The sequence below is a fragment of the Saccopteryx leptura genome, chromosome 1 (genome assembly GCF_036850995.1).
Source record: "Saccopteryx leptura isolate mSacLep1 chromosome 1, mSacLep1_pri_phased_curated, whole genome shotgun sequence".
NCBI classification, from domain to species: domain Eukaryota; kingdom Metazoa; phylum Chordata; class Mammalia; order Chiroptera; family Emballonuridae; genus Saccopteryx; species Saccopteryx leptura.
Window position 1 is genome coordinate 37390603 of NC_089503.1, and position 136753 is coordinate 37527355.

A 136753-nucleotide genomic window follows, 5' to 3' on the forward strand; every position below is an offset into this window, starting at 1 on the left:
GGTCGAAGCACTGTGCTTGCTGATCAAGGAATCTATGGGAGTTGATGGTTCCAGCTCCTCTTTCTCTGTCTCTCTCTCTCTTTATTCTCTATGAATTAAATAACACCTTTAAAAAAGTTTTTAAAGAGGGAGTCTTAAGTAGAAAATATTGAAACTTTTATTCAGAAAATATACAGAAACATATTAAGACCAATAAAAAATTTTCTCCCTAAAGGCAGAGATGATCAAGTTCTATTCTTTAAAAATCAAAATCAACTATACTAAAGGTCTACCAAAAAAAATGCTTGTCCATACACATGGATAGGATTAAAGATAAAATGATGCAAAAATATAGTCCATAAAAACATAAATGTTAAAGGTAAAATGGCTATTTTACTAACACAAATTAGTCTTCAGAATAAATCATATTATCGGGTATACAGATAAATAATTTCTAATAAAAGCTACAATTCATTACAAAGAAATAATCACTAATATATTACCCAATAACAAAACATCAAAGATATTACTGGAAAAACTAATGGAATTCAAAGAAACAAAAATCCACAATTAAAACTGAAACCTAGAACTCCTCTATTGAAATAAATCATATTTTACTGATATTTAGAAACTATTCCACCAACATCAACAGAACACCTAGCCTCCCAGCTGGGCACCACAACTAATGCTACCTTTATGAGGATGGCTTCTAACACACAGCAAAAGACTTCTTATTCTGCTCTCTCAACTGGAGCAATACCGAGTCATTTAGATGGCAAAAATTGGTGTTGATATCAATTTGCAATTGCAGCCAGTTTAATTCAATTACACTTTAATTTCTGGAGGTCAGTGCCCTATATCCCGACAGAAATAGCATAAGTATCCACTGTCCTTTCATTCAGTGTAAATAACCAGGCAAAGGGAGCCCCAAATCCAATTTCTACATCCCAGCCCTCCAGGGTGCCGGCAGCAGGCTTTTCCAGGCACTCAGGCATGTCCCCGGCCTGGCACTGGCGGGAGGGTTGGGGGGGGGGGAGCCAGGAGGAAGGGGTGACCAGGACTGAGGAACGGAGTGGGGGACTGGGGCTCAGGTGGTCAGTGTACCACAGCTCTGGGATGGGGGGAGAACTGGAAACAGGGAACGAGAACCCTGAGCAGGGGGTGGGCGTGCAGGAGCTCAGGGCGGGGACAGAACCCCCAGCACAGGCAGCAGAGCAGCACCAGGCGAGTTTATCCGTGCAGCCACCTGCCCAGCCATGGACCCGGCGAACTCTGCCCCTCTGAGGTGCCCGCATTACCAGGCAGGTCACACTTACCAGTCTGGTGTAGGAGGGACCTCCAGTCGCTCTCTGGATGGGGCTCTGCTTTTCCTGTCCTGCGAGTCCAAACCTCCCACACTGAACCCGTTGAGTAAGAGGGAGACCTCGCCGTTACCGGTAGCGCCGCGTGCACATGTTCCAGGAACAGCGCTCGGGACGCCCCTGCACTGCCTGTACGTTTCCAGGAGGTGGGTTGCTCTGAAGCGCGGGGAGCCCGTGGGAGGCACCCTGGTGGCTAAAACCCCTGGTGGCATCTTGAGGGAACTGAGGGTCCTGCTTGCTGGGACTGGGCTGCAGCCTCCCTGTGGTCTCACCACTTTCATTACCGCAACTTGCCTGTAGGCGGCTCCGGGATCTTCATAGCTTTCCCTGACTAGGGGATTTGGCAGTTGGTGGGATTCGGGGGGACATGATGCAACGGGGTGGTGTAGGGGCCATTCTTGGCCACACAGAGAGGCAGTGAGGGTTCAGAAAGAAATCCTTGTTTGTCTAAAGTGGTGAATGGTCCAGTAGAACATGTGCATTTTTCTGTGTCTGTATCAGCTGTTTAAAGAAGGTGCTCAGTAAGTCCCCTATACTCCTAAGCTTTATTGGAATTACACATGTAATTTACCTTTACTATATAGCTTTCTTTAAAATTCTTCCTATAAAAAAAGGATGATTTGATGAAATACAGACCATACAATTTGTAATGTTCTTACCTTAAGCAACTAAGAACACAGGATGCCTAGGTAAAACTAACTTTTCAAATAAATAAAAAATAAATTTTCAAAGGAGATTTGTTACAGAAAATATCGGGATATACTTATACCAAAAAGTATTCATTGTTTATCTGAAGTTCAATTTTACCTTAGCGGTGTGTGGTACACTGCATTTATTCTTTTTGTACCTTTCTGTTCTGAACAGTACATTTACATTAGGACTCCTTACTGGGAGTTTATAACAGAAAATCTAAATTCCTCTCTTCTCTCCTATCTAGAAAAAAATTCGTTGAAAGATATTTTCCAAGGAACTGCACTCACTCTTCAGCCTGTGATTATACAGACTAAAGAGAGACCTGGAAGTTAGTACCAGGAAGTTCACCTTGTCTTTCTTGCTACTGTTGCTTCTAAATGTCTCTCTGTCGGTCTGTGGATAAAAGCACAACTAGTCAGCATTTGTTGAACCCTCCACCCATTCCCAGAGATCACCACATGGCTCACTATTTGAGTTACCTAGTGGTGAAGGTTTCTCCTGACCTCACTAAATAATAGAGATCCCAACTATCCAAATGACCTATCCTGTCCTTCTTACCCTACTGATTTCTAAGCACCCATTACTATCTGGCTGACAATTTAACTTAATTATATTTGACTGTGTGCCTTTGTGGCAATTTTAAGTTTCATTCGGGTCGAAATTCTGACTTGTCCTTTCACTGTTACCTCTTCAGCACCAGAACAGGTTCCGAGGCATTATAGGTGCACAGTAAATACTATGTTTATATAATGAATTGAAGAATATTTTTATTGTTGTATGGAATAAAAAGGGCAATTATTAACATAGCTGCCAAGATAATAATAATAATACATAATATAGGAAATTATTCAGTTTCCCAATATGGAACAGTACCTTTTATAAATTTCCTACAGTTTTTCTTATACACAATGAGAATTGCCCCTTCATTCGTGAACCTTTCGTACAAACACCAACTGACAAAAATATTAGTTGCCAATAAAATATCTTTTAAGGAGGAATAGACCTTGGTTTTGTTTTTTTTTATCAGTAGAATGAGATAGAGAGATTCCTGTATTTGTCCTGACCGGAATTCACCGAACATGGCCATCTGGAGCTGATTTTTGAGTATGGAACTATATTTAGCACCTGAGACTGGACGTGGGAGGGGAAAAGAAAAAGGAGGGGGAGAGAGAGGATTGAAGCAAATGGTCACTTATATTGTATTTCCTTGATTCACCTTGGGAATCAAACTCAAGTCACTCATATTCTGGGCTGACACTCTATCCACTGAGGCACCTGCCAGGGTTGATTGAAACTCATTCTTAAAATTCAAATCAAATATGTGGTAAAACACATTTCCTATTTCTACACTGACAGCTTTCAAAACTCATTTTCTAAATTATTAGAGAGGTGTTGTAATTACTGACTTTTAGAGAGAGGATGTGAGAAGAAAGAGACAGAGAGAGAGGAGAAATAGAGAAAGAGGGGGGCAGAAGAGAGAAGCATCAACTCACAGTAGGTACTTCCTGTATGTGCCTTAACTAGACAAGACCAGGATTTCAAACTGGCAACCTCAACATTTCAGATCAATGCTTTATCCACTGTGGCACCACATAACAGGCTCTTGGTACATTCTGTTTGTCCTCTGTCATGCTTCAAAATACAACATTAAGGACAGCTGGAACTACATTTAGAGCAATAGGAGTTCTATATAGAAACTGGTAAGTAATGCCTGACCAGGGGCAGTGCAGTGGATACAGCATCGGTCAGGGACACTGAGGACCCAGGTTTGAAAACTCAAGTCATCAGCTTGAGCACGGACTCAAAGGCATAAGTACGAGTTTGTCACCTTCAGTGCCAGGTCACCAGCTTGAGCATGAGGATTGCAGACCTGAACCTATGGTCACTAGCTTGAGCCCAAAATCACTGACTTGAAACTCAAGGTTGCTGGTGTGAGCAAGGGGTCACTAGCTCTGCTATACATCCCTTATCAATGCACATATTAAAGAAGCAATCAGTGAACAACTAAGGTGTATTTAAAAGGAATTGAATCTATTCATCTATCTCCCATCCTGGCCCTCTCTCTGTCTCTCTGTCTTTCACACACAAAACAACAACAGTAGTTCATCAAACACTAACTATTTCCCATAATATTCCTTATTATATATTATAAAGTCATTTTTCCAGAAATAAAGATTTTATAAAATGTTTGGCTTCTGGTCCTGACTCATTAGCTCCTTTGGCTAGAGTGTCATCCTGAAATGGCAAAATTGCAGGTTCTGTTCCCGGTCAGGGCACATACGGGAAGCAAACACTGAATGTACTGCTAAGTGGAACAACAATTGAATGCTTCTCTCTGTCCCTCTCTCTCTTCATCTTGCTGTTTAGCTAAAATCAATCCATAAAATTTTCTAAAAATTTAAAAAGACTTTGCTTCCAAGAAAATAACCCTAACTACAATGTTATTTACATAGATAACACTTAGTTAAGTACTGATTCCGAACTGTATCAAGTCTAAATAACAGTTAAAAGAATTTAGAAATAAAAGATCTAGATGTGCTATTCTAATCCCAAATTTTAAGATCTTAATAAAACAATGACTGATCAACAGGATTTTAATAGTATCTCTGAGATCCAATTCGTGTCACAGAATTTCTCTCCTTGACTATGAAGTCCTTTTTCTTGTGAATATGCAAATATATCGTCTATGTGATTATGTCACATTACATTGAGAAATTAAAAGATTTTTCAAACGTAATTAAAGTCCCCAATCAGGTAAATTTAGTTAAGCAAAAAGGAGACTATCTGTGGGGGCCAGACCTTTAGAGGGGGCTTGGGACTTACCTGAGCTCGAGACTGGAACTTAAACTGACCCTCTCGTTTTCCATTGCTGGCTCTGAAGAACAAACCCTCTGGAGTACAGAAGCTGCAGGGAAAGGAACTCTCAATAATCACAGGAACTTGGAAGAGGACCTCAATTCTTAACTAGCACCACCGGCCTAAACTCTCACCTTGCGGCAGCCCATGCTACTCTGAGTGGAGACCCCCCTAAAGCCATGCCCAGACTTCTAACACACTGAAACTGTAAGGTAATAAATGCACTTTTCATGAAGTCCCTGTGTTTGTGCTGATTTGTTATGTAAGAATATTTATGGAACAATGCCGTAAGCCTGACCTGTGGCAGCGCCATTGATAGAGCATCAACCTGGAACACTGAGTCTGCCGGTTTGACCCCTGGGCTTGCCTGAACAGGTCACATAATGAGAGACAATGAGACAATGCTTCCTGCTCCTACTCCTTCCTCTCTCTCTCATCTTTTCTTTAAAATGAATAAATAAAATATTAAAAATAAATTTATAAATACTGTTTTTAAAAACATCGAAAAAGCTGCAAATAAGTCAGATTACCTACCTTATTTTTTCCTTCTGATAATCCTTTTTCCAAACCTATGTAAGTGTTCAAAATCTCTATTTTCTGAAGACTGAAGATGCAAATATGAGAAGTACAGTAGTTTTTCCCTTAAAGTTTCCACAAACAAGATTATTAAAGGTAAGACCCCATAATCCATAGGAATAGGTGAGGTTGCCTGGCAACCATTTTCCTCCACCACCCTGGAGTAGTTGAGTAGATCAGTTCCTGGTGCAGCAGCATCACAGTTCAATAATTAAGAGAAAATAAAGACAAAAAGAGAACATCTTAGTGCAGTGCTCCATGAGGCAAAGTAGGATCTAATTACCAAAAGGAAAAATTGTTACAAATGGCCTGTCCATAGTTTCTTTCCTTTGCTGAAACACATGAATACGAAGCTCATGTAAGAGAAAACTTCATCAACATGAACCAGCCTCCTGCATATTGTTGGTTAACAGGGAAAATCCGACCCAGATGTTGTGTGATATAGACTCGAAGAGAACAGAAAAATCATCTACCTGATGCCACTCCTGTTTCACATGCACAAAATTAAAAGTAAATAATAAAGCAAGAGCAGGAAACAATACATTTTAGAAAAGAAGAAATGAGCTCTAGGAAGTGACTTTTCCAATATGTGACTGTTAGGAACACAGGTGTAACTAGAACCTTCACGTGCAGATGAGAGCCTTGCATGTAGCATGGTTGGGCCTTGAACAACTGGGGTAATTAGGGGCTCCCAGCAGTTCTCAGTTGAAAATCTGCATCTCACGTTTGACCTCGCAAATACTCAACTACAGTTGACTCTTGCCATCTGCAGATTCAACCAACCGTGGACTATAAACAATATTTCAACTCCCTTTCAGGATTTTGCAGTTGGGAATGGGAAAATACTGTTTTAGATCGACTGAGGCTGAACCGAATATGTGAATTCCAAGAAAGCAAAGTGGTGACTTCATATATTTATTTATTTATTTGTTTACTTATTTATTATTTTTCTTTTTCTAAAGTGAGAATCAGAGAGGCAGAGCCCAATCGGGATCCACAGAGCATGCCCACCAGGTGGCGATGCTCTTCCCATCTGGGCCTTTGCTCTGTTGCATCCAAGCCATTCTAGCACCTGAGGTGGGGGCCATGGAGCCATCCTCAGCAGCCAAGCTATCTTTGCTCTAGTGGAGCCTTGGCTTTAGGAGGGGAAGACAGAGATAGAGAGGAAGGAGAGGGGAAAGGGTGGAGAGGCACATAGGTGTTTCTCCTGTGTGTACCTGGTCGGGAATTGAACCGGGGACATCCATACACCAGGCCAATGATCTACCTCTGAGCCAACTGGCCAGGGCAAGTGGAGACTTTACTTCTTGAAAAATTTGTGCTTATATGTAAACCAACACACTTCTAGCTCGCTGTTCAAGGGTCAAATATGGCTCAAATATATGCTACAGTACAAAGAACATAGCATTTGGAGGAAAGTAAACCAAGTGAGTTTTCCAGTCCTGCCATTTGTTGATTATGTGACCTTGGAATAGTGACTTACTGATTTTGTGATTTTTTTTTTTTTGTATTTTTCCGAAGCTGGAAATGGGGAGAGACAGACTCCCGCATGCGCCCGACCGGGATCCACCCGGCACGCCCACCAGGGGCGATGCTCTGCCCACCAGGGGGCGATGCTCTGCCCCTCCGGGGCGTCGCTCTGCCATGACCAGAGCCACTCCAGCGCCTGGGGCAGAGGCCGAGGAGCCATCCCCATCGCCCGGGCCATCTTTGCTCCAATGGAGCCTTGGCTGCGGGAGGGGAAGAGAGAGACAGAGAGGAAGGAGGGGAAGGAGGGGGGGTGGAGAAGCAAATAGGCACTTCTCCTATGTGACCTGGCCGGGAATCGAACCCGGCTCCCTGCATGCCAGGCCGATGCTCTACCACTGAGCCAAGCGGACAGGGCCCTGAAATTGTGATTTAATTTACTCATCAATATGATGTAGATAATCCCTTAGGCAATTGTGTTAATCATGAACAAAAACAACATGTTCAGTCAGTGAAACAATGACCATCTATTAGGCATTTATTTTGGGAATTCCAGATAAATCTATAAAAAAATTTGAGCATGGTGCATGAGAATTCATAATAAAAAGTCAAATTCAATGAACATGAATATATTTCTCTTGGAAATTAATAAATAAAAGTATGTGGAAAATAATATTAAAGCTTCTATTTACTGCTTGATTAAAGGGCACATCAAATATAATGAAAGAATATATTTGACTTGTTAATAACACATTAGAAACAAAGCTTTAGTGATATAATCAGTAGTACAATTTGATAAGAAACTACATATAACAGTTTAAAAATACACATTAACCAAAAGACCAAAGATTTCATTGCATAAGTTATATAGAATATTATAACTCAGCACATATTTGCAAAAGAAACAAATTGAAGAGTGAAATATAAAATTTATTTAAATACAAACATTCACAGTTATTGCTTTTTATGACTTGCAAACTCTTCCATAAAGTAAACAGAGTCCTGAGGTTTCTACACATTTGTAATAGCTAAATATAACTTTAGTTATGAAATTTCCTTATGTTACAAAACAAAAATTGGAGAAATCATATAGTGTCTTCAGAGAAGCAAGCAAAGATACTATTCAGCACTTAGATTTAAAAGAAATACTTAATCTTGAGCTTCTCCCAAAGTGAACATTTTCTAGTATCTTTCTTCCTGCCTGCCATTTCTGGGCTTTGCTTAAGTAACATTATTGCACACATTTAATAGGGCCTGACGTCAATTAGGCACTGTATTAAGAATGTCACTATTAACTTATTTAATCCTTAAAATAGATGTATGAGGTAGACAATATTATTTCTATTTTAATGAAATGAGGAACAGAGGTAAACTGATAAATCATATAGCTTAATGAGTAGTATTGATTGGGCATTGAACCAATTTCCATTCAAATATTAACAATTACTTTGTAATAAAACACGATGTTTTACAACTGGCTTTTTTTGGCATTATATTCTGCTTATAACTTCCCCCAAGACAAAGTCACAAATATCTTCTATAGGAATATAGGGAGAGGCCCTGTCTAGTTGGTTCAGTGGTAGAGCATCAGACTGGCGTGTAGAAGTCCCTGGTTCGATTCCCAGCCAGGGTATACAATAGACAGACCCATCTGCTTCTCCACCCATCTTGGTCTCCTTTCTCTCTGTCTCTCTCTTCCCCTTCTGTAGCCAAGGCTTCCCTGGAGCAAAGTTGGCCCAGGTGCTGAGGATGACTCCATGGTCTGCTTCAGGTGCTAGAATGGCTCCAGTTGCAGCAGAATAATGCCCCAGATGGGCAGAGCATTATCCCCTAGTGGGCATGCAGTGTGGAACCCGGTTGGGTGCATTTGGGATACTTGTCAGGCTACCTCACCGCTTCTCACTTCAAGAAAATAGAAAAAGGGGCCCTGGCCGGTTGGCTCAGTGGTAGAGCATCGACCTGGCGTGCAGAAGTCCCAGGTTCGATTCCTGGCCAGAGCACACAGGAGAAGCACCCATCTGCTTCTCCACCCCTCTCCCTTTCCTTCCTTTCTGTCTCTCCCTTTCCCTCTCGCAGCCAGGGTACCAATGGAGCAAGGTTGGCCCGGGCGCTGAGGATGGCTCTATGGCCTCTGCCTCAGGTGCTACAATGGCTGTGATTGCAACAGAGCAACGCCCCAGATGGGTAGAGCATCGCCTCCTGGTGGTCATGCTGTGTGGATCCCAGTCAGGCGCAAGTGGGAGTCTATCTGACAGCCTCCTTGTTTCCAACTTCAGAAAAATACACAAAAAAAAAATACAAAAAGAAAAAAAAGAATATTTGGAGATTATATTAACTACCTGAAAAGGAACTTTTAAGAAAGATTATTTCCTCAGCATTCTAACAACAAGAGATCTTTATCTAAGCAAAGAATGCATTTAGGAACCAGGGCTCATCTATAGGACACTGAATTAATATAGATTTCAAATATCTGCTGAATCCACAGAACTTATAAGGCCTTCTTCAAGAATTGCCAATGAGCTATGATGGACTTCAGTGATATTTGACAAAACTGAACTGTCAAAATCTCCTCTTTCCTAAAAAAGTCTGCTATGACAGAGTACAGAAGGATGCTCTTTCACATGAGAAACCCAAAGAGATTTTTCTCTGAAAACCTGACCAGGTGGTGGAGCAGTGGAGAGAACATCAGACTGGTATGCCTAACACTCAGGTTTGAAACCCCAAGGCTGCTGGCTTCAGCACGGGCTCATCAACTTGAGCTCAGGGTTGCAGGTTTAGCATGGGATCATGGACATGACCCCATGGTCACTTGCTTGAGACCAAAGTCACTAGCTTGAGCAAGGGGTCACTTGCTCTGATAAAAGCCCCCACCCATCTAGGCACATATGAGAAAGCAATTAATTAACAACTGCAACAACAGAGGTGCCGCAACAAAGAATTGATGCTTCTCATCTCTCTCCCTCCATGTCTGCCTGTCTGACTCTGTCTCTATAATAAAAAAAAAAGAAAATACCAAGGTGCTTTTACGATGTGACATATCTCCCACTACAAGCACCCTTTTCTTTCTTCAGTTGTTACTTTTCTTACCTGACTGAAGCTCTCAGGCATCTAGGTCCATGTTTATACAAGGTGTTAAAATGTAATGAGGTTATTGATCTAGAAGAAACCAGCGCCCTCCTTATGAAAATAAAAATTGGGCTAAAATTAGTTACATTGAGTTGTATAAAATAATTGGCTATTTAAAAAAACACTTCCCAACATCTACTCTCGTGCTTTCTTTAAATGATGTCATGGTCCCACTGTAAACATTTTGTTCAAAGAACAAATATAATTAGAACAATTGCTTTTTATGACTTGTAAACTCTTCCAGAAGTAAACAGAGTCCTGAATTTTCTATGTATTTGTAATAGCTAAATATAACTTTGAGGCCCTGGCCAGTTGGCTTAGTGGTAGAGTGTCAGCCTGGCGTGCAGGAGTCCTGGGTTCGATTCCTGGCCAGGGCACTCAGGAGATGCGGCCATCTACTTCTCCTTCCCTCCCCTTCTTCTTCCTCTCTGTCTCTCTCTTCCTCTGATGCACCCAAGGCTCCACTGGAGCAAAGTTGGCCCTGGCACTGGGGGTGGCTCTATGGCCTCTGCCTCAGGTGCTAGAATGGCTATGGTTGCAACAGAGTGATGCCCCAGATGGGCAGAGCATTGCCCCCTGGTGGGCATTCTGGGTGGATCCCAGTTGGGTGCATGTGGGAGTCTGCTGACTGCCTCCCCATTTCTAGCTTCAGAAAAAATTAATTAATTAATTAATATAACTTTGATTATGAAATTTCCTAATGGTACAAAAGAAAAATAGGAGAAATCATATAGTATCTTCAGAGAAGTAAGCAAAGATATTATTCAGCACTTAGAACAATTAAATTTTGTTGTTGTTGTGAGGTCATCTAATGGGCTGTTATCATTAAGTTTTCACTAAATCTTACTGTAACATCTCTGCATTTGGATTTGCTTCTTTCATTTGTGTTATCCTTTGTTTTACTCTTCCATAATCTCTTTGCATTATTAGTTTTTTAAACTGTTTTTCAAAGCTTTCTTTAGTGAGTATAACACAAAATATGTATTGAGACACAGTGCATACATCTACTTCTCCAGTAGAGATGATGTGTAATGTAGAAAGATGTTCTAAACTCCTGTATTTGGGGTTTTAAAGAGGTAGGCTGGGTACTGGAAAATGTTCTTCCTTTTAATATATTGACAATTACATGTCTCAATAAAAAATAAGTTACGAGACTTGAAGATGGAGTGGAGTAGGCAGACGTACAGATTCCCAGCTCATACCACCAAACTGGATTACAAACTCTTTTATGAACAATCAGCATGAAAAACCATCTCTAGACTACACCAACAGCTCTCAAAAACCAAGGAGCAGAGCAGAACCCACAACAAACCTGTTAGGGAGCGCCTGAATCTCCGCTGCTTAGAGGAACAGAGGTTGGGTGAGGCTGAGAGCCTAGAAGGGCTCTCACTCAAAGGAGAAGTGCATAAAATACTGCTCACAGCCACTTGCAGGGTGACCAGTGAACGAGGTGTGTTGAAAGGGCCAGCTTGTCTTCCAAAAAGAAAGAGAAGAGAGAGAGAGAGACAGTGAGAGGCAGAGGATTGCAGGGGACGACCTGAGAAGCTGACTCATCCAGTGCTGGAGACGGCCATAGCTGGGAGAGGGGCTGATCCATCCACAAAACAAAAGACAAAGTGCTTTCAGGTCACAGATCTCCAGACATCTCTCCAGCTCCAATCAGTGCAACAAGACACAGCTGACAACAAGAAATGGGGAGGAGGGACAGTAACTCAGGTCTCCATGGAGATCTGAGATACACCTACCCCTACTGAAGCTGAGAAAACACCCTGTCCCCAGAGAGATTATCTGGTAGAGGAGGCCTTCAGAATCTCAGGCTACACCCTCTACATTCCAGGATAAGTTTCAAATAAGCACCCTGCAGAGATCAGAAAACTAGACTACCACCTGTTATAAAAACAAACAAATCAAGACTTCAGAGTGGCTCAAATCAAAAAGTGGATTTAAAATAATAGCTGATGCCAACCCAAGAAGACCTAGAAATGACACAATTAAAAACTAGAGGCAGACAACACCAAGCCTAGACTCAATCATCTCTACAAACAAAACACCCAAATACACAGATATAATGAGAACACAGAGAAGTGCAATCCAAATGAAACCCCAAGAGAAACCTCCAGGAAATAAACTGAGTGATATGGAAATAACAAAACTTCCCAATGCGGAGTTCAAAATAATGATTGTAAGGATGCTTAGGGATCTTAGAACAACAATGGATGGTCATTCTGAACACCTAAATAAAGAAATAGCAACTATAAAAAAGGATATTGAAATATTAAAAGAGGCCTGACCTGTGGTGGCGCAGTGGATAAAGCGTCGACCTGGAAATGCTGAGGTCGCCGGTTCAAAACCCTGGGCTTGCCTGGTCAAGGCACATATGGGAGTTGATGCTTCCAGCTCCTCCCCCCTTTTCTCTCTCTGTCTCTCTCTCCTCTCTCTCTCTCTCCCTCTCTCCCTCCTCTCTAAAAATGAATAAATAAAATAAAATAAATAAAAATAAATATTAAAAGAGAATCAGCCAGAGATGACAAATACCATATCAGAAATGAAGACCACAATGGAAGAAATAAAAAACAGGATAGATGGGCCCTGGCCTGTTGGCTCAGCGGTAGAGCGTTGGTCTGGTGTGCGGGAGTCCCGGGTTCGATTCCCGGCCAAGGCACACAGGAGAGGTGCCCATCTGCTTCTCCACCCCTCCCCCTCTCCTTCCTCTCTGTCTCTCTCTTCCCCTCCCGTGTCCGAGGCTCCACTGGAGCAAAGATGGCCCGAGCGCTGGGATGGCTCTGTGGCCTCTGCCTCAGGCATTAGAATGGCTCTGGATGTAACAGAGCAAAGCCCCAGAGGGGCAGAACATCGCCCCCTGGTGAACATGCCGGGTGGATCCCGGTCGGGTGCATGCAGGAATCTGTCTGACTGCCTCCCTGTTTCCAGATTCGGAAAAATGAAAAAAACAAAACAAAACAGGATGGATGGAGCTGAAGATCAAATCAGCGATTTGGAGGACAAGTTGAATGAAGGCAAGAAAGCAGAGAGGAAAAAAGAAAAGAGAATCAAAAAGTCTGAGGAAACTATTACAGAGCTCTGTGACAACATGAAGAGAAATAATATCCGCATCATAGGGGTTCCTGATGAAGAAGAGAAAGAAAAAGGGATAGAGACTTTGTTCAATCATATCATAGCTGAAAACATCCCTCAATTAAGGCAGGAGAAACTCTCACAAGTTCAAAAAGCACAGAGAACTCCATTAAAGAGAAACCCAAAGAAACCTACACCAAGACACATCAAAATTAAAATACCAAAGCTAAGTGATAAAGAAAAAAATATTAAAAGCTGCTAGAGAAAAAAAAGGCTATCACTTACAAAGAAGCCCCCATAAGGATGACACTAGACATCTCAACAGAAACACTGTAGGCCAGAAGGGAATGGCAAGAAATAATCAAAGCAATGTAGAATAAGAACCTACAACCAAGATTACTTTATCCACCAAGACTATCATTTAAAATTGAGTGAGAAATAAAAAGCTTCCCAGATGAAAAAACAAACAAACAAAAAACCTGAAGGAATTCATTACAACCAAACTAATGCTGCAGGAAATGTTAAGGGGCATGGTGTAAACCAGGCATCCCCAAACTATGGCATGTGGGCCAAATGCAGCCCCCTCAGGCCATTTATCCAGCCCCCTGCCGCACTTCCAGAAGGGGCACCTCTTTCATTGGTGGTCAGTGAGAGGAGCACTGTATGTGGCGTACCTCCAACAGTCTGAGGGACAGTGAACTGGCACCCTGTGTAAAAAGTTTGGGGACCCCTAGCAGTGGGAAAAGAATATAGCGAAAGAGGAATACAGCTTTAAACAATAAAATGGCAATAAACAACTATATATCAATAATAACCTTAAATTAAATGGATCAAATGATCTAATGAAAAGGCATAGGGAAGATGAATGGATAAGACAACAGGACCCATACATATGCTGTGTACAAGAGACACACTTTAGAACAAAACATACACATATATTGAAGGTAAAAGGATGGAAAAAAAAACATTTCATGCAAATGGAAATGAAAAAAAAAGATGGGGAAGCAATACTCATATCAGACAAATTGGACTTTAAAACAAAGGATATAGGAAGAGATAAAGAAGGCCACTACATAATGAAAAGAGAGTAATACAACAGGAAGATATAACTATTATAAATATCTATGAACCTAATATAGGAGCACCTAAATATATATAAAAAGCAGACTTTGATGGATATAAGGGCTAGATCAACAGCAATACTATATTAGTAGGGGATTTCAATACCCCACTAACATTACTGGATAGATCTTCAAAAAAGAAAATTAAGGAAGAAACAGCAGACTTAAAGGACACTCAACTCAATTTAATAGATATCTTCAGAACCTTTCACCCTAAAGCAGCAGAATATGCATTCTTTTCAAGTGCTCATGGTATATTCTCTAGGATAGACCACATGTTAGGGCATAAAAGTGGTCTCAACAAATTTAAGAACATTGAAATAATATCAAGCACTTTTTCTGATCACAATGGCATGAAACTGAAATCAACCACAACAGAAAAGCTCAAAAGTTCTCAAACACATGGAAACTAAATAGCAGGTTGTTAAATAACGAATGGATTAAGAATGAGATCAAAGAAGAAATAATAAATAATTCCTAGAAACAAATGACAATGAGTATAGAAGAACTCAAAATTTATGGGACACAGCAAAAGGAGTACTGACAGAGAAGTTCATAGCACTACAGGCACACTTTAAGAAGCTAGAAAAAGCTCAAACAAACAACTTAACCCTGCACCTAAAAGAACTAGAAAAAGAACAGCAAGTAAAGCCCAAATGTAGTAGAAGGAAGAAAATAATAAAGATCAGAGCAGAAATAAAGAATGTAGAGGCTAAAGAAACAATACAGAGGATCAATGAAACTAGGAGCTGGTTCTTTGAAAAGATAAACAAGATCGATGAACCTTTAACTAGAGTCACCAAGAAAAAAAGAGAGAAGACTCAAATAAATAAAATTAGAAATGAGAGTGGAGCAATAACAACTGACACAACAGAAATACAAAATATTGTAAGAAAATGCTATGAAGAACTGTATGCCAAAAAACTAGACAACCTAGCTGAAATGGACAAATTCCTTGAAACATACAATCTTCCAAAAATCAATCTGGAAGAATCAGAAAACCTAAACAAATCGATTACAAGAATGACATCGAAAGAGTTATCAAAAAATTCCCAATAAAGTAAAGTCCTAGGCCACATGGCTTCACAAGTGAATTCTACCAAATATTCAAAGAAGAACTAACTCCTATCCTTCTCAAGCTATTTCAAAAACTTCAAGAGGGAAAGAAGACTTCCAAGCTCCTTTTATGAGGCAGGCATAATTCTGATTCCAAAACCAGGCAAAGACAACACAAAATAAGAAAATTATAGGCCAATACCCCTGATGAATATAGATGCTAAAATCCTCAACAAAATATTAGCAAACTGGATCCAACTATATATGGAAAAAAATCATACACCATGATCAAGTGGGATTTATTCAGGGGAGGCAAGGCTGGGACAATATTTGCAAATCAATCAATGTGATTCATCACATAAACAAAAAGAAGGAAAAAAACCACATGATAATTTCAACAGATGCAGAAAAAGCTTCTGATAAAATCCAGCACCCATTCATGATCAAAACTCTCAGCAAAGTGGGAATACAGGGAACATACCTCAACATGATAAAGGCCATCTAGGATAAACCCACAGCCAACATCATACTCAATGGGCAAAAATTAAAAACAATCCCCTTAAGATCAGGAACAAGGCAGGGTGCCCCCTTCCACCACTCTTATTCAACATAGTCCTGGAAGTCCTAGCCACAGCAATCAGACAAGAAGAAGAAATAAAAGGCATCCAAATTGGAAAAGAAGAAGTAAAAATATCGTTATTTGCAGATAATATGATATTGTATATAGAAAACCCTAAACTCTCAGTCAAAAAACTACTGGACCTGATAAATGAATTCAGCAAAGTGGTAGGATATAAAAGTAATACTCAGAAATAAGAGGCATTTTATACACAGTTATGAACAGTAAAAGGGAAATTAAGGAAACAATCCCCTTCACTATTACAACCAAAAAAATAAAGTACCTAGGAGTAAATTTAACCAAGGAGACTAAACACCTGTACTCGGAAAATGATAAAACATTGATAAAAGCAATCAAGGAATATACAAACAAGTGTAAGCATATAACGTGCTCATGGTTAGGAAGAATAAACATCATCTAAATGTGTTTATTACCCAAAGCAATTTATAAATTCAATGCAATACCAATTAAAATACCAATTACATACTTTAAAGATAAAGATCACATATTACAAATATTTATATAGAACCAAAAAAAGAACACGAATAGCCTCAGCAATCTTTAAAAAAAAAGAATAAAGTGGGAGGTATCACATTTCCTGATATCAAGTTATACTACAAGGTCATTGTACTCAATACAGCCTGGTACTGGCATAAGAACAGGTATATAGATCAATAGAACAGAATAGAGAACCCAGAAATAAACCAACAGCTCTATTGACAACTGATATTTGACAAAGCAGGTAAGGGCATACAATGGAGTAAAGATAGCCTCTTCAATAAATGGTATTGGGAACATTGAACATCTACCTGCAAAAAATTGAAACTAGACCACCAACTTACACCATTCACAAAAATAAACTCAAAATGGATAAAAGACTTATATGTAAGTTGTGAAACAATAAGCATCATAGAAGAAAATATAGGCTGTAAGCTCTGCACCCTCTCTCGCAGCAATATATTTGCTGATTTATCTCCACGGCAAGTGAAATAAAACACAGGATAAAGAAATGGGACTATATCAAATTAAAAAGCTTTTACATAACCAAAGACAATAAGAACAGAATAAAAAGACCAACTACAAAATGGGAGAAAATATTTGACAATACGTCTGATAAGGGGTTAATAACCAAAATTGATAAAGAACTTGTAAATCTCAACACCAGGAAGACAGACAAACAAATAAAAAAAATGGGCAAAAGAAATGAATAGACATTTTTCCAAAGAGGACATACAGATGGCCAAAAGGCATATGAAAAATGTTCAACATCACTAATCATTAGAGAAATGCAAATTAAAACCACAATGAGATATCACCTTACCCAGTCACAATGGCACTCATCAACAAAACAATACAGAATAAGTGCTGGCCAGGATGTAGAAAAAAGGGAACCCTCCTGCACTGCTGGTGGGAATGAAGACTGGTGCAGCCTCTGTGGAAAACTGTAAGGAAATTCCACAAAAAATTGAAAATCTAACTGCCTTTTGACCCAGCTAACCCACTTTTAGGAATATATTCTAAGAACACCATAGAACAGTTCCAAAAGGAGAAATGCACCCCCATGTTTATGGCAGCATTGTTCACAATAACATAGATCTGGAAACAGTCCAAATGTCCATCAGAGGACGAGTGGATTAAAGAGCTTTGTTTCATATGTACTATGGAATACTATGCAGCCATAAGAAATGATGACATCAGATCATTTACAGTAACATGGATGGAACTTGATAACATTATACAGAGTAAAATATGCAAGTCAGAAAAAACTAAGAACTATATGAACCAATACATAGATGGGACATAAAAATGAGACTCAGAGACATGGATATGAATGTGATGGAAATGGGGGATGAGGTGGTGGGATGGGGAGAGGGCAAGGAAGGAGAGAGAGGGGGTGGGGGGATAGGAGAGGCACAAAGAAAACCAGATAGAAGGTGACAGAAGACAATTTGACTTTGGGTGAGGGGTATGCAGCATAATCAAATGTCAAAATAATCTGGAGATGTTTTCTCGGAACATATATACCCGATTTATCAATGTCACTGCATTAAAATTAATAAAAATAAAATAAAAAATAAGTTACATTAAAGTGGAAACACGTTCATAAAAGCTATAAAATAAAATTCTACATCTAGAAATCATATCTTATCAAAATAAGTAACTTATTTTATTTTTTTCCTTGTTTTTTTATGATTTACTTATTTCACTACGTATAATTTTATCAAGATCCCACCATTTTGTTGTAGATGATCCGATGTCATCATTTCTTATGGCTGAGTAGTATACCATAGTGTATATGTGCCACATCTTCTTTATCCAGTCTTCTATATATAACTTATTTTAACATGCAATTTTGAGACGTATGATTCCAAAGTGATGTGAATATATTTTAATCCTTTTTCAAATAGCTGTTTTCATAAATTATAGATGCCAGTTTTCTCAAATGCATGGAGAAATGTTCTTACAAGCATTTTTCAGCTCACACATTTGAAAACCCCCCCACCCCCAGGAGTCGCCAATGGACTTACTCAGAATCTCATGAATAAAGCCTTCACCTCATGCCTTTGCAGGCAAATTCACATGGGAAAATTCACATGCCAATATTATGATTTTGGATCTCAAAGGCACAGCACAGTATAGATTGGATCATTTATGAATTTGACTTTTTATAAAAGGTTTTCCTATGCAAACAGGCTATAAAGGGCTGAAATTATAGTTCTCACCATAATCTAATTGCTAACTAATCCCTAAGTTAGTGGTACTCCAAAAAACATGCACACACATACAAGCGTTTTACTTTCTTTTATTGATTTTAATTTGTTTACATATTTACAAGTGTACCCCCATATATATCTCCCTCCCCCTTGTTCTCCTTGATACCCCCTTTGCCCCCTCCCCCTACCACCTTCCCCTCTTTCCTCCATCATTTACTATCCTCTCTCTATCTCTCTGAGTTATGTTTACATACTTTCACTAATGTATTTCCTTCCTTTGATCCCATCCTCCCTTCCTTTTCCCTCTGGACTCTTTGACCCTTTCTCTGCCTCTATTCCATTCTTCACTTCTCATTGTTTATTGGATTCCTCATATGAGTGAAGTGATATGATATTTTTCATTCTCTTCCTGGCTTATTTTGCTTCTCATAATAGACTCCACGTTCATCCATGTTGCCGCAAAGGGTCAGATATCCTTCTTTTTCACTGCCGTGTAGTATTCCATTATGTATATGTACCACTTTTGGTGCTCACTAACCAAACAACACAGAATAAGTGCTGGCGAGCATGCAGAGAAAAGGGAACCCTCCTGCATTGTTGGTGGGAATGCGGACTGCTACAGTCATGGGGAAAACAATATGGATATTGCTCAAAAAATTAAAAATAGAATTGCCTTTTGACCCAGCTATCCCACTTCTAGGAATACTATATCCTAGGAATAACAAATAACCAATTCAAAAGAAGAAATGCACCCCCATGTTTACTGCAGAATTGCTCACAATAGCCAAGATCTAGAAACAGCCCAGTGTTCATCAGTACACGAGTCGCTCCACTTATTTTTTAATGCCCCTATTCTATGAAATTGAGTAAAATGCTTCTACCTAAATGTTTCATTATTCCTCTTTTACATGAACTATTAATGCAATAATAGAAACAGTTTTAATTACAGAAAAACAGTGACAACTCTTTGTTCTGCAGCTCACTTACAATGACTGAAAACGTTCCAGAGCAATCGGATTTCTTCCCTGAGTCTGAGAAAAGCTCTTGAATGCAGAGACAACATACTTAGCGGAACTGCTCACAAGGACTTACATGGAACGTGACGTTGATGAGCGCAGGCTGAAATGAATGTAGTCCCCATAGGAAGCTAAACGACTGTAGGCTCAGAATGAGTAAGATTATGGCTGAGGTAGGAAGTGAAAAGTCTTAGTTAGCAAAAAAGATCAGAGTATGAAACCTTAACGATGAATAACACAACAGAAGGTAAAAGCAAAAAAAGAAGCCAACAATGTCACAACCCAGGAAGATGAAGAACTGATCAGGCTATCACAGAAGCTGGATCATGGCATGAAGCTGTAGCCCTTATATACGTGGTTTTGACCTGTGAATGTGTCTCAATGCCTGAAGAGTTCAGGGATATGGCGGAAAATCACTTACCATCAATAAAGAGCCCACAATTACAGATACAGACGCTGAACTTTCAAGTGGTTGAGAAAGCAGACAAGCGGCAGATCCAAGATTCTGAACCACCGGTGTCCTCTCTCCTTGCTGCTGCCAAACATTGGACAATTGTGTATGAAACTGATGACAGTAGAAATACTCCCTGAGAATGAAAGGGAAAAGAATGAAATTCTATTAGGAGAATATTCTACTGCTGCTATCCGACATTATTTCTGGACACCCCATTAATCCAGGTGAACCCCCAGCATCATTCTTTTACTGCAAGATATGCTCCATGACCTCTCTTGAGCCTGCTGATAAAACAACAATAAAACAAAACAAAACAAAGAAAACGACACTACCTACTATAAAGAAAAGAGCTGAGTGTAGAGACTGGTATATAAAATGCTCTAAAAACAAATTATTTTTTTCCTCTTCTTGTGTGGGAATTCATATAGAACTGAAAATTAGACAGAGGATGAAAATAAATTGGAATAAACAGAGAAAGTAATACTGAAAATTTCAAATGATAAGGATACATGCTTTAAAAAAACCGGATAAGAGAATAAAGGAAAATGACATCAGAAAGAAAAGAGAAACTAAGGTGAAACACATAGGAAACAAAATTATAAGTTAGACATAGCACTGTAAAGAAATGCAAAACTAATGTTTATTTATTTTATAAGTAAACCTTGCAGAAATAACTTAATTAACTGTATATCATATCAGATATAATCATCTAAAAATACATTTTTTGTCATACACAATAAGTTATCTCAAAAATAAGTGGAATTAGAAAGGGCAAGGAGGCCCTGGCTGGTTGGCTCAGTGGTAGAGCGTTGGCCTGGCGTGCGGGGGACCCGGGTTTGATTCCCGGCCAGGGCACACAGGAGAAGCGCCCATTTGCTTCTCCACACCCCCTCCTTCCTCTCTGTCTTTCTCTTCCCCTCCCGCAGCCAAGGTTCCATTGGAGCAAAGATGGCCCGGGCGCTGGGGATGGCTCCTTGGCCTCTGCCCCAGGCGCTAAAGTGGCTCTGGTAGCAACAGAGCGACGCCCCAGAGGGGCAGAACATCGCCCCTGGGTGGGCAGAGCATCGCCCCTGGTGGGTGTGCCGGGTGGATCCTGGTCGGGCGCATGCGGGAGTCTGTCTGACTGTCTCTCCCCGTTTCCAGCTTCAGAAAAATACAAAAAAAAAAAAAAAAAAGGGCAAGGAGAAAGAAAACAGAAATAAAATATAGACAATAATTATTTAGAAACTAACTCTGTGAAGACAATGAATTCCAAAGCGCATGAGCTTTGTAGCAGCAAACTCCAAGGTGACACAGAAAATGCACTGTGGATTTGTTTAATTGATAGAATCACTGCAACAATTCCCAGAGATGTACAAGTCTCCAGAGGGAAGGGTGTTCAGATGTTCAGTTCTATTGGATTGTCCCAAGGACACCTGCTTCATCATATTCCAATCTTAACTGAAAATCAACCACCCAGCACCATTTCAAAACCTTCTCTGCACTTAACTCTTTCTACTTGTGGTCAGTGGAGCATGAATAATCTACCTGAAACAAGTACTGCTTACCTCACCACAGCTCAGCAGCTTAAAAACTACCAAAGTGTCTCAGAAAAAGCTCATGGTGAGTTTTCCTGAAACACCAAGAAACAAATCTATGAAGTTTGAGATGAGAAATATTGACATCTGATAACCAAGGGCTGCTTACTTAGCACAGTGAGGAAGCCGGGATGCACTTGGGGAGTAACGCTGTGTATGAAGGAAAGTCATCTGTCCTTTACTTCCCAAACCTTCAAGGTTCACAGTCTCATAATTTTAATATGCAAGCTCTGAAGACTGTCTTCCACGGAAGCCACATAACTTTCGCCGTTCTAAGTGTCGGTAGTTACTGAAAATTGACCACCTTTTCAGTACTCTTAGTTCTTCGAATCATAGCAATATCACAAAAAAAAAATTGCTGATTAACTCTGCATACTATTGATTTTTTAAATTGTGGTAAAATAGGCATAACATAAAATTTACCATCTGAACCATTGTAAACGTTCAATTCAGTGATATTCAGTTCATTCCCAATGTTATGCAAATATCACCACCCTCCATCTCAAGAACTCTTTTTAACTTTGTCCACTGAAATTTTACACCTGTTAAACAAAAACTCCCCATTTCTCACTCTCCCAAGGCTTCTGTCAGCCAGTATTTTACAGTCTGTTTCTGAGTTGGACTACTCTCATTAGCTCATATAAGGAGAATCATAGAGTGTCAGTACTTTTCTGAATTGCTTATCTCACTTAGTAGAATGTCCTCATGGCTCATATGATTACACTACATATCAGAATGTCTTTTCAAGATAAAATAATCTTTCATTATATGTATATATCACTGTTTTTTCTTTTTCTTTTTAAGTCCAATAATCTATTGATGAGCAATTCAGCACCTTCCATCTCTTGGCTATTATAAATAATACCACAATGATCAAAGAAGTACAAATATCTCAAGATGCTGATTTTGCCCTGGCCGGTTGGCTCAGCGGTAGAGCATTGGCCTAGCGTGTGGAGGACCTGGGTTCGATTACCTGCCAGGGCACACAGGAGAAGCACCCATTTGCTTCTCCACCCCTCCGCCACGCCTTCCTCTCTGTCTCTCTCTTCCCTTCCCGCAGCCAAGGCTCCATTGGAGCAAGGATGGCCCAAGCACTGGGGATGGCTCTGTGGCCTCTGCCTCAGGCACTAGAGTGGCTCTGGTCACAACATGGCGACGCCCAGGATGGGCAGAGCATCGCCCCCTGATGGGCAGAGCGTCGCCCCATGGTGGGCGTGCCGGGAGGATCCCAGTCAGGCACATGTGGGAGTCTGTCTGACTGTCTCTCCCTGTTTCCAGCTTTAGAAAAATGCAAAAAAAAAAATGCTTATTTTGTTTAATACTTTTTCTCTCTCTGTCTCTCTAGGCCTGGGTAAGAATGTACCTTCATCCTGAATTTTCTAGACATGGGAAAAGAACACGTATCAAAATCTCAGAGGATGACATTTCAACAACAGAAAACCACAGGAATAGGTCCATTATTAGAATATAAGAGAATAAAGTGCCCTGTATATTCTTCAATGCACTTCTCAGGTTTTCTTTTTTACGCATTTTCTCAAAGTGAGAAGCGGCGGGTGTGGAGGTGGTGATGGTGTGTGTGTGAGGTGGGGGAGGTGAGGCAGACAGACTTCAGCATGCACCGAAATGGAATCCAACTGGCATGCCCACCAGGGGGCGGTGCTATGCCCATCTAAGGCTTTTCCCCATTGTAACCAGAGCAGAGCTATGCCAGCACCTGGGGCAGAGGCCATGGAGCCATCCTCAGTGCCCAGGACAACTTTTGCTCCAATGGAGCCTTGGCTGCAGAAGGGGAAGAGAGAGAAAGAGAGAAAGGAGTAGGAGAAGGGTGGAGAACCAGTTAGGTGCTTCTCCGGTGTGCCCTGCCTGGGAATTGAACCTGTGACTTCCACATGTCAGGCCGACACTCTACCACTGAGACAACCAGCCAGGGCCACACTTCTCAGGTTTTAATGGTCACATACTAACTGCTAGATCTTTGTCTGGTAACTAAACTATTGGTGAGTTATATATAAGACCCACAACAATTGTGTGAAATGTGCTGTGTGAGTATTCGTTGGAATTTGTTTTCATTAATAGCTTTGGAAATGTTTCTAAAGAGAGCTGTGTACAGTTTTCAAGCAGTTAATAAGATTCCTAGAAAAGGTTTTCTTGACAAAAGACAATGATATCAATAAAGGAGGTTTAAATGCCTTTGGAGAATTAAGAATGGGGATATGGGGATGGGTGAGGGAGGTGGAGGAATAGAGCAAAAATGAATAAACTTATGAACATGAACAACAGTTTGGTGATTGCCATCTTGTGGTGGGGGAAGTGGAGCAGGATATGGGTACAATCAGTGGTGATGTACAGACTTCAGTGGTGGATGTAAACACACAGTAACACACAGTGTATTGTACAGACCTGTGTTGAAGAAGGAGGAAACCTGAATCGTATATGGTTATCCGAACTAGTGTCACCCTAATAAATTTAATTTCAGCAGAAAAAAAACAAACGCCCTAGCCAGTTGCTCCATGAATAGAAAGAGTCATCCTGATGTATGGATGCCCTCAGATTTGATTCCCAGTCAGTGAACACAGGAGAAGCGACCATCTGCTCCCCCCCCCCCACTCTGTCTTTTCTCCCTCTTCTCCTCACACAGCCAGTGGTGTCATTGGTTCAAGTGTGGCCCAGAGTGCTGGGAATAGCTCTACTGGAGTACATGAGACTCAGGTGCTAAAAATAGCTCAGTACTCGAGCATTGGCCCAGGATAGCATTGCCAGGTAGATTCTAGATGGGGGGCATGGGGGAGTTTGCCTTACTATCTCACCTTTTCTCACATGAAAAAGAAAGAATTTAAAAGAATACATAACAGCTGATTATGACTAGAACATAGCTGCAAAGACAAATGCCATGCTGTAGGGCACTAGTCTGACAGTAAGGGGTTATCAAAGCCATGTGGACTTGTAATAGTGCAGTTGCTAAACAAAAGTAGACCGAACATTTAATATTTGAGTACAACCGAAATCTTTGACTCAGGATAGTTCTAATAGGTGTGTTTCAGATGAAGAACGTCATTTTCATAAGTTATTCAGAAATGTATGACTCCATGGAAACTCAGTGCCTGGTCATTCCCACGTGATTCCATCACTCAGAAGTCAGGCATAGGGCCCCACCTGATTAAAAAAGAGGGTTGGGAATGTAGTCTAGCTGTGCTCCAGTGAGCAGCGAGAACTGACTTATTATGCTACAGAGTACATGTATGTAACTCATATGCAAAAGGGAGCTCTTGAAGTAGTTTTCAAGCTGGAAGTGACAGGAGCAAAATAAAGTCAGAGAGAAATTGCATGCTCTGTACAACGAACCAGAAGAGCTGCTAGAGTTCTGTGAAGAGCCTGTCCTCTGTGTTCTCAGTATAGAAGACAGTTGACCCAATGCCATTGGGTTCTCCCTCGTGTCTCCAAACCAATACCATGTGGTAATTATCGTACAACCAGCACCAAATGATGAGATATTTTACTAAAAAGGGAAGAAAATTTTGAGCCCATTCTCAACCCTGGTACTAATGACCAGACTTTGCTGTAGATTCAAGTCTTACGCTGAAATGATAAATAAGGGAATTAGGCCTCCTCTGTGACACGCATAAGGATACAAGAGCAGAAAGGAAGCTGATCCTACTGAGCAGATGATTGGATTATTTTCTTTCTGTGACCTGTAGGAGAGTTTGACAATTGCTTTCCCTCTAACTTCACAAACCATACGTTGCTTTTATTATGTCTTTCTATGTCATTTATACACTTGTAAACATTACACACGCTTCCACTGAGGCTTTTATTACAAAGCCTTCAGTATCTTTCAAAGACTTTCAAAAAATTGAATGCATTTGTCTTGAATATTGTAAAGAAATGATAATGGGTCATAGAAGATGAAACACCTCAGCATAAGATAAACTTCAGCTCTCCCCTCAATGCAACATGAGTATCTTTGGCACCATGCTGATGAGCAGATGTGTCAGAAAGCTCAATGTGAGGTAATCCAATGATGCTTGAAGAACTCCAAATATCACAGTGCTTAGGTTACAGTACTATTCATGATATAAGGTATAATTATACAACAGCAGTAGGAGGAAAAGGGAAACAAGTGGCCTTTAAAAATTTGCACCCCTTTCTCTATTCACTGCTAATGTACTCACCAAGCCCGAGTGGTTCAAATACCTGCACATCTGTTTAGTTAATGAAAACATATCTATCACATATCTTCAGAACTTAATTAGTACATGCTAGTAATGGAAGGCATTATGGAACAGGTAAAACATTCTATAGCTCTCTTAACTGGTGGTGAAAACTGTAGAATTGATGATTTTTGAAGTTTGCAATATGTATGGGGCACAATGCTTTCAAAAAATTTCAGATTCTCAGCTAACAGTGACTCTATTCTTTTTTTTTATTATTTATTTCTCTGAAGTTGGAAACGAGGAGGCAGTCAGACAGACTCCCGCATGTGCCCAACCGGGATCCACCGGGCACGCCCACCAGGGGTGATGCTCTGCCCATCTTGGGGCATCGCTCTTTCCACAACCAGAACCATTCCAGCACCTGAGGCAGAGGCCACAGAGCCATCCTCAGTGCCCGGGCAAACGCTGCTCCAATGGAGCCTTGGCTGCAGGAGGGGAAGAGAGAGACAGAAAAGGGGAGGCGGAGAGGTGGAGAAGAAGATGGGTGCTTTTTCTATGTGCCCTGGCCAGGAATCAAATTTGAAATTCCCGCACGCCAGGCTGACGCTCTACCACTGAGCCAACCGGCCAGGGCCGACTCTATTCTTTAAATTGATCAAATTCACAAATGTTAGAATCGTACTTGACTCCTATCTTTCTCTCCTTCTACAAATGGATTCAACAAGGGCAAAGTAAATGTGAAATTAATCTGTTATATAATGGTACATTGGAAAAAATTAACTGGAACTACAACCTTCAATTTCTTTGTTACATATGGAAATAATAAAAATAATAATAAGAAGAATGAAAATAAGCTCATAATGTTGATGAGATAGTAAAGGAGGCAAACTATACAAGATTCTATCTTGTTAGCAAATATTGGCTATTCTAAAAAATATCAGTTCTACATTCTGTCATTTATTTTGATGTTTTCTCTTGGAAATACCCACCTCAAACATGATCAGTTTAAAGTTATTAAGTTCAGCTAATAGAAAAACATATCTTTTCGCATTCCTGTGGGAAGAAATATCATATTTCCTCATGTGTAAGACACACGCTTTCAAAAAACTTGGGAGTCAAAACACTGGGTGTGTCTTACACAGTGTTTGTAGATTTTTATACTTGCATTTCCCGATTTTTCACGCAGATAAGCAGTTGTAGGAATTTTATGATGAATAAAACTTGACTTCAATAACTACAAAATACAATGTTTTTCAAATTTGGGGTCCAAATTTAAGGTGCATCTTATACATGGGAGTGTCTCTATATGGGGAAATATGGTACATCCCTAGGGCAAAGACCACTACTAAAACGTTTGATTCTAAGAGTATATGTCAAACCATCTTATTTGTGACATTTCTTATCATTCTAGGGCCTCTTTAATCCTCCCATTCTACCTTATACTCAAGTGAATGAAGAGAAGATCACTCCTCTAGCCTGTGTCTGGTTTTTGCAGTCCAAGACTTCAGCTATTTGATGAGTTCCTTCAGACATTATGACCACCTCAGTTTCTAAGAACAAGTAGAAATGAGGCACAGTCAGCGAGCTGGGAAATCTCAGCAGACCCTCCTACTTGCTTCGCCCTTCCTGGGAAATGAATTAATGGAGTCTTCTATTAATGTATTCACTCATGCTTGACACTCATTTTATTAATATCATTAGCAGATTTCCGGTGATGCACATACCAGTCTCATTTAATGTTTATTCAATAGTAAACTGTTTTCTTTTTTCTCTTCTATCTATGAGGTAAAGAAGTCCTAGGTTGAGGGAATTCGTCTCTAGTTTTTCCTCAGCAGGCTGACCAAGTTTCAGTCACAAGTAGAAATACAAAATAAAACAATGGTATCGTCAGTGCTAACACGTGCTAGTCAGGTTCAGTCTCTGGTACCCTCATTTGTGCAAAAGGGCTCTGGGCAATAACCTCACCACACTAGACTTTGGAACTCCCATCCCTTTGTGGAGCCTGGGTGTTAATGAGCTGACTGGAGGCAGGTGTGGCCTACAGTAAGTAGTTCATCCCAAACCACTCTCCCTTGGACCTTATCCGCAGGACAGTGCTTATTACTACTTTTGAAAACAACATTAATTCCTAGAAATGCTGATGACAGCTTTGAACATTCTACTCAGAAAAAGTACCTATTGTCTTCCAAGTCAAATTTGCGCATGCAAATTTAGGGTAGTTCTGAAAGCCCTGGGCCTCTTTTCTCCAGTAATCATGAAAATGAAGTACATTCCCCAACACTGTATAATATTCACCTGGTAGATACTCAGGGAATACTGACGGGATAAAACCAAGTCCTACTTGCAGAAATGAATGATGCCTGTAATTAGAAGACAAAGTATTTTTTTTTCTTGTTTTCCTTTGAGAATTGAGTTTCCAAAAGAAAAGTATCCTCAGCTCTCCTTGAATTTCCATTTACCTTCACTGTGCTTCTGTCAAGAGCACTCTCTGCATACACACTATGCTATAAGGGAGGGGATAAAAAGTAGATAAGAAAGTCAACTCTGGAGTCAGACTGCCTGGGTTTCAAAAAACGCTGTGCCTCAGTTCCTCATTAAGACAAAAAATATTGAGCATCTATTTGCTTCCTGTGACAATTAAACAAGGTAATAATATACCAACTTTATTTAATAATTGGCATAGTATATGCTAATATATGTTAGCAATACTGACTATAACAAGAGCATCTATATTTAAAAGATGTTATTGAAGGATTCATCTGACAGAAGACAGCTGTTGGAAAAGTTAACAAGTACTGATATTTATACTGGTATATGAAAACTAAATTTTGTAAATCAAAATGTCAGGAACATGTACAGATCTCATTTAGGCGAGGCAATTACAATGAAGGGGATAGAAGAGAAACAGAAACCGGTATCTTGAGTCACGCAGGTGGAAGAAATCAAACGTGGCCAGAGGAGCACTCCCCACTTTTAGTTTCAGCACATGGAGAGAAAATGTAGAGCTTTAATAGACAACACACCAGTTGCTTTCCCTTTGAAATAGAGCACACTTTCTACTGAAGTGTTCATAAACTTACACTTGATGAATGGGGTAAGAAATGAATCTTGATGCTGAATTTGCAATTGATGTGGGAATTCAAATAATGTCACTTTGGAGTGACAGGAGAACAACACTCCTATCGACACTTACTCTGCTATTCTTCCTCCTCCTCTTCCCTAATAGTGAAGATTTATGATTTGAGACAATATAATCACTATAAAATTAAGTCAGAGAAAGAAAAATGTCATATTATTTTACTTATATGTGAAATCTAAAAAACTCATCAAACAAACAAAAAACCCAGCAACAAACAAACAAACACCCCCAGCAATCATAGACAGAGAACAGACTGATGTTGTCCAGAGGAGAGAGGTGTGGGCCACGGGTGACAAAGGTCAAGCGATTAAGAAGTATAAAGTGGCAGTTAATAAACAGACACAAGGATGTAAAGTACAGTATAGGAAAGAGTCAATGATATTGCAATAACTGCAGGGATGGGCAAAAGTAGGTTTACAGCTATAAAGTAAATAATACAATAATTAATTAATAGTAATGCAAGAATAAACTCTGCGTTTCATGTACTCAGAACTATAAACCTCCTTTATAGTCCATGCCTGTCTGTATGCTGCCGGGTAGGTCTTGAAAATATCAGGGGATCGTTCTGTCAAGTGTAGGATTGTGTAACCACTAAGCTGGACACCTGAAATCCACTGAATATTGAAAGTAAACTGTGATTAAAAAATAAAATATAATCATTGTATATTTGAATAGCGATTATTCTTTTTTTAATATAATTGTACTGAAGGGGAAAACACCTGGTGCTTCTGCTGACTCTCTGTGAACTGCTTGAAAATGCATTTGCTGCGTTTATGGAGTTCCAGGCATTTATTTTGCTGTTTAGCTAGGAAGCCAGAAAGCAAACCTATTTATTCTACTTCATTACCATTTCAGACCTCAAAAGGGATGTGCTAACTTACTGTTCTTTTGCAGAATGTCCTATGGGATCAAACCTACAAATCCTGCTCACCAAGGACAGGGATAACTGTTCACAGCCAAAGTAGACAGGGTGACTGATTACAGGGGAATTCGATTTTGTACTTCTTTCTTCTGCTTCTATAAGCTCAGTCTTTTGCACTGACCATCTAGAAAAGGGAATCATTCATTCTGTTTGTGAGTTTGACCTGAAGAAAAAACTTCAATAACCTCTATTTCATGTATAACTGTAGAATAGCAGATGACTTTTCTCATAAATGTTGGCAGCATCCACAAAGTCACAATTCTATGGTACTGCCATTATGACTTCCAGAAACTACTTTCAGATGAATGCATCTGACCCTGATTCCTACCTTAACTTCTTTGCTCACCTTGTTTCCTATACTCAGAATTCTTTTCCTCTACATAAATTGATCCAAATTCTATTTCTGGATCGACACTTATTAAAGTGCCTTCTCTCTCACAAAGCATGCTGGGTCCACTCTAATTTGAAATTATGTCTCTTTCCTTTCTATAGCATTGATGGTAATAATTATCTTGTGTTTCTGACTTGCTAACTGGGCCACATCACATGTGGCCATTGCATGTGCAAGCAGGTATGCTGGGTTTTCCAAATGAGGTTGTCAGTTCTTCCAGGACAGAATCCGGTCTTACACTCTGTGTGTACACCAAAGAAAACAAGTCCTTTATCTTCTATGCTCCAGAACAGAATTTCCCTGAACATCCTGCAAAGGTTTCTTCCCTATTTTATTCACTTATTGCTCCATTTACTAAATAAATAAACCTGCTTATCTATATGGCTTGATCAAGTACTTTGCTAGTTGCTCAGTGCATGTAGCTGAACAAGAATTAGACCCTGTTTTCAAGTTTCTTTTAATTATATGGGAAACATAAATCAAATATTACCAAGAAGTTTGCTATTACCTGGGGAGCAGAAAGCATGAAAGATGCTGGAAGCACATCAGAGGAGCAGCTGCAGCAATCTGGGATTAACAGAGAATGCTTCCCTAGAAACTGAGACCAAAACCAAGCCTTGATGAATAAATAAGGATTAAATTATGGGAAGAAAGGATAGGGAACAAGAGAGATCTTCCAGGAAGGAACAGCGTGTGCAAAGCTACAGAGATAGAAGCAGATGCCTTGTTTCCATTACTGTCTTTAGCCTATACTGTCAGGGAGCAGCATGAGTATCTCAAGGTCTGAGCAGTGCCTACTAAATGCTGTTTCTGTCAAATGTTAAAATGTAGCACAATATCCGACCATGTGATCTTTGAGGACAAGGAATCTGATTTCTCTATGTGTTCTCAGGACCAACATAATGTCTGAACTCAAAAGACCATTTATTATTGTGAACTTTTATTCATTTTTCCTTATGTAAATATCCTAGAAACCGCCAAAAAGATTAACCCATTTTCAAACTTTTTGGAAAATAAATGCTCACATGGAGATCTTGAAATTATATGAGTTCTAACTGTCTTTTTCAAATTAGGATATTTCTGATACTAAGTCATTTTGGGAGGCAGCTACACTGGTCTTAGTTCAGGGTCCACTGGTGGCCCCAGAATGTCCTTGTCAGGGAGGCTTTAGAGTGGCATTCTGCAGAGACACGGAGATGAAGAACCAGGAGAAAGAAAAGCTGTGAAGGTGCATTAATACCGAGCACATTCTTAGGCTCCATTTCTTTGGCAAATAAATTTTTACAATTTTGGCTTATAATAAATAGCTTTTTCATAAGACTTTACTTTAAAAGCCAGTAATTTAGAAGAAAATCATTAAGAAGCATAATAGCATAAAAAAGTTACTTTTCTCCAAAACATTTCAACTTTTAAAATTAACATAATACATCAATTATACTTAAATGTACCAAACTTTCAAACAAAAATGGTCTGAGTAAAGGTGAGTTTTTATTTTTTTAAATTGCAGTCATATTAAAGATTGCTTTAAGGCCCTGGCTGGTTGGCTCACTTGGAAATTGTGGGCCCAGCATGTAGATGTCCATTTCAATTCCCAGTCGGGGCACTCAGGAGATGTGGCCATCTGCTCCTCCACCCCTCCTCCTCCTTTCCCTCTCTCCCTCCTTTTCTCCCCCCACTCCCAGAGCCATAACTGGGTTGATTCAAGGGAGTAGTCCAAGGCTTAGAGGATGGTTCCCTGGCCTCCGCCCCAGGCACTAAAAATAGCTCAGTTGCCACCCAATGAGCAATGCCCCAGATGAGCAGAGCATCTCTCCACAGGGGCCTTGTATGGAAAATAAAGGTAAGCGCATACAGGAGTCTGTCTCTGTCTCTCCTCGGCTCTAACTTCATTAAAAAAAAGATGACAAGATTCTTTTCAAAATAATACTATTCATAATGTTAGCACTCATATTTTTGTTGCCAATCTATAAACTTAGCTGCATTAGCATGGCCTTCACATCTATACACATGCAACTTTTAGAGTGATATAAACTGTTTTCTACTATGAACAATCCTTAGCGCTTATATACACTGGCTGTGATTATGGTGCTAGGTTTTAAATTATTAAACATTGGAAAAAAAGAGAAGCAAGAAAATGGGACTCAGCAGCACTGTGAGAGCATGCTTCGTATGCAAAAATCATTTAATGTCGGGGTCTTAGAGAGATAATTTGATCAATTAATTTGGCTTTTCTCCTAGGCAAGTATTTCTGCCTCTCCAATCATTTCTTACGTTCCAAAGTACATGTTCTTAATGTGAGCAGTGGCACAAGCCATGTATCTCCACAGCTTTAGTACAACCACCCTATTCTGAGGACATAAGGGAAATGATCTAGATCAACACTGCCTCAATAGGGTGAGTCACAAGTCACTGGCACATCAACATGTTTTAACCAATTCTAAAGGAATCTATACATTTTCTTTCTTTCTTAAGATAGCAGGACTTCTTGAATTCCTAAAATGGACCTAGCCACAGGAATTAGCACCTCCAACAAATAGGACAAACACATAACCTCCCAAAAGTTACCTAAATACACCCCTATGGTTTTACAACCCACATTGAAAGATTGCGGGTCACTGCAGTGATGACCAATAAGCAGGTGACTCTATGGGGGCACACAGAGCACTCCACCCCCCTTACCTTCCGACAAGAGGGCCTTCTCGAGAAAGGCCCTGACACCAAGAAAGTGAGGACTCTTGAAGATGAACAAAAGAACATCCACATGAAACAGTGCTTTAGAAAAGTGCACAGGGTACAATACGAGAAATATGTCAACGTACGTTTTTTCTAATTTGGACATGCCAGAAAGTGTATCTGCAGGTAGATGGATCTTCTAATTCAATGGTTCACCTTCCCAAGAGCATCCTGGTTGAAAAACAGGCAAGAAAGGACAAGAAATTAAGGGGTGGATAATGAGTGTTTCTAGTTTTCAAAAAGAATAATCTTGAAACATGCAGATAGAGAAACAATTACATGCAAAATGTTTCCATCAATACATATTGGTGACGGAGAGACAGACAGATGTAGGGACAGTCAGAGATGAGAAGCATCGATTCTTCCTGGTGACAGCTTAGTTGTTCACTGATTGCTTTCTCATATGTGCCTTGACCGGGGGTGGGGCTACAGCAGAGCGAGTGACCTTCTTCAGCTGCAGAGGCTGACTGGTAAGGCACCCTCAACAGCTCTACTGCCCTCTGGTTTCCACTTGGACCCCAATGCGCAGCCCTGAAAAAAGGAGCAGGAGAGTAAGATCACAGCAATGATTCCACTCGCTGTCTCCTTTCAGGTAACCTGTGTGTCTCTTGATCAAAGGTCTTTGCTCCTATCAGAAGAACATCTAGAAATGTGCACGGTCTGTACTGATTCCTTCCCATGACACCTTCAGGGCTTGGTTAGGGAGACAGAGGGGTTCATACAGTTTGTGATCGTTCAAATGCACCAAGTTCCGAAATTTCTTTCTGGCCACCTAAGTAGCAGTGGATAAAAAGGCATAATAAACAAACAAACAACCAACACCACGGAAAATAGCGCCTTCTCTCTGATAAGCTCCCCGAGGTCAGTGGAAAAGAGGATACAAGATGCAGCACCTGGGAACAAAGGGGACACTTTCGTGCTGAAGGATCCCAGCAAGAGAAGAGATAAATTTATGATCCAGACAACTACCACAGAAACATCTATCTACTCTGAGCAGGGAGTTTCCCAGAATCCAAGAGAAAATTTCTTACATAACAGTCTCCAGTACTTAACTGGGACTTCTCATGGCAGTGAACCTGTGAACACTGATCCAAAGAAAAAAAGCATTCAGTATAATTTTACTCTTCTGCACAAATCGGAATGCCTTACTGCCTTCATTAACTCAGTCTTTTATTGTGATGCATTTCTGTTTACTCACCTTCAATGGCCTAATATTTACACTCATCACAACAAATTCAGCTTCTTTCCATTCACACCTGCCATAATTCCATACAGCAGAGATTCCCAAACTCACATGAAAAGTAACTGTCCTCTGGAGTGATTCCTGGCGAAAATCCAGGAGCATTACCAATTCTTCATCACTTCCCAATGTGAGAATGACTCTATTTGTCCAAACCAAGGGTTTTTTGAACAGGCACCTGAACCACGAGGCACTATAATAGGATGGTTAAGAACATCTGACGTCAGTATCAACAGGCAGAGTGGCTCCAGCCTTGAATTTGGCCGTTACTGGCTGTGTGACTCTTAACAAGTTAGGAACCCTCAAAAAATCTGCAGTTCCATCACAAGTAAATAAGACAACTTGTATACGAAGACACTCATATCCACCCTCCAGCATTACTAGATTGGATATACAAAACACAATACAGGCAAAGTGGGCAGAGAAGCTGGGTACAGAGTGAAAGCTCAACACATTCTAAGGGTTATCATCTACTGGAGACTCCTAGAAAGAACAGCTGAGTCGAGTGAAATCCAGGGCCCCATCCTACCTCTCAATGCCACTTTGCTATTGTCAGGATTCCACTGTGAACTGTCCGAGGAGATTCTGTTTGGAGAGAGGTTTTCACTATGTCAAAGAAAGAAAGGTAAACATCAGTACTTCGAGAAAATAATAACGACATTTCTTAGAGCATTTATCACATGCTGGGCAATCTTCTGAGCACTTTCAGTGCATTCATTAACTATGACAATAACAAACTAGGATGGTAATACTTTCTACACCACAGAAGAGCAGCAGGTGGCACAGAGAATCTAGGAACTAAATCCAGTTGACCCAGCTGCTACTCTGAAGAGTCAGGATTGGAAGCAGGGTACTAGCACCAGAGACCAACTCTTTGCCCCTCCTAGACCCTGCCTTGCAGAGTAGGAGACGTCATTCTCCATTGGCCCCAAAACATCTCTTTCTCCCTAACAGTTGAAAAGAACAATTCCATCCTTCAGTGCATTGTTTAAAATAGACCGCAGAATCACTATAAAAGACAGGAAAAGAGTCTGACCTGTGGTGGCACAGTGGATAAAGCGTTGACCTGGAACACTGAGGTCACCGGTTCAAAACCCTGGACTTGCCTGGTCAAGGCATATATGGGAGTTGATGCTTCCTGCTCCTCCTCTCCCTCTCTCTCTCTCACTCATTCTAACTCTGTCTCCTCTCTAAAATGAATAAAAAAAAATTAGACCTGAAAAGATACCAATCCAATAACAACTCATCTAACACAACGACAATCCATTTAAAACATGAGGGACTCTTTGGTCAGTACGAAGGGTAGATAAATGGTGATGGAAGGAGACTTGACTTGGGGTGGTAAACACACAGAACACTGTCCAGATGATGTGCTGTGGCGTTGTGAACCCGAAACCTCATATCATAATGCTGTTAACCACCCCAGTCACTCAATAAAATAAGAAAAAAGAAATCACAACACAGCAAAGGACAAAGGCTATGAGCTTTGAAATCTATCGTTTCAGTCATGACCGTGTCACTTGTCATCTTGGATATCTTGGGGAAGTGACTGTCTTCCCTGAACCTTTTCCCTTCTTGACAGTGAACCCATTGCACCTTCTTCATGTATGTCTTTCCTCACAAAAGAAAGGAAAGTATGATTGAGCAAAGAAGAAAACTTCAAAACAACTCTCAAATTAAGACAAAAAAGTCCTTCTCCACATTAATATGTATCTTTCACTTGGCCACGTGTATCTGAAACCGTTTCTATTCAGGGCAAGGTTACTCAGCGATACTGCTTGTATTCTAGACCAGATAATTCTCTCTTCCTCTGAGCTGTCATTTGAGTTTAGTACGTTTAGAAATATCTCAGGTCTCCACCCATCTGATGTCAGAAGCAAATTCTGTTCCCCTTCCTCCCGTCCCTCGCTAAGATGGAACATTTCAAACATCTACCGGCATGGCATCACCTAATGCCGTGATAGCGAACCTATGACACGCATGTCAGCACCCAGAGGAGTAGGCATATTTGATGACATGTGTCTGTATACTAGAGAAATATGGGGCCACATGCCCAGTGGGATGATTCATCCTCAGCTTCTGCACTCCCAGGAGCAGTAGCCAGGATAAAATATTTACTGTAGTGTAGATTCTGTGCGGGAGGTCTATAGGCCAAAACATAAGAACACCGGCACAAAGTGTCTAGTTTTGGGACTTACGGTTAGGCCATTTTTCTCGAAGTGACATACCACCCAATCTATGCTTGGTTTTTTGGTGATTTTTGACACACCAAGCTCAAAAGTTTGCTCATCAGTGACCTAATCCTTCCCTAAACCGCTGGTTTAGAAAATCCCTCCCTAAGAAGACAAATCTGCTTTCCTACTATTGAAAAAAATAAAAAAATAAAAAAAAATCTTGCAAAATTCTGCTTCTCTTGCCTTTCTTGCAGTGAAGCCCAGACATGAAACCCTGTCTCCTCTAATCCCATGCACCAATCCCGAGTACCGAATCATGCTTCAGTCGTGCAAAAACCAGTTAGTGCCCACAGTCTACTATGCAGACTGCCATTAGGGTGACACCATGGAAAGTTATATCATATACCAAAGACGGCGCACCACTGACCAGAGATACTGGTGCAGCAGCGCACACTGGGTGTCGAGAACAAAACGGCTCTTCAGTGTCATTTGGGCTACATTGCCTTTCATCTTGCCCGACCTTTCACGATGTCTAATGGAAAGCGAATGTACATCTTTGTTAAAATAGCCTTGGATACATGAGGACTGAAAAATAAGCTACGTTAACCCAGCACAAGAATATCCCAAAAAGTTTAAAAACGTGATGTTAAAGAAAGGAATTTTCCAAACTAAGCACTCAATTGACAAAAATCAGAAATAATTTTGGATGTGAAGAGGGTCAGTTACTGCTGCCTGCACCCCAAGTCTGGCTCCTGAGTGAGATTGGGGCCACCATGATATCACGTGTCACCACCCTTGCAGCCAGGGTCCTAGATTGATGACTGCCTTACCCTCTCGTTAAAATGCATTTGCTTCCAAGGTTTCTTCATTGTAGCGATGACCCCCAAGCAGCTGAATCATGGGAGAACCCTGAGAAACCTCCTTCCCCAACCCCGGGTCAAGAGAGCCTCCTTGAGAAAGGCCCTGATACCAGGAAGGGGAGGACACTGAGCAGACCCCACTGTACCATACTGCAGGAGCCATTGCAGAGCAGCAGACCCGCTCACCATGTGTGCCCCACTGTCTGCCACCAGGGTGCGCTGCAAGCCTACCTGCGGGTGGGGGAGGGGTCTATAGCCCTGGAAGCTCCTGGCCTCCCTGTGCCTTTGTTCTAATTCTAGAACTCCCCCCAACTGCCCTGACGACCAGCCTAGTGACACATTTGTCTCCCAGATCTCCCTGTACCCTTCGCCTTCTCCCACGTCTCCCTGGTACTCTTGGCGGTACTTACTCTTTGCATACTTACTCTTCGTGCTCTTCGTATCTCTGTGGACTGAGCAGCCTCGTCTTCCTCTCCCTCCACCGAGAGGTAGGCTGCAGCCCCGCTCCCCATTCGGGGGGTGGGGGGCCAGAATTGGGCCACCACTTTCCCCAGACCCTCCTCATACTGGGCCCTTGGGTTTCCACAAACATCACCCAGATCACACCGTCTCCTGACCAGGAGGTCAGCACCCAGGTCACCGGGACTGGCGGTGTTCGGCGGGGCTCAGGAACCCACCATGAACTGGATGAAAGCGCTAGCAGGAAGGAGGAGGGCTCCATCCCTTTCCTCGGGCACAGCCCTGCAACACCTGCCCACTGCCGAGGAAAGTCCTCTAGCTAGCGTGGACACCGGTCCGTTTCTGTCGTCATTCCTGTCCTCCGGTAGGACTCTGCTACTCGATGGCCACGTGCAACTCAAGAGAGGCCTGCAGAGGCAGGAGCGGCATCTTTTCCTGTTCAATGATCTCTTGGTTGTGGCCAAAATTAAACGTCACAACCAGTTGAAGATGAAAACCAGTATCAAATTAAGTGACATGTGGACAGCCAGCTGTGTAGACGAAGTGGAAGAAGGCAATTCCAACGCCATGAGGTCCTTTGTCCTGGGCTGGCCCACGGTGAACTTTGAAGCCACTTTCAGTTCCCCACAAAAGAGGGACGAATGGCTCTCTACCCTTCAGAGACACATCCGCCTCGAGAAGGAGAAGGACTATCCCAAGAGCATTCCCCTCAGAATCTTCACCAAGGACGTGGGGAACTGTGCCTATTATACAACTATAAAAGTCAGCAATTCAGACACGGCCAACCAAGTCATCCACATGGCACTGGCAAGGCTCCGGGTGACTGACCCTGACAGAGCCTACCAGTTATGGGTCAGTTCCGGCCCAGAAGTGTCACCATACCCACTTGCTGGACACGAAATCCCTTATAAAATCCAAATGAGCCATCTTCAAGACACGGCTCTGCTGACACGGGGCTCAGAGGACTCCGCCTGCACTTCCAGCCTGCCAGAGCTCTTCCTCACGGAGCAGCTGCCCGGGCGGACGCAGTGCTGCTTCACCCTGCAGCCCCACCATCCAGCTGAGGCCCAGCAGACAAGCGTTTCCGGGCGGAAGCCATGGATGAGAAATGGCTTGTCTCCTTTGAGAACCTGGTCCCTCAGAAACAAATCGAGGGCTTCCAGACCAGTGGGAAGGAAAACAGAATCTCTGTCAGAGACCCCAGAGCCTCCTCACCAGGCTTCTGGTGTCCCAGAATCCAACTCCCTGCAGGACAGTCAGAAAGACTTGCCCACAGAATCAACCCAAGGGCATCCTACCATTCGGATGTCCCGGTTACAGGTTGCAGAACAACTTCGAGATATGCTTACAACCCAGTTACAGGCGACCAAACAAGTAGGAGCTGTGCAGGCAGCCCTGGGGATGGCGACAGAGACCCTCAACGCTGTCCAGACAGCCCAGGAACAGGCTGCGGACGAGCTTGGGCCTGTGCGCGTGGCCCTGACAGCCGCACAGGAAGGACTGGGGGATGTGCACAGAGCCCTGTCAGAGGCCACGAAAGGGCTGCAGGTGCTACAGACCGCCATGTTCACAGCCAGGAAAGAACTCAGAGCTGTGAACACAGCCCAGGATGGCGTGAAGGAAGCACTTGGTGCTCTGAAGGAGGTGCATTTACAATCCCAGAAGGAGCTTGAATCTCTCCACAGAGCTCACATGACAACCAGGAAAGGGCTCAGGGCTGTGATCACTGCCCAGAGTGTGGCAAAGAGCAAGCTGGGACATGCACAGGCCTCCCAACTGAAAACAACAGAAGGCCTTTTCGCTATAGATACAGCCCTGGCAGCGGCAAAGGAACATCTAGATGCTGTGCAGACAGCCCGACTGGGGCCACAGGAAGATCTGGAAGCTCTGCACACAGCCCTGTTTGCCGCAGCTGAAGCCCTGGACGATGTGCAAACCACCCAGTTCCAGTCAACTGAGGAACTTTTAGTTGCAGAGGCAGCCCAGGATGAGATGTCTGAGGGCCTGGGGGCGTTACACACAGCTCTGTTCGCCACAGACGATGGCCTCTCTGCAGCAGAGACAGCCCAGGCTACAGCAAGGGAAGAGCTCCTGGCCATGAACACGGCCCAGCTTGCTGCCATGGAGGGCCTTGGGGCGATGCAGGGATCCCACCTGGAGGGAACAGAGGCTGTTGTATGTCTGCAGACGGCCCTGTTTGCAATCCTGGATACCCTAGGACCTGTGCACACAGACCAGTTTGCTGCCACCAAAGGACTGGGAGCTGTGTGCACTGCCCAGTCTAAAGCCCGGGAAGAACTGACGGCTCTGCACAAGGTCCACCTGCATCTGCAGCCAAATGAATGGCCTGTGGTGGGAAAGATTGCCCAGCAGCACAGGTCTAATCTGAGGCAAGAAACAGAGAAACACGCGAGCTCAACACTTGGCTTCGTGGAAGACACACCAGATCTTCCTAGTACATCTCACCGGGATGGTCGGGGAAAGGAGCAGTGCCCTCCTTGTCCCCTGCCTTGTGCGTGATCCTGCCGCAGCTCTTTGGTTGTGGGTGATGTGTCAGCCCAGACTCACGGCCCACAGTCCTTAGTGATTGATGCAGGGGCCAAATACACAACCAAAGACATTTCACCACCAGAATCTGATGATTACAAGACTAGAAACTGGGCTAAAAATGACATCAAGACAATCATCATCATGACCCTTTCCAATGAAAGACCTGGGATAGGAAGCATAAAGGTAAACACTGCTCCTACTTAGGACAACAAAGTCATTCTCTTCATTGAGACCATTAGGCAAAACTTGAAGATGACATGGCCTGTGCATGTCCCAGCTTGCTCTTTGCCACACTCTGGGCAGTGATCACAGCCCTGAGCCCTTTCCTGGTTGTCATGTGAGCTCTGTGGAGAGATTCAAGCTCCTTCTGGGATTGTAAATGCACCTCCTTCAGAGCACCAAGCGCTTCCTTCACGCCATCCTGGGCTGTGTTCACAACTCTGAGTTCTTTCCTGGCTGTGAACATGGCGGTCTGTACACCTGCATCACCTTGGTGACTGGGAGGCCCGTTCCTTTTCAGATCATGGGCGTGGTCCCATTGCGTGATGCTTCCAATACCCTCAGAGCACTAGAAAGAGCAGCTTCTGTGGAGAAAACAGACATTATGTCAGATTCATCTCCAGAGAGAGCCAGGGGGTGGTGACTAAAGAACATGGACTGTGCGGAGAGCTGTAATTGCAGTGAAACCATCCATAGTCCTTGGGACGCTTGTCATCAATAGGCAAGAATAATGCCGGTCATCAAAAAGAAGAAAAGCATTCCCGGGACTGAAGGGAATCCTGTGAGATGTTTCCCCGAGTCCACACCAGTGGCCTTTTCTCTGATCTCTCACAGTCACATGCCCTCACAGGATCACTGCCCAAAACCGCCCAGTGATGTCACTGGACTGCAAAACCAGACTGATTCAAGACCCACGAGTGTCACGGTACTGGTTTCGGGCTTCTCTATTGGAATCGTATTTGTATTAGTAGTGCGTTGCTCTGCAGAGGCTCCAGAAAAGACAGCTGTGATGAGAGATAAAATATAATACTGACTAATCTGACTTTCCTTTCGAAGGTGACCTAAAAGCATCAGTTACCTGAGTCTGGAGAAAGACAGTGAAAACTCTCTTGTATGACAGGAATGCTCCTGTCAACATGTCTGTGATCAGAGCCTGGCTGCTCTCTGCTGAAAGGTTTCTAAGCTGTCCTGCATCTTAGGGCAGTGAGCCACAAAACAGGACTGCTGAGTCCTCCTTTTGCTGAGGATCATTTGGAAGCTGTGAAATTGAGAGGATGCCAGTGGATCAATATTTCCAGAATGGAAGACTGAGCAATGTGGCTGTCAGGCCTTTTTCCTAGCCAGTCACTGGGATCTGGGTTTCCTTACCTCCACAGTCTTGACATCATATTGCCGCAGTTGATTCACCTTGACATCTAGTTGATAGCCCATTCGTTTATTTCTCTGCCAGTGGCTTATTTCATATCCATGGACCTTTCTCTCCTCTCTTGCCTTAAAGGTGGCACTGGCACATCTCCTGGACTATCCCCTGGGATGAGTAGGCCTTGCCATCAGAATGAAGGCATAGAGTCAGGAATGGTTATTTGCCTTCCTCCCGGGAACTTACACCAAGTTGATCAGAACCTACTGGGTCTCTTTGGTTCACCATCAGAATGCTCTTTCAACCACAAATCCACCCTGTTTTGAATCCTCTTCTAGAGCTCCAGGAAACTTACATGTGAAATGATCTTTCCCTGTTTTCTTCAATGTTGCACATCTCAGTTACAGAGAAAAAGCTCTTGTGTTCTGCAGGATACAAATTGGTCCATTATTAGCAAGAATCATCTGCACTCTGCACAGTTCTTTTGGATACTCTAATATACTGAAGGTTAATACTTTGTTACTATTGCTGTTAAGCAGTGATTTTCAACATTTTTCTTCCCATGGAACCCAAAGGAACAACTAGAATTCTACAGCACAACAAGAATGATTCTCTTTTCAACCTATCTGACAAGAGACAGAGATCATTTTAATTGAGCTATAAAAATATGTCATCAGCAACCCCTTTTGATTACAAAGTGACTTTTAAACAATTCTCTATGAAAATAATTTCTTCAAGATAGTTTGCAGTTATTTAAAATAACTTTTGTTCATTATTTTTCTCTACCTGAGCTGCATCTACTATTTCATGAGAGAGCTGAGCTCGACTTGTTTTAGAGCCACTTTTGTCAGAGGTCAAATTTTGGACATGGATTCTCTTACACTTTTGCAAGATTTGCAGCCATGATACAGCTTGGCTCTTGTATTATTCATTGGGAAGTTCGAATTCCACAAATAGGATGTGGAGAAAGGAAGCAGTGCTAATTTTTTTTTAATATGAAGAAATTTGATTTTAAATGTTAACCAAAATGAGGTAGTATTTGTCGTTGGTTTATTCTTCTTTTAGAGAGAGAGAGAGAGAGAGAGAGAGAGAGAGAGAGAGAGAGAGAAAAGCATATACTCATTGCTTCACTGAGGTATCTATACACTGCTTCTCATATGTGCCCTGACTGGAGCTCAAACCGGGGACTTTGGGTGACAAGCTGATACCAGTGGGTTTGAGCTCTGACTGGGTAATGAACTGGCTCCTTAGGGTGGACAGGTCTTCCTAACATACCATCAAGGCCACCAGCTTCATTTCAAGGTTGTTGGCTTAAACCCAAAGTCACAAAATCAATCTTGAGTCAGGGTGCATATGAGAAGTAATCAATGGGGTGCCAGGCTAATGTGAAACAATGAGGAGATGTTTCTCTCTCTTTCTATCTCTCTCTTTCTCCACCAACAAAAACACTTTCCTACTCTCTCTGAAAAATATATAACACAACATAAAATAGTATCTTTTCTTTACAAATACCCTAAATGCTAGAAGTTGAGCTTTAACATTGACATCGCTTGGCTCATGCAGTTGAAGAGCAGACAGATCTACTTCTTCAATGCAGTGCATCCCTTAGAACTCAACGTCTTGGGACGATTCTTGAAAAAGTGGACTATGTTGTTTCCTATTTGACATTTTAATATTTGAAACCTCATTTTTTTATTCTTTGCCAAACAAACATGATTTCTATGACTTTGCAGCATCCTGGTGAAATCACAATTTTGAAAGATGTCAGCTTGTTTTTAGCAATAATTCAGATGATTGCATACCTCGCTTTGTGCGTTTTCCAAGAGTATCACAATTTAGTCCATCTTGTTGTTTGAGTAGCTTTGTACAGTACAAGTGTCTTAAATGTTCAGCTTGCATTTTGCACAAGTGAGAATGTTTTACTAACCAGTGTCTTTTTAGTTCACTGGGTACCATCACTTGTTCTGCTCCTTTTCGCCACAAACTTAGCATTCGGGACAAGATGGATTTTCTTCATTGATATAAATGTAAATGACAACTCATCCTCTTTGAGATGACCAGTAGTTTTTCCTTTAGTTTTAGAAGAACTAGTGCAAATGAGGCTACTAGACGAGGTGTCCACGGCTGATGTGCTGGGTGGAGCGCCATTCGATGCACTTGCATCTCGTTCTTCACCATCTTCTGATTTTCATGAGTTTTGGTTGGATGCTTGTCCATGTTAAATGGATTGCTATTGCTGAAAGAGAAGGAAAAAAGAACAAGAAAACAGCGGTCATTCTGACCAGTTAAACATATACGGGCAGTACTTGAAATTATTAGTGTGGGAACACACTTGTTGGAAGTTCCAAACTAAACCACTGACATGAAATGCATCTCACACAGCTGAGACTGCTTCACCTTCCGTTACTTTCTATGTGTACAAACGGGAGACTCTGGGTGAGCAGTGAGTCTCAGCACTGCCCACTGCTACAACAATGTTTTGAAACTCTCGCCTCCACTCTTAGGATGTGCTGCTGGGAAAAGGAAACATGGTGCCCAAGGACACTGGAGCTCCAGGATGAGTGTAAGGAGGGGGAGGGAAGGGGTAGAAGCGAAACTGTCTCCAGCCTACACCGGGCACTGAAACCTTTGCCTCCAAAGGCGCTGAAAGCTTTGCCTCTATAGGCCATGAAAGGTGGCTTGCAGGCCCTGTGCCATGCTCTGCAGGGCCCTGTAAGGCGGGCACAGTGACACTGGGACTCAGGCATGTGGCCCAGGATCCAGGTGGACCAGCTGCTTGGCTCTCATAAGGACCTTGACAAATGTCTGGCCCTAACCTGTTCTTGCAGCCTTTCCAACAATTTTGTATGTAACTAATAGCCTATATTAAATTCTTCTCTGCTTAAAGTACTTAGTTATTTTTGATTTTTGGCATTTGAACTTACAGATTCACCTATATATTAATATAATATGACTCTAACTATATATGTAAATATAAAGTTGTTGGGTATATATAAATATCTATATGCACATGTATATAAACAATCTGTAACTATATAACTTTATCTTGTAAAACAAAAATACATCTTTTGAATCTTCTGCCATTCTTTGCCTACACAAAGTACTCATTGAGAGAAGCTGATCTCTTTGGTACTCCCAGAACTGCCATTGGTGTGTCTGTGTATGTATGCATTGGCACGGTCTATGTCTCCATTCTGCTTACCCAGGCCTAAAGGAGAGGAACCAGGCACACAGGGCAGCAGCAAAGAGTTCTCACTCTCCTACCTGTGCTGCCGTGCCCAGTAAGGCAACAGCCACCTTGTAGCAAACCTGTGGTGTCCAAGTCAGCATGATAGATACACGAAAAAATAGAGCCAGGAGAAATGCCCTGGGTCCAAAGATATTAGGCAGATAGACTTCACAAGAATAGAGATTCTCCTTGAGCTGGTAAGAACAAGAGTGAGGATCATGTGCAGTTGTAGTGTTTATACAGGCTGATCTCTGGGTATGATTTCATTCTTGTTCTTCCCAACACAACTCCGAATGTTGGCAGTGCACTGGAAATGAAAACCATCGAAGTCTCTGCTTGGCCAGAATTGATTTTCTCCTCTTTATTTTTGCAGGAGAAACTTACCTTCACATCTTTTATTATTTTGTGTCTTTCTTAGGTTTATTTTTTATTTTATTTTATTTTATTTTATTTTTTGGTATTTTTCTGAAGCGGGAAACGGGGAGAGACAGTCAGACAGACTCCCGCATGCGATCCACCTGGCATGCCCACCAGGGGCGATGCTCTTCCCACCAGGGGGCGACGCTCTGCCCCTCTGGGGCGTCGCTCTGCCATGACCAGAGCCACTCTAGCGCCTGGGGCAGAGGCCAAGGAGCCATCCCCAGCGCCCGGGCCATTTTTGCTCCAATGGAGCCTTGGCTGCGGGAGGGGAAGAGAGAGACAGAGAGGAAGGAGGGGGGTGGGATGGAGAAGCAAATGGGCGCTTCTCCTATGTGCCCTGGCCGGGAATCGAACCCGGGTCCCCCGCACGCCAGGCCGATGCTCTACTGCTGAGCCAACCGGCCAGGGCCACTTGGGTTTATTTTTTTAATGGAAAGAGCTGACCATCATAAAGTTGTGGACAAACAAGGTCAGGGCCAGATTCTCGCCAAGAGAATTAAGGTACATATTGGTCACCTTAAGCACTTGAAGAGCAGAGGCAGCTTCCTCAGACTGTGAAAGAAAATGATCAAAAAAGAAAGAAACCGAAGCAGAGGTATCCGCCTTGCTTCAATGGCAGGGCTATACTGCTCTGCTCAGAGAAGCTCACTTTGCGACAAACAATGGACAGGAGCCTGAGCTTATCGCACCCACACCCTGTGAAGACGTGGCATGGTGAGTGCAAAACTATCAATGAGTAGAAGGTCTCTGTACTGATAAATATGTATCCATGGAAGAGGATATAAACACTTTCAGTCATCAGTGAGTAATGCAGCTGAAACAAGTTCTATTCAGATTATGATTCAGGTATAAGCCATGAAGAGGTCGACAGTATGAGTTGAAGATAAAAAATGAGTGCTACAGGTAATAGGAAACCATATTTACTTTAAAATGCAAAATATGAATACAAGGAACTATTAATCCCAAGAAGCTGAGGAGCCCCAAACCCATCAAGCGTTAGCCTCCCATTAACTCAGCATGGCAATGACAGGGATCATCTTTCTAACATGGAATGAAACCAAGGGTCATTTATACAATCTCTGTGCTATAAAATCTTGAGTGTCATTCTTCCTGTAAGGTTTTGGTCCTACAAAAACTCCTTGAAGCCACAAAAAACAAACCTCACAACTTGAAGCTCACAAAAAAAAAAAAAAAAAAAAAAAAAAAAAAAAACTTTCAGAATTTTGAGGACTGTTATCATCTGTATCCTTACGTTTCTCTTAAAAAAATATCTCGTGTATAGAAAATATTCTGAGCCTTTCCAATCTATTACACTCTCCAGTGGCCTCCGTGTGTTTTTTTTTTCCTATTTAATCCTTCGTTTCAATCATATTTACTGAAAACTCACCAGATGTCATGCGCGATGCTCTCACCTGCAGGGAGTAAAGTCCTTAGAAAACTGAATAGTCCCAATCTTCGTGAACCTCTACTAATGCGGGGGGTGGTGAGAGTGACTGTGCAGTGTACAGAGGAAACTGGCCTGGGAGCTCCGGCACCAGTGACTGCTAGTAACGAGAGGCACTGACAGGCGCTGAGAGCCTCAGAGGTCACGAAGGTGTGGGGCCCCTGGTGCTGGTGCTGCCGCCTGCCCAGCATCACACCTCACAGCTGCTGTCCCCACTCTCCGGACACACGCTCCAGAGGTAATGCATTGATACTGGCAGGACCTAAGGCTGGGCTGGTGTATCGGGCTGGGGTACCACGGTGGGTGAAGGTGATGTGTTACAGGCACTTTAGCGTTTCTGGAACAATCACTCTCTAGCTGTGATTACATAATCACAGACAAGGTAAGATGGAAGGCTGCACAGATCCTTCACCACAACGTAAAATGCTGCAGAAATCTTGGTTTTGAAAGCAAATAGCTTGACTGTGTAGGTCATGGTAAAACCAGAAAGGTGCACGTTCACAGAATTGGAGAGAGGGATGGTGGAGTCTGATGAATGTCCAAAATAGACATGAAGACTCATTCAAAAGAGCCTGACTTTTACTAACTTATGAGACTTTGGATGCCAAAGAGATGGCAACTGTTCTTCAGAGGAAGACATGGGAACTGAGGTGTGTTCCTGCTTTCCCTGCAAGAATGAAAGTGGTCTTGAAGTCCTCTTTTGCTATGCTTTTCTCCCATGTTAAACTTGGTATCACTCAAGGGTGTAAAACACACTGTAAAGTCATTGTATCATTCATTGAAATTTGGTAATTCTCATGATGACACCTGTTGCAAATGTTGAATCCACAGAAAATATGATAAAAAAAAATTTCAGGATTGTAAACAGCTTGTTGGAGGAATATCAATCAGTTACTTTGTTAAAACTTATTAAAAAAATGGAGCCAGATGTTTCCAAAGAGACAAAATGTGTGCGAGGATCCTGCAGGGACCAGAGATCCAACATTGCCAGCCCGCCTCCCATCCTCATGCTGGGGTGATAGACTTCTTTCTTCCCTGCGAAACAGGAGTGAAAATATTCCACTGTTAATTCCATACGAGCAATTCTCTTGTTTGCTTTCACGAAATTTTATTTTTGAAGGGAGGGGAAATGGTGACGGTGCAGGCAGACGTTAAACTCCCACCTCCCAGAACCAACGTGGATTGCAACTTAACATAGGAACAATCACCTTGAAAAACCAATTTTGATTAAACTAAGAGAAATGTATAAGCAAACATCACCGAAGCTGGTAGTAAATGCAGAGATGCAGAAAGGGCTGCCCTGCTCCGCTCCCAGGAGAGAGAGCTGGCCAGGGAGTTGATCACGGCAGGGTGAGTGTCCTGGAGAGTTGTGGGCTCTCAACCCAAGGAACAGAACCCCATTCTGGAGCCCCAGAGACTAGAAAAGGCTTACGGACAGTAGTTAGCTGAAAGAAGAGCCAGGTGACTGTTGGCGAGAGGGAGACAGAACTCTCAGACTCAGGCTCTGTCTTAAAGGGACTGCGCAGAAAACCTCGTTCACAACCACTTACCGAGGCTCCGGGACTGGGGAGTACTGAGAGGCCTGGAATTGTGAGATGAGTGTGTAGTCTAGAAGGAAGAGGGAGAGACTGTGGGGGACAGCCAACCGGACCCCTGTACTGGGTCAATCCCTATACCTAAAGTGCCCATTCTTCCTGGAAAAACCAAGCCAGCAATGGGATGCAAGTACCCCACATACAGGAGGCTCTCCTGCTCCAGACAGTGCAGAGAAACACTTAGAATCAGGAGGAGCGTCAGGGACAAAGGATTTGAGTGCTGAGGACTGGGCTACATGGCCCCCCCACCTGCTGAGTACCTTCCGAAGTGCAAGAGGGCCAGGCTGTGGTGGTCGCAGCAATTGGCCAGCACAGCATACAGGCACAGAGGCCAGCGAGGCAGCCAAGCAAACGCAGTGAGGGGCGGAGCACAGAGAGCCCTCCCGCACTCCTGTGGGGCACGGAACCCTGTGAGGCAAGGCGTCAGCTGTGCCTTTGTCAGGTGAACGCCAGGAGAGTGAGGTATCCCATATGCCCATGGGTACTGGTGACAGAGGAAGGTCCCTGCGTACCCGATCGGGGTGAAGCCAGGTGGCCCGTGCGGTGAACGCATGGGGCTGAGCCCAGAAAGGCAGCCCATAATCAGGTGCGGGGCAGAGCCTGGCGACACTCACTGCAAAGGACAGGGGAAGAGCCAGAAAACCATTCCTCACACCTGGGCGGGGCGGAGCACAAAAAGGCCAGCGGTACTTCATTGGTGGGCAGAGCCCAGAGAGGCTAGGAGTCCCCTGTGCATGAGGAGCAGTCCTAGCTGCGGCACACAAGTCCACACTGGTGCCGTGCGTGTGAGGAGGCAGTCTCAGAAGGGGGCCTGCAGAAAGACCTCACTGCAGAAATGGAGAGGGCACACACTGTGGCCAGAAGTAGATAAAAGCCAGCCTAGGAGTGCAGCCGATATTTACAACAGCATCAGAGCACAGGAGGCAGGTACAAAATCTGAATCACCTGTAGTTTCAAGAAGGTTGCTATGGACCAGTCATAAGCAGTGATACCCACCAGTCGGTGTCAGGTTCCGGTCATCAGGGAGGTCCAGGGATGGTACATCCAGTGGTGAGAAACAGAGAACATCAGCTAATGTCCTAACAACCCTAGTTAGTGTGGTATCTTAAGGAAAGGTTCCTCACACCTGACCCAACTAACATAGATCAAGGGTCCCAAATTTTTTTTTTTTTGTATTTTTTTGAAGCTTGAAACGGGGAGAGACAGTCAGACAGACTCCCGCATGCGCCTGACCAGGATCCACCCGGCACGCCCACCAGGGGGCGATGCTCTGCCCATCCGGGACGTCACTCTGTTGCGACCAGAGCCACACTAGCACCTGGGGAAGACGCCAAGGAGCCATCCCCAGCACCCGGGCCATCTTTGCTCCAATGGAGCCTCGGCTGTGGGAAGGGAAGAGAGAGACAGAGAGGAAGGAGAGTGGGAGGGGTGTAGAAGCAGATGGGCGCTTCTCCTGTGTGCCCTGGCCGTGATTCGAACCCAGGATTTCTGCACGCAAGGCCGACGCTCTACCACTGAGCCAACCGGCCAGGGCCAAGGGTCCCAAACTTTTCCACAGGAGGCCAGTTCAATGTCCCTCAGACTGTTGGAAGGCTGGACTATAAAAAGAAACTATGAACAAATCCCTATGCACAATGCACATATCTTATTTTAAAGTAAAAAAACAAGAGAGGAACAAATACAATATTACAACCTTCCGGAGTATTGACGCATGCGTCCCGCATCAGCAGAAGTAGTACTGTCTGTGAGCAATACTGTGCTTTGCAGCCCTGCCACATACAGTACTCCAGGAACACAGAATGTGGATGCATCCTGTGCTCCTGTCACTGACCACCAATGAAAGAGGTGCCCCTTATGGAAGTGCGGCGGGGGCTGGATAAATGGCCTAAGAGAACCGCATTTGGCCCACAGGCTATAGTTTGGGGACCCCTGGCATAGAAAATGCACTGTCACTAACTGCTGAAGCCATCTCAAGAAGATTTAGAAACAATACAACTGAAAGCTGGAGGCAGACAACACCAACCCTATACTCAGCTAGCTACACAAACAACACATCCAAAGGTGCAGTCTATACAGAGACAAAATGGGTAGACAGAGAAATTCAATTCATATGAATCAACAAGAGAAATCTCCAGGAAAAGAACTGAATGAAATCAAAATAACCAAGATATCAGATGCAGAGTTTAAAATAATGATTGTCAGGATGCTCAAGGATCTGGGAGCACCAATAGATAGACAAAATGAGCACCTAAACAAAGAGATGGCTGGTATCAAAAGTTACATTAAAATAAAAAAGAATCAGACACAAATGACAAACACAATATCAGAAATAGAGACTACACTAGTAGAAATTAAAAGCAGGCTGGATGAAGCAGAGTATCGAATCAGCAACTTAGAGGACAAAATAAATAAAAGCACAAAAGCAGAACAGAAAAAAGAGGCTCAAAATGTCTGAAGAAACTCTAAGACAACTCTGTGACAACATGAAGAGAAAGAACATCTGCATAATAAAGGTTCCTGAAGGAGAAGAGAAAGAACAAGAAATAGAGAACCTGATTAAAGAAACATAGCTAAAAACTTCCCTAAATTGATGCAGAAAATAGTCACACAAGTACAAGAAGTACAGAAAATCCCATTAAAGAGGACCGCAAAAAGACCTACACCAAGACACATTATAATTAAAATAATAAGTTAAGAGATAAAGATTAATAGCTGCAAGAGAAAAGCAGCCAATCACCTATAAAGTAGCCCCCATCAGGATGACATCTCTCTTCTAAACAGAAACACATGAGACCAGAAGGGAATGGCAAGAAATATACAAGATAATGCAGAACAAGAGCCTACAACCAAGACTTCTTTATCCAGCAAGGCCATCATTTAAAATTGAAGGAGAAATAAAAAGAAGATTCCCCACCCTAAAAGAAAAACTCAAGGAATTCATTACCACCAAACCAATAGTGCAAGAAACGTTATGGGAAATGTTGTAAACAGAACAAAGTGATAAACTTTTATAAAAAAGAAATGTAGATTTTAAGAATAAAATGGCAATAAAGAACTACATATCAATAATAACCTTAAATGTAAATTCATTAAATGCTCAAATCAAAAGACAAAGGATAGCTGTGTGGATAAGAAAACAGGACCCATGCATATGCTGTGTGTAAGACACCAACCTCAAAACAAAAGACACACAAAGACTAACAATAAAGGGAAAGAAAAAAATATTTCATTAAAATGGAAATGAAGAAAAAGCTGGGGTAACAATACTTATATCTGACAAAATGGACTTTAAATAAAGGTTATTGTAAGAGGTAAAAAATATCACTACATAATAATAAAAGAAGCAATCTAAAAGGAAGACATAACCATTATAAATACCTATGAACCTAATACAGGAGCACATAAATATATAAAGCACACTTTGATGGACATAAAGGGTGAGAACAACAGCAATAGTTTAATAGTAGAGGATTTCAATACCCCACTAACATCACTGGATAGATTCTCAAGAAAGAAAACTTAAAAAGAAACAGCAGACTTAAAGGACACACTAGATCAACTGGATTTAATAGATATCTTCAGAACCTATCTCCGTAAAGCAGCAGAATATACTTTCTTTTCAAGTGCTCATGGTACATTCTCTCGGATAGACCACATGTTAGGATACAAAAAGAGTCTCAATAAATTTAAGAAGATTAAACTTATAATCTTCTCGAGTCACTATGGCAGGAACCTAGAAATCAACTACAGTAAAAAAACTGAAAAACACTCCAACACTTTGAAACTAAATAGCATGTTATTAAATCATGAATAGGTTAACAACAAGATCAAGGAAGAAATAAAAAATTTCTTTGAAACAAATTAAAATGAGCATACAACTACTCAAAATTTATGGGACACAGAAAAAGCAGTCCTGAGAAGGAAATGCATAGCATTACAGGGATACCTTAAGAATCAAGATATACCGCAAATAAACAATTTAACCCCGTATCTACCATAACTACTAATAAAACAAAAAATACAGCCCAGAGCCACAAAGGAAATAAAAAGAAGAAAATAGTAAAGATCATAACTAAATTAAATGATATAAGGGCTAAAAAAAACAATACAGAGGATCAATGAAACCAAGAGCTCGTTCTTTGAAAATGTAAAAAAGATTGATGAACTTTCAACCAGACTCACCAAGAAATAGAGAAAGAGGACTCAGGTAAATAAAATTAGAAATGAGAGCGGAGAAATAAGAACTGACAGCAGAAATACAGAGGATTGTAAGAAAATACTATGAAGAGCTGTATGCCAAAAAATTAGACAACCTAGGTTAAATGGAGAAATTCCTTAAAACATATAATCTTTCAAAAATCAATCTGGAAGAATCAGAAAATCTGGCTTCACAGGAGAATTCTACCAAATATTCAAAGAGAACTAACTCCTATCCTTCTCATGCTACTTCAAAAAATTCAAGAAGAGGGAAGACTTCCAAGCTCCTTTTATGCTTTTGTGAGCATAATTCTGATTCCAAACCTAGGCAAAGCCAATACAAAGAAGAAAACTATAGGCCAATGTCCCTGATGAATCTAGATGCTAAAATTCTCAACAACATATTAGCAAATAAGATCAGGCAATACATGAAAAAAATTATATTTATATATTATATTCAAGTGTGATTTATTATGGGGGTGCGAGGCAGGTACAATATTCACAAATCACTCAATGTGATTCATCACATAAACAAAAGGAAGGAGAAAAATCACATGATCATATCAATAGATGCAGGAAAAGCATCTCTTGATATAATACAGAGAATACAGGGAACATACCTCAACATGATAAAGGCCATCTATGACAAATCTAAAGCCAACATCATACTCAATAGGCAAAAAATAAAGCAATCCCCTTAAGGTCAGGAACTAAGCCAGGGTGCCCGCTTTCACCACTATTATTCAACATAGTTCTGGAAGTCCTAGCCACAGCACTCAAACAAGAAGAAAAAATAAATCCATCAAAATTGGAAGAGAAATAGTAAAACTATCATTATTTGCTGATAATATAATACTGTAAATAGAACACCCTAAAGTCTCAGTCAAGAAACTACTGGGCCTGATAAATGAATTTAGCAAGGTGGCAGGATATAAAATTAATATGCAGAAATCAGAGGCATTTTTATACACCAACAATAAACTGTCTAAAAGAGAAATTAAGAAAACAATCCCCTTCATAATTGGAACAAAAAAATAAAGTAACTAGGAGTAAATTTAATCAAGGAAACTAAAGACTTGTTCTGGAAAATTATAAAACATTGATAAAAGGAATCAAAGAAGATACAAACAAGTGGAAGTATATATCGTGTTCATGGATAGGAACAATAAACATCATTAAAATGTTTATATTGCCCAAATCAATTTATAAATTCAATGCAATTCCTATTATAATATCAATGACATACTTCAAAGATATAGAAGAAATATTCCAAAACTTTATATGGAACCAAAATAAAATGAATCTTGAAAAAGAAGAATTCAAGTGGGTGGTATTACATTTCCTGATAACAAGTTTTACTACAGGGCCGTTGTACTCAAAAACAGCTTGACTCTGGCATAAGAACAGGCATATATAGATCAATGAAACAGAACAGAGAACCAAGAAATACACCCACACCTTTATGGACAATTGATATTTGACAAAGGAGGTTAGAGCTTACAATGGAGTAAAGACAGTCTCTTTAGCTAATGGTGTGGGGAAATTTGAATATCTACCTGCAAAAAAAAAAAAAAAAAAAAAAAAAAAAAAAAAATGAAAATAGACCATAAACTTATACTGTTCACAAAAAAAATTCAAAATTGGTAGAAGACTTAAATGTGAGTAATAAAACCATATTCATCTTGGAAGAAAATAGGCAGTAAGCTCTCTGACATGTCTCGCAGCAATGTATTTGAGAATTTATGTCCACGGGCAAGTGAAATAAAGGACAGAATGAACAAATGGGACTATATCAAACTAAAAATCTTTTGCACAGCTAAAGACAATATGAACAAAATAAACAGACAGACCACACAATGGGAGAACATACTCGACAATACGGCTGATGAAGAGTTAATAACCAAAATTTATAAAGAACTTGTAAAACTGAGTATCAGGAAGACAAACAGTCCAATCAAAACATGGGCAAAAGAAATGAATAGATACTTCTCCAATGAGGACATACAGATGGCCAATGAGGCATAAGAAAAAATGTTCAACATCACTAATCATTGGAAAAATGCAAATTTAAACCACAATAAGCCTGAACAGGCAGTGGTGCAGTGGATAGAGCGTCGGACTGGGTTGCGGAAAGACCTAGGTTCGAGACCCGAGGTCACCACTTTGAGCATGGGCTCATCTGGCTTGAGCAAAATCCTCACCATCTTGGACCCAAGGTCACTGCCTTGAGCAATGGATTACTCAGTCTCCTGAAGGCCTGTTTTCAAGGCACATATGAGAAAGCAATCAATTAACAACTACGGTGTGGCAATGAAAAACTGATGATGGATGCTTCTCATCGCTCTGTGTTCCTGTCTGTCTGTCCCTATCTATCCCTCTCTCTGACTCTCTCTGTCCCTGTAAAAAACAACAACAACAAAAAAAACAACAACCAAAAACAAAACGACAATCAGATACCACCTCACACCATTCAGAATGGCGCTCATTAACAAAACAACACATAATCAGTGCTGTCCAGGGTGTGGAGAGAAGGGAACCCTCCTGCACTGCTGGTGAGAATGCAGACTGGTGCAACCACTGTGGAAACAGTATGGAGAGTCTTCAAAAATTAAAAATAAAACTGCCTCGTGACCCAGGCATCCCACTTTGAGGAATATTTCCTAAGAACACTAGATCACTGAATCAAAGAAGAAATGCACCCCCATGTTTATGGCAGCATGGTTTACAATAGCCAAGATCTGGAAACAGCCCAAGTGTCCCTCAGTGGACGAGTGGATTAAAAAGTTGTGATACATATACACAATGAAATACTATGCAGCCATAAAAATGTGGAAAATCTTACTTTTTTGTGACAATATGGATGGACCTGGAAACTATAATGTTAAGGGAAATAAGCCAGTCAGAGAAAGAAAAATTTCAAAAGACCTCACTCATTTGAGAATTCCAAGGAACAATGTGAACTGAGAAACGGAATTGAGCCATAGGCAGGATCAAAGGGACCAGAGGGAAAGCAGACAATGGGGGAAAAAAATGAGAGGATGGGATCAGAGAAGGGAAAGAGATTGGTGAAATTATATATACAGAAAACTGCGTTATAGAGAGCAGAAAAGCAAATCCTGGAGAAAAAGGGGGAGGGCGTTGGTGCGAGCGGGGATGGAGCAAAGGCAATGTTGAGGTGAACATGGGGGTGGGGGGATGTATTTGGCGACACTAGAATCTGTTAAAAAAAAAGAAATTTAAATCAATAAAAAAACTAAGTAAAATTTTATGATGGGTTACTATACTAGATATGAATAAAATTATGTCTATAGCTACTTTGAAGTGTTTTTACTTCACAAACTAAAGTTGCTGAAGGGTAGTCTTTATTTCTAGATAGTACCATTGATTTTTAATAAGAAAATGATACTATTTACCTTCTGGTGAACTGTATTTCTACATACATCACTGAAAATATCTTTAAGATGCACTTAATTATTCTCCAGATTGTCCATTCAAGAAATGGTTTAAAAATCATAGTAGATTAAAAAAAATGTATGGATACAATCAGAATTTATAATATTATAAATTTTTAAAAAGCATCATGAATTTTCATTCTCTCTCTCTTTTTTTTTAAGATTTCATTTATGGACTTAAGTGGAGACAGAGAGAAGGAGAGAAAGCGGGAATAGGAAGCACAAGTGCTTCGACCAGGAAAGCCCAGGGTTTCGAACCAGTGGCCTCAGTATCCCAAGTCGACACTCGAGCCACTGCGCCACCTCAGCTCAGGCTCATGGTCTATTTTTTTAACATTATCATCACACTGACTAATGAAATTTAATTAACAGCAGCACGATTTTGTAAAATAGAAAAGTAACCCTTCCAATTCTCATTACCTATATCATTATGCTTGGTATTGAAAGTAAAATTATGGTAAACGCTCAGTCCCCATCAGAGTGAACTTGCGCATTACCCTGTGTTAGATGGAATATTGTGTTTGCTCTTTGTTCAGATTTTGTGACTATAAACTTGTTGTTACAAGATTTACAGATGAATTTAACTCAACAAAAAAATTATTTTAGAGTACACTGTATTGATATCTCTGTATAACCAAAATATATTCTCACAGCAGATTTATTAAAATTACATATAGTAATATAATAATAAAGAACAAATAAATGACAGGGACCCATTAGAAACCATGCCCAATTCTACAGGCAATAGCCACACAGGAGAGTTCCCCAGTGCTGCAGATGCCCGTAATAGAGCGCCCTGACCTATATCCCTATCTCTGTGATAGAGAAGACGTCCCCAGGAAGGTGATGTGGAAGCTCTGATCCAAAAACGTGGATGCCCCATCTCAGTGGATGGTGGAGAATCACTTGCTCACCGAAAGAAGACATGTAGAAAGATCTGTGGGAAGATGAAGCACACTCTTTGAAATGCCATGTAGCGAGGGCACAGGAGAGAAATGGGAAGAGTGGGCACGTGCCTGTCGGGACATGCTGCAGGTCTGCCTGTTTACAAGCAGTGGAACATTGTTGAAGGGTTTTCAGAACAGGAGTGAAGGATCACATTTACATTTACAATACATGTCTCTTTCATCTCCCAGAACACAGGTTAAAGGGGACAGGAGAAAATGAAAGTCAACTCCTAGGAGGCTATGGGAACCGTCCAGAAGCTGAGGTTAGAAGATGAAGGGGGCGGAAAGGCTCATGGGAAACAGATGCACCTAGAAGATATTTCACAGGCAAGCGGGTAAGATGCTTAATGAACAGAACCAGTTTCTCGAATATATTACTGGATTATAGAAAAGTTTAAAACAGAATTATAAAGCAGTTTAATTTTTATTTTCTAATATTTTCAAGTAAATAAAGGCTTGAAGATAAACAAAAGAACATACACATGAAATAGTGTTTTAGAAGAGTCCACAGGGTACAATAGGAGAAATATGTCAACTTACATTTTTTCTAATTTGGACATGCCAGAAAGTGTATCTGCTGGTTGACGGATCTTCTAATTCAATGGATCACCTTCCCAAAAGCATCCTGGTGGAAGAACTGATGAATAGGAACAGGAATTTAAAGCTGGATCATGAGTGTTTCTAGTGTTCAAAAAGTATAGTATTGAAAAATATGAAGATAGAGAAACAATAAAATACAAATTTTAAAAAATATTTTTCTTTGCAAAGACGGGGGAGATAAGTAGACTGGTGGAAAAGTATTTCTGGCTTTCATGAGCTGCTCAGAGTTCTGTTATTGTAAATTAACTTGAAGTTTAAATTTGAAGTTACTGAAGACTGATGAATTTCAAAAATGATGTCAACAGTACCCGGATTATAAAGTCTGAAATTCAGTAAAAGTGAGGTTGGTTATTTTAAAGTCAGGCATTGATTTTTAAAGTTTGGTCAACTAGCACCATCTTCTGGCTATGCAAGGACTTTGTTTTCCTCCCTAGCTCCAAACTGTTAGTGTCAATATTATGGTTGTTGTGCTACCTGCTGGACTTATTTCTAATAAATGAACATACATCCTGAAGCGCTGTAACTCTGAAATGAGATGATTACTTATCAGAAATTAACTTCTAGTCGCTCTAGAAAAAAATGATAGTGTTTGCTAAGTAGATAAAGCTCCTGATTCTAAGAATTATTTTAAATTATTTATATATACTATTCTGGAGAATTATTATGTGTTCTAATAATTCTCATGAAGAAAGAAACTTTGTATATATATCCATTTGGTAAATCAAATCTGTTTTCTCCTCTGCTCACCCCTTGTAAACTCTAGCCACATAAGAAGATATCTTCAAATTTTTAAGAGCAAAAGAAAATATTACTTAAGCACACACAAACACATTATTCCTTAAATCATCCAACTCTTTAAAATAGACAGGAGGATTAGCCCCATATTACTGACAGAAACACATGTGGTTTAGCTTAATCTAAAGAAGCCTGTGCCAAATATAAGGTCTACCGGAAAATTCTGTCCTATTTAGGAATAAAACAAAATTCAAATTTTTCTTTCCTTCAATAAACTTTATTAAATAATATAAAGATAAAATAATGTGAATCAACTTTGTTTTAGTTAATTTGCCACGTCAGTATGTATACATTAAGTGATAAAAATAGAGACACACACATGCGCCAAATAAACATGTGCTTACATGTTGAAACTTCTTGTGATAGAAATGGACAGAACTTTCCGGTAGACCTGATTGAACAGAGAAAATTCAGAAACAAGGTACTTTTTATACTGACATCCCTGTCTTTTCTACCCTACGCATATCCATTGCTCTTTAATGAGGAATACGTATATATAGAAATATGATTTAATTGCCTAATAAAAGACTTCTCATATCTATTAGTTAGTGTCCATGTCAGAACTCTACAGGTCTTAGGAAGACTCTATTTCCTCTACTCATTTTCAACAAGCTGAACACTGCACCTTCTATTTGACACCTGAGATTTCTTTCTTTGTCTCTCTAAATATCAACCATGGCTTTTAAATCATTCTTGCTAGATTGTGAACAGAAAAGTTCAAAAAAACAAAGAATAATTTATCACTTTTCCTACAATGTTGATTCAATTCATCTTAAAAATGAGAATGCAATCATTCCAAAGCTGAAAAGCAGATGCTCCATTAATTTACTAATACTAACCATATTTAGTGACAAAACCTGAGCTTTGAAATTATGTTCTCTTACCTGGTAATATGCACCAATTAGAAGCCTCCTCAAAAGCAGGGAGAACTCTGAGTCAGGTTGAGGTTAAAGTGCAAAGAACAATGATACCCTGGTAAGACGGATGTGGGTGCTAAAGGCCCTCATTCTCCGCAGAAAATACTAGCTACAACCTGCAGAGAAAAGCAAGCAAGTAGAGATAAAAATAATCATTATTTGACTAAACCAAATTCCATCTTGTATTTCGCAGTCCATGAAGCAAATGTAATGATCCCATTCAGTTACTTACTTCCATGCATTTCTGTTGAAGAGATCAAAATTCTGCCACCCCAAAACTATGTTTTTGGGATACTGGTTTTAAGTTGTTTATTAGGAAATAAAAGACTCAGAAAGAAACACTAACTCTCCACTCCTTTCCTGCACAAGAAACTCAGATTAGAGAAATCTGCTTCAGGAAGGAGATCTTCGAACGCTGCCTTAGCCTAACTTGAATTGATATGGTCAACAAGGGCTTCAAGCAGGGGCCTGTTACCTACATACCACTGTGTTCCACCGTTTCTGAGTCACCTACCACGGATTCTCCTGCCACGTGTGTTCCCCAGTTCCTCAGCTACCTGTAAATCACCCATTCTCACTTCTGAAAACTAACTGCCTGCCCTCTCCCTGTCCTCCTTGGTCCAAAATATCTTATATACAAAATGGTGCCTCAGTGTCTCTGGGATTTTCAGGGAATGATTGTGTCTACGTGAATTCCCCATGTACTTGTACTAAACATTGAATTTTCACCTGTTAATTTCTGTTAATTTGGTTATTAGTCCAGCCAGAAGAAATTAGGAAGAGGAAAAGTATTAACATTTTTCTAGCTCCCACATTGTTCTTGCAAATCAAGGAATACAAATTAATAGTATCCAAAAGTATTTATTAACTAATGTAGAATGGAATGATCTTGGTTAGTTGTCCTAAATAATCTGAGCTTCCGTTTTCAAAATTCATCATAAGGAACTCATATTCATTTCACCTCTCTCCCAAGGTTCATGCAGTTTCAAATGGAATGAACACTCGATGAAATACAAAATAAATTCTAAATGAAAATTTGACAAGCATTATTTTATAAATATGCTATATAAATGTCGAATTTATGGTATTCAACCCTGCAATACTGTTGAACAAATCAATCCATGTTCCTGGCACGGTTCTGCTTAAAAATGACATTGTATTCTGGAAGTTTGAATCTTTTCAAGTGTCAGTTCTAACATAGAGAAATAGGAGTGGGGACCTTTCCAAGGGTTTTGTTCTCAATCAGCACTGCAACTCAGTGTTAGGACCCAGTAAGTTGACTGAGTTCAAGTATCAGGACAATGATCAGGTACTGATGAGCATCTATCTGAGAGGGCTCAAAGACAATGCTCAATAAAAAACAACAACATTGCATTTACATTTTGTCTGTCAGTGTAAAGTGAGGTATTTCCCACACTGGCTTTCAGGAATTAGATGTCTTAAAGGAATTATATCTTCAGTAAAGGTGAACATATTTTAAGTAAGGCGACTTTTTTCTTGCTTGACAAATAGACCTCTGTGCTATTGGTATAAATTTTCAGTCTCCAATTCTAAGTTCACTTGTGTCCTCAAAATAGCAACTTAGTGCAAAACTGGAAAATAAGGGAAGATATTTGAAACCACAGTGAATGTGAATACATTCATCTGCTCTTACACTGAATGGAAGTTTTAGCATACTCAACTTTCCCATGATTTGTGATTTTAAGACTTTCAAGCCCTTAGAAAAGGGCTTCTCTCCTTTAGTAAAACTTAACATTAAATTAACATTATTCTAATATTAAATGGCATTGTGTCTTTTTCCAGTCAGTATAAACCCAACTAAGACAGAAAAGACTTGAATAAGTTTTCAAATGTGTCTTTTTGCCCCAGCTGTATAAATTCACACAGAACAGTACAAACATATAGGAAAATGGGAAGTATTAGGGAGCTCTGACTCAGCAAAACAGAAAGTAAGTTTTGAGCATCCTGAAGTTAACAACAAGTAAGGTTCAATATTCAATTCCTAGAAATGCAGGCTATCTAATAAATAATGTATCTAATACTGAGCCACTTAAGGCATGGCCAACCCAGTTTGGAAGTACTAAACAGTTGTAAAGTGTGGCTATAAATCATTCATTTCACCGTTGCTTAGATGACTGTCTAAAAATTAAGCATTACATCTTGTAATTCAGAATTGCTTTTCAAAATAGATTTCACTGTCATTCTGGCTGAATAATCCAATAGTAGTTTATCTTCAGATTCACGTCACTTCCAACAGAAAATATAAATTTATTACCTTTTGAAAGATTTCTCATGACAGAAATTAGGCAACAGGGGTTTTTCTATCACTAGGGAAGGTCACTTCAGAGGGCATCAGTTAAGTTGTGGTGTGGGAGTAGACCACCACTGCACTGTAAGACTTTTTTGTGTTGCTCATGCCCTATTTCCACAATTGAAGGTCCAGCGTACTCCTATGTGTGAAGATGTGCCTTTCTGAAGAAGCAAGAACCAAGGATCTGATACCGAAACTTCCATAAATCAGGACATTTATGAGAGAAAGAGAACAGCAGGCTCCTACGTATTATTCTAGGCTCAATGTGTGTGATCACAGGCAGAGAACTAAGAGAAAGTGCTTTGCATTCTTAAATTAAGTAAATAAGAAGGCCAATAGACTGATGTGGCCGATGCTTTGGTGGTTCACCTGCCTGGCACTGGCTGGTGGGGAGTACTAGAATGCAGAGGGCTGGTAACCTGAGTGTAGATGGTGGGGGCCTATGAAGCAGGGCAGGAGTTTAGAGCCTAAACTGAGTCCCAAGAACAAGGAGCAGAGCAGCACTGGGTGGAGCCAAGCTTCTCAGCCACCAGCCCTACTGGGGATCTAGCAAACTCTGCCCCTGGGGGATGCTGTCATTACCATGCAGGTCACACTTATTGGTCCAGTGCAGGAGAGACCTCCAGCCATTCTCCTGAAGGGGCTGTGCTTTTCCTGTTTTTGTGAGTCCAAAGCTCCCACGTCGAACCTGGTGAGTAAGGCTGGATCATCGCTAGTATAGGCCCGCACTGCTTGCACCTGTCCCTGAGCATGCCAGGAGCCTGAGGGTGGGCACCCTGATGGGGAAGACTTGTGTTCACGCCTGGAGGGACCTTAGGGTCCTGCCAGCAGAAACTGGGTCGCTGCCTCCGTGTGGTCTCCCCACTTAGCTTCAGTCAACTTGCCTGTAGGCGGCTCAGGGGTCTTCATCCCTTTCCCAGACTGGCAGATTTGGCAATTGGTGGAATGCCTAGGGAAGAGACTCAGACCAGGATGTGTAGGGGACATTCTTGTCCACCTATAGACATTGTTAGGGCTCAGAAAGAAATTCCTCTCTTTTCTGAAGTGGTGAATGTTCCAGCAGAACATGTGTGTTTTTCTGTGTCTGTACCAGCTGTTTAAAGAAGGTGCTCAGTAAGTCCCCAATACTCCTAAACTTCATTGGAATTATACTTGCATTTTACCTTTAGTATTTAGATTTCTTTTAAATACTTGTTAAAAGAAATTATTTGATGAACTACAGACCATACAATTTCTAATGTTGCTATATTTAGCAACTGAGGACACAGGATGCCTAGTTAAAATTGAATTTTCAGACAAAAAAATAATTCTTCAAAGGAGATCTATCGCAGAAATTATTGGGATACCTAGAATACTAGAAAGTATTTGTGTTTAACTAAAGTTCAGCTTTACCTTAGCGGTGTGTGTAACACTGTATTTACTCTTTTTGTAACTTTCTGTTGTGAACAGTACCTTTCCATTAGGACACCTTACTGGTAGTTGATAACAGAAAATCTAAATTCCTCTCTTCTCTCCTATCTAGCTAAAAATTCATTGAAAGATACTGTCTAAGGAAGTGCATTCACTCTTCAGCTCTGTGATTATACAGACTAAAAAGAGACCTGGAAGTTAGTACCAGGAAGTTCCCCTTGTCTTTCTTGCTACAGTTGCTTTTAAATGTTGTCTGTCGGTCTGTTGATAAAAGCACAACTAGACAGCATTTGTTGAACTTCCACCCATTCTAGAGATCACCACATGACTCTCTATTTGAGTTACTTTGTGGTGGGGGTTTCTCCTGACCTCACTCAATAAACAAATCCCAACTATCCGACATAACCATCCTACTATTTCTTACCCTTCTGTTACCCAAACACTTACTACAATCTGATCTATCTTTTCACTGTTATCTCCTCAGCACCAGAACATGTTCCTTAGGCATGACAGGTGCACAGTAAGAACTGAATTTATACAATGAATGGAAGAATATAGGTACTGTGGTATGGGAAAAGAGGAAAATTATTAACATAGCTGCCAAGATAATAATAATACATGATATAGAAGGTTCCTTAATTTCCTAACATGGAACAGTAACTTTCATAAATTTCCTTCAGTTTTTCTTATACAAAATGAGAATCGCCCCCTTCATTCGTGAACCTTTCCTACAAACACCGTCATACGAAAATAAAAGAGTTTCCAATAAAATATTTTTCAAGGAGGATTCAACCTCAGTTCTGTTTTATAAATGAGATGGAATAAGATAGTAACAGTTCCCACATATGTCCTGAGCGGGATTCACCAGGCAAGGACATCTGCTGCTGATGTTTGAGTATGGAACTATATTTAGCACCTGAGACTGGCATGGTAGTGGAAAAGAAAAAGGAGGGAGAGAGAGAGGGATAGAAGCAGATGGTCACTTCTCTTGTATTTCATTGATTCACCTTGGGAATCAAACTCAAGTCGTCATATGCTAAGCTGACACACTAGGCTGACACGCTATCCACTGAGACACCTGCTAGGGTTGATTGAGCCTTAGTCTTAAAATTCAATCCAAGTATGTGGGAAAATACATTTTTTATTCCTTCATCCACAGTTTTAAATCTGCTTTTCTAAATAATTAGTGGCAGTGTTTTATTTACTGACTTTTAGAGAGAGGAAGGAGGGAGAAAGAGAGAGGGAAAGAGAGAGAGAGGAGAAATAGAGAAAGAGGGGGGCAGAAGCAGGAAGCATCAACTCATAGTAGGTACTTCCTTTATGTATCTTGACTAGAGAAGGCCAGGGTTTGAATCTGGCCACCTCATCTTTCCATATCAATGTTTTATCCACTGCAGCACCATATAACAGGCTCTAGAAAATTTGAACATTCTGTTTCTCCTCTGTCCTGGTTCTAAATATAATGCCAAGGGCAGCTGGACCTAAATTTAGAGCAATTGTCGTTCGATATAGAAACTGATAAGTAATTCCTGACCAGGTGGAGGTGCAGTGGATATAGCATCTGGCTGGAATGCTGGAGTCCCAAGTTAGAAACACCAAGGTCACCAGCATGAGCACGGACTCATGAGGCTTAAGCACAGGCTCGTCACCTTCAACGCCAGCTTCCTAGCTTGAGCATGGGATCATAGATCTGAAACTACGAACACTAGCTTGAGCCCAAACTCACTGACATGAATCTCAAACTTGCTGGTGTGAGCAAGGGGTCACTAGCTCTGCTATACCCCTCTTGTCAAGGCACTTATTAGAAAGCAATCAGTGAACTGAGGTGGAATAAAAAGGAATTGATCCTTCTCATCTCTTTCCCTTACTGGCCCTTTCTCTGTCTCTCTGTCTCTGAACACACAAAACAACAACAGTAGTTCATCCAACACTAAATCTTTACAATAATAGTCCTTCTTATTCATTAAACAGTCATTTTTCCAGAAATAAAGGATTTATAGGAATGGTTGGTTTCTGGTCTTGACTCATGAGCTCCCTTGGTTAGAGTGTCATCCTGAAATAGCAAAATTGCAGGTTCTGTTCCCGGTCAGGGCACATATGGGAAGCAAACACTGAATGTACCGCTAAGTGTAACAACAAATGAATGCATCTCTCAGTCTCTTTCTCCCTTCATCTTGCTGTCTAGCTAAAATCAATCCATAATATTTTCTAAAATTTAAAAAAAAGGTTTGCTTCCAAAAAAAAAAAAAAAAAACCCTAACCACAATGTTATTTACACAAATCCCACATAGTTAAGTACTAATTCCGGGCTTTAAGAAATCTAAACACCAGTCAGAAGAATTTAAAAATAAAAAAACTAGATGTGCTATTCTAATCTCAAATTTTAAGATCTTAATAAAACAATGACTGATCAACAGGATTTTAAAAAACGCTCTGAGATCCACACCGTGTCACAAACTCTCTCTCCTTGAGTATAAATTCCTTTTTCTTATGAATATGCAAATATATCGCCTATGTGATTATGTCACATTACATGGCAAAATTAAAAGAATTTTCAAATGTGATTAAGGACCCCAATAGGAGGAATTTAGTTAAGCACCAAGGAGACTATCTGTGGGGGCCAGACATTTAGAGGGGGCTTGGGACTTACCTGAGCTCAGAGACTGGAACCTGAAGAGAACCTCTCTTTTTCCATTGCTGGCTTTGAAGAAGCAAACCCTCTGGAGTACAGAAGCTGCAGGGAAAGGAACTCTCAACAACCACAGGAACTTGGAAGAAGACTTCGAGCCTTAACTAGCACCAGAGGCCTACACTGGCATCTTGTGGAAGCCCAGAAAACTCTGAGAGGAGACCGCCCAAAGCCATGCTCAGATTTCTAACTCATGAAAACTGCGAGGTAAGAAATGTACTTTTCATTAAGTTCCTGTGTTTCTGCTCATTTTTTACACACCAATAGTGAGAGAAAGAAGTATCAAAGCATTTTTTGTTAAAAATCACCTTGTCCTGACCTGTGTTGGTGCAGTAGAAGAAGCATGGACCTGACTGATCAAGGAACCTATGGGAGTTGATGCTTCCTGCTCCTTCCCCCTTCTCTTTCTCTGTCTCTCTCTTCTCTGTGAAATAAATAACGACTTTAAAAATATTTTTAAAGAGACAGTCTAAAGCAGAAAATATTGAAACCTTTGTTCAGAAAACATACAGAAACATGTTAAGACCAATAAAGAATTTTCTCCCATAAGGCAGAGATGATCAAGCTCTATTCTTTAAAAACCAAAACTATACAAAAAGTCTACCAGAAACAAGCTTTGTCCATAAGCACAGATTGTTTAAAAATAAGATGATGCAAAAATATAGTCCATTAAAACATAAATCTTAAAGCTAGAATGGCTATTGTACTAACACCAACTGGTCTTCAGAATAAATCATATTATCGGGTATACAGATAAGTAATTTATAATAAAAGCTACAGTTCATTACAAACACATAATCACAAATATATGACTCAATAACAAAACTTCAAAAGACATTAATAAAAACTAATGGAAATAAAAGAATATAAATATCAACAATTAAAATTGAAATTTAGCATTCCTCTAATAAAAAGAGAAAAATCATATTTTACTGATATTTAGAAACTCTTCCACCCAACATCAACAGAACAATTAGCCATGCAACTTTACACTGGAACATGAAAATAGACAATCTGCTAGACCTTAATCTCAATGAATTTCATAGATTTGAATTAAGACAGAATATGTCTTTTAACCAGAAAAAAAAATTAAAACAAAAACTATCCTATGATATGGACAAATTATTTGAACTGACATTTTGAATCAAATATAAAAATACCCAGATAGTTCATTAAAAAATGAGAAATACAAATTAACAGCACTATATGTCCACCTGAATTGGTAAAATTGAAATGACTGATCAGACTGTGGTAGGCAGTTAGACAGACATGAGCTGAACAAGGACTATAGGCCAAGGAACACAATGTCACTTCCCAAATAACACCAGCGGCATAGCAACAGTCAAAACTGGGTAACAAGGTTCTTACCCCCAGGGGGACCTTTCCTTCAACAACACATCCCTGGTCAGGTGGTTCAGACCCTCCACTGACCTTTTCTCCCCTGACAGATTGCTAGTCATGCACGTTAGATACCTAAAAAAGGGTAAGGAACAAGGGTGCCAAAGAATATTCCTTAAGCACTGAGCCCCTGACCAATGAGGTTCTGACCTACATCAACTACATTGAGATCTCAGTTGACTTCAGCTTTAGGCCCAGAACAGCAGCTAAGCCAGAAAAGTGATGCCAAGGCTGATCATAGGACCAACTGCACTGACGAATGACCTGCCCTGACAGGTCCTTAAAAGTACACCTGGAGAGCTGGTGAATAGTCTATGGAGACCGTCCCCCTCCCCTGGAACCTTCCCAGAAATCTCCACCCCTAAAATCCCTTAAGACAGAAGATCCCCCAGCTCTCCATTCTAGGAACATACTCCTGCCTTTCCTCCCTCCTCCTCTTCCTCCTCCTCCTCCTCCTCCTCCTCCTCCTCCTCCTCATCCTTTTTCTCCTCTTCTCTCCATGTGCGTTTTCCTAGCCTTGCTCATTCTCTTAAGTCCTAAGGTACTTGAAAATACTTGCAACAGGAGAGCAATGGGCAGCAGCAGCTCATTCCAGGCTAAACCCCTGAACCTGTCTCCAAGGCCCTTGTTTCTTCTCTCTCTTTGTCCCTTCTGTGCATATTCCTGTGAGCCCATTAAAATCCTGCTGTACTTGCTGCACTTTTGTCTCCTCACTGAATTCTCTCCTCAGGAAGACAACAACTGAGAGCTGGTCTCTGCACCAGCAACCACACCAACTGTTAGCTGGGATGAAATATAACTTGTACTTTCTTACTGCTGATATAAATAGAACAGTGCAAATACCTTTAAAAAATTCCAAACACTTTGTCATACATGTGAAATATCATCCCATTATTCTTATCATAGGTGTCAATTTAGAAACAATCAGCATGAGAAACCCACTCTGGACTACAAGAAAAGCTCTCTGAAACCAAGGAACAAAGAAGAAAGACACAACAAACCTGGTAGGGAGCGCCTGAATCTCCCCTGCTAACTCCAGAAAAAAGACCAGAAAATACTGCTCACAGCCGCTTGCCTGGCGACCAGGGAGCAAGGTGTGTTGAAAGGACTGGCTTGTATTCCCAGAGGGAAAGGGAGAAAGAGGGACAGATGTAGAGGTGCAGAGGAATGCAGAGGGCTACTTAAAAAGGTGACTAATACAGTGCTGAAGGTGGCCATAGCTGGGGGAGGGACTGATCCTTCCACATAACACAAGACTAAAGTGCTTCCGGATCACAGATTTCTAGACATCTCTCCAGTTCCAACCAGCTCAAGAAGACACAGCTGAATACAAGAAGTGGGGAGGAGGGGCAGTAACTCAAGTCTCCATGGAGATTTGAGATACACCTCCCCCTAATGAAGCTGAGAAAACAGCCTGCCTCCAGAGAGATTATCTGGTAGAAGAAGCCTTCAGAGTGTCAGGTTACACCCACAACACTCCTAGATACAGTTTCAAGGAAGTCCCCTGCTGAGGAGGCTGAGTTCAGTAAACAAGACTATCACCTGTTAAAAAAACAAACAAATCAAGACTTCAAAGTAGCCCAAATCAAAAAGTGGATTACAGCCTGACCAGGCAGTGGTGCAGTGGATAGAGCATTGGACTGGGTTGTGTGAGGACCCAGGTTTGAAACCCTGAGGTAGCCAGCTTGAGCGCGGGCTCATCTGGTTTGAGCAAGGCTCACCAGCTTGAGCCCAAGGTTACTGGCTTGAGCAAGGGGTGACTCGCTCTGCTGTAGCTACCTGGTCAAGGCACATATGAGAAAGCAATCAATGAACAACCACAATAAAAAGTGGATTACAAATAATAGCTGATGCTAACCCAAGAAGACCTAGAAATAACACGATTGATAACTAGAGGCAGACAACACCAAGCATAACTCAAACAGCTCTACAAACAAACCACAGACATAATGAGAAGACAAAGTAGTGCAATCCAAATGAAACCACAAGAGAAACCTTCAGGAGATGAACTGAGTGAAATGGAAATAACCAAACTTCCTGATGCAGAGTTCAAAATAATGATTGTAAGGATGCTTAGGTATCTTAGACCAACAATGGATGGTCATTACGAACACCTAAATAAAGAAATAGCAAGTATAAAAAAGGATATTGAAATATTAAAAAATTAGTAAGAGATGACAAATACAATATCAGAAATGAATAACACAAAGGAAGGAATTAAGAACAGGATGGATAGAGCTGAGGATCAAATCAGCGAGTTGGAGGACAATTTGAATGAAGAAAAGAAAGCAGAGAAGAAAAAAGAAGAGTCACAAAAAGTCTGAGGAAACTCTAAGAGTGCTCTGTGACAACATGGAGAGAAATAACATCCCTATCATAGGTGTTGCTGAAGAAGAGAAAGAACAAGGGATAGAGACTTTGTTCAATCATATCATAGCTGAAAACATCCCTAAATTAATGCAGGAGAAACTCTCACAAGTTCAAAAAGCACAGAGAACTCCATTAAAAAGAAACCCAAAGAAACCTACACCAAGACACATTATAATTAAAATACCAAAGCTAAGTGATAAAGAGAAAATATTTATATTAAAAGGTGCAAGAGAAAAAAAAGCTATCACCTACAAAGAAGCTCCCATAAGGATGACATCCGACTTCTCAACAGAAACCGTTGAGGCCAGAAGGGAATGGCAAGAAATATTCAAAGTCATGCAGAACAGGAATCTACAACCAAGACTACTTTAACCAGGAAGGCTAACAATTAAAATTAAAGGAGAAATAAAAAGCTTCCCAGAGAAAAAAAACCTCAAGGAATTCATTACAACCAAATCAGTGCTGCGGGAAATGTTAAGGGGCATGGTGTAAACAGATGAAAATGAGAAAAGAATATAGCAAAAGAGGAATACAGCTTTAAAGAATAAAATACAAATAAACAACAACATATCAATAACCTTAAATGTAAATGGATTAAATGATCCAATCAAAAGACATAGAGTAGCTGCATGGATGAGAAAACAGGACCCGTACAAATGCTGTCTACAAAAGACACACCTTAAAACAAATGATGCACAAAAATTGAAGGCAAAAGGATGGAAAAAAACATTTCAAGCAAATGGAAATGAAAAAAAAAGCTGGGGTAGCAGTACTTATATCAGACAAAATGGACTTTAAAACAAAGGATATATTAAGAGATAAAGAAGGCCACTACATAATGATAAAGGGAGTAATCCAACAGAAAGATATAACTATTATAAATATCTATGCACCTAAGATAGGAGCACCTAAATATATGATAAAAAGCAGACTTTGATGGATATAAAGGGCAAGATCAACAGCAATACTATAGTAGTAGGGGATTTCAATACCCCACTAATATCATTAGATAGATACTCAAGAAAGAGTATTAGCAAAGAAACAGCAGACTAAAAGGACATACTAGAACAACTCGATTTAATAGATATCTTCAGAACCTTTCACCCTAAACAACAGAATATACATTCTTTTCAAGTGCTCATAATACATTCTCTAGGATAGACCACATGTTAGGGTACAAAAGTGGTCTCAACAAATTTTAAAAGAGTGAAAAAATATTAAGCACTTTCTCTGATCACAATGGCATGAAACTAGAAATGAACCACCACAGAAAATCTCAAAAACACTCAAACACAGGAAAACTAAATAGCAGGTTGTTAAATAACGAATGGATTAAGAATGAGATCAGAGAAGAAATAAAAAAATTCCTAAAAACAAATGAAAATGAGCATAAAACAACTCAAAATAAATGGGACACAGCAAAAGCAGTACTGAGAGGGAAGTTCATAGCACTACAGACACACTTCAAGAAATTAGAATAAGCTCAACTAAACAACTTAACCCTGCATTCAAAGAACTAGAAAAAGAGCACAAGAAAAGCCCAAATGTAGTAGAAGGAAGGAAATAATAAAGATCAGAACAGAAATAAATGACATAGTGGCCAAAGAATCAATACAGAGGATCGATGAAACTAGGAGCTGGTTCTTTGAAAAGGTATACAAGATCGATGAACCTTTAACTAGACTCATCAAGAAAAAAAGAGAGAGGACTCCAATAAATAATATTAGAAATGAGAGTAGAGAAATAACAACTGACACAACAGAAATACAAACTATTGTAAAAAAAATACTATGAGGAATTGTATGCCAAAAAGCTAGACGACCTAGATGAAATGGACAAATTCCTTGAAGCATACAATCTTACAAAAATAAACCTGGAAGAATCAGAAAACCTAAACAGACCGATTACACCAAATGAGATCGAAACAGTTATCAAAAAACTCCCAACAAAGAAAAGTCCAGGGCATGATGGCTTCACAAGGAATTATACAAAATATTCAAAAAAGAACCAATTCCTATCCTCCTCAAGCTATTTCAAAACATTCAAGAAGAAGAAAAACTTCCAAGCTCATTTTTTGAGTTGAGCATGATTCTGATTCCAAAACCAGGCAAAGACAATACAAAAAAATAAAATGATAGGACAATATCCCTGATGAATATAGATGCTAAAATCCTCAACAAAATATTAGCAAACCGGATCCAGCAATATATGGAAAAAATCATATACCATGATCATGTAGGATTTATTCTGGGGAGGCAAAGTTGGTACAATATTTGCAAATCAATCAATGTGATTCATCACATAAACAAAAGGAAGGAGAAAAACCACATGATAATTTCAATAGATGCAGAAAAAGAATCTGATAAAATACAGCACCCGTTCATGATCAAAACTCTCACCAAAGTGGGAATACAGGGAACATACCTCAACACGATAAAGTCCATCTATGACAAACCCACAGACAACATCATACTCAATGGGCAAAAATTAAAAGAAATCCCCTTAAGATCAGGAACAAGGCAGGGATGCCCCCTTTCACCACTCTTATTCAACATCCTCCTGGAAGTCCTAGCCACAGCAATCAGACAAGAAGAAGAAATAAAAGGCATTCAAGTTGGAAAAGAAGAAGTAAAGCTATCATTATTTGCAGATGATATGATATTGTATATAGAAAACCCTAAAGTTTCAGTCAAAAAACTACTGGGACTGATAAATGAATTCAGCAAAGTGGCAGGATTTAAAATTAATACTCAGAAATCGGAGACATTCTCATACGCCAACAATGAACAGTCAGAAAGAGAAATTAAGGAAACAATCCCCTTCACTATGACAATCAAAAAATAAAGTACCTAGGAGGAAATTTAACCAAGGAGACAAAAGCCTTGAACTCGGGAAATTATAAAAAAAACATTGATAAAAGAAATCATATAGATCAATGGAACAGAAAAGAGAACCCAGAAATAAACCCACAGCTCTATGGACAACTGATATTTGACAAAGGAGGTAAGAGCATACATTGGAGTAAAGACAGCCTCTTTAATAAATGGTGTTGGGAAAATTGGACAGCTACCTGCAAAAAAAAAATGAAACTAGACCACCAACTTACACCATTCACAAAAATAAACTCAAAATGGATAAAAGCCTTAAATGTAAGTCGTGAAACCATAAGCATCTTAGAAGAAAACATAGGCAGTAAGCTCTCCGACCTCTCTCGCAGTGATATATTTGCTGATTTATCTCCACGGGGAAGTGAAATAAAAGACAGTATAAACAAATGGGACTATATCAAGCTAAAAACCTTTTGCACAGCTAAAGACAATAAGAACAGAATAAAAAGACAAACTACACAATGAGAGAACAAATTTGACAATACATCTGATAAGGGGTTAATCAAAATTGACAAAGAACTTGTAAATCTCAACACCAGAAAGACAATACAATCAAAAATGGGAAAAAGAAATGAATAGACACTTCTCCAAAGAGGACATACAGATGGCCAATAGGCATATGAAAAAATGCTCAAAATCACTAATCATTAGAGAAATGCAAATTAAAACCACAATGAGATATCACCTCACACCAGTCAGAATGGCGCTCATCAACAAAACACAATAAGTGCTGGCCAGGATGTGGAGAAAAGGGAACCCTCCTGCACGGCTGGTGGGAATGCAGACTAGTGCAGCCTCTGCGGAAAACAGTATGGAGATTCCTCAAAAAATTGAAAATCGAACTGCCTTTTGACTCAGCTATCCCACTTTTAGGAACGTACCCCAAGAACACTATAGAACAGCTCCAAAAAGAAAAATGCACCCCCATGTTTGTGGCAGCATTATTTGAATAGCGAAGATCTGGAAACAACCCAAGTATCCCTCAGAGGAGGAATAGATTAAAAAGCTTGGTACATATATACTATGGAATACTACTCAGCCATATGAACTGATGACATCGGATCATTTACAATAACATGAATAGACCTTGATAACATTATATGGAGTGAAATAAGTAAATCAGAAAAAAACTAAGAACTATACGAATCCATACATAGATGGGACATAAATATAAGACTCAGAGACAGGGACAAGAATGTGATGGTAACATGGAAAGGGGGGGTGGCAAGGAAGGAGAGAGAGGGAGTGGGGGGAGAGGAGGGGCACAAAGAAAACCAGATAGAAGGTGGCTGAAGACAATCTGACTTTGGGTGAGGAGTATGCAGCATAATCAAATGTCAAAATAATCTGGAGATGTTTTCTCTCAACATATGTACCCTGATTTATCAATGTCACTGCATTAAATTTTATAATAATAATAATAATAATAATAATAATAGCAGTTGCGTGAAGAGATACCAGTAACTTCAGCATTACCCAGAAATTAATCTTAGGTTTCACCCTAAATTTAGTAAATTATAATTTAACTAGATGCCCAGATGACTTTTCTGACTGTTAAAATCTGAGAAACACTTAAGGTATCTCTGAATAGATCAACCTGCATCATTATCCCTGTAGGAATGGGTGAATTCAAAACACCTGACCAGCTGGCACCACTAGTAATGCCATCTTCATGAGGATGGCTTCTAACACACAGCAAAAGACTTCATATTGTGCTCTCTCAAGTGGAACAAAACCGAGTCATTTAGAAGGCAAAAAATGGTGTTGATATCAGTTTCCAATTGCAGCCAGTTTAATTCAATTTCACTTTAATGTCCTGGAGCTCAGTGTCCTATCTCCCTACAGAAATAACATGTCTCCACTGTAACATTCACTCAGTGTAAACAGCCAGGCAAAGGAAGCCCCGAATCCAGTATCTCCATCCCAGCTCTGCACAGTTCCAGAAGCAGGCATTTTCCAGGCACCCAAGGCAGGTCCGCGGGCTTGGCACTGGAGGGAGAGGTGGGGTGAGCCAGGAGGAAGGGGTGACCAGGACTGAGGCACGGAGCAGGGGTGCCTGTACTGCAGTGCTGGGATGGGGGGAGAACGGGAAACCTGGAACGGGAACCATGAGGCCGGGGTGGGCGTGCAGAGGTCAGGACGGGGACAGAACCCCGAAAGAGGCAGCAGAGAAGCACCGGCTGAGTCTAGAGGTGAAGCCACCGGCCCAGCTCTGGACCAGCGAACATGCCGGTCTGGGCGCGCGCATTACCACGCAGGTCACACTTACCAGTCCGGTGTAGGAGGGACCTCCAGCTGCTGTCCCGATGGGGCTCTGCTTTTCCTGTCCTGGTGAGTCCAAACCTCCCACGCAGAACCCGGTGAGTAAGAGGGCACCCGCGCAATTATCTGTGGCGCCCGCGCGGCAGACACCTGTTCGCAGAGCGGTGCTCCGGCCGCCCCAGCACTGCGAGCACCTCTCCTGGTGGTGGTTCCCTCTGGAGCGCGCCAGGAGCCCTGCGGGTAGGCACCCAGGTGGCTAAAGCCATGGTCGTGCCCTGAGGGAACTTGGGGTCCTGCCAGCTGGGACTGGGCAGCAACCTCCTCGTGGTCTCCGCAACTTTCATTACAGCAACTTGCCTGTAGGTGGCTCCGGGGTCTTCATCACTCTCCCCGAAAAGCAGATTTGGCAGTTGGTGGGATTCTGGGGGACTGGACTCAGATGGGGCGGTGTAGGGGACATTCCTGGCCACACATAGAGGCTGTGAGGGTTCAGAAAGAAATCCTTGTTTGTCTAAAGTGGTGAATGGTCCAGAAGGAGATGTGCATTTTTCTGTGTCTGTAGCAGCTGTTTAAAGAAGGTGCTCAGTAAGTCCCCTATACTCCTAAGCTTTAGTGGAATTATATAAATACTTGCATTTTACCTTTAGTATTTAGATTTCTTTTAAATACTTCCTTAAATAAAAAGGACTATTTGATGAACTACAGACCATACAATTTGTAATGTTGCTATATTTAGCAACTAAGGACACAGTACACCTAGTTAAAATTGACTTTTCAGATAAAAAAGGAATACATTTTCAAAGGCGAATTGTGGCAAAAAGTATTGGGACATACTTACAGTACTAGAAAGTATTTGTGTTTACCTGAAGTTCAGATTTACCTCAGCTGTCTTTGGAACACTGTATTCATTCTTTTTGTACCTTTCTGTTGTGAACAGTACATTTACATTAGGACTCCTTACTAGGAGTTGATAACAGAAGATCTAAATTCCTCTCTTCTCTCCTATCTAGCTAACAATTCGTTGAAAGGTATTGTCTAAGGAAGTGCATTCACTGTTCAGCTCTGTGATTATACAGACTAAAGAGAGACCTGGAAGTTAGCACCAGGAAGTTCACCTTGTCTTTCTTGCTGCGGTTGCTTTTAAATGTTGTCTGTCTGTCAGTCTGTTGATAAAAGCACTAGTCAGCATTTGTTGAACCCTCCACCCATTCCCAGAGATCACCACATGACTCACTATTTCTGTTACTCTGTGGTGGTTTCCCTGACCTCCCTAAATAAAACAGATCCCAACTATCCAACCCACCCATCCTACTATTTGTTACCCTTATAATTTCCCAAGCTCCCATTACTATCTGGCCGACCATTTAACTTAATTCCATTTGACTGTGTGTCTTTGTGGAAATTTTAACTTTCATTCGGGTGGAAATTCTGACCTGTCTTTTCACTATTATCTCTCCTCAGCACCAGGACAGGTTCCTGAGACATGATAGGTGCACAGTAAAGAGTGTATTTATACAATGAATGGAAGAATATATGTACTGTGGTATGGAAAAAAAAGGGGGGAATTATTAACATAGCTGCCAAGAAAATAATAATACATGACATATATTCACAATGCGATTTGTCCACTTCATTTGTGAACTTTTCCTACAAACACCAACATACCGAAATAATTTCTGCTGCCTTCACAGGAGGTATACACTCAAAATACACAAAACCAAACTGGAATGTTTCACAAAGAAAAAACTGAAGTGATATAATTTCTAAGTAGTAACTTCACCTTTGACAATTTTATTTTGAATTGCAAGGTAAAATGAACAGATAGCATACTTTTTAAAATTCTGTTTCTATGTTTATTATTAATGCTTTATATTTTCAGATTCAGTGAAGATAAAAGGTAGCATTCAGAAGAAAGTTTTAACACCGTCCCTCTCCCTCATACAGTCACTTAAATGGTAATTCTTTGAGTCAGTCTGACTCTCCACATGATATAAAATGAAAGTGTTGCTAATAAAATATCTTTCAAAGAGTATTTGGCCTAAGTTTTCTTTTCTAAATGAGAAGAGATGAGAGAGACAGATTCCCACATATGTCCCACTAGGATACACCCAATAAGGACATCTGGAGCTCATGTTTGACTATAGAACCTGAGGCTGACTCACTTAGAGCAATCAAGCCATCCTCAATATCCAGAAAACAGTCAAAGCAATCGAGCCTCTGGCTGTGGGAGGGGAAAAAGAAAGAGACAGAGAGAGAAAGTAGCAGAGGGTTGCTCCTCCTATATTTCCTTGATTCATCTTGGGAATCAAACTCAAGTCGAATAGATGCTAAGATGACACTCTATCCACTAATGTACCATCCAGGGTATATTGAATCTAAGTTTTTAAATTCAAACCAAATACGTGGTAAAACACGTTTCCTATCCCTACATCAACAATTTTCAATATACATAGTCTAGATAATTAATGCGGTATTTTTATTTACTGATTTTTAGAGAAAGGACTGGAGACAGAGAGACAGAAGAGAAATAGAGAAAGAGAGGGGCAGAAGCAGAAAACATCAACTCATAGTAGACACTTCCTGTACGTGCCTTGAACAGACAAGACCAGGGTTTCAAACTGGGAAACTTTGCATTCCAGATCGACGCTTTATCCACTGCACCACCACAGGTCAGGATCTAGATAATTTACCCATTCTGTTTCTTCTCAGTCCTGATTCTAAATACAACCACAAGGGTAGCTGGAACTAAATTTAGAACAGCAGGGGTTCTATATAGAACCTGGTAAGTAATGCCTGACCAGGAGGAGGCGCAGTGGATAGAGTGCCTGACTGTGACACTGAGCACCCAGGTTTGGAACCCCGAGGTTGCCAGCTCAGCTCGGGCTCATCGGGCTTAAGCACGGGCTCATCACCTTCAGCGCCCGGTCGCTACCTGAGCATGGGATCACAGATCTTATGCTAGCTTGAGCCAAACTCACTAGATTGCAGCCCAAGGTCACCTGTGTGAGCAAGGAATCCCTAGCTCTGCTATATCCCCCCTGTCAAGGCACATATGAGAAAGCAATCAGTGAACAAGTAAGGTACAGTCCAAAGGAATTGATGCTTCTCATCACTCTCCCTTCATATCTGCACCTATCTGGCTCTCTCTCTATCTCTCTGTCTCTGTCACAGACACACACAAACACACACACACACACACACACAAACAGTAGTTCATCTAACACTAACTCTATCCCATAATATTCCTTTTTATTTACTATAAATTCATTTTTACAGAAATAAAGATTTTAATGAATGGTTGGCTTCTGGTCCTGACTCATTAGCTCCCTTAGTTAGAGTGTCATCTTGAAATGGTAGAGATGGCAGATTCTGTTCCCGGTCAGGGCACATTTGGGAAGCAAACATTGAGGGCACTGCTAAGTGGAACAACAAATGAATGCTTCTCTCTGTCTCTCTCTCCCTTCCTCTTGCTGTCTAGGGAAAATCGCTAGGGAAAATCAATCCATAACATTTTCTAAAAATTTGAAAAGGGTTTGTTTCCAAGGAAAAAACCCTAACCACAATGTCATTTACACAGATCACACATAGTTAAGTACTAATTTTGGACTGTAAGAAATGTAAACACAAATCAGAAGAATTTAGATATAAAAGACTAGATGCGCTATTCTAATCCCAAATTTTAAGATCTTAATATGGCACAGGCTCATTGTAAAAATATGATATCTCTGTGGTCCATAGGATTTTAAAAGGATCACTAAGACCCACACTGTGTCTTAGAGCTTCTCTCTTTGAGTATCAAGTCATTCTTCTTATAAATATGCAAATATAGGGCCTATTGTGATTACATCACATTACATGGCAAAATTAAAAAAACTTTTCAAATGTAATTAAGGTCCCAAATAATGTGAATGTAGTTAAGTACAAAGGAGACTATCTGTGGGGGCCAGACCTTTAGAGGAGTCTTGGGACTTAGCTGAGCTCTGAGACTAGAACCTGAAGAGAACCTCTCGTTTTCCATTCCCGACTTTTAAGAAGCCATCCCTCTGGAGTACAGAAGGTGCAGGGAAATGAACTCTCAACAGCCACAGGCACTTGGAAGACGACCTCAAGCCTTAACTAGCACCACAGGCCTACACTGGCATCTTGTGGCAGCCCAGGAAACTCTGAGAGGAGGCCGCCCAAAGCCATGCCCAGATTTCTAACTCATGGAAACTACAAGGTAATAAATGTTCTTTTCATTAAGTTCCTGTGTTTGTGCTCATTTGTTATGCACCAATACTAAAAGAGAAGAGTATCAAAGCATGTTTTGTTAAAAATCACCTTGGCCTGACCTGTGGTGGCGCCTTAGATGAAGCATGGGCCCGGAATGCTGAGGATGCGGATTCAAAGAACTGGGCTTCCTGGTCAGGGAACATATGGGAGTTGATGATTCCAGCTCTTTGCCCCCTTTTCTTTCTCTCTCTCTCTCTCTCTCTCTCTCTCTCTCTTCTCTGTGAAATAAATAATGTCTTTAATAAAATTTTTAAAGAGATAGTGTAAACCAGTAAAAATTGAAACCTTTGTTCAGAAAATATACAGAAACATGTTATGACAATAAAGAATTTTCTCCCATAAGGCAGAGATTATCAAGCTCTATTCTTTAAAAATCAAACCAAACTATACTAAAGCTCTACCAGAAACATGCTTTGTCCATACACAGGGATACGTTTAAAGATAAAATGATACAAAAAAAAGCCCTGGCCGGTTGGCTCAGTGGTAGCGCGTCGGCCTGGCGTGTGGGGGACCCGGGTTCGATTCCAGGCCAGGGCACATAGGAGAAGCGCCCATTTGCTTCTTCACCCCCCCTCCTTCCTCTCTGTCTCTCTCTTCCCCGCCTCGCAGCCAAGGCTCCATTGGAGCAAAGATGGCCCGGGCGCTGGGGATGGCTCCTTGGCCTCTGCCCCAGGCGCTAGAGTGGCTCTGGTCACAACAGAGCGACGCCCCAGAGGGGCAGAGCATCGCCCCCTGGTGGGCAGAGAGTCGCCCCTGGTGGGCGTGCCAGGTGGATCCCGGTCGGGCGCATGCGGGAGTCTGTCTGACTGTCTCTCCCCTTTTCCAGCTTCAGAAAAATACAAAAAAAAAAAAAAAAGATAAAATGATGCAAAAATATAATCCATAAAAACATAAATCTTAAAGCTAGAATGGCTATTTTACTAACACAAATTAGTCTTCAAAATAAATTATATTACCAGGTATACAGATAAATAATTTATAATAAAACCTACAATTCATCAAATGACATTAATGAAAAACTAATGAAATTCAAATAATTCAGAAATCCACAATAAAAACTGAAAGCTAGCATTCCTCTCTTGAAAAAAAAAATTTTACTGATATTTAGAAACTATGCCACCAAACATCAACAGAACACCTAGCCTTGCAACACTACACTGAAACAAGACAATAGACAATCTGCTAAACATTAAAATAAATATCAGTAAATTTCATACAAATGAAGTAAAACAGAATATGTCTTTTAACCAAAAAATAAAATTAAAACTAAAACTATCCAATAAAAACAATGAAATATTTGAACTGACATTTCTAATCAAATATACAAAACCCCACATAGTTCATAAATGATGGAAAATAATAATTAACTGCAGCATATTTCCACCTGAATCGTAAAATTAAAAACACTGATCAGACTGTGGTAGGCAGATAGACAGACATGAGCTGAACAAGGACTATAGCCCAATGAACACAGGGTCACCTCCACAAAAGCAACAGGGGCATAGCAACAGGCAAACCTGAAAAAACAAGGTTCTTAACCCCAGGGTGACCTTTCCTTCACCAACACATCCCTGGTAAGGTGTATTGATCTCTCCCCTGACCTTTCCTCCACTGACAAGTTGATAGGCAGGTTAGATACCTTATAACTGTGGTTTCTGAGGAGTTAACTCCACTTGACATCCAACACTTTGTAATATTTGAAGATACACTAACAAGCAAAAAACAAAACAAAACCTCCTCTAATGCAAGAGGGGGAATAAAAAGAAGTTGTGTGAAGAGATACCAGTAACTTCAGCATTATCCAGAAATTAATCTTAGGTTACACCCTAAACTTAGTAAATTATAAACTACATTTAACTAGAAGCCCAGATGACTTTTCTGACTGTTAAAATCTGAGAAACACTCAAGGTATCTCTGAATAGATCAACCTGCATCATTACCCCTGTAGGAATAGGTGAAATCAAAACACCTGAAACCAGCTGGGCACCACAGCTAATGCCAAGTTCCTGAGGATGGCTTCTAACACACAGCAAAAGACTTCATATTGTGCTCTCTCAACTGGAACAATACCGAGTCATTTAGAAGGCAAAAAATGGTGTTGATGTCAATTTGCAATTGCAGCCAGTTTAATTCAATTTCACTTTAGTTTCTTGGAGCTCAGTGTCCTATCTCCCCACAGAAATAGAGTAAGTATCCACTGTCCTTTCATTCAGTGTAAATAGCCAGGCAAAGGCAGCCCGAATCAAATTTCTCCATCCCAGCCCTGCACGGTGCCGGCAGCAGGTGTTTCCCGGGCCCCCAGGCAGGTCCGCAGGCCTGGCACTGGCGGGAGGGGTGGGGGGTGGGGGGTGCCAGGAGGAAAGGGTGACCAGGACTGAGGCACGGAGTGGGGGACTGGGTCGCAGGGGTGTGTGTACCCTGGCCCTGGGATGGGGGAGAAAGGGAAACCTGGAACAGGAACCACAAGCAGGGAGTGAGCTTGCAGGAGCTCAGGGCGGGGACAGAGCCCCGAAAACAGGCAGCAGAGCAGCACCAGGTGGAGTCTAGAGGTGCAGCCACCAGCCCAGCTATGGACCTGGAGAACATGCCCGTCTGGGGTGCGCGCATTATACTGCAGGTCACACTTACCAGTCCCGTGTAGGAGGGACCTCCAGACGCTCTCCCGATGGGGCTCTGCTTTTCCTGTCCTGGCGAGTCCAAACTTCCCACGCGGAACCCGGTGAGTAAGTCCGCACCCGCGCCCTTATCTGTGGCGCCCGCCGCGTGCAACTGTTCGCGGAAAGCCGCTAGGGGCGCCCATGCACTGCAGGCACCTTTCAGGGCAGTGGGTCTCTCTGGAGGGCGGCTGGAGTCCGTGGCCAGGCACATTGGTGGCAAAGACCCCTTGTCGCACTCTGAGGGAACTTGGGGTTGTGCCAGAGGGGACTAGGCTGCAGCCTCCTGGTGGTCTCCCCACTTTCATTTCCGCAGCTTACCTGTAGGCGACTCTGGGGTCTTCATCGCTTTCCCTGACTAGAGGATTTGGCAGTTGGTGGGATTCTGGGGGACTGGACGCAGACGGGGTGGTGTAGGGGCCATTCTTGACCACACATACACACAGTGAGGGTTAAGAAAGACATCCTTGTTAGTGTAATGCGGTGAATGGTCCAGAAGGAGATGTGCATTTTTCTGTGTCTGTACCAGCTTTTTAAAGAAGGTGCTCAGTAAGTCCCCTATATCCTAAACTTTATTGGAATTACACATGTAATTTACCTTTACTATATAGCTTTTTAAAAAATTGCTCCTGTATAAAAAGGATGATTTGATGAAATATGGGACATACAATTAGTAACGTTGCTACCTTAAGCCACTAAGAACACAGGACGCCTAGTTAAAACTGAATTTTCAAAATTATAAGGAATACCTTTTCAAAGGAGATTTGTTGCAGAAAATATCGGGATATACTTATACCAAAAAGTATTCATTGTTTATCTGAAGTTCAGATTTACCTTAGCGGTGTGTGCTACACTGCATTTATTCTTTTTGTACCTTTCTCTTCTGAACAGTACCTTTACATCAGGACTCCTTCCTGGGAGTTGATAACAGAAAATCTAAATTCCCCTCTTCTCTCCTATCTAGCTAAAAATTGTTGAAAGATATTGTCTAAGGAAGTGCATTCGCTCTTCAGCTCTGTGATTATACAGACTAAAGAGAGACCTGGAAGTTAGTACCAGGAAGTTCACCTTGTCTTTCTTGCTATGGTTTTTTTTTAATTGTGGTCTTTCTGTCTCTTGATAAAAGCACAACTAGTCAGCATTTGCTGAACCCTTGACCCATTCCCAGAGATCACCACATGGCTCACTATTTGAGTTACTTTGTGATGGAGGTTTCTCCTGACCTCACTACGTAAAAGAGATCCCAACGATCTGACAGACCCATCCTACTCTTTCTTACCCTTCTGTTTCCCAAGCACCCATTACTATCTGGACGACAGTTTAACATAATTATATTTGACTGTGAGCCTTTGTGGGAAATTTAAGTTTCGTGTGGGAAATTCTGACCTGTCTTTTCACTGTTACCTCCTCAGCACCAGAACAGGTTCCTGAGGCATGATACGTGCACTGTAAAGACTGAATGTATACAATGAATGGAAGAATATAGGTACTGTGGTATGGGGAAAAGGGGAGCTATTAACATAGCTGCCAAGATAATAATAATACATGATAGAGAAGATTCCTCAGTTTTCTAACATGGAACAGTACCTTTCATAAATTTCCTACAGTTTTTCTTCTACACCATGAGAATCACCCCCTTCATTCGTGAGCCTTTCCTACAAACACCATCATACAGAAATAAAAGAGTTGCCAATACAATATTTTTCAAGGAGGATTCCACCTCAGTTTCATTTAAGAATTGAGATGGAATGAGATAGTGAGAGAGATTCCCGCATATGTCCTGACCAGGATTCACCCAGTAAGGTCATCTGCAGCTGATGTTTGAGTATGGAACTGTATTTAGCACCCGACACAGGCCATGGGAGGGGAAAAGAAAACGGAGGGGGAGAGAGAGAGGGCTAGAAGCAGATGGTCACTTCTCTTGTATTTCCTTGATTCGCCTTTGGAATCAATCTCAAGTTGCTCATAGGCTAGGCTGACACTCTAGCCACTGAGACACCTGCTAGGGTTGATGGAACCTCAGTCTTAAAATTCAAACCAAATATGTGGTTAAACACATTTCCTATTCCTATATCCACAATTTTCAAAATTCATATTTCAAATAATTTGTGCCGGTGTTTTATTTACTGACTTTTAGAGAGATGATGGGGGGAGAAAGAGAGAGAGAGAGAGAGAGAGAGAGAGAGAGAGGAGAAATAGAAAAGAGGGGGGCGGAAGCAGGAAGCATCAACTCACAGTAGGTACTTCATGTATGTGCCTTGACTAGATAAGGCCAGGGTTTCAGAATGGCCACCTCAACGTTCGAGATCAATGCTTTATACACTGCAGCACCACACAACTGGCTATAGATAATTTGAACATTCTGTTTCTCCTCTGTCCTGATTCTTAATACAACCCCAAGGGCAGCTGGAACTAAATTTAGAGCAATCGTGGTTCTATACAGAAACTAGTAAGTAATGCCTGACCGGGCAGAGGTGCAGAGGATAGATCATCAGACTGGGATGCTGAGGATCCAGGTGAGAAACCCCGTGGTCGCACCAGCAAGAGCGCACTCATGAGGCTTAAGCTCAAGATTTTCACCCTAAACGCCAGGTCCCTAGCCTCAGTGTGGGATTATACACCTGAAACTAGGGACGCTAGATTGAGCCCAATTCACTGACTTGAAACTCAAGGTTGCTGGTGTGAGCAAGGGGTCACTAGCTCTGCTATACCCCCCCTTGTCAAGGCACATATTGGAAAGCAATCAGTGAACAACTAAAGTGCAGTAAAAAGGAACTGATCCTTCTCATCTCTTTCCTTTTCCAGCCCTCTCTCTGTCTCTCTGTCTCTGACACACACAAAACAACAACAGTAGTTCATCTAACACTAAATCTTTCCCATAATATTCCTTAATATTTATTATACACTCATTTTTCCAGAAATAAAGATTTTATAGGAATGGTTGGCTTCTGGTCGTGACTCATTAGCTCCCTTGGTTAGAGTGTCATCCTGAAATGGCAAAATTGCAGGTTCTGTTCCCGGTCAGGGCACATATGGGAAGCAAACACTGAATGGACTGCTAAGTGGAACAACAATTGAATGCATCTCTCAGTCTCTCTCTCCCTTCATCTTGCTGTTTAGCTAAAATCAATCAAAATTTTCTTAGAAATTTGAAAAGGTTTTGCTTCCAAGAAAATAACCCTAACTACAATGTTATTTACATAGATCATGCTCAGTTAGTACTAATTCCGGACTGTACGAAATCTAAATACCATTCAGAAGAATTTAGAAATAAACTAGATGTGCAATTCTAATCCCAAATTTTAAGATCTTAACAAAACAATGACTGATCAACAGGATTTTAACAGGATCTCTAAGATCTACTCCGTGTTACAGAGTCTCTCTCCTTGAGAATAAAGTCCTTCCTCTTATGAATATGCAAATATATCGCCTATGTGATTATGTCACATTACATGGCAAAATTAAAAGACTTTTCAAATGTAATTAAGGACCCCAATCAAGGGAATTTAGTTAAGCACAAAGGAGACTATCTTGGGGGCCAGACCTTAGAGGGGGCTTGGGACATACCAGAGCTCAGAGACTGGGACCTGAAGGGAACCTCTCGCTTCCATTGCTGGCTTTGAAGAAGCCTTCCCTCTGGAGTACAGAAGCTGCAGGGAAATGAACTCTCAACAACCACAGGCACTTGGAAGATGACCTCAAGCCTTAACTAGCACCACAGGCCTACACTGGCATCTTGTGGCAGCCCAGGGAACTCTGAGAGGAGACCGCCCAAAGCCATGCCCAGATTTCTAACTCATGGAAACTGCGAGGTAATAAATGTTCTTTTCATTAAGTTCTTGTGTTTGTGCTCATTTGTTTTACACCAATAGTAGAAGAAAAGAGTATCAAAGCAATTTTTTTGTTAAAAATCACCTTGGCCTGACCTGGGTTGGTGCAGTAGATGAAGCATGGACCTGGCACAGTGAGGTTGTGGGTTCGAAGCCCTGGACCTGACTGATCAAGGAACCTATGGGAGTTGAGGCTTCCAGCTCCTTACACCCTTCTCTCTCTTCTCTGTGAAATAAGTAACGTCTTTAAAAATTTTTTTTAAATAGTCTAAAGCAGTACATATTGAAACCTTTGTTCAGAAAACATACAGAAAGATGTTAAGACCAATAAAGAATTTTCTCCCATAAGGCAGAGATGATCAAGCTCTATTCTTTAAAAACCAAAACCAACTATACAGAAAGTCTACGAGAAACAAGCTTTGTCCATACACATGGATAGGTTTAAAGATAAAATGATGGAAACATATAGTCCATAAAAACATAAATCTCAAAGCTAGAATGGCTGTTTTACTAACACAAATTAGTCTTCAGAAAAAATCACATTATTGGATATACAGATAAATAATGTATAATAAAAGCTACAGTTCATTACAAAGACATAATCACAAGTATATGACCCAATAACAAAACTTAAAAAGACATTATCGGAAAAAACTAATGGAATTCAAAGAAGACAGAAATCCACAATTACAACTGAAACCTAGCATTCCTCTATTAAAAATAATTTTAAAAAGAGAAAATCATATTTACTGATATTTAGAAACTATTCCACCAACATCAACAGAACACCTAGCCTCACAACTCTACACTGGAACATGAAAATAGACACTCTGCTAGACTTTAACGTAAATCTCAGTGAATTTCATAGAACTGAAGTGAGGCAGAATATGTCCTTTAACCAGAAAAAAAAATTAGAACAAAAACTATCTAATAAATGGACAAATTATTTAAACTGATATTTCTAAACAAATAAACAAAGAACCAGTTAGTTCATTAAAAGATGAGAAATACAGTTTAACAGCAGTATATGTCCACCTGAATTGGTAAAATTGAAATGACTGATCAGACTGTGTTAGGCAGTTAGACAGACACGAGCTGAACAAGGACTATAGGCCAAGGCATACAAGGTCACCTCCCAAATAACACCAGCGGCATAGCAACAGTCAGAACTGGGTAACAAGGTTCTTACCCCCAGGGGGACCTTTGTTCACCAACACATCCCTGGTCAGGTGGTTCAGACTCCCCTGATGTTTCCTCCACTGACAGGTTGCTAGTCATGCAGGTTAGATACCTGAGAAGGGGGAAGGTATCTCTGAATAGATCAACTTGCATCATTAACCCTGTAGGAATAGGTGAATTCAAAACACCTGGAACCAGCTGGGCACCACAACTAATGCCAAGTTCATGAGGATGGCTTCTAACACACAGCAAAAGACTTCATATTGTGCTCTCTCAACTGGAACAATACAGAGTCATTTAGAAGGCAAAAAATGGTGTTTATGTCAATTTGCAATTGCAGCAGTTTAATTCAATTTCACTTTAATTTGTTGGAGCTCCGTGTCCTATCTCCCCACAGAAAAAAAGTATCCACTGTTCTTTCATTCAGTGTAAATAGCCTGGCAAAGGGAGCCCGAATTCAATTTCTCCATCCCAGCCCTGCACAGTGCCCTCAGCTGACCTTTCCAGGGCCCCCAGGCAGGTCCGCAGGCCTGGCACTGGCGGGAGGGGTGGGGGAGCCAGGAAGAACGGGTGACCAGGACTGAGGAACGGAGCGGGGGACTGGGGCTCAGGAGTGTGTGTACCGTGGCGCTGGGTTGGGGGGGAGAACGGGAAACCTGGAACAGGAATCAGGAGCAGGGGGTGGGCATGCAGGAGCTCAGGGCTGGGACAGAGCCCCAAAACAGGCAGCAGAGCAGCACCGGGCAGAGTCTAGCTGTGCAGCCACCGGCCCAGCTATGGACCCGGCGAACTCTGACCCTCTGGGGCGCGCGCATTACTAGGCAGGTCACACTTACCAGTCTGGTGCAGGTGGAACCTCCAGCCGCTGTCCCGATGGGGCTCTGCTTTCCCTGTCCAGGCGAGTCCAAACTTCCCATGCTGATCCTGCGGAGTAAGACCGCATCCCTGCTGGTACAGGCCCTTGCCGCGCGCACCTGTCCCACGAGCGGCGCTCGGCACGCCCCTGCACTGCGGGCACCTTTCTGGGCGGTGGGTCACTCTGGAGCGCTCCAGGAACACGCGGGTGGGCACTCTGGTGGCGAAGACCCTTGGTTTCGCACTGAGGGATCTTGGGGTACTGCTAGCAGGGACTGGACTGCTACCTCCGTGTGTTCTTCCCACATTCATTACCTCAACTTGCCTGTAGGCGGCTCAGGGGTCTTCATCCCTTTCCATGTTTGGGGGATGTGGCAGGTGGTGGGACGCCTGGGGAAGGGACTCAGAGGTGAGGTGTAGGGGCCATTCTTGGCCAGACATAGATGCAGAGCATCCTCCAGGCAGGAGGGATTCTTTCAGGTTTTATTTCACTGTGCTCAGCAGATTCTCCTTTAACACTAGTATTTCCTCTTCCTCAGTAGATGTCACTGACTGCTGGGCTACAGCTACCTGCTACACGACAAGCTACATGGCACCAGTGTAGACATACTTCTTAGAAAGAAGATAATAGGAATGGGGGGAAAACGCCTTCATACAGACATATATTTCAGCAAAGATGACATGCTATCAAGCGAGAGGCATAGTAATACAGGACAGACACCTCACAGCCTTAGCCGATCTAGTGGCTTCTGCCAGGAAAAAAAAATTCACTTAATCCTGACAGATGCTCTCAGATCAATAAACTACAGTGGTGTTTAACAACAAAGGCTCTAGATATATTCTTTTAGAAAATTTCAATTACACAGTACAGTATTATCAACTACAGTCACCATGCTAGTTACCACTAGAGCTTCAGAATTTATTCACCATGGAACAAATGTTCTACCCTTTTACAGATTGCTCCCTATTCCTCCCACTCTTTAAACCCTGGCACCTAGTTTTCTATTCTCTAATTTTATGAATTCAGTTTCTATGTTTAGATTCCACATTTAAGTGGTACCATACAATATTTGTCTTTGTCTGGCTTATATCACTTAGTATAATGCTTCAACAGGTTCACCCATGTTTTTCAAATGATAGGATTTTCATCTTTTTTGAGTGTGAATAATAGATTAATGGATAAATAGATAGATGGTAGATACATAGATAGATGATCAGATCCTGAATTTCTTTCTTTTTTTTTTTTTTTGTATTTTTCTGAAGCTGGAAACGGGGAGAGACAGTCAGACAGACTCCCGCATGCGCCCGACCGGGATCCACCCGGCACGCCCACCAGGGGCGATGCTCTGCCCATCAGGGTGCGACGCTCTGCCCCTCAGGGGCATCCCTCTGCCGCGACCAGAGCCACTCTAGCACCTGGAGCAGAGGCCAAGGAGCCATCCCCAGCTCCCGGGCCATCTTTGCTCCAGTGGAGCCTTGGCTGCGGGAGGGGAAGAGAGAGACAGAGAGGAAGGAGGGGGGGGTGGAGAAGCAATGGGCACTTCTCCTATGTGCCCTGGCCGGTTATTGAACCCGGGTCCCCCACACGCCAGGCCGACGCTCTACCGCTGAGCCAACCAGCCAGGGCCCAGATCCTGAATTTACTCACATCTGCAATCACATAAATATATTATTTTTGGTATCTACTCATTCATCAATAGACACTTAGTTCGTTTCAATATTTGGCTATTATTAATAACACTTCAGGTAATATGGGAGTACAGATATCTCTTCAAGATGATTTCATTTCCTTTGGACTTATATTTAGAGGTATTATTGCTCGTTCATATGATACTTCTAGCTTTAATCTTTTCAGAAACCTCCATACTGTTTTTCCACAGTGGCTGAACCAGTTTACATCCTCACCAACAGTGGAAGAGTGTTCCCTTTTTCTTCACATCCTAAAGAGCAATTGTTACCTCTTGTCTTTTTGATGATAGACATTTAAAAAATGATGAGTTTGTTCCTGGCCAGTTGGCTCAGTGGTAGAGTGTCAGCCCAGCATCTGGAAGTCCCGGATTCACTTCCTGGCCAGAGCACACAGGAGAAGTGCCCATCTGCTTCTTCCCCCTTCCCCCTCTCCTTTCTCTCTATCTCTCTCTTCCACTCCTGCAACCAAGGCTCCGTTGGAGCAAAGTTGGCCCAGGCACTGAGGACGGCTCCATTTACTCCGCCTCAGGAACTAGAATGTCTCGAGCTGCAACAGAGCAAAGCCCCAGATGGGCAGAGCATCGCCACTGGTGGAAATGTTGGGTGGATCCTGGTCAGGCACCTGTGAGAATCTGTATGACTGCCTCCTCACTACTAACTTTGGAAAATAGAAAAAAAAATGATGTGTTTACATATCATTTTGGTTTTCATTTGCCTATTTCTGATTAGTGATATTGAATATCGTTGTATATACCTGATGGCCATTTGCGTCTTTTATAATCAAGTGTCCATTCAAGGTCCTTTGCCTTATTTTTTTGATTGCTTGTTTTATGCTATTGAATTATATTAGGGGTTAATAGTTTGGATATTATCCCCTTATTGTATGTGTGCTTTCCAAATATTTTCTCCCATTCCATAGGCTGCCTTTTCAATTTGTTGATGGTTTACTTTGCTGTCCAGAAGCCTTTTAGTTGTTGTACGTACCCACTTGTTAATTTTTGTCTTTGGTATCAAATCATTGCTAAGACCAATGTCAAAAGCTTAATACCTGCCTGACCAGGCAATGGTGCAGTGGATAGAACGTCTGACACTGGGACATGGAGGACCCAGGTTCGAAACCCTGAGGTTGCCAGCTTCAGTGTGGGCTCATCTGATTTGAGCAAAGCTCACCAGCTTGAGCCCAAGCTCACTGTCTTGAGCAAGGGGTCACTGAGTCTGTTGTAGCCCTCCCTAAGGCAAAGCACATATGAAAAAGCAATCAATGAACAACTAAGAAGCTGCAATGAAAAATTGATGCTTCTCATCTCTCTCCTTTCCTGTCTGTTTGTCTTTATCTGTCCCTTTCTCTGTCTCTGTCTTTTATAAAAAAATAAAAAAAAAAAAGGAGGAAGAGTAGTGATTTTGTTTTGTTTCTGGTTTTAAAAGAAATGTTTCAGTGTTTAGCTATTAATTATGACGTTATCTATTGACTGAGACGATTTTATTGCTTCCTTTTAATTCAGTATGCCTTATACATATATATTTTCTTCTTGCAGTTGCTAGACTCCTAGTCTAGAGAGAAACTTATCTACTCTAGTAATTTTTATCTTCTGGTTTATTTAAAACATTTGCATTTAAAATAATTAGAGAACTCCCTCTTATCCATGGAGGATTTATCCAAGACCCCAGTGAATGCCTAAAATTGCATATTATATTAAACCTTGTATACATTATTATTTTTATCTATACATACATACTTATTATAAAGTTTACTTTATATATTAGTCACACTAAGGGACTAACAACAATAACTACCAATGAAATAAAACAATTATCCCTGCCCAGGTAGTGGTACAGTAGACAAAACATTGAACTGGGATGCTAAGGATCAGGTTCAAAACCTTGAGGTTGGTGGGTTGAGCACAGGTTCATCTGACATAAGTGTGGGAACATCAACATTACCCCATGGCCATTAGCTTGAGCCCAAAAGCCACTGAATAGAAGCTCATAGTCGCTGGCTTAAACTCAAGATTGCTGCATGAGCGAGGGGTCACTAGCTAAGCTAGAGCCCCCTCAGTCAAAGCACATATAAGAAAGCAATCAATAAACAACTAAAGTACTGTAAAAAAGAATTGATGTTTCTCATCTCTTTCCCTTCCTGGCTGTCCCTGTCTCTTTCTTTCATAAGTAAGTAAATAAATAAATTAGAGCAGTATACTGTAATAAAAATGATAGAAGTATGGACTCTGCCTCTTTCTGATACTCGATCTGATAACTGAGACGGTTACTAAGTGATAATGGGTAGTTGGGGTCTATGGTGTGGATACACTGGACAGAGCTGAACAGAGCTGGATGGTGAGAGATTTCATCATGTTACACATGATGCAATTTTAAATTTGTGAATTGTTTATCTGGAATTATCCATTTAATAATTTTAAAATGCTGTTGTCCACAGGTAACTGAAATTGAGGAGAGCCAACACCGTGAATAAGGGAGACTGCTGTGTTGATATGTTAGTGCTTAGGTCTGCCATTTTACTTTTTGTGTTTTCTATAGCAGTTCTTGTTTCTCTGTTTCTCTTTTCTTGATTTCTTGTGGATTACTAGAAAGGTTTTTTTAATTCCACCTTGACTTATTTATAATGTTTTCGCGTGTATCTCTTCTTATACTTTTCACAGTGGTGCTCTGGATTACTGTATTATTTTGTAACTCATAATAGTCTACTTGTGTCACCCTTTTATCACTTAAGAAAAATGGGGAAATCTCACTTTTATTTAATTTATTTATCTTCCATCACTTTTTAAAATAATTTTAGAAACTATTTTCCACTGATTTTTGAGAGAGAGGAAGGAGGGAAGGAAGAAAGAGGGAGAAACAACTCACTTCACTTAGTTGTTCTATTTATTTGTGTGCTCATTGTGTCTTGTACATGCCCTGACCGGTGTTTGAATGTGCATCCTTGGAGCTCTGGGACAACGCTCTATCCACTGACACACTTGGATAGGGCCTATCTTTTTTCATTTTTAAATGTTATTTTCTTGACTCTTAATTTTTGATTTAACCACGAAATATGACTTAGAGAAGTCATAAAGGGAAAGCAGAGTGTATTACATGTACTCTAACTTTTTCTCTGTTGTTGTTTTTTCCTGATATTTTTGGGCTATTTCTTTTATCATTTCCTCTTTGTTTAAACTTCCTTTAGTCATTCTTTAAAAATAGGAACAAATTCTTTAGTTTTCTTTGCTCTGACTGATTCCCTCTTCTTGATTCCACTCCTCATGCTCTTATCCCTTGGGGGGTCTGGGGGCCCAGTGCAGAAGAACACTGGCACTGGCTGCTCACTGTTGTTACTTCACATCTGTGCTGGGCGAGGGAAGAACCTACTTGAGCTCCTTCTGCTGCTATGCTGGGGGTCAGGAAATGACTGGTATTCCATATTCCTAGTCCTGGAGTAGTGTCATTCAGTTCACCTTTTTTAAAAAAAATTATATTTCAGAGTTCTCCTTTGATCCTCTCAAACAGTTTTTGAAGGTTTATAATTGCATTTGGTGAAAAATATAAACAGGGAGAAATAGGTCAACCTTGTCATCTGAAGACCAAAAGTCATATACTGACTTGTGACTCCAGGTCCTTACCCAATTTAACAATGCCCAATGCAAAACAAATACACAAATAAGCTAACCAACCAACACACTACTGGAAATGCCTTAGATTCAGGCTTATGCTGAGAGTCCTTTAATACTGTGCTTTATACATAAACTTCAAGGAAAATAAGAGGTTTCACAAGAATCTAAAACATACTGCCAATAAAGGGGCATTGCTCTGTTGCAATTGGAGCCATTCTAGTGCCTGAGTTGAAGGCCATGGAACCGTCCTCAGCGCCCGGGCCAACCTTGCTCCAATGGAGCCTTGGCTGGGAGGGGAAGAGAGAGACAAAGGAGAGGGGGAAGGATGGAGAATCAGACGGGAATCGAACCTGGGAGTTCAACAAAGCCAGGCTGATGCTCTGTTATTGAGCTAACCAGCCAGGGCTTCAAGAATATTTTGTTATTTTATTTTGCTTTCTATCTGCCCATGTAACAACATTCTACAGTGTGAATATGATTTTATCATAGAAAGGACATATGATAACATCTATCCTATGCTCAAGGCACTGAGAACTAGGCTTGTTGCTAGCATTAAGGAGATGCTATTACCTTTTCAGCCTTGTCCACTAAATTTTCAAGTATGCAAGGGGTCATTTATTGGCATTCAGTAAATTAATGCCTTATAAGAAAAAAATTAATTGTAGTCTAATTCTATTAATTTGATTGATATTATATATTGTTATTATTGCATTTTTAAGGAAAGGGAGATTTAAAAAAAGGAAGAGGGAGGGATACAGCCAAAGCAACTTTGTGAAGTGAAATAATTGAGCTCAGTTCTCTTTTTTTTTTCTTCTTATATTTATATATTTTCTTTTTTTTTTTTTAAATAAATTTTTATTAATGGTAATGGGATGACATTAATAAATCAGGGTACATATATTCAAAGAAAACATGTCTAGGTTATTTTGTCATTAAATTATGTTGCATACCCCTCACCCAAAGTCAGATTGTCTTTCGCCACCCTCTATCTAGTTCTCTGTGCCCCTCCCCCTCAGTTCTCTGCTTGCAGCATGGAAGGGAAATGATTTGGAAATTCAGGACTCTAGTGAATGTTCCATAATTATTTTCACTCTCTGTTCTGCAATTGTTTTTTCTGACATATACGGAAAATGTGGAAAACAATACTTATGTTTATTTGTGTTCTTCATCTAATTTAGGGCTTTAACATAGGTGATCTAGGCTATAGGTCAGCCTCTATTTGTGACCTAATTTCTTTCAAAATTCCAGAATTTCTTGACTTGTATAACTGGTGAAACCACTGAGAAGAAAATGATTAAGGTATGAGTCACTATAACCATGTAATGACCTGTTTCTTCAGCCACTGCAGAAATGGCAAAGGGGAGAAAATAATTGAGTATAACTGATAGTTAAAGAAGATTTTACCTTTTATTGAGTTCGAAGTACTTTCTTCATGCAGTTGTACAAATATTTAATTGCATTTTCTTGCCAGAATTTTAATCTTTTTATTTCAGAAAGCTTGAGTTGTTTCTGAACATTACATTTCATTTTTGCATAGATAATAGTTGCTTCACAAAGTTCTATAAAAAGATATGCTTATAGAATGCTGGGACAGAGTAGATAAAAGTTGCTTTGTTTGCTTTCACACCAATGCCATGGTGTACAGTACTTGGATTTTCTTGCTACTATGGACAAATCAAATTAAGTCAAATCTGTATTAATCTTATCATTGAAATCTATTTATTTTTTAACAAGACAATGTTGTACATGCTTTTCTCCAACCAATGAACTCTGAGATTTATATAAGAACTTTTAGCAAGATGATTACACCAATATATAAATAGCCTCCACTGTGCTAACTTGAAAACAATGTATAATATACATTTTTCTATATGTTTGTATGTATATATAAATATATTATAAATATCTGTGGGTATGTATACATATACAATAATGTAATAATATACATCTCTCTATATGTGACACAATTAGGTTTACAGTTGTGTGTACACCGAATAGAGTTTCTTTTTGTATTATCATTTATTTATTATTGTATTATTTTCCACATGAAGAACTATAAATCTACTTTTGTCATCCTGCATACACACAGACACAGTTGGCCATTTGCCTCTGTGGCTAATGCAGCTACAGATTCAATCAGCTGCTAGATTGACATTTTTTTCTAGTCTCATCATTGCAGCTTGACAGGTGGGATGGATAATCCACTGGGGATGCTGAGAGCCCCAGTTTGAAACCCTGAGTTTGCTGGCTAGAGCATGAGGTCATGGGCTCAAGAAAAGGCTTGCAAGCTTGAGCATAGGGTCACTGGCTTGAGTGCAGGATCAAAGACATGATCCCAACGTCACTGCTTTAAGCCCAAAGGTAGCTGGCTTGGAGCCCAAGGTTGCTGGCTAGAGCCCCCATGGCTGACTGGAAGACCAAGGCTGTTGGCTTGAGTCAGGTGGTCACTCACACAGCTTGAGCCACTGGTCAGGGCACATATGAGAAAGCAATGAATGTACAACTGAAGTGAAACAGCTATAAGTCAATGCTTCTCCTTCCCCTTCTCTCTCCCTTACTTTCTCTTGCTTAATAAAAAATACGGTGTTGTGAACATAGAATGTGCAGCTTGCCTATTATGTTTGCATCTGTACTAAACATTTACAGAACTTTTTCTGTATCTTATTCCCTAAACATAAGGTGACCAATTGTCCTCCTTTAGTGAGGACAGTCCTTCTTTTGTAAGTTCCATCTCCCTTGAAAAGTGTCCTCCTACATGTCCTCCTTTTTGATATTGGAAGACTAATCTGTAAATGTCCATATTCTATCGATGCAGAGTCGATCCATTCGTGTGATGTGACATCTTTTATCTAAATGAGTACTTTTTTCTTAAAATTATTAAAAAATAATAGGCATGTAAGAATAATTACAATATAAAATATTACAAATATTTTATTATGAATTTATCATTATAGTGTATTATTTTTGCAATGAATAAAAGGTTATTTATGATATTGTTTTCTTCAATTTATTTTTGTCCTCCTTTTCATTGTAAAAACGTTGGTCACCTTACTAAACAGCACAGTATCACAATTATTTACAAAGCATTTTCATTGTATCAGATATTATAATTAATGTACAGGTGAGTTAAAGTGTACGATGGATTTTTATAAGTTATAGGCAAATACAGTCCCTTTTTATTTAAAGAACTTGGAACCAATCCCTGTGGATATTGAGGGATGACTGTATGCTTTTAACTGACATGTTCATTTTAATATTTGTCCAATGAAGCAGTTTCTCTTATCATGAAGAATACACAATAAATCAGAGCTGTTTAGAAATAAATTATATTTTTTATTACATTAAAATTATTTTTATTGTCACATGTGAACTTCCATTTGGCATCTTCATACATCTGCATTCACATAATTGTAGTCATTATGCACATGGATTTTCTGGTTCTGAAATCAGATTATAAACATTTCTACTGTTTTTGCAACACTCCATAGATGTCTATTCCAATTACAGTGTTATTCTCTGTTGATATTCTAATATAACTAAACCATTCCCTCTTAAAATATCTGTATTGTTACATAACCATCTGGTATCTTCTATCTAGCCTTATATTTTTATATTAAAAATTATGATTTGTACATACATACTAGTGTGTATGTGTGGTTTCTGTTTATTTCTCTATGACTAACTTCCAGTAGTAGAGTAACAAGACCAACAATGACCAATTTCTCTGTTACTCTTGCTTAGTACTTCTGAAATTTTTTGTAAAAAGTTTGATGTAAAGTTCTAAAACATGCTTTTAAATACTATATGATTTTGGAGGTGTGAACAGTATATAAAAACATTATTGCTTCCATATATATTGTGGGTTTCTGGTCCAATGTCAGAATGTTTTTATTTGACCTGAAATATTAATCTCCCAATTTGTATTTACTTTAATCACCTTTAATTTCATGGTGAATAGAGAATGAGGAACAGAAGTTTTAGAAGTTTGGGAAATTTGCAAATTATTGTTTCTATTTATTTTATATATATTGGAAGATTTAGAAGCTCAGGAAAAATTAAAATACTCTTAGCAGAGTATGCTTCTAACACAATAGGCTATTCTAGATGTTCTTTATCATATCTTAGTAACTTTCCTGTAAATAACCTTTGGAAAGACATTTTATGCAAAGCTGGCGAACCAAAGGGACACCTGTCAGATAGACTGAGCTCTTTACCAGGCTGTCAAGTTTTTGTTTTCGGTGTTCCTTATCCACACTGTAGTGACGGAAGAGTGTCTGGAATTACATTTTTAGCTGTTGGGGAATTTTTGAAGATTTATTAAAATTAACCAACATTTAATTAAATTGGGGCATCACTAATAGTTTATTAGTGTTAATATAGGTTAATAGAAGAAGACAAATAGATTACATCTTGTATACTAACAAGTCCTACTAATTGTCTGGAAAGTGTGGTTAAGAAGACCCGTCCTGTTCTGCAGGAAAGAGCGCTGAGATGCCGACACTGAGTGATTGGTTTTGTATGTCACTGGAACAGGATGGGAGTCTACTTGCCACATTCCTGCCATCCAGGAGCCACATGTTTTTACACTAATCCTTCCTGTTGGTCGATATGGGTAAACTGGTTTAAGAATCTGAACAAAAGCAAATAAGCCACAAATAGTTTATAATTATCTGGAGATATTGTTACCTAATATAAAAAAAAATCATGTGAAGCCATGCAGCCAGAACTCCTTGGTTGTCCCTCATTTATAGGGCTATAAATCAAATGCTGCTACATCTCACCAGCCAGTGAGTTGAAGTGAAGTCATGCCTACTTGTATTTAAAGTGTGCCTGTTCTCACCACTCATTTGTCTGACCCTGGGACTGTGTACAACAATGGAAGCAATATCAACCCATACGAGAAGTTTAGGAAATGTGTAAAAGGCTATGTGGTTCTCACAGTTACTGGCAGATGTTACTGGTATTGCGTAGGTAGGGAACAGAAATTCTAGAGGGATGAAATGCAAAGAGCAGTTCTATACCACAGAGAAATCTCCAGTGTCTACAGAAATCACCACGAGTATGTTAAGAACTGAACTGACAGAGTTTCTCCCATCCCTCCATATCACACACACTCAAAAACTGAATTTATTAAAGAATTAAAGGGTGTATTTTTCACATGGGACCCACACAGCTTTTGTAACCCTACACATCCTTTCCTTTCATCAGGTCCCATGGCAACACTGGTCTAGTGTCTTCAAAACAAAGAAATAACCATGTGAACACCGTGATGATTTCTGGGTGGTGCCACTGCTTGAGACAGTGCAGGACAGATCTGAGAGACAGAAATGCTTACATGTAGAAAAAAAAAAACTTGTCAATTCCTTTTTTTTCAAATAAAATGAATGCAATCAATTCTTGCATAATTCAAACCTGTTTGCAAGAATGACTGTGAAGTTTTTTACTTGTTTCTCTTCCTGCTCCAATTTGTGATTCCAGAGTTATTCAAAAATTCATGTTATGTTCTGAACACTTACAACTGACTGTATGAGGAACATTTTGCAATATTAAATGATGTATATTACTCTTAAATCTAGTTATTTGCAAGTCTAAATATAATATACTAGAAGCAAAATATAGTCTTGATACTGACTACAAAAAATGAGCAGTATAGGCCCTGGCCAGTTGGCTCAGCGGTGGAGCATCGGCCTGGCGTGAGGGGGACCCGGGTTCGATTCCCAACCAGGGCACATGGGAGAGGCGTTCATTTGCTTCTCCACCCCCCCCTCCTTCCTCTCTGTCTCTCTCTTCCCCTCCCGCAGCTGAGGCTCCATTGGAGCAAGGATGGCCCAGGCACTGGGGATGGCTCCTTGGCCTCTGCCCCAGGTGCTGGGGTGGCTCTGGTCGCAGCAGAGCGATGCCCCGGAGTGGCAGAGCATCACCCCCTGGTGGGCAGAGCTTCGCCCCTGGTGGGCGTGCCGGGTGGATCCCGGTCAGGCCCATGCAGGAGTCTGTCTGACTGTCTCTCCCCGTTTCCAGCTTCAGAAAAATACAAAAAAAAAAAAAAAAAAGACCAGTATACACTAAATGGCCACTTCACATTGAATTCTAAATGCTGAGAATACTTTTATGTTATAAGAATGTTTAACTTGATAATGAAGCCAATAAATTAAAACTTTTACTTTATTTAAATTAATCTGATTTGAAATTCAACATTAATTTTATAAATATGAAGTTCACCTTTCAACTTAATAAAGCATTGAAAAAAACCGTATTGAAAAACAGAAATAAAAAAATGTTCTTGTCCCTGACATCTAAATTGTTAGGAGTGAAGAAGCCCACTGCAGGTATAATCCAGAGCAGTGATTTTCAACCTTTTTTTTCACGGCACAAACACACAGTAATTACTAAGGTCAGTGCCCCTGACTAAATACAGCCATTTTCATCTCATGGCACAAATAAATTAGTTACTAAGGAAGAAGAGGTCAGGGCCCCTTTTTCTTTAGTAATTAGTTTATGAGTGTGTGAGAAACAAAGGTTGAAAAGATTCCAGAGTACTTTATTATAATAAGAATACCAAAAAATTATTAAAGAAAATTTCTTTAAACATCCAGTAATTCAGAAGTAGGCCATTATTGAGGAAGGACCTATATATCAGTAAAGGCTGTGTCCTGAAGGTATTGAATACTTTATCGCTCATTCTTATTTAGTTGTAATTGTGTAGATTGTTGGAGCATTTCATGGAAACATAGAAATTTATTGTATATAAGTAATAGAATGTAGTTATTTTGTAGCAGATTTTGAATCAAATAGTACTCTTGAGTTTCGTGAAACACCAAGTTTCATTAGTAAATATTCTTTGAACTTTTTATGCTATCACCATGTTAAATATATTATGATAATATTTGTAGAAAATGATGCCTAACTTTTGTGATAACTATATATTGAGTATGTATTTTCTTATAGGTTACCTGTTGTTCTCAATTTTACTTTGACACTCTCTCTGGATGGCTACCACACAGAACTTCCATGTGTCTTTCGTTACTACTTATTTTTCTAATTCATTTTCCAACTCAAGTCATCTCCTGAAAGAGATAGTATCCAATGGTCTTCTCTAAATAATAAACAGTGAATACATACACTAGCATATGCAGAGATTTCTAGAAACTTATTATATTTTCTGTCATACTTTTTCACAGGGAACTGTTTTGACATAAGCATAAACGTACTGTGGTTCATATGAAGGGATATCACATTTCCTCAATACTTCCGTTGAGCACACTGGCTAACATGATCTGCCTACTTTCATTACACTTATTATTGTTTTTGTTTATGCTATTAGGGTGTAGTTGCTATTTATGAAGATAGAGAGAACTATAAGATAATATGTCTGGAGTTGGGTTAAATCATTGTACAGGTTTTAGACATGTCAAGATTGAGATGTCTATTAGACATTTAATTTGCACAGAGCTAGAGCCCTATTTCATTTTCTCTCTGTTTTTCTTCTACTTCAGATGTTGATATCATAGCATGCTTCGTGTAGGTATGCCCTGGTAGGCTCTTAACTCAGAATCAACACCAAGTTTTACTCTGGGGTTCTCTGGTGCCAGATATGTGAAATGTGCTGGATCCCACCCAAGCATGAGAAACAAAATCAGGACAGATTTAATACCTGCATGGTAACACTTGCCCAATTATGGATAAGAGTAAGTGGATTTACAGGAGAAAATAACCAATTTAATTATGGACATAAAGATGGGGTTTCATAAGAATATGGGCCCAAGGACAAAATGGGTAGTTGAGACACATGTGCCATTTTGAGTTAGGGAGAAAAAGAGGGTAGTGATTTGGGACTTCAAAGGGGAGGAAAGGAATTACATTGAGATGCAAAAGCAAATGTTTGGTGACAAAGGGCCATGCAGAAACAATAGACATTTTATGTAAATTCTTTAAGGCAGGTAGGGGAAACACCAAAGCCTCTTTCTAAGTTTTCTGTTTCCTAGAAAATAAAATAATTCTCATGCCAAAGAGACACAGCTTCGCGTGGCAGATTTTGTTTTCCTACAAAAGGAAAGGGCCTGAGACATACTAGATGCTCAATACATTTTTCTGACTATCTGAATAAAAATGTAATTGCTGTTGGAACTGAAAACGTTTGTTTTTGCTGAGGGCTAGAATCTAAATTGCTTCATCAGTCAGGATGAAGTCAGGTGGGAAGAAAGAAATTTATGTTCTTTATTAATTTTAACAATACAGCATTTTGTAACTAAGAAAATTTTATCTAGACTTGTCCTCAGGTGCATATATATATATATATATATATATACACACATATATATACATTATCCATACCTTTAGGCATCTACTCCATTCTTGGATAAGACCCTTTAAAATAAAGGTGAAACACTGTATAAAGAGAGTTCATAGAACTTATACATTGGACTTTATTTGTTTTCAAATTCTTATAGCAAAACACTTTTCTTAATTCCTAAAAAAATATTTTTTTAAAATTACCATCTTTATGTGACATTAATTTTAGATGTTCACATCTATAACCCAATATTTCCAATTTTCTGTGCCATGTCCCTCATCTTTTTACTCTTGAATTAATTTTATTAACTGTCAGAGCTTATTTGAATCAAGAGGAAAACTTCAAAATCACTTGAAGCAAAGTGGATTTATCTTTGCAGTTATAGAGGTCATTATATTCTATCATTTTCTAAAACCCAGTCTTTTTTAAAGAAGATAAAGGAGAACAAACTCCACATTATGTAACCAAAATTTAAATGAATAGCTTAAGAAGAAGAAATGACCAAAAGAAGTAGAATGCCATAAATAACAAAATGAAGTATGTCATACAATAAAAGTGTTTCTGAAATTGCTAGTGAGCCAGGGTAATCTTTGTAACAGAAGGTAAATAGCACCAGCCCCTTACAACAATAGCAACATTTGTGCCAAATACTATTTTTTTAAAAATGATGAAAATCTGTGTATTATCCAATAGACTAGCAAGTTTAAACCGGAGTGCCACAAGAATCTTTAACATGCAATATTTGACTATTCAGTCAGGGTAACTGTCCTCTTTTCCCTTAGATTGTTAAATAAAAAATGACAATAACAAACACAAAGTAAATAGCCAGTGTCAATATCTTGTCTTGAATCATAAATATATGTCATATAATAGAGTTACATCTTATTGATCACACTGCATAACAAAGTTACATCAAATTGGTTAATTCTTGATAACAGAAATCCTTATATACAAATATCGGCGTCCAGTTTTTAAAAAATAAACTTTGGAAAAAGATGGATAGGAATTTACTGTTACTATTTTCTTTTCTAAAGCAAATTATACCGAACTTTTTTGTCAGACTGGCAAAATGTTTTTGGTGTGCCACAGAATTTAAGTAATTAGTTGACAACCATTATATACAAAGGTTGGCTCATTCCTCACAATGTTACAAATATAATTACCTTTAAGTCATATTACCTTTCTAGAGGTTACCTTAGAAAAATAAACACTTTGATTTTTTTTACATTCTCATCCCTTTTCTCTTCCTAACCCTAAATTCCACATTGGTAATTCATTCTAAAAATGGACCTTGTAAATATAATAAAGTACGTATTCAAAAAAAAAAAAAAAAAAAGAATAAAGATGCAATAAATATAGAGTTGAAAAATCTCAATTAAGCTGTTTCCACATTAAAGGAACACAGACATTAAGGATAGTCAAGCTTGCCTCGGAGAAAGACATTTGTAATACAACCAATATGAGAATTAAAAAAAAAAAGATGTCTTCATTTTATATAGAGCAGTTTTAGTTAAGAGCTTGTGATCTATATAGATCTTTGGAAAATAAATTTCTTCATTCTGAATATAATAAAATAAAAAGGGACTTCTGACTATAAAGTGTGTTTTGGATTTGTGTACAACATGAGATTGGTCACAGCTGGAGTAACATTCTTCAATCTGAAAACTAGGAAATGAAGTTGAGCTCACCTTAGAATGATGACAGTTTCACATATTCAATGAAAACACACACTAAATGAACGATTATATATTTCCAACAGTTGTACACAGAGGCCACAAGGCAGGACCGAGCCAACACCCCATCTGACAGGAGCACACCAAGCTGTCTGTCCATGGCTACGGCCGATGATCCAGGAAGCGCGAGGGGACACAGGCTCTTCTCAGAGCCCAGCACTGACCACCAGGGTTCACAGTGTCCTCGCTCAGGCAGTGCTACCAGGAACCCTTGTGCACATCCAATTGTCATTCCATCTCTCAAAAAAGGATGATGAGGACCTTCTACAGCAGAATGAACCCCTCCAGGAAGAGGAATATTTTAACCAGAGTTCAGTCACAAGCATTGACATTAAGAAAATTGCCAGCAATAAAAGTGTTCAAAAGACAAGCATTTTTGTTTGGGAAGGAAAACACGAGAAGGTTCTCTCTGAATCCAAACCAGCGGCCATTTCTGTGGCACTGTGCACTCACGGGTCCTCCTATGATCAAACCGGAAACCAGCAGCTCTTTGATTCAGATCCCTCAGGAAAACCCCGGCCTCACACAGCCAATGCCCTCAAGAGATCAATGGGGTGGGGCCCTGCTCAGAGCCCAACCTGGATCACTGGCCCAGTGAACTGAGATCCCCCGGGAAGAAACTGGCGCAGAAACACTTGACAACGAGCTACGGAGCCGCTCACAGTCCGGGCTCACACCCCCTGAACCTTCCTCTCCCATTCATGGCAGTTCTCCATCCCAGAGGAAGCTAAAAGAACCCCATTTCATGTACACAGATCCAGTCTCATGTCTGAAGAATTGGCACCGCCTCTGGGCAAAACAGCAGGTGCCTGACTTATTCCAGCTGTGGCACCATAGATTATCGCTCAGAAAACCATGACATAACCATTAGACCCGGCGAAAGGTTGTGAAATGGCTAGGCTTCTTTGAAGCTCTGGTCCCTCAAAAAGAAATCAACAACAACCAGATCATTGGTAAAGAAAAATGAATTTGTGAGGGAAACAACAAAGGCACCTCCCCACACTTCTGCTGTCCCAGAAGCCAACTCAGTACAAGAGAAAAAAAAAAGGCTTACAACCATCTCGGAAGCCCAACTACAGGCTGCAGAAAAACTTCGAGCTGTGCACACAGCCCAGGTACAGGCACTGGGACAAGTAGGAACCATGCAAGCAGCCCTGGAGATGGCTACAAAACCCCTCAAAGTTGTCCTGACAGCCAAGGCACAGGCTGCAGATGAACCTGGGCAGGTGTGCACGGCCCTGACAGCTGCACAGGAAGGACTTGTGGATGTACACAGAGCCCTGTGAGAGACCACAAAAGGGATCCGGGTGCCACTGACCGCCCTGTCCAAAGTAGAAAAAGAACTCGGAACTGTGAACACAGCGCAGGGCGGTGTGAGGGAAGCACTTTGTGCTGAGATGGAGGAACATTAGAAAACAGAGAACGAGCTTGGATCTCTCTACACACCTCATATGACAGCCAGGAAAGGGCTTGGGGCTGGAAACACTGCCAAGACTGTGGCAAAGAGTGAACTTGGAGATGTACTGGCCTTTCAATACAGGACAACTGGAAGACGTTTAGCTATGAAAAACAGCCCTGGTAGCGGCAAAAGAACACCTAGGTGCTCTGCAGACAGCCCAATTTAGGCCAAGGAAAGATCTAGAAGCTCTGCATGCAGCCCTGTTGGCCACACCAGAAGCCTGGGACGATGGGCAAACTACCCATTTCGAGTGAACCGAGGAACTCTTAGCAGTAGAGGCAGCCAAGTCCGAGATGTCCGAGGGCCCAGTGGCTTTACAGACAACACTGTTAGCCACAGATGATGGATTCGCTGCAGTAGAGAAAGCCCAGGCTGCGGCAAGGGAAGAGCTCCTGGCCATGAACACGGCGCAGCTTGTTGCCATGGAGGGCCTTGGGGCGAAGCAGGAGCCCACCTGGAGGGAACAGAGGCTGCTGTGTGTCTGCAGATGGCCCTGTTTGCAATCCAGGATTCCTTAGGACCTGTGCACACAGCCCAGTTTGCTGCCACCAAGGACGGGGAGCTGTGTGCACTGCCCTGTCTTAAGCCAGGGAAGAACTGACGGCTCTGCACACGGTCCACCATCATCTGCAGAAACTGAAGGGCTTGGGGTGCAGAGATCACACAGCCGCATAGCTCTAATCCCAGGCAAGACTCAGAGAAACATGCCAGTTCTCCACTTGGGCTCATGGAAGAGAAACTCATACTTTCTATGAAATCTCACCAAGAAGTGGGTAAAAAAGAGCAGACACAGTGAATGAAGTTATCCACATGTCATTAGCAATGCTACAGCTGCCCGACTCTGAGAAAGACAACCTGTTATGAGTCAGTTCCAGGTAAGAAGTGGCACCATACCCACTTTCTAGACACAAATACCCCTACAAAATCGAAATGAGCCACGGCTCTGCTGACATGGAGCTCAGATAACTCCACCAGAGCTTTCAGCGTGCCAGAGCCCTTCCTCACATACCAGCTGCCCCGGCGAATGCCATGCCGCTACACCCCGAAACCCCGCTGAGGGCTGCGACCTGGCAGCTGAGCAGTTCGAGGCAGATAGAAGAAATGGAGGAGTAGATGGATCTGCGAGTGGGCCCGTAGACAAGGTTCGAGCACTGGCCTGGATAACTTGCTCATGTCACCACCTCTCAGGTGCCAGCACAGCTCTTTGGCGCATCTCTGCCAAACGTCTGTGAGAATGACCGTCTGCCCAAACCTGTCTTGGATATGCTTTCGGTCCTTCATCAGAAAGGACCCCTCACAGAGGGCATCTTCAGACGGCAGGCCAGTGGGAGATCTTCCAGACAGCTGAAAGAAAAACTGAATGCTGACATCGGCGTACACTAGAACTGTGAATCTATTTTTGTGATAGCCTCTGTTTTCCAGTCTTCTGTGAAAATATTCTTGGAGGTATTATGTCATCAGATCACTACGTTCACTGGGTCTGTGTAGTGGATCCAGACAACAATGAAGAGAAAATAAATACCATTCAGTGGCTGTTGGGTCAGCTTCCAAAAGCCAAAGTTGTTCTCCTGAGGTACCTGTTTGGGGTACTACACAACATCAAGCAACATTCCTCATCCAATCAGATGACTGCATAGAACCTGGCAGTGTTTCTGGCTCTAAGCACTCTTTGGCTTCCTACTTCTCAAGGCCAGAACTAGCAAAAGAAATGATCAAAGAGATTATTCTTTTTGTTCAATTTCTGATTGAAATTGCTGTACAAGATTTGAGGAAGAAATCTCTTCCCTCTTTGGGGAGGACTCAGTGAGCTGTGACACCAGAGAGAACGTCGCCCATGTCGCTCACTTACACACAGCTGACTTCTCTGAAGACAGCTTGGGAAAGGAGCCGACTGAAGATGCTGACGCTGCTCCGTGTGGTGGCCTGCTGAGGATCCCGGGTCAGGGGAGCAGAATCACGGAGTCAGACTTCACCCTTAGCGGCCATGACAGCCTCAGACAGCCTTACGAGAAAGCCCCCTTTCCCTGACTGACTTTGAGTCAGACTATTCTCAACAGGAAGACATCCACAAGCTACAGCCTCTGGAATCCAACTGGTAAGCACTACCGCTATGCGCTCAGAGGCCACACTGCAGGACCATGCCCACGCCCCATCTGACATGAGCACACCAATCTATCTGCCCACGAATAGGGCTGATGTTCCAGAGAGCCCGAGGGGACACAGGCTCTCCTCAGAGCCCAGCACCTACCACCAGGGTTCACAGCTCTCCTCCCTCAGGCAGTATACCAGGAACCCCTGAAAACATCCAATTGTCACACTGTCCCTCACAAAGGGATGATGAGGACCTTCTAGGAAGAACAAACACCTCCAGGAGGGGGAATATTTTAACCAGAGTTCAGTCATAGACATTGACATCAACAAAGATGCCAGCAATAATAAGTTCAAAAGACAAGCTTTTTTGCATGGGAAGCAAAACACGAGCAAGTTCTCTCTGAATCCAAGCCAACGGCCATTTCTGTGGCACCATGCACTCACAGGTCCTCCTACAATTGTCCCGGTAACCAGCAGCTCCTTGATTCAGATCCCTCCAGAAAACCCCTGCCACACACAGCAGATGCCCTCAAGAGATCAATGAGGCGGCAGCCCTGCTCAGGGCCAAATGTGGATCACCGGCCCTGCGAATTGAGCTCCCCCAGAAAGAAACTGGTGCAGAAACACCATATAACGAGCTACAGAACTGGTCACTTGCATAAAGTGGAGGATTCCTCCCCTGGTCCTTCTCCATCGAGCGCCTCTGTGAGCTCCCAAGACTGTGCTTGCTCCCAGGTCACTCAACAGTGCGTGCTCACACCCCCTGAACCTTCCTCTCCCATACATGGCACTTCTCCATCCTAGAAGAAGCGGGAAGAACCCCTTTCTGATGTACGCAGATCCAGTCTCATGTCTGAAGAACCTGGCACTGCCTCTGGACCCGACTTATATCAAAAGCGGCACCAAAGTATCACTCACAAATTCATGACATACCCATTAAACTTGGTGAAAGGTTGGGAAATGGCTAGGATTTTTGAAGCTCTGGTCCCTCAACATGAAATCAAAAGAAACCAGATCATTGGTAAAGAAAAATGCATTTGTGAGGGAAACAACAAAGGCACCTCCCCACACTTCTGCTGTCCCAGAAGCCAACTCAGTACAAGAGAAAAAAAAAAGGCTTACAACCATCTCGGAAGCCCAACTACAGGCTGCAGAAAAACTTCGAGCTGTGCACACAGCCCAGGTACAGGCACTGGGACAAGTAGGAACCATGCAAGCAGCCCTGGAGATGGCTACAAAACCCCTCAAAGTTGTCCTGACAGCCAAGGCACAGGCTGCAGATGAACCTGGGCAGGTGTGCGCGGCCCTGACAGCCACACAGGAAGGACTTGTGGATGTACACAGAGCCCTGTGAGAGACCACAAAAGGGATCCGGGTGCCACTGACCGCCCTGTCCAAAGTAGAAAAAGAACTCGGAACTGTGAACACAGCGCAGGGCGGTGTGAGGGAAGCACTTTGTGCTGAGATGGAGGAACTTTAGAAAACAGAGAACGAGCTTGGATCTCTTCTGCACACCTCATATGACAGCCAGGAAAGGGCTTGGGGCTGGGAACACTGCCAAGACTGTGGCAAAGAGTGAACTTGGAGATGTACTGGCCTTTTAATACAAGACAACTGAAGGACGTTTAGCTATGAAAAACAGCCCTGGTAGCGGCAAAAGAACACCTAGGTGCTCTGCAGACAGCCCAATTTAGGCCAAGGAAAGATCTAGAAGCTCTGCATGCAGCCCTGTTGGCCACACCAGAAGCCTGGGACGATGGGCAAACTACCCATTTCGAGTGAACCGAGGAACTCTTAGCAGTAGAGGCAGCCAAGTCCGAGATGTCCGAGGGCCCAGTGGCTTTACAGACAACACTGTTAGCCACAGATGATGGATTCGCTGCAGTAGAGAAAGCCCAGGCTGCGGCAAGGGAAGAGCTCCTGGCCATGAACACGGCGCAGCTTGTTGCCATGGAGGGCCTTGGGGCGAAGCAGGAGCCCACCTGGAGGGAACAGAGGCTGCTGTGTGTCTGCAGATGGCCCTGTTTGCAATCCAGGATTCCTTAGGACCTGTGCACACAGCCCAGTTTGCTGCCACCAAGGACGGGGAGCTGTGTGCACTGCCCTGTCTTAAGCCAGGGAAGAACTGACGGCTCTGCACACGGTCCACCATCATCTGCAGAAACTGAAGGGCTTGGGGTGCAGAGATCACACAGCCGCATAGCTCTAATCCCAGGCAAGACTCAGAGAAACATGCCAGTTCTCCACTTGGGCTCATGGAAGAGAAACTCATACTTTCTATGAAATCTCACCAAGAAGTGGGTAAAAAAGAGCAGACACAGTGAATGAAGTTATCCACATGCCATTAGCAATGCTACAGCTGCCCGACTCTGAGAAAGACAACCTGTTATGAGTCAGTTCCAGGTAAGAAGTGGCACCATACCCACTTTCTAGACACAAATACCCCTACAAAATCGAAATGAGCCACGGCTCTGCTGACATGGAGCTCAGATAACTCCACCAGAGCTTTCAGCGTGCCAGAGCCCTTCCTCACATACCAGCTGCCCCGGCGAATGCCATGCCGCTACACCCCGAAACCCCGCTGAGGGCTGCGACCTGGCAGCTGAGCAGTTCGAGGCAGATAGAAGAAATGGAGGAGTAGATGGATCTGCGAGTGGGCCCGTAGACAAGGTTCGAGCACTGGCCTGGATAACTTGCTCATGTCACCACCTCTCAGGTGCCAGCACAGCTCTTTGGCGCATCTCTGCCAAACGTCTGTGAGAATGACCGTCTGCCCAAACCTGTCTTGGATATGCTTTCGGTCCTTCATCAGAAAGGACCCCTCACAGAGGGCATCTTCAGACGGCAGGCCAGTGGGAGATCTTCCAGACAGCTGAAAGAAAAACTGAATGCTGACATCGGCGTACACTAGAACTGTGAATCTATTTTTGTGATAGCCTCTGTTTTCCAGTCTTCTGTGAAAATATTCTTGGAGGTATTATGTCATCAGATCACTACGTTCACTGGGTCTGTGTAGTGGATCCAGACAACAATGAAGAGAAAATAAATACCATTCAGTGGCTGTTGGGTCAGCTTCCAAAAGCCAAAGTTGTTCTCCTGAGGTACCTGTTTGGGGTACTACACAACATCAAGCAACATTCCTCATCCAATCAGATGACTGCATAGAACCTGGCAGTGTTTCTGGCTCTAAGCACTCTTTGGCTTCCTACTTCTCAAGGCCAGAACTAGCAAAAGAAATGATCAAAGAGATTATTCTTTTTGTTCAATTTCTGATTGAAATTGCTGTACAAGATTTGAGGAAGAAATCTCTTCCCTCTTTGGGGAGGACTCAGTGAGCTGTGACACCAGAGAGAACGTCGCCCATGTCGCTCACTTACACACAGCTGACTTCTCTGAAGACAGCTTGGGAAAGGAGCCGACTGAAGATGCTGACGCTGCTCCGTGTGGTGGCCTGCTGAGGATCCCGGGTCAGGGGAGCAGAATCACGGAGTCAGACTTCACCCTTAGCGGCCATGACAGCCTCAGACAGCCTTACGAGAAAGCCCCCTTTCCCTGACTGACTTTGAGTCAGACTATTCTCAACAGGAAGACATCCACAAGCTACAGCCTCTGGAATCCAACTGGTAAGCACTACCGCTATGCGCTCAGAGGCCACACTGCAGGACCATGCCCACGCCCCATCTGACATGAGCACACCAATCTATCTGCCCACGAATAGGGCTGATGTTCCAGAGAGCCCGAGGGGACACAGGCTCTCCTCAGAGCCCAGCACCTACCACCAGGGTTCACAGCTCTCCTCCCTCAGGCAGTATACCAGGAACCCCTGAAAACATCCAATTGTCACACTGTCCCTCACAAAGGGATGATGAGGACCTTCTAGGAAGAACAAACACCTCCAGGAGGGGGAATATTTTAACCAGAGTTCAGTCATAGACATTGACATCAACAAAGATGCCAGCAATAATAAGTTCAAAAGACAAGCTTTTTTGCATGGGAAGCAAAACACGAGCAAGTTCTCTCTGAATCCAAGCCAACGGCCATTTCTGTGGCACCATGCACTCACAGGTCCTCCTACAATTGTCCCGGTAACCAGCAGCTCCTTGATTCAGATCCCTCCAGAAAACCCCTGCCACACACAGCAGATGCCCTCAAGAGATCAATGAGGCGGCAGCCCTGCTCAGGGCCAAATGTGGATCACCGGCCCTGCGAATTGAGCTCCCCCAGAAAGAAACTGGTGCAGAAACACCATATAACGAGCTACAGAACTGGTCACTTGCATAAAGTGGAGGATTCCTCCCCTGGTCCTTCTCCATCGAGCGCCTCTGTGAGCTCCCAAGACTGTGCTTGCTCCCAGGTCACTCAACAGTGCGTGCTCACACCCCCTGAACCTTCCTCTCCCATACATGGCACTTCTCCATCCTAGAAGAAGCGGGAAGAACCCCTTTCTGATGTACGCAGATCCAGTCTCATGTCTGAAGAACCTGGCACTGCCTCTGGACCCGACTTATATCAAAAGCGGCACCAAAGTATCACTCACAAATTCATGACATACCCATTAAACTTGGTGAAAGGTTGGGAAATGGCTAGGATTTTTGAAGCTCTGGTCCCTCAACATGAAATCAAAAGAAACCAGATCATTGGTAAAGAAAAATGCATTTGTGAGGGAAACAACAAAGGCACCTCCCCACACTTCTGCTGTCCCAGAAGCCAACTCAGTACAAGAGAAAAAAAAAAGGCTTACAACCATCTCGGAAGCCCAACTACAGGCTGCAGAAAAACTTCGAGCTGTGCACACAGCCCAGGTACAGGCACTGGGACAAGTAGGAACCATGCAAGCAGCCCTGGAGATGGCTACAAAACCCCTCAAAGTTGTCCTGACAGCCAAGGCACAGGCTGCAGATGAACCTGGGCAGGTGTGCGCGGCCCTGACAGCCACACAGGAAGGACTTGTGGATGTACACAGAGCCCTGTGAGAGACCACAAAAGGGATCCGGGTGCCACTGACCGCCCTGTCCAAAGTAGAAAAAGAACTCGGAACTGTGAACACAGCGCAGGGCGGTGTGAGGGAAGCACTTTGTGCTGAGATGGAGGAACTTTAGAAAACAGAGAACGAGCTTGGATCTCTTCTGCACACCTCATATGACAGCCAGGAAAGGGCTTGGGGCTGGGAACACTGCCAAGACTGTGGCAAAGAGTGAACTTGGAGATGTACTGGCCTTTTAATACAAGACAACTGAAGGACGTTTAGCTATGAAAAACAGCCCTGGTAGCGGCAAAAGAACACCTAGGTGCTCTGCAGACAGCCCAATTTAGGCCAAGGAAAGATCTAGAAGCTCTGCATGCAGCCCTGTTGGCCACACCAGAAGCCTGGGACGATGGGCAAACTACCCATTTCGAGTGAACCGAGGAACTCTTAGCAGTAGAGGCAGCCAAGTCCGAGATGTCCGAGGGCCCAGTGGCTTTACAGACAACACTGTTAGCCACAGATGATGGATTCGCTGCAGTAGAGAAAGCCCAGGCTGCGGCAAGGGAAGAGCTCCTGGCCATGAACACGGCGCAGCTTGTTGCCATGGAGGGCCTTGGGGCGAAGCAGGAGCCCACCTGGAGGGAACAGAGGCTGCTGTGTGTCTGCAGATGGCCCTGTTTGCAATCCAGGATTCCTTAGGACCTGTGCACACAGCCCAGTTTGCTGCCACCAAGGACGGGGAGCTGTGTGCACTGCCCTGTCTTAAGCCAGGGAAGAACTGACGGCTCTGCACACGGTCCACCATCATCTGCAGAAACTGAAGGGCTTGGGGTGCAGAGATCACACAGCCGCATAGCTCTAATCCCAGGCAAGACTCAGAGAAACATGCCAGTTCTCCACTTGGGCTCATGGAAGAGAAACTCATACTTTCTATGAAATCTCACCAAGAAGTGGGTAAAAAAGAGCAGACACAGTGAATGAAGTTATCCACATGCCATTAGCAATGCTACAGCTGCCCGACTCTGAGAAAGACAACCTGTTATGAGTCAGTTCCAGGTAAGAAGTGGCACCATACCCACTTTCTAGACACAAATACCCCTACAAAATCGAAATGAGCCACGGCTCTGCTGACATGGAGCTCAGATAACTCCACCAGAGCTTTCAGCGTGCCAGAGCCCTTCCTCACATACCAGCTGCCCCGGCGAATGCCATGCCGCTACACCCCGAAACCCCGCTGAGGGCTGCGACCTGGCAGCTGAGCAGTTCGAGGCAGATAGAAGAAATGGAGGAGTAGATGGATCTGCGAGTGGGCCCGTAGACAAGGTTCGAGCACTGGCCTGGATAACTTGCTCATGTCACCACCTCTCAGGTGCCAGCACAGCTCTTTGGCGCATCTCTGCCAAACGTCTGTGAGAATGACCGTCTGCCCAAACCTGTCTTGGATATGCTTTCGGTCCTTCATCAGAAAGGACCCCTCACAGAGGGCATCTTCAGACGGCAGGCCAGTGGGAGATCTTCCAGACAGCTGAAAGAAAAACTGAATGCTGACATCGGCGTACACTAGAACTGTGAATCTATTTTTGTGATAGCCTCTGTTTTCCAGTCTTCTGTGAAAATATTCTTGGAGGTATTATGTCATCAGATCACTACGTTCACTGGGTCTGTGTAGTGGATCCAGACAACAATGAAGAGAAAATAAATACCATTCAGTGGCTGTTGGGTCAGCTTCCAAAAGCCAAAGTTGTTCTCCTGAGGTACCTGTTTGGGGTACTACACAACATCAAGCAACATTCCTCATCCAATCAGATGACTGCATAGAACCTGGCAGTGTTTCTGGCTCTAAGCACTCTTTGGCTTCCTACTTCTCAAGGCCAGAACTAGCAAAAGAAATGATCAAAGAGATTATTCTTTTTGTTCAATTTCTGATTGAAATTGCTGTACAAGATTTGAGGAAGAAATCACTTCCCTCTTTGGGGAGGACTCAGTGAGCTGTGACACCAGAGAGAACGTCGCCCATGTCGCTCACTTACACACAGCTGACTTCTCTGAAGACAGCTTGGGAAAGGAGCCGACTGAAGATGCTGACGCTGCTCCGTGTGGTGGCCTGCTGAGGATCCCGGGTCAGGGGAGCAGAATCACGGAGTCAGACTTCACCCTTAGCGGCCATGACAGCCTCAGACAGCCTTACGAGAAAGCCCCCTTTCCCTGACTGACTTTGAGTCAGACTATTCTCAACAGGAAGACATCCACAAGCTACAGCCTCTGGAATCCAACTGGTAAGCACTACCGCTATGCGCTCAGAGGCCACACTGCAGGACCATGCCCACGCCCCATCTGACATGAGCACACCAATCTATCTGCCCACGAATAGGGCTGATGTTCCAGAGAGCCCGAGGGGACACAGGCTCTCCTCAGAGCCCAGCACCTACCACCAGGGTTCACAGCTCTCCTCCCTCAGGCAGTATACCAGGAACCCCTGAAAACATCCAATTGTCACACTGTCCCTCACAAAGGGATGATGAGGACCTTCTAGGAAGAACAAACACCTCCAGGAGGGGGAATATTTTAACCAGAGTTCAGTCATAGACATTGACATCAACAAAGATGCCAGCAATAATAAGTTCAAAAGACAAGCTTTTTTGCATGGGAAGCAAAACACGAGCAAGTTCTCTCTGAATCCAAGCCAACGGCCATTTCTGTGGCACCATGCACTCACAGGTCCTCCTACAATTGTCCCGGTAACCAGCAGCTCCTTGATTCAGATCCCTCCAGAAAACCCCTGCCACACACAGCAGATGCCCTCAAGAGATCAATGAGGCGGCAGCCCTGCTCAGGGCCAAATGTGGATCACCGGCCCTGCGAATTGAGCTCCCCCAGAAAGAAACTGGTGCAGAAACACCATATAACGAGCTACAGAACTGGTCACTTGCATAAAGTGGAGGATTCCTCCCCTGGTCCTTCTCCATCGAGCGCCTCTGTGAGCTCCCAAGACTGTGCTTGCTCCCAGGTCACTCAACAGTGCGTGCTCACACCCCCTGAACCTTCCTCTCCCATACATGGCACTTCTCCATCCTAGAAGAAGCGGGAAGAACCCCTTTCTGATGTACGCAGATCCAGTCTCATGTCTGAAGAACCTGGCACTGCCTCTGGACCCGACTTATATCAAAAGCGGCACCAAAGTATCACTCACAAATTCATGACATACCCATTAAACTTGGTGAAAGGTTGGGAAATGGCTAGGATTTTTGAAGCTCTGGTCCCTCAACATGAAATCAAAAGAAACCAGATCATTGGTAAAGAAAAATGCATTTGTGAGGGAAACAACAAAGGCACCTCCCCACACTTCTGCTGTCTCAGAAGCCAACTCAGTACAAGAGAAACATAAAGACATGCCAGCAAGTCAACCGAAGGGTTTACAACCCTACCGAAAGCCCAATTACAGGCTGCCGAAGTACTTCGAGCTGTACACATAGCCAAGGTTCAGGCAACTGGACAAGTAGGAGCTGTGCAGACCCCTTGGGGATGGCGACAGAAACCCTTAACGCTGTCCACACAGCACAGGCACAGGCTGCAGATAAACCTGGGCCTGTGTACGCATCCCTACAGCCGCACAGGAGGCTTTGTGGATGTACGCAGAGCCCTGTCAGAGGGCACAAAAGGACTGCGGGTGCCACAGACTGCCCATTCCACAGCAAACAAAGAACTCGTAGCTGTGTACACAGCCCAGGGTGGCATGAGGGAAGCACTTGGTGCTGAGAAAGAAGGAGGTCCATTTGGAAACACAGAACGAACTTGGACCTGTCAATACACAGAAAACAGTCAGGAAAGGGCCTGGAGCTGTGAACACTGTCCAGAGTGTGGCAAAGAGCGAACATAGAGATGTACTGGCCTTCCAATACAGACAAGTGAAGGATGTTTAAATATGAAGAACATCCCTGGTAGTGACAGAAGAACACCTAGGTGCTCTGCTGACAGCCCAGTTTGGGTCAAGGGGAGATCTAGAAGCTCTGCACACAGCCCTGTTGGCCACACCAGAAGCCCTGGATGATGTGCAGACTGCTCAGTTCGAGTAACCCGAATATCTCTAGGTGATAGAGGCAGCCGAACACGAGACGTCGAGACGTCCAAGGACCCGGGGGCTTTACAGACAGCACTGATAGCCTCAGACGATGGACTCGCTGCAGTACAGACAGCCCAGGCTGCGACAAGGGAAGAGCTCCTAGCCATGAACATGGCCCAGCTTGCTGCCATGGAGGGCCTTGGTTGAAGCAGGGAACCCACCTCAAGGAAACAGAGGAAGCTGTATATATGTCACAGACTACCCTGTTTGTGATCAAGGATGGCTTAGGACCTGTGCACACAGCCCCGTTTGCTGCCACCAAGGACAAGGAGCTGTGTGCACTGCCCAGTCTAAAGCCCGGGAAGAACTGATGGCTCTGCACACGGTCCACCTGCATCAGCAGAAACCGAGGTGTTTGGAGTGTGAAAGATCACCCAGCTGCATAGCTCTAATCCCAGGCAAGACACAGTTAAACATGCCAGTTCTCTAATGGCCTCATGGAAAAGAAACCCAAACTTTCTATAAAATCTCACCAAGTGGATAAAATGAGCAGACATAGTGAAGGAAGTTATACACATGTCATTAGCAATGCTACAGCTGCCTGGTTCTGAGAGAGACTACCAGGTATGGGTCAGTTCTGACCAAGAAATGGCACCTTACCCACCTGCTGGACACAAAAACCCCTAAATAATCAAAATGAGCCATCTTCGAGACACGGCTCTGCTGACACGGGGCTCAGAGGACTCCGCCTGCACTTCCAACCTGCCAGAGCCCTTCCTCATGGAGCAGCTGCCCCTGCGGACATGGTGCCATTTCACCCTGCAGCCCTGCCGCTGGGCTGTGATCAGGCGCTGAGCTATTTGGGGCGGAAGCAGTGGAAGAGAAGATGGATCGCTGATTGGGCCTCTTGGCGGGTTTTAGCACTGGCCTGGACAACTTGCTAGTGTCACCAACCTCTCCGGTGCCAGCACAGTTCTTTGGCGCATCTCTGCCAAACGTCTGTGAGAATGACCATCTGCCTAAAGCTGTCTTGGATATGCTTTCTGTCCTTCATCAGAAAGGACCCCTCACAGAGGGCATCTTCAGAAGGCAGGCCAGCGGGAGATCTTCCCGACAGCTAAAGGAGAAACTGAATGCTGGCCTCGGTGTACACTAGAACAGTGACTCTATTTTTGTGATAGCCTCTGTTTTCAAGTTTTCTACAAAAGTATTCTTGGAGGTATTATATCATCAGATCTTTTTGTTCACTGGGTGTTTGTAGTAGATCAAGAAAACGATGAAGAGAAAATAAATACCATTCAGTGGGTGTTGGACCAGCTTCCAAAAGCCAATATTTTTTTCCCCCTCAGGTACCTGTTTAGGCTATTACAGAACATCGAGCAACATTCCTCATCCTATCAGATGACCACATATAACCTGGCAGTTGTCTGGCTCCAAGCACTCTTTGGCCTCCTACTTCCTGAAGCCCAGAACTAGGAAATGAAATGATCAAAAAGGTTCTTCTCCTTGTTCAATTTCTGATTGCAAATTGCTTTACAATATTTGGCGAAGAAATCACTTCCGTCTTTGGGGAGGACTCAGTGAGCTGTGACACCAGAGAGAACGTCGCCCATGTCACTCGCTTGCACACGGCTGACTTCTCTGACGACAGCTTGGGAAGGTGCCGACTGAGGATGCTGACGCTCCTTCCTATGGTGGCCTGTTGAGGATCCTGGATCTGGGGTGGAAAAGCACGGCGTCCAACTTCACTGTTTGTGGAGACAACGGCTTCGGACAGCCCGAGGTGCAAAGTCATCTTTCCTGAGTACTTTGAATCAGATCATTCTCAACACGAAGACATCCACAGGCTACAGCCCCTCGAATCCGAACTGGTGAGCGCTACAGGTGTGCGCTCATAGGCCACACTGCAGGACCGTGCCAACACCTCATCTGACAGGAGCTGTCTGCCCATGGCTATGCCCAATATTCCAGAAAGCCCGAGGGGACACAGGCTCTCCTCAGAACCCAGCACCGACCACTAGGGTTCACAGCTGTCCACCCTCAGGCTACCAGGAACCCCTGTGCACATCCATTTCTAATAGCATCTCTCAAAAAAGGATGATGAGGACCTTCTATGGCAGAATGAACCCCTCCAGGAGGAAAATTTATCTATAGTTCAGTCACTGGCATTGACATTGAGAAAGATGCCAACAATAAAAAATATTCAAAAGAGAAGCTTTTTTGCTTGAGAAACAAAACACGAGCAGGTTCTCTCTGAATCCAGGATGGCGGCCATTTCTGTGGCACCATGCACTCACAGGTCCTCCTGGGATCATCCTGGGAACCAGCAGCTCCTTGACTCTGATGGCTCCAGGAAACTCTGCCTCACACAGCCCATGCCCTCAGAGATGGATGAGGTGGTGGCCCTGCTCAGGGCCCAACATGGATGACCAGCCCTGTGAACTGAGCTCCCCCATGAAAACACTGGCGTAGAAACACCGTACAACTAGCTAGGGAGCCATTCATTTGCATGGAGTGGAGGATTCCTCCCCGGGCCCTTCTCCATCAAGGGCTTCTGTGAGCTCCCAAGACTATGCTTGCTCTCAGGTCACTCAACAGATTGTTTTCACAACCTCCGACCTTCCTCTCCCATTCATAGCAATTCTCCAGCTCAGAGAAAGTGGGAAAAAATCCCTTCTGATGTACACAGATCAAGTCTCATGTCAGTAGAGCCTGGCACCGCTTCTGGGCACAAGAGCAGGTGCCTGACTTATTCCAAAAGAGGCACCATAAAGTATCGCTCACAAATCCATGACATAAACATTGAAACCAGAAAGGTTGGGAAATGGCTTGGCTTCTTTGAAGATCCGTTCCCTCAGATAGAAATCAAGAGCAACCAGTTCACTGGTAAAGAAAAATGCATTTGTGAGGAAAACCACACAGCCACCTCCCCATGCTTCTGCTGTCCCAGAAGCCAACTCAGAACAAGAGAAACAAAAAGAGATGCCCGCAAGGTCAACCAAATAGCTTACAACCCTACCTGAAGCCCAATTACAGGCTGCAGAAGAAATTCCAGCTGTGTGCCCAGCCCAGGTACAGGGGACAGGACAAGTAGGAGCTTTGCAGACATCATTGGGGTTGGTGACAGAGACCCTCAACGCTGTCCAGACAGCCCAGGAACAGGCTGCGGACGAGCTTGGGGCTGTGCGCGTGGCCCTGACAGCCGTACAGGAAGGACTGGGGGATGTGCACAGAGCTCTGTCAGAGGCCACAAAAGGGCTGCATGTGTCACAGACCGCCATGTTCACAGCAAAGAAAGAAATCAGAGCTGTGAACACAGCCCAGGATGGCGTGAGGGAAGCGCTTGATGGTGTGAAGGAGGCGCATTTGCAATCCCAGAAGGAGCTTGAATCTCTGCACACACTCACATGACAGCCAAGAAAGGGCTCAGGACTGTGAACACTGCCCAGAGTGTGGCAAAGAGCAAACTTGGAGATGTACTGGCCTTCCAATACAAGACAACCGAAGGACATTTAGCTATGAAAAACAGCCCTGGTTGTGGCAAAAGAACACCTAGGTGCTCTGCAGAGAGCCTAATTTGGGCAAAGGGTAGATCGACAAGCTCTGCACAAAGCCCTGTTGGCCACACCAGAAGCCCTGGATGACGTACAAACTGCCCAGTTCAAGTCAACTGAGGAAATCTCAGCAGTAGAGGCAGCCCAGTTCGAGATGTCCTAGGGCCTGGGGGCTTTACCCGACAACCCTGTTTGCAACAAGCGACTGACTCGGTGGAGTACAGAAAGCTCAGATTGCGACAAGAGAAGAGCTCCTGACCATGAGCACGGCCCAGCTTGCTGCCATGAAGGCCCTGGGGCGACGCAGGGAGCCCACCTGGAGGGAACAGAGGTTGCTGTTCGTCAGCAGACTACGCTCTTTGCGATCAAGGATGGCTTAGAACCTGTGCACACAGCCAGTTTGCTACCACCAAGGACGGGGATCTGTGTGCACTGCCCAGACTACAGCCAAGAAACAACTGACGGTTCTGCACACAGTTCCACCTGCATCAGCGGAAACCGAAGGGCTTGGGGTGCAAAAGGTGACCCAGCTGCATAGCTCTAATCCCAGGTTAGAGAAACATGTCAGGTCTCCACTCAGCCTTGTGGAAGTCACACCCGACGTTTGTAGGAAATCTCACTGGAAAGGACAGCGAAAGGAGCAGTGCCCTCCTAGTCCCCTGCCTGTGCGTGATCCTGCTGCAGCTCTTTGGTTGTGGGTGATGTGTCAGCCCAGACTCATGGCCCACAGTCCTTAGTGATTGATGCAGGGGCCAAATACACAACCAAAGACATTTCACCACCAGAATCTGATGATTACAAGACTAGAAACTGGGCTAAAAATGACATCAAGACAATCATCATCATGACTCTTTCCAATGAAAGACCTGGGATAGGGAGCATAAAGGTAAACACTGCTCCTACTTAGGACAACAAAGTCATTCTCTTCATTGAGACCATTAGGAAAAACTTGCAGATGAGAAAAACCTGCATCACCTCAGTGACTGGGAGGCCTGTTCCTTTTCAGATCATGGGCGTGGTCCCATTGCGTGATGCTTCCTATACCTTCAGAGTGCTAGAAAGAGCAGCTTCTGTATAGAAAACAGACATTATGTCAGATTTGTGTTCGGAGAAGGCCAGGGGGTGGTGATTAAAGAACACAGACTGTGGGGAGAGCTGTAAATTGCAGTGAAACCATCCATAGTCCTTGGAACACTTGTCATCAATAGACAAGAATAATGCCGCTCATCAAAAAGAAGAAAAGCATGCCCGGGACTGAAGGGAATCCTGTGAGATGTTTCCCCGAGTCCACACCAGTGGCCTTTTCTCTGATCTCTCACAGTCACATGCCCTCACAGGATCACTGCCCAAAACCGCCCAGTGATGTCGCTGGACTGTAAAACCAGACTGTTTCAAGACCCATGAGTGTCATGATACCGATTTGGGGCTGTTGTGCTTATTTGAATTGTTTTTCTATTAGTAGTGTGTTGCTCTACAAAGGCTCCAGAAAAGAGAGCTGGGAAGAGAGCTAAAATGTAATACTGACTAATCTGAACATCTTTTCAAAGGTAACCTGAAAGCATCTCTTGCCCAAGTGTGGATAAAGACCATGACAACTGTCCTGTATGACAAGAATGCTCCTGCAAACATGTATGTGATCAGAGCTTGGCTGCTTTTTGCTGAGATGTTTCTCAGCTGCCCTGCCTCTTAGGGCAGTGAGCCAGAAAACAGGACTGCTGAGTCCTCCTTTTGCTGAGGATCATTTAGAAGCAATGGAATTGAGAGGATGCTGGTGAATCAAGATTTACAGAATGAAGACCCACAAAGTCGCAATCAGGCCTTTTTCTCAGAGAGTCCCTGGATCTGGGTTTCCTTACCTCCCCAAGTCTTGACATAATATTGCCTCAGTTGATTCACCTTGACATCTAGTTGATAGCCCATTGGTTTATTTCTTCCCCAGTGGCTTATTTCATATCCATGGACCTTTCTCTCCTCTCTTGCCTTAAAGGTGGCACTGGCACATCTCCTGGACTATCCCCTGGGATGAGTAGGCCTTGCCATCAGAATGAAGGCATAGAGTCAGGAATCAATATGGGCCTTCCCTCCCGTGAACTTATACCAAGTTGCTCAGAACCTCTTTAGTTCACCATCAGAAGTCTCTTTCAACCACAAATCGGCCTTGTTTTGAATCCTCTTCTTGAGCTCCAGGAAACTTGCATGTGAAATGATATTTCCATGATTTCCTAAATGCTGCATTTTTTCAGTTACAGAGGAAAAGTTAATGTTTTCTTTAGGGTATAAGAAGTTTTTCCATTATCAGCTATAACCAACTGCTCTCAGTATTCTTTTGAATACTTTTTGATACTTAATCTGAATAGTTGGTAACTATTGTAGTAAGGAGTGCTTTTCAACATTTCTATTCCAATGGCACAAAAACGAATGACTAAAATTCTACAGCACAAACAAAATAATTCTATTTCTTGCCTATCTGAAAACAGATAGGTATAATTTTGATAGACCTACAAAAAAATTAGTCATCACCTACCTTTTTTCCTAGAAAGTGACATTTAAAAATTTATAAAAAAATTTTCTTCAAGGTATTTTGCTGTTACTTAAAATAACTTTTGGTCATTATTTTTTCTTCAATTTCATTGCATTTGAAATTTGATGAGATAGCTGAGCCTGACTTGTTTTAGAGTCTCTTTTGTCTGAGGTTCTATTTTGGACAGGGACGCTTTTAAAACTTTTGCAGGAGTCATTGGGAAGCTCGATTTCCACAAATAGGATGTGGGGAAAGGAAGCAGTGTTGCTTTTTTTTTTTTTTAATATGAAGAAATTCAGTTTAAGTGGTAACCAAAATGAAGTAGTATCCATTGTACATTTTATTTTTTTGAGACAGGGATGGAGGGAGCAAGAGAGAAAAGATCAACTCACTGCTCCTCTGAACTTTGCCATTGACTGCTTCTCATATGTACCCTGAGTGGAGCTCGATATGGTGACCTTGGGTGTCAAGCTGGTACCCTTGTGTTCGAGCCAGAACCAATGCTTGAACTGGTAGCTGGTGCTGGATAAGGCTTTGTCCTAGACCACCACGGTCACCAGTTCCATCCCGAGGTTGAAGTCAGAAAATCAATCTTGAGTCAGGGCACAGATAAGAAGCAATCAGTGGGTGCCCAGCTAAAGAAAAACAATGAGGAGATGTTTCTCTCTCTCTTTCTATCTCCTTCACGCAAAACCTTCTCCTTCTCTCTCCAAGAAAATATAACACAACATAAAATAATACCTCTTCTTTTTAAAGAAATCACGTGGTTCTGGCCGGTTAGCTCATCAGTAGAGCACTGGCCTGGCAGGAGGAAGTCCCGGATTCAATTTCTAGTCAGGGCACACAGGAGAATTGCCCATCTGCTTCTCCAATCTTTCCCCTCTCCTTCCTCTCTATCTCTCTCTTCCCCTCCTGCAGCCAAGGCTCCATTAGAGCAAAGTAGCCAAGGATGGCTCCATGGCCTCTGCCTCAGATGCTAGAATGGCTCTGGTTGCAGGGAAGCATCGCCCCATAGTGGGCAGAATGTTGCCCCCTGCTGAGCATGCCTGGTGGATCCCAGTCAGGCACGCATGTGGGAGTCTGTCTGACTGCCTCCCTGCTTCTAAGTTTGAAAAAAAGAAAGAAGAAGAAGAAAAAAAAAAAAAAAAAAAAAAAAAAATATATATATATATATATATATATATATATATACACATAAATAAATCAACTGAATGCTGGAGATTTAGCATTTACATTGACATTCATTGGTCCTTTCAGCTGAATACGAGACATGTCTATATCTTTAATGTATTGCATCCGTTAGAATTCAACCATTAGGAACAAATCCTGAATAAGTCGACTATGGTGTTACCTGACATTTGAATTTTTAACACACCCATTTCATATTTTCCTTGCCAAACATGATTTCTACAACTTTATAGCATGCTGGCAAAATTACATATTTTTCAATTGTGAAAGAGAGCATTTTTTAGCAAGAATTTCTGTGATAGTGAAAATTGCTTTTCGTGCTTTTTCTGATGCCATTACAATTAATTCGATCATTTTGCTTGACTACTTTTGGGCAGTACAAGTGTTTTAGAATATTCAGCTTGCTTTTTGCACAGGTGAGAAAGTTCTACTAACAAATATCTTTAATTTACTTGGAACCATCACATGATTTGCTAATTTTCTCCACAAATCATGTGAAACATGATGTATTTTCTTCACTGATATAAAGACAAATGACAACTCATCTTCTATGAGATGATGAACAGTAGTTCTCCCTTTAGTTTTAGAAGAAGCAGAGCCAGTTACGGTTCTAGACGAGGTACCCACGGCCGATGTGCTGGGCAGAGCGGCACTCGATGCACTTGCATCATTTCTTTCACAGTCTTCTGAGATTTAGGATTTTTTATTTGACAGTTGTCCATGTTACATGGATAGCAATTTCCTAAAAAACAATTAAAAAGAAAGAAGAAGAAAGTGATCGTTTTTACCAGTTAAAAAAATATAAACAGTACTTGAAATTTGTGTGGGAACAGCTGAGACTGCTTCACCTTCCATTACTTTCTATGTGTACAAACGGGAGACTCTGGGTGAGCAGTGAGTCTCAGCACTGCCCACTGCTACAATATTGTTTTGAAACTCTTGCCTCCACTCTTAGGATGTGCTGCTGGGAAAAACATGTGGCTCCCAGGGACACTGGTGGCCCAAGAACAGTGTATGGAGGAGGAGAAACAGGGCAGAAGCAAAACTGCCTCCAGCCTACACCGGGCACTGAATCCTTTGCCTGAAAAGGCACTGAAAGCTTTGCATCCAAAGGCCCTAGAAGGTGGCTTGCAGGCCCTGTGCCATGCTCCCCGGGGCTCTGTGGGGCGAGCACAGTGACACAGAGTCTCAGCCACTTGGCCTAGGATTAAGGTGGGCCAGCAGCTATGCCCAACTAAGGACCTTGCCAAATGTCTAGCCCTAACCTGTTCTTGCAGCCTTTCCAATAATTTTGTACGTAACTAATAACCTATATTAAATTCTTCTCTGCTTAAAGTACTTAGTCATTTCTGTTTTTTGACATTAGAACTTACTGATTCTCCTATGTATTATTGTAGTGTGACTGTAACTATTGAATATATATGTACATATAAAGTTGTTGGGTATATGCAAATATATATATGGACATGTATATAAACAATCTGTAACTATATAACTATATCTTGTAAAAAAAGAATACATCTTTTGAATCTTCTGCCATTCTTTGCCTACACAAATTATTCATTGAGAATAAGCTGGTCTCTTTGCTACTCCCAGAACTGCCGTTGGTGTGTCTGTGTATGTATGCATTGGCACGGTCTATGTCTCCATTCTGCCCACCCAGGCCTAACTGAGAGGAACCAGGGCACACAGCGCAGCAGCAAAGAGTTCTCACTCTCCTGCCATGGCCGCCCTGCCCAGTATGGCAACAGCGGACGTGTAGCAAACCTGTGGTGTCCAAGTCAGCAGGACAGACACACATTGAGATGGAGCTGGGAGAAATGCCCTGGTCCCAAAGATATTTAGGCAGATAGACTTCAGAAGAATAGAGATTCTCCTTGAGCTGGTTAGAACAAGAGTGAGGATCATGTGCAAGTGTAATGTTTATCCAGGCTGATCTCTGGGTATGATTTCATTCTTGTTCTTCCCAACACAATTCCGAATGTTGGCAGTGCACTGGAAATGAAAACCATCAAAGTCTCTGCTTGGCTAGCATTCATTTCTTCCTCTTTATTCTTGCAGGAGAAACTTAACATCACACCTTGTGTTATTTTGTGTCTTTCTTGGGTTTATTTTTTTAACGGAAAAAGCTGACCCACCATAAAGAGTATCAAGAGCGTTGAGAGTTTCCCGTCCTCATCCTCGAAGTCAGACAACCAGACGACGATGCGATCCCACTGCAAGAGGTAAGCATTGCTGTCACTCTGTTTCACGTCTTTCTGACTTCCTTGCACGTATTTACATACACTACTGGTTAATGAAAACACAAGTGCATGTACTTTTCGCTATTTGACATTTTCTCTTCACAATATATTATGAACGCATTTCCCTGTCAGTACACATTAGACCATCTCATTCTTTCATAAGGCTGCACTAGGGCCCATGTCAATTTTCAGACTGTCTGCTTAATTTTGCTTCATGGCAATTATGAGACAATCAATGTCTTATCTAAGTATAGTCAGAGTCGACCTGATTTGGGGTGAGGGGTGTGGAAACCGTTCAAAAGAAGGTTTTACTTGACAAAACATTTTAAGAACCATTAATTTGCATAAGATGAGACCCGAGGACAAATTTATATTTTGGTTTGTAGTTTGACATCAAGTTTGGATTGAGGTATAAAATTGAGAAGACAGTCATTTAAGTATAAAAAACTTGACACCTTCTCCTGCAGAAGACTAAAAACAGGTTCACAGAACAGAGCTCATTAACCAATTATGCTTATAGATGAATTGGAGAAGATGACCATATTTGAAATACAGAATTTACTCTGTGCCTAAGAAAATTGAATAAAATTTTTGATTTAACATCCTCACATAGCCTGGATTAAACGTTGACCTGGGATGCTGAGGTTGCCGGATCGAAACCGGGGCTTGCCAGGAAGAAAGATCAAAGAACAGATGAAAAGTAGCTACTAATAGTTCATGTTTCCCACTCCTCTCCCTCTTACTCTTTCTTTCCCTTCTTTCTAAAATCAATCAATAAAACATTTTGAAATTTAATGTCCTCCTGTATTCTCAAAAATTTTCAGTAAATGTTATCACTGATTTATTAAAAGATGAAACCTGTATTTTGAGCTTTTGGCCATAACCACCATCTTCCAGTAATTCACCAAAAATTAACTGGAGCTAAGAAAAACTAACTAAAAACAAAAGAGGAGAGGTACTCACTCTCTGCTTCGCAGGCCTTTGTGAAAACATGGAATTGAACACCTGAAATATCTAACCGACACACGTGAATCCATTAGAGAGGTGACACTATAGACATAGAGAAAAGTGTCATTGTTTAAAAAGTAAGGCCCTACAAATGTTCCCGTCGCACAACAGGAAGGGGCTACAACATCACCCATCACGCGGTCAGCGCAGCAATGAACAAACTAGGTCAGGGCCAGATTCTCGCCAAGAGAATTAAGGTAAGTATTGGTCACCTTAAGCACTCGAAGAACTGAGGCACCTTCCTCAGACTGTTAAAGAAAATGATCAAAAAAGAAAGAAACCGAAGACAGAGGTATCTGCCTTGCTTCAATGGCAGGGCCATACTGCTCTGCTCAGAGAAGCTCACTTTGTGACAACCAATGGACAGGAGACTGAGCTTATTGCACACACGCCCTGTGAAGACATGGCATGGTGACTGCAAAACCATCAATGAGTAGAAGGCCTCTGTACTAATAATAAGTATTCATGGAAGAGGACATAAACACTTTCAGTCATCAGAGAATAATGCAGCTGAAACAAGATCTATTTAGATTATGGTTCAGGTCTAAGCCAAGAAGAGGTCAACAGTATGAGCTGAAGATAGAAAATATCCCTGAAAAATTTAGATGCTAAAATTATCAACAACATATGAGCAAATTAGTTCCAGCAATACATGAAAAAATTATATTTATACATTATGACCAAGTAGGATTTATTCTGGGGACGCGAGGCAGGTAAAATATTCACAAATCACTCAATGTGATTCATCACATAAACAAATGGAAGGAGAAAAATCACATGATCGTATCAATAGATGCAGGTAAAGCATCTATTGATATCATACAGGAAATACAGGGAACATACCTCAACATGATAAAGGCCATCTATGACAAATCCCAAGCCAACATCATACTCAATAGGCAAAAATTAAAAGCAATCCCCTTAAGGTCAGGAATAAGGCAAGGGTGCCCATTTTCACCACTATTATTCAATATACTTCTGGAAGTCCTAGGCACAGCACTCAAACTAGAAGAAGAAATGAAAGCCATCAAAATTAAAAAAGAAATAGTAAGACTATCATTATTTGCTGATGATATAATATTGTAATTAGAAAACCCTAAAGTCTCAGTCAAGAAACTACCTGGCCAAAAACAATCCAATAAATAAATGGGAAAAAAATGAATAGACACTTTTCCAAAGAGGACTTAGAGATGGCCAATAGGCATATGAAAAAATGCTCAACATCACTAATCATTAGAGAAATGCAAATTAAATCCACAATGAGATATCACCTCACTCCAATCACAATGGCGCTCATCAACAAAACAACACAGAATAAGTGCTGGCGAGGATGTGAAGGAAAGGGAACCTCCCTGCACTGCTGGTAGGAATGCAGACTGGTGCAGCCTCTGTGGAAAACAGTATGGAGATTCCTCAAAAAATTGAAAATAGAACTGCCTTTTGAGCCAGCTATCCCACTTTTAGGAATATACCCCAAGAACACCATAGAACTGTTCCACAAGGAGAAATGCACCCACATGTTTATGGCAGCATTGTTCACAATAGTGAAGATCTGGAAACTGCCCAAGTGTCCGTCAAAGAACGAGTGGATTAAAAAGCTTTGGTACATATGATATATACTATGGAATACTACTCAGCCATAAGAAATGACGACATCGGATCATTTACAATAACATGTATGGACCTTGATAACATTATACAGAGTGAAATAAGTAAATCAGAAGAAACTAAGAACTATATGAACCCATACATAGATAGGACAAAAAATTAGACTCAGAGACATGGACATGAATGTGATGGTAACACGGGGTGGGGTGGGGTGTGGCAAGGAGGCGAGGAAAGAGAGACAGGGGATGGGGGAGTGGAGGAGCACAAATAAAACCAGATAGAAGGTGACTGAAGACAGTTTGACTTTGGGTGAGGGGTATGCAACATAATCAAATGTCAAATTAAGATGTTTTCTCGGAACATATGTACCCTGATTTATAAATGTTACTGCATTAAAATTAATAAAAATAAAATTAAAAAATAAAACTACTGGGCCTGATAAATGTATTCAGCAATGTGGCAAAATATAAAATTAATATTCAGAAATCAGAGGCATTTTTATATACCAACAATCAAGTGTCTAAAAGAAAAATTCAGAAAACAATCCCCTTCATAATTGCAAAAATAAAAAAATAAAGTACCTAGGAGTAAATTTAATCAAGGAGATTAAAAACTTGTACTGGAAAATTATAAAACATTAATAAAAGATATCAAGGAAAATACAAACAAGTGGAAGTATATATTGTGTTTATGGATAGGAAGAATAAACATCATTAAAATGTGTATATTACCCAAATCAATTTATAAATTCAATGCAATTCCTATTAAAATACCAATGACATACTTCAAAGATATACAACAAATATTCCAAAAATTTATATGGAACCAAAATAAAACCACAAACAGCCTCAGGAATCTTGAAAAAGAGGAATAAAGTGGGTAGAATCATACTTCCTGATAACAAGTTATACTACAGAGCCATTGTACTCTAAACAGCTTGATACTGGCAAAAGAACAGGCAGACAGATCAATGGAACAGAATAGAGAACCCAGAAATAAACCCACACCTTTATGGACAATTGATATTTGACAAAGGAGGTAAGAGCATATAATAGAGTAAAGACAGTCTCTTTACCTAATGTTGTTGGAAAATTTGGACAGCTACCTGAAAAAAAAATGAAACTACACCACAAACTTATACTGTTCACAAAAATAAACTCAAAATGGATAAAAGACTTAAATGTAAGTAATGAAACCATATTCATCTTGGAAGAAAACATAGGCAGTAAGCTCTCTGAAATCTCTCACAGCAATGTATTTGGGAATTTATCTCCACGGGCAAGTGAAATAAAGGACGGAATGAACAAATGGGACTATATCAAACTAAAAAGCTTTTTGCAAAGTTAAAGACAATATAAACAAAATAAACAGAAAGACCACACAATGGGAGAACATATTTGACAATACGTCTGATGAACAGTTAATAACTAAAATTTATAAAGAACTTGTAAAACTCAACACCAGAAAGATAAACAGTCCAATCAAAACATGGCAAAAGAAATGAATAGATACTTCTCCAATGAGGACATACAGATGGCCAATAGGCAAAAGAAAAAATGTTCAACATCACTAATCATTAGAAAAATGCAAATTTAAACCAAAATAAGCCTGAACAAGAGGTGGTGCAGTGGATAGAGCATCTGACTGGGATGCGGAAAGACTCAGGTTCAAGACCCCAAGGTCGCAAGCTTGAGCGTGGGCTCATCGGGCTTGAGAAAAAGCACCAGCTTAGACCCAAGGTCGCTGGCTTGAGCAAGGGCTACTCAGTCTGCTGAAGGCCCGCAGTTAAGACACATATGAGAAAGCAATTAATGAACAACTACAAAAAACTGATAATTGATGCTTCTCATCTCTCTCCGTACCTGTCTGTCTGTCCCTATCTATCCCTCTCTCTGAATCTCTCTCTGTCCTTGTAAAAAAATAAAAAGAAAAGAAACCACAATGAGATACAACCATTCAGAATGGCGGTCATTATTAAAACAACACATAATAAGAGCTGTCCAGGGTGTGGAGAAAAGGGAACCCTCCTGCACTGCTGGTGGGAATGCAGACTGGTGCAACCACTGTGGAAAACAGTATGGAGATTCTTCAAAAAATAAAAATGGAACTGCCTGTGAATCAGGCATCCCACTTTTAGGATTATTTCCTACGAACACCAGATCACTGATTCAAAGAAAAAAAATGTACTCCCATGTTTATGTCAGCATGGTTTACAATAGCCAAGATCTGGAAACAGCCCAACTGTTCCTTAATGGACGAGTGGATTAAAAAGGTGTGATACATATACACAATGGAATACTATGCGGCCATATAAATGAGGGAAATCTTACTTTTTTGCGACAATATGGATGGACCTGGAAACTATTATGTTAAGTGAAATAAGCCAAGCAGAGAGAAAAATTTCAAAAGACCTCACTCATTTAAAAAATCCAAGAAACAATGTGAACTGATAAACGGAATAAAGCCATAGGCAGGATCAAAGGGACCAGAGGGAAAGCAGACAATGGGAAAGAAAATGAGAGGATGGGATCAGAGAAGGGAAAGAGATTGGTGATTTATATAAATATATACACAAAACGGCGTTATAGAGAGCAGAAAAGCAAATCCTGGATAAAAGGGGAGAGGGTGTTGGCGCGACAGGGGTGGACGGGCAAAGGCAATGTTGAGGTGAACACGGGGGTGGAGGGATGTATTTGGCGACACTTGAATCTATGTAAACAAAAGAAATTTAAATCAATAAAAAAAATAAATAGGCCATGGCTGGTTGGCTCAGTGGTAGAGCGTCGGCCTGGCGTGCAGGAGTCCCGGATTCAATTCCTGGCCAGGGCATACAACAGAAGCATCCACCTGTTTCTCCACCCCTCCCCCTCAGCTTCCTCTTTGTCGCTCTCTTCCCCTCCCACAAACAAGGCTCCATTGGAGCAAGGTTGGCCCAAGTGCTGAGGATGGCTCTATGGCCTCTGCCTCAGGTGCTAGAATGTCCCTGGTTGCAACAGAACAATGCCTCAGATTGGCAGAGCATTGCCCCCTGGTAGGCATGCAGGATGGATCCCGGTTGGGCGCATGCAGGAGTCTGTCTGACTGCCTCCCGTTTCCAACTTCAGAAAAATACAAAGAACAAACAAAAAAAACAAAAAGAAAAGAAAACTACGTAAAAATTTTATGATTGGTTACTATACTAGATATGAATAAAATTATTCCTATAGCTCCTCTGAAGTGTTTTTACTTCACAAAATAAAGTTGTTGAAGGGTACTCTTTATTACTATATAGTACCATTGATTTTTAATTAAGAAATGATGCTTGTTAGCTTCTGGTGAACCATATTTCTACATACATCACTGAAAATATCTTTAAGATGCATTTAATTATTCTCCAGATTGTCCATTCAAGAAATGGTTTTACAAAATTGCAGTAGTAGGTAACTAAAAATGTTTGGATACAATCAGAATTTACATTACTATAAACTTTTAAAAAGCAGCTTGAATTTTCATTCTCTTTTTTCCTTTTAGGATTTTATTTATTGACTTCAGAGAGAGGAGAGCGAGAGAGAAGGAGAAAAAGTAGGAATAGGAAGCACATGTGCCTTGACCGGCAAAAGACCAGAATTTCGAACCGGTAGACTCAGTATCACAAGTCGACACTTGAGCCCCTGCGCCACCTCAGCTCAGGCTCATGGTCTATTTCTTTAACATTATCATCATGCTGAATAATGAGATTTATTTAAGAGTAGCACGATTTTGTAAAATAGAAAAGTAACCCTTCCAATGCTCATTACCTATATCATTATGCTTGGTATTGAAAGTAAAATTATGCCAAACGCTCAGCCCCCATCAGAGTGAACTTGCGCATTACCCTGTGTTAGATGGAATATTGTGTTTGCTCTTTGTTCAGATTTTGTGACTATAAACTTGTTGTTACAAGATTTACAGATAAATTTAACTCGACAGAAAAAATATTTTATAGTACACTGTATTGATTTCTCTGTATAACCAAATTACATTCTCACAGCAGATTTATTAAAATTACATGTGGTACTATAATAACAAAAGAACTAATAAATAACAGAGACCCATTAGAAACCATGCCCAATTCTACAGGCAAGTGCCACATAGGAGAGTTCCCCAATGCTGCAGATGCACATAATAGAGCATCCTGACCTATACCCCTACCTCCGTGATAGAGGAGACATCCCCAGGAAGGTGATGTGGAAGCTCTGATCCAAAGATCGTGGATGCCCCATCTCGGAGGACGGTGGAGAATCATTTGCTCACTGACAGAATACATGTAGAAAGACCTGTCGGAGGAGGAAGCACAGTCTTTAAAATGCCATGTAGCGAGGGCACAGGAGAGAAATAGGAAGAGTGGGCACGTGCCTGTCGGGACATGCTGCAGGTCTGCCTGTTTACAAGCAGTGGAACATTGTTGAAGGTTTTTCAGAACAGGAGTGAAGGATCACATTTACATTTACAATACATGTCTCTTTCATCTCCTCAGAACACAGGTTAAAGGGGGCAGGAGAAAATGGAAGTCAACTCCTAGAAGGCTATGAGAACCATCCAGAAGCTGAGACTGGAAGATGAAGGGGGCGGAGAGGCTCATGGGAAACAGATGCACCTAGAAGATATTTCACAGGCAAGTGTTGAAGATGCCTAATGAACAGACCAGTTTCTCGAATATACTACTGGATTATAAATAAGTTTACAACAGAGGTATACAGATATTTAATTTTTATTTTCTAATATTTCCAAGTAAAAAAAGGCTTGAAGATAAACAAAAGAGCATACACATGAAACAGTGTTTTAGAAAAGTCTACAGGGTACAATAGGAGAAATATGTCAACTTGCATTTTTTCTAATTTGGACATGCCAGAAAGTGTATCTGCTGGTTGAGGGATCTTCTAATTCAATGGATCACCTTCCCAAGAGCATCCTGGTGGAAGAACAGATGAATAAGAACAAGGAATTTAAAGGTGGATCATGAGTGTATCTAGTGTTCTAAAAGTATAGCATTGAAAAATATGAAGATGGAGAAACAATAAAATACAAAATTTTAAAATATATTTTTCTTTGCAAAGACGGGGGGAGATAAGTAGACTAGGGAAAGTATTTCTTGCTCTTATGAGCTGCTCAGAGTTCTGTTATTGTAAAAGTAATTAACTTGAAGTTTAAATTTGAAGTTACTGAAGACTGAAGAATTTCAAAATGATGTCAACATGACCTGGATTATGAAGTCTGAAATTCAGTAAAAGTGAAGTTGGTTATTTCAAAGTCAGGCATTGATTTTTCAAGAATGGTCAACTAGCACCATCTTCCGGCTATGCAAGGACTTTGTTTTCCTCCCTAGCTCCAAACTGTTAGTGACAATATTATGATTGTGGTGACGCCTGCAGGACTTATTTCTAATAAATGAACATACATCCTGAAGAGCTATAACTCTGAAATGAGATGATTACTTTTCAGAAATGTAACTTCTAGTCGCTCTAGAAAAAAAAGTAATAATGTTTGCTAAGTAGATAACGGTCCTGATTCTAAGAATCATTTTAAATTATTTATATATAGTATTCTGGAGAATTATTATGTGTTCTAATAATTCTTATGAAGAAACTTTGTATATATATAACTTTGGTAACTCCAACCTGTTTTCTCCTCTGCTCACCCCTTATAAACTCTAGCCACATAAGAAGATATCTTCAAATGTTTAAAGAGTAAAAAAATATTACTTAAGCAACATGAAAAAATTATTCCTTAAATTATCCAACTCTTTGAAATAGACAGGAGGATTAGCCCCATATTACTGACAGGAAAACATGTGGCTTAGCTTAATCTAAAGAAGCCTGTGTCAAAAATAGAACAGAGAAAATTCAGATACAAGGTATTTTTTGTACTGAAGCCCCTGTTTTTTCGACACTACTCATATCCACTGCTCCTTAATAGGGAATATGTATATGTAGAAATATGATTTAATTGCCTAATAAAAGACTTTCTCATATCTATTAATTAGTGTCTTTGTCAGAACTGTACAGCTCTTAGGATGACTTTATTTCCTCTACTCATTTTCACACAGGCTGAACACAGCACCTTCTATTTGACACCTGGGAGCTCTTTCTGTATCTGTCTAAATATCAACCATGGCTTTTAAATCATTCTGTTAATGTGTGAACAGAAAAGTTCAAAAAAACAAAGAATAATTTATCACTTTTCCTACAGTGTTGATTCGATTCATCCTAAAAATGAGATTGCAATCATTCCAAAGCTGAAAAGCAGACACGCCATTAATTTACTAATACTAACCATATTTAGAGACAAAACCTGAGCTTTGAAATTATGTTCTCTTACCTGGTAATATGTACCAATTAGAAGCCTCCTCAAAAGCTGGGAGGACTCTGTGTCAGGTTGAGGGTAAAGTGCACAGAACAATGATATCCTGGTAGGAGGGATGTGGGTGCTAAAGGCCCTCATTCTCTGCAGAAAATACTAGCCACAACCTGCAGAGAAAAGCAAGCAAATAGAGATGAATATAATCATTATTTGACTAAACCAAATTCCGTCTTGTATTTCCCAGTCCTAGAAGCAAAAATAATAATCCCATTCAGTTAGTTACTTTCATGCATTTCTGTTGAAGAGATCAAAATTCTGCCACCCCAAAGCTATGTTTTGGGGATACTGGTTTTAAGTTGTTTATTAGGAAATAAAAGACTCAGAAACACTAACTCTCCACTCCTTGCCTGCACAAGAGACCCAGATTTGAGAAATCTGCTTCAGGAAGGAGATCTTCGAACGCTGCCTTAGCCTAACTTGAATTGAGTATGGTCAACAAGGGCTTCAGGCAGGGGCCTGTTACCTACATAGCACTGTGTCCCAGCGTTTCTGAGTCACCTACCACGGATTCTCCGGCCATGTTTGTTCCCCAGTTCCTCAGCTACCTGTAAATCACCCATTCTCACTTCTGAAAACTGTGTGCCCTTTCCCTGTCCTCCTTGGTCCAAAATATGTTATATACACAATGCTGCCTCAGTGTCTTTGGGATTTTCAGGGAATTTTTGTGTCTACGTGAATTCACCATGAGCGTGTATTAAACTTTGAATTTTCACCTGTTAATCTGTTCATTTGGTTATTAGTCCAGCCAGAAGAAATTAGGAAGAGGAAAAGTATTAACATTTTTTCTAGCTCCAACACTGTTCTTGCAACTCAAGAAATACTAATTAATAGTCTCCAAAAGTATGTATTAACTAATGTAGAATGGAATGATCCTAAATAATCTGAGCTTCCATTTTCAAAATTCATCATAAGAAACTCATACACATTTTACCTCCCTCCCAAGGTTCATGGAGTTTCCAATGAAATGAACACTCGATGAAATAAAAAGTAAAATATAAATGAAAAATTGACAAGCATATTTTTAAAAATGTGCTATATAAATGTCAAATTTATGGTATTCAACCCTGCAATACTGTTGCACAAATCAATCCATGTGCCTAGCACTGTTCTTTTTAAAAATGCATTGTATTCTGTAAGTTTGAATCTTTTTCAGTGTCAGTTCTAACATAGAGAGATAGGAGTGGGGACCTTTCCAAGGGTTTTATTCTCAATCAGCACTGCAACTCAGTGTTAGGACCCAGTAAGTTAAGTAAGTTAAAGTATCAGGGTAAAGATCAGGTACTGAGGAGTATTTATCTGATATGGCTCAAAGACAATGTTTTATAATAAAACAACAACATTGCATTTACATTTTTATCTGTCAGTGTAAAGTGAGGTAATTTCCCAAACTGGCTCTCAGCCCCTGCTATATGGAAAATGACATCTGTGAAATACTGACCCAACTCTTAATGTTCCTGTGATGGTGTCAAGACTCAGGAGGACAGTTCATATTTAGTCCTGTGATGTTAAATCCCAACGCAGTTTCGGTAGACTACTTTCATGATGATATAAAATGGAATTAGATGTCTTAAAGGAATTATATCTTCAGTAAAGGTGAACATATTTTAAGGAAGGCGACATTTTTCTTGCTTGACAAATAGACCTCTGTGCTATTGGTAAAATTTTCAGTCTCCAATTCTAGGTTCACTTGTGTCCTCAAAATATCAACTTAGTGCAAAACTGGAAAATAAGGGAAGATATTTGTAACCCCAGTGAATGTGAATACATTCACCTGCTCTCACACTGAATGGAAGTTTTAGCATACTCAACTTTCCCAGTATTTGTGATTTTAAGACTTTCAAGTACTAGAAAAAGGCTTTTCCTCATCACTATAACTTAACATTAAATTAACTTTATTCTAATATTAAATGGCATTGTGCCTTTTTCCACTCAGTATAACCCACCTAAAGACAGAAAAGACTTGAATAAGTTTTCAAATGTGTCTTTTTGCCCCAGCTGTATAAATTCACACAGAACAGTACAAACATATAGGAAAATGGGAAGTATTAGGGAGCTTTGACTCAGAAAAACACAAGGTAAGTTTTGAGCATCCTGAAGTTAACAACAAGTTAGGTTCAATATTCAATTCCTAGGAATGCAGGCTATCTAATAAAGAATGTATCTAATACTGAGCCACTTAAGGCATGGCCAACCCAGATTAGAAGTTAAGTACTAAACAATTGTAAAGTGTGGCTATAAATCATTCATTTCACCTTTGCTTTGATGACTGCCTAAAAATTAAGCATTACATCTTATAATTCAGAATTGCTTTTCACAATAGAGTTCACTGTCATTCTAGCTGAATAATCCAATAGTAGTTTATCTTCAGATTCACGTCACTTCCAACAGAAAATATGAATGTATTACCACTTTTGAAAGATTTCTCCAGACAGAGATTAGGCAACAGGGTTTTTCTATCACTAGTGAAGGTCACTTCAGAGGGCATCAGTGAAGTTGTGCTGTGAGAGTAGACCACCACTGCACTGTAAGACTTTTTTGTGTTGCTGATGCCCTAATTCCACAACTAAAGGTCCACCTTATTCCTACGTGTGAAGATGTGCCTTTCTGAGGAAGCAAGAACCAAGGATCTGATACTGAAACGTCCATAAATCAGAACATAAATGAGAGAGAGGGAGGAGCAGGCTCCTATGTGTTCCTCTAGTCTCAATGTGTGTGATCACAGGCAGAGAACTAAGAGAAAGTGCTTTGCATACTTAAAGTAAGTAAAAAAGAAGGCCAATAGACTGATATGGCTAATGCCTTCGTGATCCACCTGCCTGACACTGGCAGGTGGGGGGACACTGGGGTGGAGAGGGGGGTGACCTGAGCACAGGTGGTGGGGCCCTATGAAGCAGGGCAGGACTTTAGAGCCTAAACTGAGCCCCAAGCACTAGGAGCAGAGCACCACTGGGTGGAGCCAAGCTTCTCAGCCACCAGC

At 41.6% G+C, this 136753-nt stretch overlaps 2 long non-coding RNA genes, 1 other non-coding gene and 4 pseudogenes across 4 annotated transcripts; 4 read left to right on the forward strand and 3 right to left on the reverse strand.

Annotated features, from left to right (window-relative positions):
• Positions 1 to 37978: 37978 nt before the first annotated feature.
• On the forward strand, positions 37979 to 108580 carry LOC136392175 (rho GTPase-activating protein 20-like; annotated as a pseudogene).
• Positions 49816 to 49891, reverse strand: TRNAA-UGC (transfer RNA alanine (anticodon UGC)). Its single transcript has one exon. It is a non-coding gene; the product is annotated as a tRNA-Ala (tRNA).
• On the reverse strand, positions 56824 to 74937 carry LOC136392205 (uncharacterized). 2 transcript variants are annotated; one of them, XR_010748922.1, is made up of 5 exons: positions 74601 to 74937; positions 65637 to 65720; positions 59233 to 59381; positions 57494 to 57578; positions 56824 to 56943 (listed from the first exon to the last, which is right to left on the reverse strand). It is a non-coding gene; the product is annotated as an uncharacterized lncRNA (long non-coding RNA). The 2 variants fall into 2 exon arrangements; XR_010748921.1 differs by lacking the exon at positions 65637 to 65720 and having other exon boundaries at positions 74601 to 74925.
• Positions 108072 to 112199, forward strand: LOC136387971 (rho GTPase-activating protein 20 pseudogene; annotated as a pseudogene).
• LOC136387973 (rho GTPase-activating protein 20 pseudogene) lies at positions 111691 to 114542 on the forward strand (annotated as a pseudogene).
• Positions 114543 to 115825: 1283 nt separating this feature from the next.
• LOC136392183 (rho GTPase-activating protein 20 pseudogene) lies at positions 115826 to 119133 on the forward strand (annotated as a pseudogene).
• Positions 119134 to 132263: 13130 nt separating this feature from the next.
• LOC136392223 (uncharacterized) lies at positions 132264 to 135462 on the reverse strand. The gene is made up of 3 exons (XR_010748926.1): positions 135215 to 135462; positions 133735 to 133883; positions 132264 to 132328 (listed from the first exon to the last, which is right to left on the reverse strand). It is a non-coding gene; the product is annotated as an uncharacterized lncRNA (long non-coding RNA).
• Positions 135463 to 136753: the final 1291 nt, after the last annotated feature.